The sequence below is a fragment of the Carex rostrata genome, chromosome 14 (genome assembly GCF_964058835.1).
Source record: "Carex rostrata chromosome 14, lpCarRost1.2, whole genome shotgun sequence".
Taxonomy (NCBI): Eukaryota; Viridiplantae; Streptophyta; class Magnoliopsida; order Poales; family Cyperaceae; genus Carex; species Carex rostrata.
The window spans coordinates 4,230,671-4,374,849 of record NC_135931.1 but is presented as its reverse complement, the minus strand read 5'-3'; the positions used below and the strand labels follow the sequence as shown (position 1 = coordinate 4,374,849).

Genomic DNA, 144,179 nt, shown 5'->3' with positions numbered 1-144,179 from the left:
GCTTAACCAACATCTAAACTTAATTGATGTGAAAACCTCAAACCCTTCCTACCACCAAAGAAAGGACTAAAAAAGGTCCAGCATAAGACACAGTTGCATTATTGACTGTTCAGTTGATATTTTTGGATAAAGACTTTGGGAGGAAACATGTAACATCAAAATCAACAGCAAGAACAACAAATAAAGAAATCAAGATAGTGGTTTGATAAATAGATATCTACGATACATACCTAAACCAATAGGCACAAGAATGGTATAAATGTCCAGTAACCAACAAAAGGAACTACGCATGGAGAAGGTAGATGTTGCAATGCACAGGCACAAGAACAGTACAATAATTCCCACAATTGAATAAGGTGGAAAATTGGATAAAGAAAGATGGGGGAATTACTCTGCAGCAGCTTGGTAATTGTACAAGAAATCTTGCGCATCAACAGTGAAAACAAGGCCGGCAGCTTGAGGAAGGTACTCGTCAAGCTTTGGCTTCAGCCTTGGATGGCCTGGTACATCTATCAAGTGCACTGGTACCGCCTTTTTCTTTTGATTTTCCTGTCTCACCAAGAAAAAACCAAAAGAAAACAACTCGCAATATAAATCCCAGGAAATGCCTTCAGTGCCAAACTTGCAAAAAGGATCTCATAATTCTTAGTTTAAGCTTGCATGCATTTATTTCGGGTACATTTTGATCCATTTAAGCTTTACAATACAGACACCCAAATAAAGCTCCCAAGAAAGCATTTAGAAAAAAAAAAATAATAACATCAAGAATTCTGGAAGTACACAGTATACGCTACACTATTGGAGTGTACAGCATCAAGTACACTTAGCTAACAGCACAAACAAAAATGGGCACTTGAGTTCATAATTAATAGAAAATTACAATAATGTTACCTCAGATAAGTCGGAATGCAACACAAAGGTATCATCATTTGGCTCCATTGAAGTTACTGTGCCTTGGTGCGGGGACCCATCACGAAGCTAAAAAAATGAGAAAATAAATTTGACTCTTATATAGCCTATGTGGATTCTATCCAAATTTAACAAGTAAAATGACCATGCATAAGTTAAAATTTACCTGGTAGAAAAGAACAGTTTTTCCACTGCCACTAAGGCCAGCTAGAAGTATAGTGTTCGATTTGGAAGTCCTTAAGAAAGACACTGCAATAAAATCAGTGACAATGTATTAATACAAAAGAAATCATATCCAAAATGTTCTTATGAAATTCCTAGACTTAAGAATTAAATAAGTAAAATGACTGCTAGCGCTGTGATTACAATTCGGTCTAAATTTACCTTTTCTAATAACATGGAAAAACATGTTAAGAACCTATAAGAATGGTAGAAATAACTCACAGATGAGGAAAACGGCAAAAGTTACAAGAAGAACAGCTCCAGCAGCGTATATCTGTTCAACCGGCTGTTCACTAATCCATTGTTTCGTTTGATTTACCAACTGCTCCAATTCCATGCCTGAAATGTCATAAAATTTACAAATCATAAACCCTAGAATCAGGTTAGCTATTGTAATCTCGGTTACCAAGTCACAAACCCTAAAAATCACCTTACTGTCCAAATTGGCCAATTCAAAAGCATTCTCTTACAAATTGGCCAAATTGACCAGAGACGGAGCAAGGTAGTGGCCATTCCATATTGTGGGAAGTACCTTACTTAAAGTTAGCACCTTGTACGAGGGCTGCTAATGAACAAAAGCCCTGTTCATGACCGGTCCAGACCGAAATTGGATGGAACAAGCCCTGTTCATGATCGGCCCAAAACAAAGTTCTTCAAGCCCATGTTCAGCCCGTTCAGTGTTGTTCAAAACTGAGCCCTGTTCGGAACAAGCCTAGTTCCGTTGAACTGGGCTGAACCATGGACAACCAATCGGGCCCAACTTTGGACAACTTATGAACCAAATCATAAACACATCATCAACTAATATAAGAATACCAAATCATAAACACAATCAGGTCCAGTTCAGATTTTTCTAACATACAGCATACAACATAATATATAATGGAAATTAGGCAAATCTGATTTTGTCAGCAAATCCGAATATTGTTTAAAATGGAAATTAGACTGATCTAACATACATCATAATATATAATAAGAGTTTAAAATTAGACAGATCTAACATACACCATAATAGAAAATTTCTACGAAGTACATGAATTTTTTCCAACAAATCCGAACTCCAATTCTGTCAACAACAAGAGTTTAAAATCCAATTGCAATTTCAAACAAAATCTAATTTGCAAATTGTTTCACAATAATTAAAATCCAATCTCAAACATTAGACAAATTATCCTAGATAAACAAATCTGAGTTCATCTCTTTCAACAAATCCAAGTATCCAATCTCAATGCTGACTAATGTAAGTACATACGCTGAAAAATTACATTAGTCAGCATTGAGAAAATCTGAGTTCATCACTTGTAAGCACCTGTAGGTCAGTCATTAATCACTTGTTTAGGGGACTCAGTGAATTGAAGATTGAGATGGACGGAAACAGAACTGGTACAGGACAGGGTTGGCAATATGCTGTTGTTACACAGAGTAGTAATTACACTATCCTTTTGTACTTGCACAGAGTAGTTCATCATAATTTGCAGTTGAACCGGCTATGTAATTGCAACTCTAAATTTGGACTTTGTAAAACAGTAAGGCTTTGTACAACAGTAAGGAGGTTGGACTTGGATGAATATCTTGCGCTACAATAAAAGAAGAAGAAGAATGCACGTGCAAAAGAATCTGACTTCTCAATTTGATTTGTCCAACTCAAACCATTTTTAATTTTATTCATTCCAATTAAAGTCAATTCATTAAAAAAATGAATTCATCTAAATAGTTGACACGAGACAAAGTCAATAAATTATCAGAATCTATGGCGGTCTCTCAAGTGTTTAGTCAAAGAATTAAAAACAGATATTAAATTTTGTTCGAAGACTTTAGACAAATTTGATTTAAAGTCCTTGTGATTTATGTCAACCATTTAAAACTTAATAAATTTAAACAGATTTAAATTGTTTGCAAGAATTTTAACACTGGTTGAACAGTTGACAGAGGCTTATTCAAAGCTCTAATTTGAACAAAATTTCCACCCTTTAAACAAAATTAAAGAAAAATAATAAGAATATAGCAAATGGAATTGGACTTTTTTTTATCTATGACTCTATGAACACAAAATGCCTCTGAGTCTCTCACCATTGTGTGTAGATCATGCATGACAAAAGAGAGAGACGATCTTGACACGAAAATTCAAGTTGGTCCCAACAATGGTACACCACAACCTGAACAACCCAACAATTAATGGTACCCATCTGATCTGATACGGCTTTGATATGACGGAGAAGAAAATTACCTGGAGAGAGGAGATAGGCAACGGAACAGCGGAGGAGGAGAGAGGCTGAGCAGAGAGGCGACAGCGGAGAGGCAACGCGACTAGGTTAGAGGCGATATCGCTAGGCTGAGTAGAGAGGCGACGGCGACTAGGTTAGAGGCGAAGCAGAGAGGCGACGGCGGAAAGGCGGAGAGGCGAAAGGAGAAAGAGAGAGAGATCGGACTCCATTAGAGGCGATATCGCTAGGGTCTGTGACTCTCTAATTCGATCTGTTCAAAACCTACTCAAACGGGCTGCTCGAAACTGTCCAAATGGGCCGCTAAATGAACATAACCAAACTTTTCCTGTTCAGATTTGATCCAATGATAAAATTTATATTGAACCATTGAGCCCGTTCGTATTATAAAATAAACATTCTAAGTTCAGAAAATGTAAATAAAGTTTGCATAAATGTTCTTCTACTGGGACTGAGATGGGTAGGGATTCTTTGGTGGAAACACCATTGGCAGCAATGGAATAAAGAAGGAGATCTCAATTTTAGGAGAAGGACAAAATAGATATTTAAATTTTAAATCAAAATTAAATTATAAATTAAGCTTAGAATTTCAGATTTAATCAACACATGGACAAATAAGAAAGGATTTCAACTTTGAATGGAGAAATAAGAAATTTCAATATTTTGATGAGAAAATTGACTATTTCGAAAGTTTGGATGGATACACTAGAAATTTTCCCAATAGTTTATTGGCAGACAAGGACTGCACAGGAGTAGTCCCACAACGGCTAACACACACAATTTGGAATCGGAACCGGAATACACAAGAAATGAACTGTGATTTTTATTAATGAGAAAGATTTGAATATTTGAGAAAACGAGAGCGAGACAAAAAATCGAATTTGAGGCGATCGAAGGCGATTCCAAAAAAAGAAAACAAAACAACCGAAAAATGATGTATTAAAATAACTTGTAAAATTTATAAAATTTTATTATTTTAACTACTTGACTTTATACTAAATGAATTTGCATAATTAATTTGAAAATTTTATATGTACATGCATTACTAAATAAAGTAGTTGAATTTTAACAATTTGGATTCGTCGAAGCCAATACGATATATTTTTAGAGTTGTGCTCATCAAATCTTCTTAGAGCCTGTTTGGTTGTTTACTATGCGCTTGAGGAAAAAAAAATCACTCAAACTTTGCGAAAATCAGCCCATGCGCACAGTATTTCGGCCATTCAAAAATTTTCATTTCCCTTCCCATTCTCGTTCCTTACAGACGGCCGAACAGACTCTTAGTAAGCACAACACATACTAACTTTGCTCTATTTTCAATTTTCAATGCTGCTGGTTTTTACTTGGAGATGTATTTACTATGACAACAATTAGAGGAATTAGCTTGTTCAAGTGAATATTAATGAAATTATTGTATAGTTAATTAATTAGGTTATTGTAGTATTCAACGCCGTCCAAATTAATTCCCCTGCTCCCTGTATCGAAACAACAAAAGAAATTATATTAAAATAAAGTAATGTATTGAAGGAAATGACATTGGAATTTTGTTCAGTACTGCAGTGAAAATTGATATAGGATTGTACGTACATATATAACCTCCATCACTCTGAAAAAGAAGTCAAAATTATGCCACAAAATGTGCGTTGTGCATAAGTTGGCTGGGACATATCTGAACTAAGTCTCTCTCAAAGTCTCAATCAATCCAAACGCGTATCCTCTGCATTTACTCATCTTGAGTTAATAGATTTGAACTGTCTGATTGAGATTTCTGCACTAATATTAAAGGATTTTGTGCGTCATAGGTAGGAAGCGGATTGACTCTAATCCTAATCAAATGACCGACATGCATTAGACTCAAAAGTGGTAATGATTTAATTATGTATATAGATTGATTACAAGTCCAGTAATCTAATTGTGACAAATTCGCACTGAAAATTATTATTATTATTATTTCTCACCCTCTCATCCTTTGAGTTATTTCTAAGTTCATTACACGGACAAAGAGAGATGGTTCTGAATTTGAATATGACAACATGACCACATAAAAGTGGGTTTTTGGGTTTGAAATTAACAGGATGCAGTAGGTTTTACTAAAAAATAATTTGCAATATTCTATCAGATAAATCTTGTAAGAAATATTAGGTTATGATTAATATGTAATAGTGTTGATGGTAATGCGTATAAAAAATCTACTGTCTTACGTATATGTTTTAATAAATATATGCGATAGACTGTTATATTTGTATTTGTATTTGGAGTGTGACACAACTAATTAATAAATCAGCTGCGTATATATTATTTACTTATTTATTTTGAAAATTAATTTAAAAATATATTATCAAGATTGTAATAATTTAAATTATAATATTAGCATCAAAAGAAAAAAGAATAACTAGGATACATTCAGCTACTTTTCAACTTGGAAGAATGCATGAGCACAACTATTGATATTTGTTGTGCTTGAGCAATGTGAACCGCTGTATTTGATCAAAGATAAGGGGCCCAGAGAATGGCCGAGTTTGATCAATTATTACATTTTGAGATTTTTGGGATACATAGCCAGATACTCAACTGGATATTATTTAATATGGAAAAATATGATGTATATCCATAAAAGAAATTGTAATTGAAAATTTTCTCATTGAACTCTAAAGTTAATAAACCATCAAAAATCAAATACATCTCATATTCCAGACACCAACTTTTCTGTTCTATTGAAGCTTGACCGACACTGAGAACATCTATATTGCTAAAAAAAATTAAATTTTAAATTGTGGTACTTTTGTTTACATATTTGAGATGTATGAGAACATCTCATAAAAGTCATTTCTAGATAATACAGAAAATATTGTGATTCTTCTAGTACATTTAATTTAGTGCATTTAATTTATAAAAAGTTGTATCTATTTTGAGAATTCTTTAAAATAACAATCATTAAATAACTTGAATTTTTTTTTTCAAAAATAGATATAACTTTGTAGAAATTAAATGCATTAGAAAGATAATATTTTTTTTGTATTTACTTAGAAGTGACTTTTGAACCGGAATCAATAACTGAGAATCCAAGTATTTTTATTTTTTTTCCAATAACACAAAGAAATATATTCATTTTTCTTACAGTTGCAAAAAATCCGACATAAAAAATGTTGATCCGGGTTATTTGTAGCAATCTTTCTAATAAATCAAATTATATAGTATTTCATCTATTTTCAAAGAAATATTTCTAATATTTCAATACAAAAAATAAATAAATTATAAATATTTCAATTTAAATAAAAAAATCTGAAAAATGATAAAAAAAAATTGAAACTGCAAAAAAATTTTGCGTTTTTTTTAAACTATGGTTTTGGAATTCTAAAGCCGCAATTTTTTTTTTACGGTTTTAGACTGAATTACTACAAAAAAAAATTTTGGTTTGGGTAGATTTCACAGTCTTGCATAACTTTGTGGTTAGTTTTTGAAATTTAATTATTTTTTTGGATATTTATAAAAAATTCGGGACTTTGTCATTAGACAAAGAATGATTATCAATTTTTCACAATCTTTGATAATAGTGGCTTCCTATATATTAAATAGGACCTTCCTAAAAAAAAAAAACAATAACAGCGTCTTTATTTTTACCGGAATAATAAAATTATACTTCAAATGTATGAATGCAATAATTTACAAGTATTCGCTATTGACAAAATTAATACATACGCTCAAATGTTAACAAAAAAAATCCTCTCCTCTCCAAACCTGCCGCTGTGCTCTAGGCAAAATTATTTACAGAGTTGTTGACTTCATCCCGTGCACAATTAATAAAAACAAAATAAATAACTATATGATTGATGTATAGAGAAATTAATCAGCTGTGTCAATGTCTTTACCGCTCTGCTACTATTTGCTCTGAGTCTGGAGTCATCACCCAGTCAAACCAATAATACTCCCAATTCTCAACATGCGTTCCACGTGCAGCAAAAACTATTACATCCTTCCATATTTTTCCTGCAACCTCAGTTGCTGCACTTACATTTCCAGGCAACTGCGTCCACCGAAATGCTATCAAGAAAGAGATTATTATCAGGCGTGATAGCTGATATATAAACCAGTCTCTGATCATTCTTTTTCTTTTTCGAGGCCATGACTTTTCTTCCTCTTTAGATATCACACCCCTCTGTATCTCTTGTGTAGCGCAAATCTCTTAATGGGGCTGTGCTTTCTTACTCGCTACAAATTGGTGGGATGGAAATATATCCTGATTAATGGTTTAGGTTCTGGCTATTCGGCGAGGGAAGCGAGGGGTAGGTGCTATAGCTTCATGGTCGGTATGGATCCGTTCTAGCCGGTCCGGTATGGTATTGTCGAACGGCCTTGAGCCCGGGTTTTCAGCATAGCAAACGTAGTAACATGCGACACAAGCTTGAGGCAATGCCATACCGATTCTTGTCTGCATTCATATCACATGTCATATAAGTTTTACATAGGGATGAATCATTTAAAAAGAACAAAGAAAAAAAGAAGCAGCATATGGCAAAAGAAACAAGTACCCTTTGATGTTATTATAATTTTAGACCTGACCTCAGAATATAAAATATGACAGCTGCCAGAATTAACATAACTAAATTAGGTTCCATTGTTCTAATATAACATAAGGCATTGAAAAGAAAAGGAATCATACAGCCAGCCCCAATTGGTAGTGTGAAAACTATTTAAAATGGTTGGAGCACAATTAACTAATCTATAACCTCACCTATCCAATCAAATGCATACTTTTATATTGTAGAAGGCACCTAATGACCAAGCAATATAATATTACAAATTACCATGTGACACTAAAATAGCGTCTATGTACCATGTGTTTGAAGTATCATGTGGCATTATTTTTTTTTTGATGGTTATCATGTGGCATTATTATATTACATGCAGTTGTATGAAGGTAGTACAATAAAATATTACAAAAAGATACGGAGAATTTAATTATACAGCTAAGGACCCCAATTTCATTTTGGTTAAATTAAATGGTAGTTGAGAATAAACTGCAAAGTTTTCGCTTGGTATTGTTCTATCAGTTAAATTCGAAAGGTCGGGTCCTTTAAAAAATTAAAAAATTCACATTTTTCTTCAGATATTGATTTGTATATGACGCCAGGAACTAATGACTGAACAACCAACAATTAGTTGTGAGCTTGTCCCTAGCAATCAATCATATGAATATGTACAAAAATATATACTTTGTTATCAAATAAAAATAAAATAAATTATAACTTTGCAATAATAGAAGAAGACAAATTCATACCATGAGATATCCAATGAAGAAGGCTATGAGTGAAACAGTAGCAGTGTAATGCCGGTACGTTACGAAGGTCCATGAAGCGGAAAGAATCACACAGAGGGCCCCACTTGAGACCCCAGTCAGAAAACAAACAGAGCTAGTGATGTCAGAGTCGACCAACTCCCCCATTCCCTGCTGCTGGAACTGCCGCCATGTGCTTATTGATGCCGTCACAAAACCTTTTCCATATGCCGCTATCTAACATAAGAAATAAATTATGAGCAACAAAAATGTTAGAAACAATACAAAGCTATGGCATTAAATGAGCTTATTCTGTGCCTGAAGCTTCCTACCAATTCCCCATGCCACAAACTGTCATTCAAAATGCTGCTGAAGGGCTAGGGGGGTTTGTATTTATATTCTTACAATGAAACCAAATTGGTAATTAATATTAGACAAATCAATGGTATACAAAAGCTTACATGGACAAAGGCCCAGCTGTTGCCATAATTAAAAACTGACTCCATCACACGTAGACAGCAATGCGCGCAAGAGAACATGAACTCATCCTCCCCTTCCAACAAGTTAAGCCCCCGTGCTAAAATTCTAAGCGCCTCAATTGAAGGCACGACTAAAGATCCTAAACATGCACTTCCCAAATTAAGAGAAATAGCCCGTTGGAAACTGAACTGTGTGCTGCACTGCATCCCTCTTAGGTAATACAAAGCAATAACACGGCTAACTGTCAGGTTCGTTACATTTCGCATAACCTCAGCTGTCCATGCAAGGCTTAGCACGAGATAAATTATGGTCAGAGGAGGATAGTAGAAATCCAATGCGCCTATCACGGCCAGGCACCAGAGAAGCATCCAAATGAAACCTGCGCTGACCATGAGGTACGCAGGGCCATTTAGGCCTTTGAATTTGGAAACAGGAATCATTGATTGTTTGAAAATCTTGCCCGTGAAGGCGATACGGCGCGTAACCCAGCATGCATATAAACCAGAGCCGATGGAAAAGAGGATTAGGGCCGCGCCTATGCCAGCAGTGGCCGGGAGAGAGAAGCAGAGGAGCATGATCCCGGCTGCCATTGTTATTACTGTTTAACCAAAACATGAGTGATTTAGGAAGTACTCACAATTTACAAAGCTACATTACAAGGACAGTAAATTTATATTTGATTAAAGGTTGAAAAACACAATACAATGTCAAAAGACAAAACAACATGAACCATTTAATAAATATTTTATGCATCATAATAAGTAGCCATTACTATTGCACCTTTAGCACTTATTACTGATACATTAATTGATTCTACACCAATAAATATTGTTGAAAGAATTAAATTAGGACTTTTACACAAACTAATTATTAAGTTGTCGGTCCAGAGTTCACAAATCAAGAAATAAATATTACCGAAGCTAGACCAGAGGATGAAAGTGACCATAAATTCCGGCTTGGTGCGAACAGCCTTCTGCCATGAGAAAGCCAAGATTATGCTGAGCAGCACAGCAGATTCGATAGGTGGGACCCAGTACTGCAGTAGACTTTTGTCCCTTCTGGCTCGGTGAGTATGGGGCTCAACTGCTCCTTCAATGCTTTTGTACACAAAAAAACACACACCTACCGCTGCTGCCGCAAAATGGAGGAGGAAGACAAACAGGGAGATTTTATTTGTGTAGTTCCTTGAATTTAGAGAGGAAAGCGGAACCTGAATTTATGTGGTTGTTAGTTAGACATGTTTGTTATGTAACCTAACAATAACTATCAGTATCTGCAAAGGATCACCTCAGTTAAAAAGAAGAAATGTTCAACAAACAAAAGGTATGTCTACTCCAAATAAAATTATGAACGATAAAGTATGACTATGAAGGCTACAACATAAAAAATTGTCTAATTGCCGACAGGAATATTCAGAAACAAAAGGCATACTGTATATAAGGGCAACACTTACTTTACTTATAAAGTAAACATGGCATATTATATACAAAGGATGAAGGGAGAACTGTCATTATCTGCATGTGTGAATCAATGTTACACTCTTTTCTTGAGCTAAGTAGGAATCTTGTAAATAAACTTTCTTTTAAATATATTCGTTGTCGACAATTGTCGACAACCTTAAAAAAAAATAAAAAATGTTACACTCTTTTCTGTTACAAACAATATGCTACAGCTGCATATATATATGTTCTTAAAATTATTCTCTGAAGTATATTGCTTGATTGAGCCACTAAATTCTGTAACATAAATTTGCTAATTGGTTTGGTTTTGCGATTGAGGGAGAAAAGGCTCAAGTGTGGTTTTACTACTGATCAAAAGAGAAGATTCTTCTCTCTAGAAGTGGTGTAAGGTAGAGAGGAGTGTGTGGCATGATTGTTGTACGTAGAACCAATCAATCAATCAATTTTACCCAAGAGAGACAAAAAGAACAAGACATAAGAATTGCATTGAATGAAAAATAATAATTGATAGCTAGTATATAAACCAGGTAAAAAAATGACAGCTAGTATATAAACCAGGTAAAAGTAATTAATCCACTAGGAATATACAAAAGTTAGCTACCGGACAGACTATGGAATCTCAAGTGGTGAACGGTCTCTATCTCTCTTTTTTTCTCTCTTGTAAACTAAGTTAACAGTAAAGAGACTACACAGGTTAGGTGGTTCAGAATTTTGCACAGAGTAACAATGTATCACGGAAATTAGCTTCTTTTGGTGTACAAAACTATCCCCATAATTAGTATCCTCATAAATTTCAATGTACAATTTTAAGAAAGAAAGAAAGACAAAGCTACCAATATATATAAAGTTAAATAGACTGACGAGTGACGACACTTCCTTTTTTCTTTATTTTCTTATTTTCCAACCAAAGAAGCTGTTGGTAAGATCTTCTGATCTCGCGTAGAACCAAATCAATATGCAGCAAGCTATCTCAACTTTTGCATATTGATATGCCAAGTACAATGTTCACAGTTGTACTGTCTACTATCTTAATTTTCATTATCAATACTTGAAAGGTACTTTTCAATACAGCAAAGGCTAGAAAGAAAGACGGTCGCTTTTGCAAACTTTTCAACTCAGGGTATCATTATAAACTTCCAAAAAAAATAAAGAAGTAAAAAATGGAAGGTGACAACAAAGTGGAAAGAATAATCCCACTAGGACTGGGGTCAACTGACCGAAATAAATCTGCTATGATCCTAAGAAATTGTAGGGTCCTACGATTCTAAATCTAACCTTTCATTTTTTGAAGTTGTACGAATCTCTATAGAAGTTGTTTTTATGCACGAATCTCAAAACAAATGAAAGGTTGGATTTAGAATCGTAGGACCTTACAATCCCCTTAGGATCGTAGCAGATTTTTTTCCGTCAAGTGACAATTAAATTAAAATAACTGGGATTTGCTAGGCGCGACGGTTACCGGTACCGGTACCGGTACGACTAATAGTGTAAGAAAAGAAAAATAAGTACCTGGGGTGGGGTAGAGCCGACCGGTACGGGGACAGGAACAGGCACAGCTGCAGAACCGGTACCATGTTGCATGACCACATGAATTGGAGGCACCCCACGCTGAGTCTGGAGACGAGACGCCGTTGTGGTATCGCTCTGAGTCTGTACCGTGGGATCCACCGCCATCACAACCTCCTTTTCTCTTTGGGGGTCTCCATCTTTCCTTTCTGTTTCTTCAACATCTCGGGGTTTCTTCTCCTCTTTTTCTACTACAGCTCTCTTTTCTTCCTTTCCTGCTTCCGCTTCCGTTGCCTGAAAAGATGAAGTGATTAGAATGAATGAGAAGAAAGGAGATCTTCTGTTGCTCTAAGAATTGAGAGAAAGAGAGACGAGTTCGTACTGGGTCGATGGCGCCCATATCTGATGGAAGAATTTCGCTCTTTTAATTTGCTTCTATCAATGGAGCTCTCTCTTGCTCTCTCTATGAGGGGGTGTAGTGTGGTTGTGTAAATTAGTGTGTTTGCGTTTGGTTGCGTCTCTCCTAGTCGCTTTCGTAATTATCTGTCTATCTATCTCAATCTCTTCTCTCTCTCTCTCTCTCTCTCTCTCAATCCGCTTAGAAGCCACGAGGGATTGGTGGAGATGGGAAGAAATGAAAGGGGAGACATTGCCAGATTGGGGCATCGCTAATTTTGTGACCGTTGGTGTGGCGTTTTCTTTGGAGACTGTTTTTTCGTTTTCTTTCCTACTCAGCATGTCAGAGCGCACGAGCGTTTAGTGTGATGGCTGTTACGCCTCTCCCAACTTGTTACACCTGGCGTTTTATAGGATTTTTTTTTTTTTCCAAAGAACATAAAATCAATATAATTGGCTTAAAAAATAAAATCAAAACTAGAACTATTGGAATCCTAATTCTAACATATTCTTCCAAAATCAAACGTTTAATTTTTATGTTTCTATATTCATTTAAAAGCATTTAATGTATATATATTAGTCTACCGTTGGAATAATCATGATAATTTTGAATAATTTTCAAAGATTTAAATAGCATTTATCACGTTATAGAGGAATGGTTAAAAAAATGACGCTATGGTCATATAGCACTGCTATAGTGCGAAATAGCATACTATAACGCCAATAGGGCCATAGCTTTTATGATTCGAAAATGCTGTAGCGGCGCTATAGCGCGCTATTTAGAACCTTCATAATTTTTCATAATCTAACAATAATGATTGTAACAATTTAAACTAAAAAATAGATATGCCATAATTAATTAGAGGCTAACGCAGAGCTAATTATTCCAAATACAACACCAGAAAACATTAAATTTCAATGTAATTAACCTGCATAGAATATAGATTACACGTAGAATTTGTTTTTGTTGAATAATGAAACCTTATTGCAAATTAGATCACTTTACTTATTTAGAGCATCACCATCTTTAATCTTTATAATTGCAAAAGACAAAATTTGCTGCCACACCACTATTCAAGTAATTATTCATCAATCAGACAATCACTATCAATCCATTTCATCCCTAAAATTACATTTTATTCCAATTTGTGAGACATATTAAACATTTTAAGCTTCTTATGTCTTTACAATTTATTCTTGTGTATCGTTGAAATTAATAACACTTTAAAAGCAATTGTAAATTGTGATGTGTCACTTTTTTAGCAAGATTACTAAATTAACAATTGCTCTATATCTCTCAATTGGAAATTGTAATTGTCATATTAATATTTGCAATTCCTTTAATTACAAGTGGGATGAAGATGTTCTTATACATTATATTCGCACAATGACAGAAAAATAAACAAGCAAATAAAAAAAAGGTGAAATTTGATGAAATGACACTAAAAATCTTCTCCTCGTGCATTACTTTTTTAATCATATATTGTATGTTTAATTTTGAAATTTATATTTCAGAGATAAACGTGTTGAGATTCCATCTTAAAATAATGTAATTAATTTTTACTTCCGAGGGGGTTTATTGGGCCCCTTTGACGGTATATTTAATATTATCAAATATTAAACATGTGGTAATGTGATAAAACCAAGTCATGCGCCTCATGCGGTAAAGTTTGATCACAGCCTACTATGCTAGTTGGTTGCCTTATAATATTTTAAGAGTGCATTACATTATATACCTAATTTAATATGATACATCGAGTTATCTCATGGGCAGACCCAGAATTTTCATCCCGGAGAAAAAAAAATATCGAATCGGATTTAAATAACTTATCGAATTTAAATCTATTAACTAATTTGATATTTGATAAAAAAATCAATGCTTTGACTTATATCTTCCAATATTCTGACTTATAATTTATGATACTTTGACTTATAATTCTAATTATAAATCATAATTTAAGAAATTTATTTTGATTTTAACACTAAATTTAATTCAAATTACAAATTAAATATCCAGAGGGGGACAAAAAAATTTCTAAAGAGAAACAAAGTCGATCAATACTGATAGATCACCACTAAATTTAACCCGCCCCCAGTTCTATACTGAGTCCACCCCTGAGCTATCCGATCCACGTAAGTATGAATAATTTGTCAAGGCTCATATATGTTTTGAAATTTGTGAAAGATATTTATTTAAGGGGATGTAAAGTCATTTTACAGTGCTCGTGGTTGTACCACTGAAGATGGTACAGGTGTAGCTCACCTCATTTGTAAAGATTAAATATTATCTGAAATATCAAGTCCATGACCAAGCTGCGAGGATATTCATCTCCGATCCAGTTTCTCTCTCCTCATTTTTTTGATCGGATAACTCCTATATCATGCTCTTTTTTCTTATATTAAAATTATGTGTTTAATGTGCTTATGACGCAATATTAAGGTTCTAAATAGCGTTTATCGTGTCATAGCGGGGAGCCTTCAAAAAAAGCTACAGCGAATAGCATCGCTATAGCGAAAGCTATGCCACATAGCGTTTTTGTTTATTTTTATAAAAATTATATTATATATTTGTACTAAATATCAACATTATTTAGTCTCATAGAACAATAAATAATACCAAATTGATTAAAAAATTATAATATTCATATTGAACTAATACAAAGTCTAAATTGCGACTCAAAATATCCATAGTAATACTAATATCATAAACTATCGATCTTTTTTCTATTCAAAATATCTTCAACATCATAACATAATTTATCTTTTTTTTCTATTTAAATTTCAAAATAACCTAGAAATTGAAAAGAAAAAAAATTTCATACTTCTAGTAAAATAAACAAATGATCATTGAAGAAATTCTTGTTATTCCCTAAAATTTCCATAATTTAACAATTATTTATTTGATTTATTATCAGTTAAAAAAAAATCAAGGACAAAATGAAAAATTTATTATAGTGGACCTAAATTTGATAAAATGTAATATTCATCAAAATTAAACAATATCTTCACCATTTATTTATTTTAAAGCCCATATAAATTGAAAAAAAAAAAACTCATGTTGCATAACGCGCGCTATTTGCGCTACACACTATGCGCTATAACGGACCGCTATTACCACTATAGCGTCTGTAACTCAAATAGCGTGTGTTAGTGCTATAGCTTAGCGTTTAGAGTCCAAAAATGTTATAGCGCACTATTTAGAACACTGCGCAATATAATCTGAAAACAAATTATCTGTTTGTTTCTTTGTTGAAATATTGTGCAATCAATCATTTTTTTTTTATCATTGTATCTGTTTGTGTCATTATTGTTTTAAAAAATATTTAATTAAAAAAAGTTTCTGACGCAAACTAATATTTTATTTTATTAGTATGTTTTTCAGCATATTTATTTATTCAAGACGATGAAATTTAGCAAACAAATCACAAGGTAGGCGGCTAGGCGCCATTGGAGAACATTGAACTGCACAGATAATAAATTATAATACATTGGGATATTTGATTGGGGGCGCTGTCTGGAGGCGCTATGCGTATGATTGAAGAAGCTTATAATTTGATAGGCCTACCTCGTGCAAATAAATAATTCTGGTCATTTGTGACAGCACATTATGTGTTCATTTATGACGCATAACCAAATGAGAGCCTGTTTCTCCACCGCAATTTTTATTCATAGGAAAAATAAAAAATAAAATATTAAAAATGAGAACATTGCGGGAAAATTTGAAAAACAAGAAGGCAGGATCGATCTATGGCATTCTGCAGGAACGCCGAACGCCATACCAAATTTCATTTCTACAGGAAAAAAGAAAAAAAGAAAAACAATTAATATGGGATGTCATGGGCTTATGGCGTCCCGTATTTTTTTTATTTTTGTTGATTGAGATGGCTTATGACGTCCCACTTAGAATATATATATATATATATATATATATATATATTTTAGTCCAACTTGGCTTATGGCGTTCCACTATAATATATATAATTTTTTTTTTCAGGTTTGAAGAGATACATGTCATGGCATTCCACTATAATATATATATATTTTTTTTCATATTTGAAGAGAGAGATGCCATGGCGTTCCGACACCATGGGCTGATTCTACCTTTCTGTTTTTAAAATTTTTTTGCAACCGTTCTTATTTTTAATATTTTTATTTTTTGCTTTTCCTATGAAAACAAATTGCGGGTTTCTCCACGTTTCTTTCGACCAGTAATAGTGCAACCTCATGTGGTCAAATAAAACCTCCTAGACGGATAGCACATGGGTTCAACCCAAGCACTCGGCCAATGCAATTCATTGCTCTTTTACATTAATGATTCGTTAACAATTCTTCAATTGCCACGTGAGGCCCGCAATATGGTTCTTTGCTGGTACAGGGGTACGTGGCAAAAAAGATCATGACTCGATTATACCTCACATCTGACATGTTCGTTAACGTTTTGCTCGTTATTAGAATGAGTTGTTAACGAGACAGCTCGTCACTAGCTCAGTTCAGAATTAATGAGTTTAAGCTGGGATCTAGCTCACTCGTTAGTTCGCGAGCTAGCTCGATTAGACATCAGCTTGTGAATTTGTATGAAATTTGTGTGCATTTTATATTGTTCAGCTCGGTTCAACTCAATCCCAAAAGTTTGTAGAATTTTTTTTTTCTTAAACAAGGTCTAACCAGACCCAGCGAACTAGCTCATCAACCTGTGAGCTAACTTGGTCCAGCTCATCACGATTTTAAGCTGAAATTTCAGCTCAGACCTCTAAAGTCAGCTCACTTGTGACTCGGACAAGCCATCTCGTAATGAGTTCAAGCTAAATCTAGCTCATGACGAGCTATCTCGTTGCCACCCCTAGTACAGACAAGCATAGATAATTTAATTAAAGTTTGTCCTTGAGACTACTAATATGTTTTTCGTAGTATTTAGAGCGAAATGTCATATAACTAAATTTTAAATTTTTATATTCAAAATGTTGACTTAAGTAGTTCAGTAAATTAATTATATAAAACTTGTAGGATGATATTTTTTAATTTTTTTAAATTTATTTACTATTTCTTATACATTAATATACGCACAAAAATTTATTTCTTAATCACTTGACTTGATAAATAAATTGAAAATTTTAAAATTTTATATGTAAACGATTTTTTTTTTAAAAGATCGGTTTAAACATATTTGACTTTTCATTTGAAGAATATCGGATCAATTTTGAACTTGAAGCTACCGAAAATATATTAGTCTGACTCTTCTCCAAATATACAGTTGTAAATTACAATCGTGCTTTGCACTCCAAATTAAATTAGGCCAGATGGTAAGACGGATGCGAATGGAATATTCTAGATTGGAGCCTAGAATATATATTCTGGGGCCTTAACCCGAACAAAATACGGAATTGCTTTGGTGTTTAAAATGCACGTTGAAAATTCTTCCAATTTAGATGACTGTGTGCATAGGCAGGTGTCAGGTGGGGAGGATGCAAAAAGAGTCGTGCACAATTTTAATTTTGCATGAATTGGTAATAGCCGTGGACTATAATATACAAGTGCTCATGTCAAAAAACTATTTGACAGAAGCTCAAAATCAAATTCTTAAAGTCCAGATAATAGATAGACATTATTCAATCATTTTCGATTCCGATATTATTATCAGATATAAATTTTTAAATTGAAAATATCCTCATAGAATTCCCCCAGCATATGACACTTACCAGGTTACTAGGTTACGTGATAGCGAGCCTTTTGAAAGTTGGTATTATTTGTGATGGCGTGCCTTAGTCAAATTGATGCTTTCACCTCTCATTTCTTGTCACTTTCCAAGCGATAATTCGAGACTAACATTAATCAACAAAGTTAACGATTGTTTTGGCACCGCTTTTAGTTATATCTGGTGAAGATTCTAGTCCGGGAGCGCATTTGGGGATCAAACAGGAGGCTTTTCAAGTCTTCTGGGTTGGACAGAAATTAGTGGAATTTTTTACCAGGGCTTTTATGAGGTTTGGTGAGAATTTTGTGAATTGTCTGATTAATTAATTCAGAGAAAAGCATGGAATTTAAGTTTTGTGACACGAAGAAAGCGAAAAAACGACTTTTCAGTCTCTTACTCTTCGCTAGATGCTTCCACACGCAAAAGAAAGTCTGTTTTTTTTTCTTCAGTTAACAACATTTAAACAAACTCCTTTCTTTTAAACTGTGCTCCAGAGTTGAAAACGAAAGAGAGCGTAGGGGAAACTAGCCGCATGAATTTGGATCCCCCCGAGGTAGCTGAATTCGTATCCTCTGCATTAACTCATAAAAGAATCTTTTGAGTTAATGCAACTGGACTGTCCAATTTATTTTAAAATTAATGCGGATTAAATCTGCACTAATATTAAAGACTCTTCTGAATTTTATGCTGTGATCGGATTGGTTCTGTTTAAAATCAACGGTTGAGATGCATCAACTCGAAATATGCTCTTTTGAGTTAATGTAGATGATGCGGGCTCCAGGTAGTTGAGATGAGATTTATCATTTAATCTGATACGAGTCTCAAAAGTCGGCACCGGATTGAATTTGATCCGACTGCAATTAATATAAACCATCTGTTTATGTATATTGCACCTCGGGAGGGGGGGATTCTGACCACATTTGGTTACTTGCTCCAGACTGATAAAATCAAAAAAAGAGCACTTGGGCATTTTTTTTTTGTCTGATTTTATTTTTAAATTTAAATGTAGAAGATGTGACTTCTTTGCACTATTATTTTCATATTTTCTTTATAGCTGAAACAGTCTTACTCATTCTAACATAATCTTATAGTTCTCGTGATTGAGTTCTTGAGATAAACTCTTATAATACTAATTTTCATCATATGTGGTTTTATCCTTCCGTTTCTTCCCACAAAATACCCCTATTAGATTACTATTCGCCGATACATCAGACTATAAAAACATTAAATGTTGCGCTCTAAATTCATATATAGTTTTTGCTAATTTTATAACCAAAAAGATTTTTATGCAATTGAACAAAAAAGAACCCAACCGACTTACATGTACATATTTTCAGAGAGTTTACACCAAACAACATATTCTATTTGCGAAAGCTTACCTGAATCAGATTTTATATCATAGCACATAATTTTCTTGTTTTCCATGATACATCAAGATATTAGACTACTAAATGAATATCTACTAGACTACTAGTCTAGTAGATTCAAAATAATTTTCAAATTTAGATGATTGTCATTATTTATTTATTTTTTTTTTGTTTGAAAGCCCGTAGGCAATTGCATTGATCCGATGATTTACAAAGTAGCTATTACATATGATTTTTTTGTTTAAATTGAAAAATATTAAAACCTATACATTGAGCTACTTGTACAATCATCTAATTTGCCATGTCTAGAAATAAAAGATACGTGAAGTCAGATAATGCGAATTGATATATTCGCGCCCAAATAACAAGTAGGTGGGCCTTCTGATTTTCTTCTCTGATAATGTAGACACAGCAGTAATTTCTTCAAGTTGCATAATCGAACACTTTCTTGAGGTCGAAACGTCTTCTTCTTTCAAATTCGACGCTGCCTAGAGGGATTCACAGCCGAGAGGCACTAAATCAAACCGGAACGGGACAGTCACCGCTCAGAGAGGAGAAAGAAGAGGGCACTGAATCAAACCGAACCAGGACAGTCACCAGTCAGCCGAGATGGCACTGAATCAAACCGGAACCGGAAACTGAATCAACCGGACCAGGACAGTCACCACTCACTCAGAGAAAAAGAAGAAGAAAGAAAGAAGGAGACAACTCTTTGTGTTCTCGTCATCAGCAACAATAAAAAACACATACCTTATTCATATATAGATATAGTAGATACTACGGGATGAAATGAATTCACAAACCCTCAGTCAAACCCGAAGAGTCGAGACGAACGAAAAAAATAACAAGCAACGAAACCCTTAAACGAAGCCATCCGTTCAATTGAGACGAAACAAGATAGACCGAGCTGACGAGGGGGGATAGATGAAGAGGCGGAATGGAGCAGCCGGTCACAAAACGACTCTGTCTTCGTCTTCACCTTTTGAATCTTTGATCAATTTTTTTTCTCTGCGGAGTTCCCTGATTGTCATTATTTGATTACTCTGGTTATTATGGTTTGGTACTCATTAACTGCAACTGTTGGCTTTTGACATTTCTTAAAATTAGAAAAAGAATCCAAATTTGTCTTTTCTCTTTTCTTTTTCTTTTGAGGACAGGAGTCTCTAGAGAAAGAGACAGATTTGGATCCCAAAAAAGAGAACACCTTTCTTTCTGAATATTTATTATTAATTATCATGCAAAAAATAAAAAATCTAAAATCAACTCGATTGCTTAATTTTTTTGAAAAAACCATCAATACCGAAAATCAATTACGGTATCCACCTTTGAATTTCAAAATTCAAAACAGAAAATCCGAACTTCAAATTACTTATTGAAATTGATTTCCGAATTTTGAATTCGGTATTGAGTAATGTAATTATTGGGTGGTCCCCACTCAATAGTATATCTTAATGCAATCGATATGTAAAAAACTTAAATAGCAATCATATAATTTAAATTAAAAGCTTATTCAATACACAATTAAGAATTGAAATAATATCGTTTTAAGTAACTTAACGTGGATAACTATTTCAGATTATCAAGCAACCTAATTGAGCATAAAGGTTTCTAAGTAATAAAAAAACACATTAGTTTTGCTGGACAATGGTTCCATTGGTCAACGTGGGTTCGTTTATTATTAATTTTTTTTTAAAATGGTTGATGTTGAAAATAGCATACTCAGAACTATATCGTTTACTTTTGATTTAAAAAATTTAAATACAAACTGAAATTGAATTTTTGTATGGGAATTCAAACCGAAATTCAGTTTTGGTATTGTATTATTAGGGGGAACGGGTGGAATGGTATTGTTATTTGTACAATGTTGCATACTGAAAATAATTTTCTGTATGAGAACTGGATACTGAGTTTGATTTTCGGTATTGATGATTTTTCTACAAAATTAAGCAATCAAGTTGATTTCGGATTTTTTATTTTTTTATGATATTTTATAAAAGAAATTATTTCTTTCTCGAGTAAAAATAGAAAAATGATATTAGAAATTTTGAATCGGATACTTCATCTGGAAAAATAAAAATATAAACGAGATTGTAATTGGGCTGAAACATTGTAAATTAGGCTTTGAAGCTTAACAGGCCTAATTTCTCCTGCCCAGTATGGTAATTGAAAATTTTACCCCGTCAGAATCTGTGCGGCATGCCGCAGCAGTAGTGTTTGGTAAACGGGCCGGGCTGGGTGGTCCGGGCAAAACCCGGGCACGGGCACGGGCACACGGGTACAACGGGCCGGGCATCACGGTTTTTTTTATAAAAATCATGCCCTGCCCGTTTAATACCCGTGCCCGTCACGGGTTCGGCGGCAAGACGGTCCGGGTACGGGGGGCCGGGCGGTCCGGTCTGGATCCGGTTTTTTTTTCTGTTTTTATTTTTTATTTTTTTCTGTTTTTATTTTTTTTATTTTTTTCTTTCTTTGAAAACCAATAAATTATAAATCCAAATTCATACCAATTAAAATTCATTTGACATGGTTGTATATTTGAATTCAATAATTTTTGTTATAATAAAATATAAATAAAAAATTTCTTAAATCAATTACTTTAAAAATAATTAAGCTCTTATTTTAAAACAATAGATTAAAAAATAAAAATTACCCTCCTCTTTTATTCCGGGTTTGGGACCGGCTATGTAAAATAACATAGGCAGAGTTCTAATATGCCGGGTTGAGGTAGTTTGCGATAACGGAGTTCGGGGTGTTCAAAGACTCGATTTGTTTGGTGTTCATTCAAATTGAAGTATTTCAGTTTAAATAGATCAGTTTTTCGATTTAAATGTATCAGTTAGGTTGAATTTACAAATTATTTCAGTTTAAATGAATTGGTTCGGTTTATGTTTCAAACCGATTAAACGGAACCGACCGAATTAAATGGTTCAAGCATAGTTTATATTTTATTTGATTCAATTATCGCTTCCTTCTATTTTAATTTGGATATTTTAAAACATCTACATATTTTATATAGAATTGAATAATGTGTATATTTTATTTTTTATATTTATTTCTATAAAATTACTAATAATTAGTGTATGTATTGAGTTTTATTTTTTCTTAAATTTGATCTCTCTTATTTGGTTTAATCAATCAAACTAAAATTTAATTTGGTTTAAATGGGTTGGTTCTTATTATGTTGGTCATTGTAATTCAGTTAATTCGATTGGAATTTTAAATACTGAGAACATTTTGGTTTATCTATTTTATTCGGTTTCAACGAAATTGACGGCCGTTTTGAACACTTATAAATGAAGTATCTCCTAATTAAGGTACCTGATCGTATAAAAATCTCACATTCTAGCCAAAATTAATTCCATGCTTGTTTGAAATATAGGAATGGTTATGCCGTTATGGTCATAGGATTTGTTGTTTGAAATATAGCTTTCTATTAGCCTCTTGTTGTGCCATTTTTTTTATTTTTTTAGAAATAAAAAAAATTGTCAGAAAATATATTTGAATTTAAAATAAAATGAAATAAAAAAACTGAAAAAAAAAACGGGTAGGGGTCCGGATCCAAGTAGGAGATGGGGAGAAATGGGGGGGAAGGTTTAAAATTTGAATTTTAAACCAAAAGTAAAAAAAAAAAAAAAATCTGTCACGGGCTCACGGGCACGGGCACACGGGTTCACGGGCACGGACTCGCGAGTATGGATTCAAGGGTATAGGGGTTCGGGTTCTGACGGGCTTTTTTTCAAAAAACCGAGTCCGGCCCATTTAATACCCGTGCATACCCGTGTACCCGTGTACCCGTGTATACCCGTGGCACGGGCACGGTCCGGTCCGGACACGGACACGGGCGGACCGGTCCGGGTTGAGCCCCCGAGGGCATTTACCAAACGCTACGCAGCATCAACAATGTAATTGATCGAACTAGGAGAGCTTTTGGGAAGGTGCTGACAAAACACTCCAAAGTCCAAACCCAAGCACATTTGATCCAAAAAATAAAATGCAAGCGTATTTTCTTCCCGATTTTTTTATTAATCGAAAATAAAATAATAAAATATTAATTGTTTTGTTGAAAAATTGAAATATAGAAAAAACAAAATTTAATTATTCTGTCCTCCGGACAATTGAAATTTTTCTATCCAAATTAATACCTCGCTATTTCAAATTTTTAATTTCGACAAGTAGGGGAAAATTTTTTTTAGACGGAATAGATTATCTCGTAACATTGTAGTAACTTTTTTTATGTTTGATTTTATATAAGAGAATGAAATAAACAAAAAAAAACAAAAATACTACGGTGATGACTGATGATGGCCTATCCAGGTTTTTTTTAATGAAATCGCTAATTAAAATTAAGATTAAAAAAATGATTTATTCCGTTCAACTATATAAGATAAATTATTTCCTTTTTTTATAATTCTATTTTTCAAGAAAATTATATATTTTCCTATTTTATTTTCGATTAATGAAAAAATTGGTTTGTCCTTCTCGCCTACTGTACACTGGCGTGACTAGTGAGTAGTGAGCACTGAGCAGTTGAGCACAGAGACGAGAGGAGTCGAGAGGAGACGAGAGAGGAGATGAAGCGGCAGCGGGAGTACTTTTACCTTCCTCTCGCCGACGCAATAAAGTCTATCGGGGTGAGGGTTAACCTTTTCGCTCTCCTCGAGCATGTCGCTCAACCGGACCTCAACTCTTCCTCTGGTTCGCTTTTCTCTCTCTCTCTCTCTCTATCTCTCTCTCTTCTCGCGTGCGTATGCGCATGGGTATGCGAATGTTTGCGAATGGGGCTTGGATTTCGCACAGGTTACCCCGGTGAACTGGTCATTTGTATTAGATGAAACCTAGATTTCTGGTGGTTGGTGTGCAAACTTTCTGTTTTAGAGTTTATAAGCAAATTGAAACTTTGAGAGGGTATATCAGCAAAAGTTCATTTACAATGTAACCAGTTGCACATTACCCTGAGGGTTTAGGAATCATGTGCTTGGAAACAGAAGAAAGCAAGCAAAGATCCCTGCGTTGCAGGGTCTACCTGATGCTATTATGTTGTGTTTTGATCAAATTTCGTTTTGCATTCTCTTTTCGGATCTAGTTCTGAAATTGAAGGTAGTTGATCCAACATATCCGGCTTTAGGGGTTACCGTGAGATGGTTTGCTGATACTAAAACAAAACTCCCGGATGTGAACTCTACTGGAGATATTATCAGCCTTCACCGTGTCATGGTAATTAGTTGTAAATTACCTAACATCCTCTACTTCATATCAACAACACATCACAACCAGGTACTGGTGCTGCACCACTCATGGCATACTGTTGCACACTTATATTGGTCTCTACCTATATGGTAAAGGCACAACTATTTTATGTTTTGTTAGAAATTTATTTGGAATAATTCAATATCTCTATGGAGTATAAAAATGATGTGTTTAAGATAAGAAACATTACAAAGATTATATTTTATTCCTATTGGATGATTAGAATCTTTTTTGACAGATATTCATTCATGATGGAAAGCATTATTGTGTCTATGATAACAGATACTCCTCATTTGCACTCTTTGAAGGGACAACTAGTGAAAACCTGGTACCTTACCAGACATCAGAAAAGTATAATGCAACTGACCATGATACTGTATTCTTAAAGCAGATGAGAGAATGGTCAAGTGAGCGTGTAAGACATGAAGGTAATTTCATATTTATGGTGCTAGAACCAGCTGTAGGGTATTGTATCTGTCAAAAAAAGTGTGCCACTAATGTGCTAATGAATTTATCACATTTTGTTATGATTATAAATATTGGCGTTGTTTTCCTATGTTTTCCCAACGTAGATTTAACTGAGCATCCCTTGAAATTGATGAGAATTGATCCGTGTTCTATTTTTCATCTTGTTTGCAAGGTTAGTAAATATTGTTATAATTGTTATGAACTCTAGTCTAATATGCAAGATCGGTCTGCCCTGTTGACCTGTTATTCTTATTTTGTTATAATAATTTTTATTTTGTAAAGGTTCTTCATGTAAGTAAAACTTCTAGTAATCAATCGGTGCTTTATGTTTGGGATGGAACTGATGCTCCTCCTGGGCTGCAGATTATCACGTAAATGCTGTTCCTAAAATTACTTAGTTGAGCTCCAATATTATCATTTATTCTTTTGAGTGTGCAGTTAGGTCTCAAAAGAACCCAGGTTAGCTTCACTAAACCCTGAATGGTCAATTAAGTGTCAAGCGGACAATCAACCTCAATTCAATTTAATTGGACCTAACAAGCCTCATGTATCCAACTAAGCTCCAAATTAACTAATGGAAGCCCGTCACTCAGCAGTCAAGCTCAATAAATCCTCAAACCCAAGTTGACATTAGTTAACTCCCAGTTGTGCAGATCAACTTAATCCCATGAATGGAGCCCTTAAGTCTGAAAATAGACCAAGTAGGCCTCAATTAACTTGTAAGTTTTTCCACCTGAAGTAGCCCAAATCCTTGATTTCATCCAATCTTTTTCATTGAATTTAGGAGGACTCATAGAGACCAGCAATCAACTCCACCAATCCCTTTGCAAATCGAAGAAGCCCCACTGCCTAGAGACACTATATGCAACTTCCCTTGTGTCGGTACCATCTTACGAGTGTTTGCAAACAAGAATTTTGCAGAAATCAGCAAACTAAGAGATCATGACAGGCCTTGGGTTAAGCTTTGCAATCTCACATGTACAATGCATTTCTCGGGAATTTGGGAAGGTGTCTTACAGCCTTTTAGTAGGATTCGGATATTATCAGATCAAGATAACTCTGTACTTGACTGCTCGAGGTAAAAAAATATTTTTTAAATCTTTCTAATTTATTGACTAATCACCTGCCTAAAACACTGATTAAGCACCTAAATTCCCTACAAGTGCCAAAAAATTTATAACTTGAAAAATAGGGCCAAGAAGAAGCCGAATAAGTTGTACACAATCTGGTTTGAGTACCCCTGTTACATAACTTTTTGTCTGGCACTGTATCTTGATATCTGTAATTGAGAACTGCTCTGAAATGCTTGCCTAACATTTGAAGTATAAGTACAGGACGGTAAGAACTGGTTTTGTAATGCCTGCTTATAGTACCAACTAGCATGCAAGTAACTAGGCATATGTACAGTACATTTTGTGTTGTTTTTTTATTCATCAATTTATGATTGATTGTGTCAGGGAATATAACAGTCGTATTAATAAGCCAGATGGTCGATACCCTTGGATGTGCCACCCTTTGTTTTCCTCCATCACAGGTAGTATCGTTTGATCTGTTTTGTTGAAAATTTTGTGTGTATTGTACAGAGGAGGGGGGCAGCAACTTTTCCTTTTTTGTTCTTGCGGATACTTTGTTGACATGTTTTTTCTGAACTTATATTTTGTCAAGCAACTGATCACCCAAGCATGCGATATTCTACCTTGATGGATTCACTAACAAATACAACGGTCTGTAGTTATCTTTTTTCTCTTAATTTTTTTTTTATTCATGGTAAACATTTATATATATATTTGTTCCATTTATTGTTCATTTAGGCAGAGCACCTGATAAAGGCTATTGTACGGGTAGTTGATGTGTACCCATCAGAATACAAGGGACAGGATGAAGTTTGGCTAACTCTAGAAGACCCAACGGCTAGGGTGCATGCATTGCTCACGGGGAAAGATGCAGTAAGATGTTGTTAACATTATAATATGCTATGTTCCAGTAACAGGATCCCTATGCCAGTACAGACATGATGCCACAACAAAAGCCCTAACTTATGCATATATCCAGGCAAAGTAAATATATAAAGGGCCCGTATTAAAAATTGTAAAGCAACGTGATTCTGTGACTGGTCATTACAAATTGGTTTTTACTAGTTTGTTGTAATTAAATGTTTTAGGCTAGTCTCATAGAGTAACATATTGCGTTTCTTCACACGATTCAGCTATTTTGCAATGAAAATAGTGCCCTCCCCCCACCCCTGCTCTCTTCCCCTTAAAGTTGACTTTGTTGAGTTACAATATATGCACAGGAAACGTTTTTTGGGGGTCAATCAGCAGAGGCTATAGATAGAAGGATGAGGAGACTACTCGGGGTAAATGAGTGTGAGACCGAGCAAGGCTTCATCATTATGCGGGACCCACCTTGGTCTATTTTCTGCTTGAAATCATGTTTTCTGCAGAGAGGCCCCTCAGGAAGTCAAAAATACATAATTCTAGATACGATGCTCTAGAATTTGTGTACTGTCACAGGGCTCTAGATTTAAGTTTGACGTTGTAAAATCTCACAATATCTAATGAAAGTTATCAAATATGCAGCTTACAGGTCCTGCAATCTTCATTATTTTTCTTTTCAAAATGACCAAAGATGCTCAAAAGGGCCCTCGTTAGTGTCATGTACACAATGGCAGGGACTTCACTCTCTCTCTCCTCATGCTTTGTAGGCTTGTAGCTGATGGTTTTGCGGCTTTGATGAGCACCTTCTTACTTGACTTACATCATTGTATATGCCGAAATGCTCAGAAATACTAGCATTTTTTTTTCTGGGAAATTGAAAGTATTCTTAACAGTCGAAGAATTGTGTAATCAATTTCCAAAATAGGGGAAAAGAATGCATGCTTATATTTGTTTTTAAGCTTTCTTGTGATGCACTTTATGCTGTGCTCTTTTATGGGCCGTTGAGCAACTCTCTATCCTTACATCATTGCAAATGGGCTCGTTCAGCCTAGTACTGGAATAGGAGAAGTGAGACAAAATTAAATCTGGAATAGACTTTTATTTCATACTACTTCGGTTGAAGATGCAAGAGTATTGATAAATGAGTCAATTTTATTTTTTGGAAAAGGCTAATTTCTCTATTCCACCACGTCTACAGAATAGAGAAATGACTTGTTGAGGAATAGAGAAGGGATCCACTTGTAAAAAACAAAGGTTTTGAGTATAAAAATTCCAACGCAGTTCCACTCATTTTTTTCCATCTTCAGCTGAAATAGACCTCTATTCCAATCTATTCTCATTTTTCTCTCCGGCCGAACATGCCCAGCACGAGACTTCACCAAACACATTAGACTTTTCAGAAGAGTAAAAAATGGCAGAATAATAGAGAAAGGAGGAGAAAAAAAGTAGTACTCTACATGTTATTTTTTATTGCCAAACACATTTCACTCTTTCAACAAATCTAGAAATTACTAATCTTCTAATTCTATTTTGAAATCTGGAAATTTTGCACTTTGAAAAGACAGCATCTTTCAAGTTCGGCCGAATTTTTTATTAATAGAAATAAAATAAATAAAATATTTAAAAAGAACACTACTGTTGAGTTTTTTCGAAAACCAAGTAGACCGGGCCCTGTAAACCCGTCCCATCGGACGGGTCCAATTGACCCGTCCCGGTTAATCGGATTAGCCGTTAACTAACATCACGGAAAAAAAAAAAAAAAAAAATTCCGGACGGGTTTAAGCATCCCGTACCGAGTCTGTTAAAAAAAAAAAAAAAAAAAAAAAAAATATGGACGGGTTAAGTAAACCCGTCCAGAATTTGAAATATTATATTTATATTATATTATATTATTATGTTATATTATATTATATTATATTATTATATTATATTATATTATATTATATTATTATATTATATTATATTATATTATTATATTATATTATATTATTATATTATATTATATTATTATATTATATTCTATTATATTATTATATTATATTATATTATATTATATTATATTATATTATATTATATTATATTATGATTTTATATATATTATATTTTTTGTTTTTTATATTATATTATTATATTATTATATTATGATTTTAAACATTTGAATTAATTTAGTATAAAGTCAATCGGTCAAGATTAATAAATTAATTTTAGTGCATTTATTTTTTGAACGTTTTCTTACCGCTTGACTTTATACTAAATTAATTTGAACGTTTAAAATTTTCACATGTAGATGCATCACTCGCAAGATAGGCAGGTTCTAACGGTTTGGATTCGTCATTTGAAAACGATTTAATAAGTTTTGGAGTTAAGCTCACCAAACACTTTGGTGAACTTAAGCACAACTAAACTAGTTCTATTCATAATATAATATATATATATAAGTATATTAATATAATAATATAATATAAAAAACAAAAAAATATAATATATATAAAATCATAATATAATATAATAATATAATATAATATAATATAATATAATAATATAATATAAATATAATATTTCAAATTCTGGACGGGTTTACTTAACCCGTCCAGATTTTTTTTTTTTTTTTTTTTAACAGACTCGGGACGGGATGCTTAAACCCGTCCGGAATTTTTTTTTTTTTTTTTTTTTTTTTACAGACTCGGGACGGGATGCTTAAACCCGTCCGGGAATTTTTTTTTGTTTTGTTTTTTTTTTCCGTGATGTTAGTTAACGGCTAATCCGATTAACCGGGACGGGTTTACAGGACCCGGTCTACTTAGTTTTCGAAAAAACTCAACAGTAGTGTTCTTTTTAAATATTTTATTTATTTTATTTCTATTAATAAAAAATTCGGAGATAAATAAGACAGGTACCATAACTACTGTAATGCTTTCTTTTTTTAAACTAAATAAACTATTGTGGTATTTACACCATCTAGAATAACAAAGATGTTCAATTGACCAATTATACAACTTTTGTTTTACATTCGATGCATATTCCTGATTACAGACATCACTAGCTATATCACTTGGATATATACATTTCAAAGTTTCACGGTGAAATCCTTTTATATACAAGAATTGTGTACATCACTCCTTGTGTAGATTGTGAAGAATGTAAAGAGAAGCAGAGGATAAAAAAATGCAAACAGAGTAACTGAGAAGGTCAAGGCCAGTAGTTATTACCACCATTTTACTCCTCTCAAACATTTTTACCAATAAAATCATGACAATTACATGCCCTACCTTTGTCTTTAGTTCATCAAGTGAGCTTATTTGCATCCATTTTGGTCTTTCCTGAAAGCAAAATTTATACGTAGAGAGAAAATCAGGTTATAAGAACTAAAGTTTCTTATATAAAAATAACAGCCAGCTTTTCTTTTTCCTGGCAAAAACACAGACAGGAATAGGACAAAATGTACTGCAAACTATTTAACCAAAAATCTGGAAACAAATTCCCACCAATAAATATGTTCCACTTAATGTATGTTAAATTTAAGGCTAGGTGAGGGTCTAAATGTAGGGAATTTTTTCGACATTTATTGAAATTTGTCCTTGCCACCACACTTACATAAAGCTATCTTACATACAATTGCAAATAAAAAAGATATCACACATAATTTGCAAGAAGTATCTTTTTCCTTGGTAGGTGTGAATTTGATGGATATGAAAGAGGTGAACCAATGACAAGCAAGGCCAAGCCTATCAAATGGCATGTATTTGAGGCACCAACGTGCCGTACAATACTGAGATGAAATCACTGATGCACAGGGCCAAAGGTGCCAGACTCGAGAAATTCAGAGAGCAGGGCAGCAGGTCCCCAACTGTCAAAACTGGAGATTCTCTTGACATTTCAACTGAAGACAATGGGGAAGACAGAGTGAAGGCTGTGCCGTTGCTCCATGTGCAGACGAGATAGAATTCATATCACCAAAGTAACAGAAATTTTGAGTTTAGATCCGGACGGTCCGATCTGCTTTGGCACGAACATTAAAGGGGCCCCGTGCATTTCACCTCAGGCCGGATTGATTTGGATTGTAATCAGACAGTCCAGATCTAAACTCAAATATTTTGTTACCTCAGAGGATGGGGACTCGGCGAGATAAGCATTGCAAGAAAATTGTCTTTTAGTTACTGTGTAATTTTCTGTTTTTAGTTTTTCCTGTTTAGTTAAAATAATTTTTTAGACCTATATAAGGGGAGACAACGTAATGTTCTTTAATCAAATGAATTAAATCTATCTTGCTTTAACTCTGTAGGTCTTCACTTTCTCCTTCTCTCTCTTCTGATAAATTCTTAAAATTCTTAAAATTATAAAAAAATAAATAAAATAACTACCCAAAATTGCAATTAGTTTATGACATTTTTTCTTCCCCTTCAATACAGTAAACCATACCTTTCAGAAAGACGAAATAATGTCATAAACTTAACTAAAATATTGGGATTTATTTGGGAAAGGCATGTTTTCCTTCACTGTCATTTTAAAGAGATGCTTAAATTTCTTTCTTCATAATGTCATAAACTTAACTAAAATACTCAAAATCAAACAAATAATACATACTAACCTTCAAGGAAAACATGCCGAACAATGAAGAACCCTTCAGGGCACGGTCTAACACTGGAGGCACACCAGGTGGTACATTGCTAATAAATAATCCATACAGCCCCATTCCGAAAATTAACATGACAGTACCAGCGAGATACACATCTACACAAGAAAAAGCAATAAAAAGGAAAAAAAGAAACAACATCAAGTACTTGTAAACTGCTGGTCATGATGGTATGAGTATCAGGTGCACAACAGCAGCTGGTAATTCATAGAAAGCATAAGACTGTTGTAAAAAGAAGTGTATCATATAGAAATTAATATGTGTTTCCGGGAACCAAACACTAATTATTTTTCCATTTAAAATTTTTAATAATACAAGAATATAGTAGGTTGTTACCAATAGCCTCAACAAGGCGTAGAACCATCTGCCCTGAATGATGCCCCTTAACACAACATGTCCAATAAACCCTGTATGCTTCGAATATGTAAATACAGCCCTAATTAAGAAAACATGCACCAAGTTAGACCAATCAGCTCTAGAGCCTACAGTACTTGGACATAATTTTTTCCTTTACTCTCATTACAAAAGCAGTAATGTTTTCTGCTCAATTGAGTAAAAGAGGGGGGGCACTATAATTTCCTGGGATGTATTCAGTTGGCTGGTTGTGCTTTTCTTGTACTTCAAAATATGAAAATTCAACATTCTAGTGTCCATGAAATACATAATTTTTTGAATTCATGAGCTCTGTTAGAAGTAGGTAACTTGACAAACTTTAGAAAAATAAATAAAAAGGTTATAAGAAAAAGAAATATGTACATTTAGAAAGCACAGTAAAGAGCCAGCTAGGGAACCTCCAACTGCCAAAAGGGCCAAGAAGCGAAAATCAAATATCACCTGATCGATTTGCACAAAGTATACAGAAGAATGATCATCAAGTAGAAAAGCATTATAGATACACGAAATAAGAGGCATGATTTCATATCTTAACCCAAACAACTGGTGCCAGATTTTAATGCAGATGATTAATTGGCAAGAACTTTTGTTCTAGCTTTCAGAACAATTTCAGTTGGGGTTGGTATTTGTTTTGGATAAAACAGCAACCGTTAAAAACTGGTTGCACTAGGGCTCAGTTGTCACAATCAAAGCTTTTGTGAGGCATAATTGCTCTAATTGAGCATTATATCAAGGCAAAACTCAGTTTGCATGAGTCTTAACTCAACATTCCATCAACTGGACCTCAATACGAGCAATTAGGCCTCAATTGATGGAATGTTGAGTTAAATTGAGGATCATTTAGCCCTTTTGTTCAATGTAGTGTTAATCAAGCTAGGCCGATAAACATCTCATGGACTGTCACAAAATTTGTTCATATCAGTAACAACATTTTCTAAAATTAACGCCTAATTGCTTTTCCAAACTAAAAATAAATAAATAACCCGCTCAATCTTGGACTCAGTGGAAGGCTCAGGTTGCACGGGGGCCTTGTATCGGAACCCTGGAGGGTCGGATTGGGGTTGAGATAGCGAACGTGGATCGGACTCCAAGAAGGCGTTGGCACTTGCGTTGGATTCGCCGTGAGCGGAGGAGGCGAGATAAGGGAACGAGGACGGGCGCTGCGTTGGTGAGCGCAACGGTTTGTTCGTTTTAAGGGGTTTAAAAGGGCTTCGGGAAGCGAAGAGGGGAGAGACAGAAAGAGGAAGGAATAGAATGGCCATTTGGTTGCTCGGTGGAACAGTAGACTGCAGAGAGCGGAGTTTTGATTTGATTGGAAGGGTGAGGCGGAACTGAAGAAAAGAATTCGGATTCCTCAGGTACCTCAGATGTAATAATTAAATCTACACCGTTCTTTTATAGCTTACACGAATCTCGAAACTATCCATTATAGTTTTCATGGCTCGGATTGAGTTTGGCCTGGATGAAATTAATCTGCACCGTCCGTTTATGTATATTGTACCTCAGGTACCCGAGGGATACGGACTCGGAAGGAAAGTCAGAAGCTACAGTCCTGACTCCTGAGGGGAGAACTGGTGGTGATGGGTGATGAACGGTTCCCATTTCTTTCACGGTCTTGGCGGGTGTAGATATTATCAGCGCTTTTGTAGCTCGTGCAGCGCAGTAGACTGAAAGAGAGAAAAAGGTTATATTTTAAAATTGACTGTTTTGTCCTTCTTGATTACATTCCAACAAGCATGCGGGCAAAATGGCAAATCTTCGAAAGAGAAAGTATAAAACGCTACATCCCAAATCAATCACGGTGTAAACGCACCGGATATCATCATATTTTATCCGGATCAGATTCGGATTTAATTTTTTTTTTTGAGGTATATTTGAGACTATTTGTATTCGTAATTATATTCAAATATTATTACGCATAATGATACAATTTAATAACTAACTATCTGTTGTTCCGTTTACACTCCTACATCACAACAAAGATACTACTTATTTTTAATGTACATTCATAAAAAAAAATTAGCGTCAAATATATTAGTTTGAATACTTTAAATGAATTAATGAAATAACAAAGATATTTTTAGTCTAGTAGCAAAAAATAACACTTTATGACCGTGAGATTGAAAATCAAATAAATGATCCTTATTGGATAATAAAAATAATGACATTTGAAGAATTAGATCTTTATTTGCCAAAATTTTCAACAAGTCCACGTTACCATGATATATTGATATCCATTGTTAGCCCCAGACCTCGAGTGATGACTTTATTCAAAACCTATAATTATGTTAGCAAATAGAGTGGATAATAATTATAATTAGATTTTGCATAAAATAATATTCAAATAATTTATAGTATCTTAATTAGTCACTTTGTGAAAAAAAAATTGAAGATAAAGAGTTTGCTAAAAGCGTACAATTACAAAAGCATCAATAATATTAAATGCAGATATCCAATAAGAAAGTACGACCGGGCTTATACGGGTAGGACCGTAGAAGCAGCTATTATGATGTCAGTTGGACCAAGGAGTCCGATGCGCATTGGGTCAAAAGTCAAAACCGATTCAATGGAAGTTGTCTTATTAACGAGAACGGAGTAGGTTTATTTGGACTCTGGGACCGTTCGATTCATTTTAAAGATCTGCACACATAAAAATTAATGTGAGCACATACAAATATTAAAGAGACACGTGCGGATCTTAAAGCAAATCAACTGATCCTGGAGCCAATCAAATTTAAAGTAGACTCCATAAGCATCAGACTTACTCTGCAGATTGAAGCCTCCGTGTTTAGGGACATCAATGACACCCTTTTAAGCGTTTGTTCGATATGGGTAAATTTTTTTTTTTTTTTTTCCCATTAGCTTATAGGGCATGCGTAGAGTTAAAAAAAATAGTTAGCAAAACAAATAAGAATACAAGTAAATACTAGTTAGTATCTGTTATCTTGTATGGTAATTATAAAATTGGGCAATTTCATGTATCCCCTTCAAAAAACTTTAATATTACGCACTTCTCCATCAAAAGTTCATAATATCATATTTGCTCTTCCAAATTACAGAACTCACATATTTATCAAATTCATCAACTTTTACATTAATTTATAATATTCAACCTTTTAAATTCAAAATTCTCATTTTCCTCTTATAAGATGGTTGAAATCAGTGATCTAAATAGCGCGCTATAGCGTTTTTGGACTCTAAACGCTAAGCTATAGCATTAATACACGCTATTTGAGCTACGGATGCTATAGCGGTAATAGCGGTCCGCTATAGCGCAAATAGCGCACGCTATGCAACATGAGCTTTTTTTTTTTTTTTCAATTTATACGGGCTTTAAAATAAATAAATGGTGAAGATATTGTTTAATTTTGATGAATATTATATTATATCAAACTTAGGTCCGCTATAATAATTTTTTCATTTTGCTCTTGATTTTTTTTTTAACTGATGATAGATCAAATAAATAATTGTTAAATTATGGAAATTTTAAGGACTAACAAGAATTTCTTCAAGGATCATCTGTTTATTTTACTAGAAGTATGATTTTTTTTTCTTTTCAATTTCTAAGTTATTTTGAAATTTAAATAGAGAAAAGATAAATTATGTTATGATGTTGAAGATATTTTGAATAGAAAAAGATCGATAGTTTATGATATTAGTATTACTATTGATATTTTGAGTCACAATTTGGACTTTGTATTGGTTCAATATGAATATTATAATTTTTTAATCAATTTGATATTATTTATTGCTCTATGAGACTAAATAATGTTGATATTTAGTACAAATATATAATATAATTTTTATAAAAATAAAAAAACGCTATGTGGTATAGCTTTTGCTATAGCGCCGCTATTCGCTATAGCTTTTTTTGGAGGCTCCCCGCTATGACACGATAAACGCTATTTAGAACTTTGGTTGAAATTGATTTGCATGACATTTAATATGATAATATTTAAACAATAATTACTAATGTACTTATTAAAATTGATATGAAGAGAAAATGTATGACTTTTGTTATAAGAATAATGTGAAACATGTTACTTTTATTTGCATATCTTATTTTTTAGTTAAATAACTGAAGATATTCATGTTTTGATTAAAAAAAATAGTTGAAATTGATAGAAAAATTGTCTATTAATTTTTATATTAGCAATGTTATTGTATATGTGTAAAATAAATAAATTTTGATGGTCTATTTGTAAAAAATAATAAAACCAAGTATTACATTAATATTTTGATGGTTTGTATATTATTCGTCTACTATCATTTGGATATCTGATAAACTAGATTAGTGTTTTGCTATACCCGAAACGGGTTAAACCCGTTTTACTCGGCCCGTACCCGTTACCCGTTTGACCCGTACCCGTTGCCCGGGTCAAACGGGTAGACGGGTACGGGTAATATACGGGCCGGACAAGGCATTTGAAAAAAATCCGTTGTACCCGTACCCGTTTACCCGCCTATCCGTACCCGACCCGTTACAAAATTTGAATTTCAAATTTTTTTTGGCGGCCTCCTTTTAAAATTCAGATCCAGTGCAATTCCTCATTGAGTAGAAATAAATCTGCTACAATCCTAAGGGATTGTAGGGTCCCTCCAATTCCAAATCCAACCTTTTATTTAAATCTGCTACAATCCTAAGTAAATCTGGGCCGTTCGTTTCTATTAAACAGAAAAAAAAAACCCGCTCGGACCGGACCCGTACTCGTGGTACCCGTACCCGTCAACCCGCAACGGGTACGGGTAATAAACGGACCGGATAGAGGTTTTGGAAAAATTACCCGTCTACCCGTCACGGGTTTTACTCGTACCCGGCCTACCCCTTTACCCGTCCTACCCGTTACCCCTAACGGGTTACCCGAAACGGGTCACGGGTAACCCGTTAGCAAACCACTAAACTAGATAAGGATAGGACAAAATAAAACCAATTCTTAGGATATGTTTGAATGTGTCAAGAATAGAGGTTATTCAAGAATAGGAACTATTTCAAATAGTAATGTGCATTCAAACAATATTTATACCATTCATAATAGTTAGAATAGTTGATATTCTTTATTCCTTGTAAATATTGTAATAGCTACTATTTGGAAGTTATGAAGAAAGAAAAAAAAAATACTTTCTCAAATTTCCGTCAACACAGTCTTGAAATGAGAAAACTAACACCACTTGTGCTATCTCCACGCCATGACAATTCATTTGAGACCCCCACTTATTTATTTTTCCTCTTACTAATAATTAGTATCTTGTTAACACTATTTTTTCTTAGTTACAGTTATTCACTATTCTAAATAAACAATCTAATCACATTTTTACTAATCCGAATAACATCATTTTTACATTAATATGAAAATCACTATTTTTCACTATTCTCATTTACTAATATCAAATTTCGCTATTCTAACTTCCATCTAAACATACTTAAAAATTAAAATGAATAAGAGTAGAAGAGCAATTTAATGAGCACGGATAAAAAAAAATGCTTCCACACGAAACCGTATTACACCCATTGGCACCTGTACCCGTGTTCTTATAAACCCAAGCAATGAGAACTCCGCGGGTACGGATTAGGTAGTGGTATATATAACTTCTACTTTTTCAGAGAAGGTATATATAACTTGAATAGGGATGAAGTTCATATACAGCCAGACATAATAAACTGATACCACTACAATCTGGGTACTATCCGATACAATAATTCTGAAGCAGATTTTAGTCTATTGCAAACACTTGCACTTATTGTCAAGGAATCAATTGTATTTACAGCATCCCACGTCATCTCAACTAATAGAATTCTGGATTCAAATTAGGCAACTTTCCATCCAATCAACTCAAATATTTTTTAAACAAGGATTTGGAAATGGCATAGGCGTCACCTGTTGCCTCAGTGGGATACTTCTTTGTACTAGACTGCCACGTATTTGAATAAGAAATCCAACCTTTCCTCCATTCTTCGAGCTTGAAGCTTTTATTCTCTGTCAAGCTCTGTGATAAATAATTGAAATACATTGAGGCTCTTGGGAGGTAGTGATCCTTCAGCAACCCGCTCCAAAATTTGTTTGCTGGGGGAGAGAAAGAGAGGTCAATGAAATTGTTTGCACTCTTGGAAACCATTTGAAGAAATAATTGGTACTACAATGTTGTAGTTTTGCTAGTACAAAACCAAACCAGTATGAAATTATAATAGAAATATATATATATATATATAGAGAGAGATGGGCTATGGTGCATTGCAATGCATAGGCCATGGTGTGCATTAGACCATAAATCACCGATTCATAGTCCAAATGACCGATCCAAACCGTTCATCTTGTTCTCCATATTAATATGTGCTTGGAGATCAAATTTTACATTTTTTGGAATTTTTTTACTATTTATTAAGCCACTTTGAAAATCGCTGATCCAACGGTGGCTTCTGATTTTACTGTTCCAAACAGTCACCGTTGGATCAGCAATTTTCAAAGTGGCTTAATAAATAGTAAAAAAATTCCAAAAAATGTAAAATTTTGTCTCCAAGCACATATTAATATGGAGAACAAGATGAACGGTTTGGATCGGTCATTTGGACTTTGAATCGGTGATTTATGGTCCAATGCACACCATGGCCTATGCATTGCAATGCACCATAGCCCATCTCTCTCTCTATATATATATATATATATCAAAGTCTCAATGGAACCAGAAAAACAGTAAGTTGACATAATAAGCTGTCAACTTGGTAGGTACAAGTCCAACTGGCTTGTCAGTGGTACCACACCCTCTAACAGGTCTTTGTACGGACATGTACCAGGACAGTGAGTACTGCAATCTTCAGCATGAATTTGATTAAATTGTAAGTGCCGTGACAACCTACCATAGTCATGAAGTTTACTCTGATTAGTCTTTGTATTATCGTACCACATTGTCACCTGCGTTCTTGCATTCCACTCATACTGCATTAAAATTAAAGAGCGTTTTAGGGAATGGCCCATAGGCATGGTAAAGTTACGAAATTGTAAATAACTATGACAGACCTGCTTCATCTCACTACTAGTCATGGCAAGGCTTTTTGCATCTTCGAGCCAAGTACCCAATAGGAAGTTGTCATCAGAGGCTAAAAGTGTGTCCAAATCCTCTATTATCCCCAAAAATTTCTTTGAATGGAGATTCAATGTATTCAAATTGCTCATCCCATATGCTGTCAGTGCGTCTAGGTACACTTGATTTGCTAACTTGGAAAGAACTTGCCTTGTCAGGTCAACCAGATCATACCTGGTGACATCATACATTTGAGACTGAATAAAATAAAATTGGTGCCCCACAGTTCATATTTAAGTTCCATGAAGATTCTTCTGAAAGATGAACAAAAATAAGAGTCTAAAGTGTCTGACCAAACTAATCCTTTGGCAGTATTCCTCGTTTTGCTTGAAAATTGCTTGATTGTTAGTCATTTGCAACATCAAGGTTCATTCAGTTTTAATGAACCATGAAAAGCAAGTTTTAGGCTATATTTGATTAAATTAGGGGCGCGGTGCTATTGCAGGACACATTGATGCCAGTTTAGGTTTATCATAACAGTTATGGCTTAAATGGGTTCGATCAAGGCTTAGTTGCACAGTAAATGGGTGAATACCAATAAATTTGGGATCTTTTTTTTTTAATTGAAGCCCTTAGGCAATAAATTTGGGATCAACTATTCAACTATAATCATTCCACTTACCTGTAAGTCAGACTTCCTGAAATGGATTTCCCAGCATCTAGAAATAACTTGAGAGCGTTGACAACTTCCTTCTGTGAGTACCACATATGTGGTTGTGGCAATTGTTGTGAAACCTCTCTTAGAAAGAATCGAGGGCTCATACGAGAGAGGTCTCGTCGAATGGAGAGCAGGGATTGTTTGGTGGGGGGACTCATATCAGGAAATTCAACTATGTAATCCTTGTTGTGGTCCTGTATTCGTGTTTAAAATGGAGCGTGATATTTAAATTATAAACAAAAATAAGGTCTTCCCAAATTACTAGAAAGGTAGAACCATTGAATGGTTGAAGTTATTACTGGCATCGGCACGACAAGAAAGCAACCAGTAGTTACAGGCCATGGTTTCAGTAAAAGATGTATTTTACTTGAGAAAGTTTCAAACTAGTCCCTGCATAGTCCAAAAATGCAGAAAATATTGGAATTTGGGCCCCATTTTTGTTCATGAAATACAAAAGCAATTGCTAGCCTCTCTTTTGATTTATCTGAGGAAATAAAAGTGTTCAATTTGCAACCCTAGATGCAAATATTTGGTGGTTTAAAAAGAGGAGAGTTTGGAATCACAGAAAGATATGAAGAGAAAGGAAAAAGAGAGAGAGTTCACCGCGGTTCCATCTGTGCAATTATATATTGTTTGATAAAGAATTTGCCATGATTCATCAATTTCAGTAATAGCACGGCCATAGCGCCTCTTTGAGTAGCTTTTTAACCATTCCTATACAATTATATTACACAAATGAAACAATCAGACATAAAGAAAGGATTTTAAAAGTGGGATAAGATATCTTGAAAACAAACTTCGTGACAACGTTAGCAACCAATAAAACAATTATCTCAAAAGAAAAAGAAATTGGAGATATGTTCTCTACATTTTAGATACGCTGAGTATCAAATTTGGTGCAACTTGAAAACATATCAATCATCCATTGAGCGATTTATTATCAAATTGCAACAAATTTGATATGCGGGCTATCTAAAGTTCAAAACAATATAGAACAGTGAAATGCGGAAAAGGATATACCTTGACTTGAACTTTTTTATCTCGAAAAGCCATCTCAGACATAAGCTCGAACACCACTGGATTGTGCTCTATTCCTTCCATGCACATGCCAACACCAACCTAACATTTAATTCAAGAATAATAAAAAAGAAGGAACTAAATATGAAGTGCATATTTATTTTAGTGTTGATAGTTCTTATATGAACCATTGTTGAATTGCTGCTTCTGCGGGCATCAATGGGTCCAGATGAAATAGCATCAAGTATCCCATACATCTCTATGTTACCGCCAAAGTTGTGCAACATGCACCTGAATTCATGAAATTACAACATAGCACATAATACAGAAAATTCAGATGTTGAATAACAAACCAATTGAACCAAAACCAACTTCACAGTTAAACCCCAACACCGACTATTCTGTTTCCAGTTTTAGCCCTATGTTAATCCAACTCAACATCAAATAACATCAAATGTGCTATTGCCTCAAAAACCTATCGTATAAACTTCAAACTTCGATCTAAGTAGCTCAGTAAATTGGATATATAATGAACTTGCAGAAAACCAATTTTTACTATTTTTTATGATTTGTGAAAGATGGCAAAAAATAACTGATTTTTAAGTCATTTTTTGCCATCTTTCATAAATCATAAAAATAGTAAAAAATGGTATTATGCAAGTTCAGTATATAACCAATTTACTGAGCTACTTAGATCGAAGTTTGAAGTTTATACGATAGATTTTTGAGGCAATAGCACGGAATGCCTTATGCTATCCATAGCACCTAAGCCTTGCTCTTGATATAGTTAGGAACCAAATTCTCAATTTGATAATAAAGTGAGGTTAAATTAAATAAAATGGAGACAGTTGACGCTCAGTTTGGTTAAATTAAGCTGAGTTTAATATTTACGCCGGATTGGATTAGATTTCTTGAGGAAACCATAGCATATTGAATAACAAAAAGGTCCGAACTTGGACCAACTGGAATATAGAAGCTTTTATTTAATACACACATACAGACAAGAGGATGCACATACCAAACATATGGTACACCATAGAACTGAGAAGATTGTTTCCATATTGGTTTAACATCAGCAAATAAGTCCAATACTATCATCTTTCCAATTGGTACTGAGTGAAGAAGTGCCTAAAGTACAAAAGGAAAAGTAAAATAATAATCTTTAAGAAAATATTAGCTTCCATGAATTATGAGGGAACAAGGGTAGAAGCAATCCTTCTTTACCCTTGCTCATAAAAAAAACCACCTAGTTAATACTTCAAGAACAAGGGTAGAAGTAACACCTGCTCCGGTTATTCCAAACATCAACTCAAAAGCAGTTGGAGGTTGGAATAAATAAACATCAGAAATGGCCATCTTTTTTTCATGTTACGTATCCCCTTTAAGAGTAGCAGCAACAAAAAAAAATATAAAAAATAGAATGGAAATAAAGTATAGCTTTCCATTGAAATTAAGCAATGAAGTACCTTCATTTGAGGGGGCTTCCAAAATGCAGCATCTGATGAGAACAGCCAACCCTACATGCACAGGTATTGCAACTTTATTGTACTATATAATTTGATCTACTTGTCTGTTAGTTTCCATTTATTTTAAATTATTGAACATATTGGATGCTTAAACATCAACTGAAATTCAAATAACCTCAATTGAATATCAACTAATAAATTAAACCAAAAGCGCAAAGTAAACTTTATGAAAGTAAAATCTAAAGAGGCCAAAAGAAACTATTTCTGGCAACAGTAGACATCTACAACAAAATAACACTTGAAAACTTTTCTGACAGTATAATAACATTAGAGTATTTGGTTGGGACAGTATAGATATCTGTGAACTTGGTTTATGATAAGGCCAAGCTCAATCATTTCTAGCGTTGCAAATCCCCCCTCCCCCTCCCCTCTCATCCATCTAGCTTTTATATTAGTAATTTTCAAACTACTAATTCTGGAAAAAAAAAAAATAGTAAAACATCTTATTGTATACCTGCATTAGCCATATAGCATCCTTGTTGCCTTGTGACATGGCCTTGTAAACAGCAGCTCCAAGTTTAGAGATATAGGATGGGTCATTTGTAGGTGGTGCATTCTCATTGAATGTATCACTGTGATATGGGATCATTTGATTAGCTTGTCATGTATACCTAAGAAAAAAATCAAAATACTGCATCCATCTCTGCTCAACATCATGCTAAAGCTCGTTGGAAGCATCACAGAAGCATAATACACTATCTATTCCTCATTTAAAGTACTTAGATCAACCTTCCCCCCGATTCTGACTTTTCGTATAATAAATATAAGGAAGAAACGAACCGGAAATTTGGGCATATTTTAAAACAACTAGAAATTGGAGCATATAGGACAGTTCTCATTTCGAACAACGGTGAAAGAGTATTAGATATTTCCAATTAAAAGGGAATATCCCTGATTCATGATATCTTGATTTTCTGAATGGTATTCTCCCTTTAAAAAATATAATCATGCAAAAGTTGAAGTTCAAATAATCCTTGGTAGGTATTAAAAGGCAATACAATTATATGGGTAGACAAATAGTTCTATATTACCTTTTTCATATTTTAAACTACTGCAATTTTTAGTGAAGCAAATCAACATCAAATATTTTAAACTTTTGAAAACACAACTTATGAGGAAAGACAGTAGATTTACCAGTTGTAGATGTCAGTAACATCGCCATACTCTGTAATTTAAGAGAATATAAGAAGCCTCATATACAAGCAGAAACTCATTAATTAAAGGAATATCTATACCAAAATGTTTATGGTGAACCAAATTCAATGATTTTTATCTACTATTAAATTATTTTTCTTGTTCATTGGGGGCTTGTTAATCAAGTAAGGCTTTGATCACCCCTAGGTATCACAAGCCCGCTCTACTGTCATAATAGGAATAGTTTCATGTATGCCTCTTTGAAATTTTATAGTTGATTAATGATGTCACCTGATATAAATTACACCTTTATAATTATCTATACCTTCAATTTGCTTATTTATAAATGCCTTTCCAAGTTCAATAAACAAGGGATCAGATGGGTCAAGAAGATATGTACAACACCACCTCTTGTCACCGTTCACAGTATTCCTATAACAAAAGAAAATTCAACAACAGAGTTAAGCATGTACATGATAATTCACCTGAAACTGGAAGTCAAAAGGTTTATTTTAGAACCAAGAAGCCATCATTTATCCTTATTTGCAGATTACACAGACTATTAATGTTTCTCACAAAAAATAAAAAACCCAAACTAACTTGACTACTTCGCCCAATTCATACTACTATTTGCAAGAAAAAAAAATCAATTCTGGAATCAAATTGAATATTAGTGGGAGTACCACAGTTTATTCTAAAATATTAAATTTACAGATACAAAACTTTGAGGTGCTTTTTGCAAATAAGAACTATGATAAGAAAACTTATTACAGTAGTCACAACACAACCCCCCCCCCCCCCCCCCCCCCAATCAAAAAATTAAGCCCGACTTCCAAATTTAACCCTTAACTGAGCCTCAACTATTAAATTTATCCTCCATGAGTTATTGTCCTCCTCGATTAAAATCAGCCTAAGTTAACCCTAAATTGTGCAATCAAACAGTAGACAGAAAAAACAGATGAACTAAAATGACCGGAACTCATCGTTCAGTAGGTTAAAAAAAAATGCAAAGCCAGTACAGAAAGGGCACATTAGTACCAAGTCAATTAGCAATAATGAGTAGATCTATAATTCTTAACAACGTTACCAGTCTCCAAGTCTTGTAATTTTGGCGGAAGGATACAGCTTTTTCAATGCAGCCGGCACATTTCCCGAAAATGAAGGTAGAACTACGTAAACAAAATGTCATAGATAAGGAAAATAAGTAGCAGAATTGAAATTTACAGGAAACACAGTACATGATGAACCATGGATTTATTAAAAAATGTGCAGTCGCTAATTAAGCTCAACCAACGCTTAATTAACCCTTCATTGTACAAGCCTCGATTTGATACAATTTAGCATCATTTAGCCTTTCGGTAAAGGTGTATGCCCAAATCACCTCTAATATATAACAATTTTGTGAGAACCAAACACCAAAAATACCTAGTAATAACAATGAACTACAAACCTAACAAGCTAGTAAATTTTGGTTATTCTCCACGAGTGCAGTAGCTGATGGATCAAATAAACAACATCGATTTGACCAAAACAAAACATAAAATAGCATGCCAATCCTGCGCATTTATTTTGCTCATTATGGATTTCTTTTTCTAAAAAGAGTACTCTAGATTTAGTAAGAGAAAGAACCTACCAGGGGTCATTCCAAACTCAATCATACGAGTTACGATCAACTTTTGGAGAATTGATTGATCATTCAGCCAGTTATCTGAAAGGGGCCCACCCCACCTATCAAATCAAAATATACGAAATTTAAACTGATTATGAGGCAACCAAAAAGAGCTGAGTTCAATTTGAAGAAAGTTGACAATGCAATAACTGAAGTGTCTATTTCACTTTAAAATGTGTGTGAGACTGTATTTATTGCTCATACTCAGCTCAAGAAGACAATACAACACCAGTTTCCTGGGTAGCAGTACCATAACCGGTCAGGTTTGATGATTGCAACTACCGGCCACCATATACTGTGTCTGAATGATTTGTATTAACTTTGTAGAATACAAGTTAAAATGGAAGAGAATTATTATTTTATGAGCCATATCATACCCATGCAGGTTCCCCATCCGAGCCCAGGCAAGGAAGGCAGGCCCACCAAAGAAGTCAGTCAAGTCTTCCCTGCTTAGATTGAAATCCTGCAATACCAAATTAATAAATCAGCATTTCTTAGTGTTTCTTCAATTGATTCGTTTCATTTTGGATACAGTTTATCTAATTTTCCTCAATTAAAATCAATAGCACAAAATTACTGTTGTTTTTTATTTATTTATTATGAACATATATTTCTCATACCATAAAAACGTTCTGCCAAATATACTCCTGTCCATTAAAAGCCAAAGGCAAATTAATTCCTTGAAGAGCCATCCAGTCAATCTCTTTCTCCCATCTCTGCCAAGACCACCACACAAAGGAATCTATGCACATCATAGATAAACACCAGTGTGAAAAGAAAATAAAGGAAAATAATTCAACTTGCTTATATTTGATGTGGCTTCCTTTTTGTTAGTACCATACCTTTCAGGTACAATTTAAGCAACAAAAAGAACACGTAATTTTTTTGTGCCTTTGTTTATTTTGCACAAGTACCCCTTGTTTTTACAACTTTCTTTTCTTGATTGGTACAGTCTTTCTATAGAAAGCACATGCAGGTTCATAAGAAAACCCTAGGACTATAATACTTGGTAGTTGGTGCAAAGAGCTTACAGCTGGAGGTGACAACATTCTGGTAATAGCTCCATGGCACTGGTCGAACAACTTTGACCCCCATTTTGTCTACACGAGGCAGAGAGCCAGGTGATGGTACTGAACCCAATTGAACTCCTCCGGTCTTATTCCATGAGATGTGGACACCACACCAGTACTTCAAGTACCAGTGGAGGCCAGAGGAAAGCTCGACTCCAGTTGAACCTTGAATCCTGTAAAATACTGAAACTATCAAAACAGTAGTTTAAAATTATTTTGACAAGTATAATTTATCACCATTCACTGGTCATGCACCGCTGCTGTATTAACATAGCATATAAGTATTTGATTTGTACATACTGCTGTACGATTAGGACATAAACAGACAAAGAAAAAGCTTGCAATATTATAAGCTGAGTAGATCCTAGCTATATGCCAAGGATAGCTAAAGCAATGCATAATAACACAGCAGTCAGACTGTAATCAACACATATGTTTACAACAGATGCTGACTCTTGCACTTCATAAGCTTAATTATGATAAAGAGCACATACAGTATCTCGGGTTGGCCATGCTTTGAATTGTAGATATTACTTATGTAGAAGCAAGTCGACTTCCCACAAATGCCCTGTCAAGCACACATACAGTAAGTACAGCGCAGTTCTTCCTAAACTTTTGAACAATGCACACTGGACTTGAGATCCTGAGAAAATTACATGATCAATATTTGAAAATTTTATTCAGCAGACTTGTGTAAATTGCCGGATGACATTCAAGGAAAACATATATGAGTTGTAGATTTTACGCTCGATTATCTGAGTTTTTGCCGACTCTTGTTACCACGTGAGACAGTGGGAATTACTTGCTTTGTTAGGGGCCAATATGGAACTTTGCAATCACCAACTGCCTGAATGTGTTTAGTGCATTGAAAGTTTGTTCTGAAGATCCAATTATATGTTCGATGTTTGAATGTTAATTTGGATGATGCAGTTGATGTTGTGGTCTTCTCTGGTTTAATATGTGTTTTATTTTTCCTTGGTACCAGTCTGGTATCGGTACTAAGAGTCGTGCTAGGGTTTCTATGGTAATAATTCTCAGACTTGGTTGAGAGAGATGAGTCATTACATAACACATTACCCACATTAAGAATTTAGGATTTATCTTCCATTATATAAAACATGTTTTTTCATAATCAGTCACAAACAGTCCGTAACAGCAGAGAACGCTAGAGCCTGATTTGCAAGAACCATAAAAGAAATGGTAATTAGTACACGTTTCCTTAATTACAATAAGATGTTAGCAGAGAAAATATGGCCATTATTCATTTAATCGTCGGTCTGAGATATTATGCAATAAGCTCTGATTTGACCATTGAGACAAAATGGTACTGTAAACCATGTGATGTGCACAGAATAAAATTTTATTTGTGATGTAAGCAAAAAGTAGTCAAGTTAAATCAACACGCACTTTTTTTTATATATAAAAGTAGTCATACTGTCGCTTACAAAAAGTAGAGAAAGAGACCTTGGAGTCTATCTGGAATTTAAAACTGGAGGTGTGAGAGGGGAGCAAGCGCTGGAGAAGTAAAGCGGTTGCGGTCTCTTGCATCTCCGGAGGAGCTCTCCGCTTGTTCAAATTGGATGCTAGCTCCTCCTCCAGGCTCGATCTCCATGGAGACGAAAAGGGGAGTAGTGTGAGAGAGAGTAAAAGCACAAAAAAGGGCCTCATTAATGGCGGAACAAAGGATCTGACTGTAGAGAGAGAGTGTTGTGTTTTTGTAATTGTAGGGGATTGGTCGGAAGCGAGTCAAGCGACCAATTGAATTAAATCACCTAAAGTAACTCTCTTTTTTAGTTTAGATCTGTACCGTCAGATCTGATTTGGCACGAATATTAAAAATCCCTGTGCATTTCACAATATAAACTCAAAATTTGAGTTACTTCAGAAATTCTCGAAGCGACAAATTGTGGCTTGAGGTGGATTTGGACCGGTCTGAACGGCTAATGGGACCCAAATTTTCATGCTTTTATGTGGCAGCTTGATGGTGGTGCTTTATGTAACGAATTCTCATTGATGAAATGAAGGCGACTCGCCACTCGGTGTGTTTGGTGTTCCACCTCTGGAGACTCTTTCAATTACAGAAACGAAATATGTTCTTAAGCGATTGTTAAATCATCTCTATCGGATAATGCGTCACTATATTATAATATAGCATGATGATAAATAATTTGAAAATAAAATAATAACGATAATAAACTTTATATGATCAAATAGCAATCAATAAAAGTGTACGAACGAGAATAATATGCACTTTTTTGTTTTCTTCGCGACTCAGCAGAAGAAATTTTTTTTGAGAAATCAATCATTTTCCTAACTCATGTGTTACTTTGCAAATGAATAGATAAATGTAACTTAACCACGGTTGACGGATTAAGGCACAATTAAAATAATAACTGTGTAACACCCTGCTTTCAATGCAGGGACAATTTTATTTGGACCTTGGGTCTTGGGAAAAGTTGAAGACACCGAAATAAAGCAAATATATATATATATATATATATATATATATAGAGTTAGGCTGGGGTGCTATGGATAGCATAGTGGCCTCTATGCTACGGCTCAATATTCGAGTTTTCAAAATCCAAACGGTCGATCCGAACCGTTCATCTTATTCTCCATATTAATATCTGCTTGGAGACCAAATTTTATAATTTTCTGAATTTTTTTACTATTTATTAAGCCACTTTGAAAATCGCTAATCCAACGGTTTTACTGTTTTGTGCAGCCACCGTTGGATCAACAATTTTGTAAAATACTTAATAAATAGTAAAAAAATTCAGAAAAATGTAAAATTTGGTCTCCAAGCAGATATTAATATGGAGAATAAGATGAACGGTTCGGATCGACCGTTTGGATTTTAAAAACTCGAATATTGAGCCGTAGCATAGAGGCCACTATGCTATCCATAGCACCCCAGCCTAACTCATATATATATATATATATAGAGGATGGCTAAGCTCAAATCGTTTGTTCCTGGACTCAGGAACAAACGATTCAATTCTCTGATTTTCGAAGTTCAAATGGTCAATCCAAACCGTTAGATGTTTAATCTATATTAAAATGTGCTTGGAGACAAAATTTTATATTTTTTGAAATTTTTTTACTATTTATTAAGAGGGTTTGAAAGTCGCTGTTTTTATTAAAATTCTGCACCATAAAAAAACAGCGACTTTCAAACTATCTTAATAAATAGTAAAAAAATTCCAAAAAATATAAAATTTTGTCTCCAAGCACATTTTAATATAGATTAAACATCTAACGGTTTAGATCAGCCATTTGAACTTCGAAAATTAGAGAACTGAATTGTTTGTTCCTGAGTCCAGGAACAAATGATTTGAGCTTAGCCATCCTCTATATATATATATATATATATATATAGAGAGAGAGAGAGAGAGAGAGAGAGAGAGAGATGGGATATGGTGCATTGCAATGCATGGAGGAGTTTGTGCATTGGACCATAAATCTAAAATTCAAAATCCAAATGGCCGATCCAAACAGTTCATCTTGTTCTCCATATTAATATGTGCTTGGAGACCAAATTTTACATTTTTCTGAATTTTTTTACTATTTATTAAGTATTTTACAAAATTGTTGATCCAACGGTGGCTGCTGATTTTACTGTTTTGTTAAGCCACCGTTGGATCAACAATTTTGTAAAATACTTAATAAATAGTAAAAAAATTCAGAAAAATGTAAAATTTGGTGTCCAAGCACATATTAATATGGAGAATGTTCGCGTGAAAGCGCAACGCAAGTTTCGGTACGCTTGGGAGCGTACCTTTTAAAACCGCGGTTACACCTTCCGATTAGGGTTGCAAGTGCACAACCCTATCGAGGAGTATAATCGGGTATCGATCCACAGGGACGGATTCTTTATCTAGATATTTACTTATCTCGACTAAAGACTAGAAGTGAGAAAGAGGGAGTTTTGGTACTTAATTTTCCTAAAGAATCAACTCAAGCAATCAAACAATGCAATAGAATAGTAAAAGTGCAAGGAAAAATATAAACTGTGTTTTGATTTGGGATAAAAGATGTTTCAAGGGTTTCAGACTTCATCTCTAATTTGCCTCTAGTGGTACGGGTCTTACCAAGTTGGTACGGCTAGGCCGCACCAACCTGATCCGACCAAGCCGAGTGGAGCTTGGTACGAGTAGGCCGCACCACTCTTGTAAGACCCATACCGATGTACCAGTACAGAGCTTACAAGTTCGAGTTGATGCATTTCTTGCTGGTACCTCGTATTAAACTCTTCATAAAGGTTCAATTGACCATACCTAAGGTTCCTAAACCTCAACTCTCGTTTGTTGGCTCAAGATCTAGGTTTTGGAGTCAATTCTTCACCTTCTAGGGTTTCTAGACCTCAACTCTCGTGTTTTGGTCCAGATCCTCTAGTTGATTGATTGGAGATCTAAGGTATCCTCTAATCTGTCAATTAGGGGAGAATTCAACCTTTCGGCTTCAATTCGAACAAGTCTACCTAAAGGGATTGGTTTGGTTGAGAGAAAGCAATGGTCACATGACCTTGTTAGGGTTGATCTACCACTATAGGCACACCATATGCAATCACAGAGAGACAAAGCAATCAAGACAAGCAAATACACAATCAATTCAATCAAAAGAGTTCATACAAGATCCAAATCAAGAAAAGCAACACAAATCAAGAAAATCCATCATCAAACCCTAGAAACAATGATCAACTACTCACAAGTCATAGATCTGTCCAGAAATACAAATAAAGAGATAAAGAGAGGCATGATAGAACTAGATCGAAGATCGGGAGTTGAGAAGAGGTTGATCCGTCGATTCTCGCCTCTTCCTCTTCCTTCTTCTTCTCTCCTTGCTCCTTTGCTCTCTTTCTCTCTTTCTCTGAGCTCTCAATCTGGAATGGAATGGAATCCTCCAAAATGGAGAGATCCCTCGCTTTAAATAGCCTCTGCCAAGATTTGAATTCTGTCAGGCGGCATCTATGTACGGCCCGTACCAAGGTGGTACGGCCAGGCCGTACAAGATGGGAAAGAGGCTGGATCGGCTAAGTCTGGTAAGGGCCGTACCAAATCTGGTAAGGGCCGTACCAAGTCTGGTAAGGGCCGTACCAAGTCTGGTAAGGGCCGTACCAAGTCTGGTAAGGGCCGTACCAAGTCTGGTAAGGGCCGTACCAAGTCTGGTAAGGGCCGTACCAAGTCTGGTAAGGGCCGTACCAAGTCTGGTAAGGGCCGTACCAAGTCTGGTAAGGGCCGTACCAAGTCTGGTAAGGGCCGTACCAAGTCTGGTAAGGGCCGTACCAAGTCTGGTAAGGGCTGTACCAAGCCTGGTAAGGGTAGGCCGTACCAAGTCTGGTAAGGGCCGTACCAAGCCTGGTAAGGGCCGTACCAAGCCTGGTAAGGGTCGTACCAGGGAGTCCAAAAATACCGTTTCTTCGTGTATTTTGCTCCAATCCTGCAGAAAACAAACAAACTCTCAGCAGTACCAAATTCTAAGGATATATCAATGAAATGCACATGATTTTGACAATTTAGAACGTGAATTTGGTACGAAATCAAGTTAAATATAGGCTAAATATGCGAGGTATCAGAGAACAAGATGAACGGTTTGGATCAGTCATTTGGATTTTGAATTTTAGATTTATGGTCCAATGCACAAACCCCTCCATGCATTGCAATGCACCATAGCCCATCTCTCTCTCTCTCTCTCTCTGTATGTATGTATATATATATATATATATACATACACATACATACAGAGAGAGAGAGAGAGAGATGAGCTAATATCAAAACGTTTGCACCACGCCTCCCGTGCAACCAAGTCATTTTCTGATTTTTAAAGTCCAAATGATCGATCCGAACCGTTAGATGTGTTCTCCATATTAAAATGTGCTTGGAGACCAAATTTTACATTTTTTGGAAAAATTTTACTATTTATTAAGCCACTTTGAAAATCGCTGATCCAACGGTAGCTTCTGATTTTACTGTTTGGTTAAGCCACCGTTGGATCAGCGATTTTCAAAGTGGCTTAATAAATAGTAAAAAAATTTCCAAAAAATGTAAAATTTGGTCTCCAAGCACATTTTAATATGGAGAACACATCTAACGGTTTAGATCGATCATTTGAACTTTAAAAATTGGAAAATGACTTGGTTGCACGGGAGGCGTGGTGCAAACGTTTTGATATTAGCCACTATATCTCTATTCTATTATTAAGCACGTTGGGTGTCCGATCCGCCAACGGCTACGATTCAGAAATGAAACTTCGGATTTGATCTCAGCTCTCCAATTACATAATTTGTCTTCTTTTGATTAAATGCATCTGTTTTATGTATAGAAGTCTAAATTTAGTTAAAAACATATCCACCACATATGCTCCCACACGTTACGTTACAATTAAAATTGAATAAAATCTGAAATTTAGCGATATATTTATCTGTTTCCTTATTTTTGTTTGTTTCCATATTTGTCATCTTCAATTGAGAAGACTCCACCTTCCATTTTCTTATTTATTGTTTTCTTACTTCTTCGTTTCTATACGGATACAATGGAAATCATTTTTTTTTATTTCCTTATTTCTCTTTCTTTGTTTCTATACATGTTGGTGTAGGCAATTTAGAATATATTTCTGATATATAATATTTCAATGTGTGTGTGTGTGTATTCTAAATTGAAAACAAAGAAGAATATAAATTAGAACGTGTGTGTGAATATATATTTTTCTTATAATATATGTTTGTGTATATATATCCTATACATACACACGATAACACTTTTTATTTATGTTTTTAATATCATATTATATGTTAATATTGAATTGTTGTATGATATGTGATATTAGATTTGAATCGAGCTATTATTTGATATCATTGATACTTAAAAATAAAAAAATCATCACATCATTAAATTGTTATCAGAGATCACGATTAAAGTTAATTAAAAATACAAAATCATATAAATTTTCTATTAACATGTGTTTTAATTTTTAGATAATTATTATTTTCATTGATATATTTGTTTCTTATAATATGTCCCCGTTGCAACGCACAGGTATGATACTAGTATATATATTTAATATGGAGAACACATCTAATGGTTTAGATCGATCATTTGGACTTTAAAAATCAGAAAATGACTTGGTTGCACGGGAGGCGTGGTACAAACGTTTTGATATTAGCCACTATATATAGATGAGTAGAACTAGGGTGTTCTTAAGCTCACTAAAGTGTTTAGTGAGCTTAACTCCAAAATCCATCAAATTGATTTTAAATGACGAATTCGAACCGTTGGAACCCGCCTATCTTACGTGTGATGCGTCTACATGTGAAATTTTTAAACATTCGAATTAGTTTAGTATAAAGTCAATCGGTAAAAATTAGAAGGTTAATAAATTAATTTTAGTGCATGCATTTTTTGAATGTTTTTTGACCGCTTGACTTTATACTAAATTAATTCGAATGTTTAAAAATTTCACATGTAGATGCATCACACGTAAGGTAGACGGATTTTAACAGTTCGGATTCATCATTTGAAATCGATTTGATGGGTTTTAGAGTTAAGCTCACCAAACACTTTGGTGAGCTTAAAAGCACCCTAGTTCTACTCTATATATATAGAGAGAGAGACTAATATGCATTCGAATGTATATGGACCGAAATACATACGGTCCAAATTCGACTTTTCAAAATTCAAACGGTCGATCCGAACCGTTCATCTTGTTCTCCATATTAATATGTGCTTGGAGACCAAATTTTACATTTTTCTGAATTTTTTTACTATTTATTAAGTATTTTACAAAATTGTTGATCCAACGATGGTTGCTGATTTTACTGTTTTGTTAAGCAACCGTTGGATCAATAATTTTGTAAAATGCTTAATAAATAGTAAAAAAATTCAGAAAAATGTAAAATTTGGTCTCCAAGCACATATTAATATGGAGAACAAGATGAACGGTTCGGATCGACCGTTTTAATTTTGAAAAGTCGAATTTGGACCGTATGTATTTTGGCCCATATACATTCGAATGCACATTAGTCTATATATATATATATATATATATATATATATATGTATGTAGAGTTAGGCTGGGGTGCTATGGATAGCATAGTGGCCTCTATGCTACGGCTCAATATTCGAGTTTTCAAAATCCAAACGGTCGATCCGAACCGTTCATCTTATTCTCCATATTAATATCTGCTTGGAGACCAAATTTTATAATTTTCTGAATTTTTTTACTATTTATTAAGCCACTTTGAAAATCGCTAATCCAACGGTTTTACTGTTTTGTGCAGCCACCGTTGGATCAACAATTTTGTAAAATACTTAATAAATAGTAATAAAATTCAGAAAAATATAAAATTTGGTCTCCAAGCAGATATTAATATGGAGAATAAGATGAACGGTTCGGATCGACCGTTTGAATTTTGAAAACTCGAATATTGAGCCGTAGCATAGAGGCCACTATGCTATCCATAGCACCCCAGCCTAACTCATGTATGTATATATATATGAGGAGGGATCAGATGACACCCTTTTTTGGTGACATCGAATGACATCGTGCATTTTCAAAGTTTTCAAAGTTCAAACAGTCGATCCAAACCGTTCAACTTGATGGATATGTTAAAATGTGCTTGCAGATCAAATTTTACATTTTTCTGAATTTTTTTTACTATTTATTAAGTATTTAACAAAATCGCTATATTTAGACCGTTGAATTTTTGTACCCATCTTAATAAATAGTAAAAAAATTCAGAAAAATGTAAAATTTGATCTGCAAGCACATTTTAACATATTCATCAAGTTAAACGGTTTGGATCGACTGTTTGGACTTTGAAAATGCATGGTGTCATCCGATCCCTCCTCTATATATATATAATATTAGAAAAAGTTTGGACCAATAGTTACTTTTTGTAAATTTAGAGGGTAAAAGAACATGTTGAATATAATAAAGGAAATGGAGGATATTTTATTACAGTGTTGGTGTAATTGTAGGAAATTAAAGGTTCATTGCAACAAAAAGCACTCCATTCTTTTCTGAAAATTTAATTTTTCTTATTTCTAAATTCTTTTTTTAGAGGATGGATAAATGTACAGTATACGACCCGCCATACAGTGATACAGAGCAGCAGCAGGTACTTGTTGTGCGATACAAATTCAGCTAATGATCTGTCAAGCTTTCCAGCAAACGGCAAGTGGTGCACGGGCCGCACGGCTATTCGCCTGCCGAAGCGGAAGCACTCCGCGCCATGTACGATATGAGAATAAAATATGAATAGAAAGGAATCATACATATTCCCTTTACCGGAAAAGAAAATGATGTCTGCTTAATTTTTTAAAGTTTAAATTGTTCTCTGACAGCGATCGTTTGTCGTACCTTAAAAAGCTGTTTATTTAGTGGTTAAGCCGGAATATTTATAACTTTTTTTTTTTTATATGTATGCTATTGAAAATATTTCTAATTATACGTGTCCATCCTTGTCTGATTACAAAATTAAGATGTGTTATTGATTAAGAAACATGGGCCAAAAAAATCGGCTAGGCTCTCTCCAATGAATCCGCATCTCCTGAGATAAAACTTTTGTGTTGATAGTGAACTGTTCAGTATAAATTTTAAAGCAATCTATTTCCCTGTTAATACACTTTCTGTGAATCTAAGTAAGCACCATTTGAAATCTGACACGTAAATTTATCAACTCAAATTTTTTTATCTCGGAGGTCGGACTTCTTTTGAGTTAATACGATGAACATGCCATATTAATTTATCTCGAGTTTTTTTTTTATCGCACAGACTGATTTGAGATTAAAAAAAAAATTCGTATAGTGCCTTAAAATCTGTCGATCGTATAGTTGATATAAATAGGGCCTTAAATCTGACACTTTTTTAGTGGTTGAACTTCTTTTAAAAGTAATTATGTATTCCTTACCTGCCAAACAATATATGCAGGATGTTAGAGATGTGTCATCACTCGGTACACAATTATTTTTGATCAAAATTTTAAGCTCTATTTTACTCATGTGACCCAAACACAGATTTCACAAATTAATTTAGTTGCCTACAACTGCATTTATTTATCCACATAATTTAATCCGCCTTTTTATAAAATGAGCTTGTCTTCTCACCCGAGCAACAACTAGAGACCATTTTGACAATTTTCACTTACCTTCAGCAAAGTGGCTATGGTACCCTTCATCATTAAGAGCACCAACAGAAATTAGATGAAGTCTCATATCCGGCACATGCCGAACAAGTCTCATATCCGGCACATGCCGAACATTATTGAGAAGTAACTTGTACCCCACATTGGACTCCACGCACACATATCTGATACTGGAGATCTTGCATACCCCCATCATTCCCTATTTTTACCTTACCAAAATCACCTTGCTTGTAAGAAGTGAACAAATCATGTCGAGAAAGTGACATGAAATGAGGTTGTTGAATCAATCACCCAAGTGGAGTCTTGACTTGTATAATTGACAAACCCATCATCACAAGCAATGAACACTTCACTGTCACATACGACGGCTGCAATGCCTTCCTTCTTATTTTCATCAGATCTAGGTATAGATTGGTCTCTCTTAGCCCTTTCCTTCAACTTTCTACACTCGGACTTAATGTGGTCCGGCTTGCGGTAATAGTAGCAAACAATGCCCTTACGAGACTTTGATCTCCCTTTTGATTTGTCATTGTGGTCATGACCGTAAGAGTTTCTATGTGAACTTCTTCCACGGTTCTCGGTAGCAAGAGCTGTCAACTCATTTGTAATGCCCAACTCTTTGCGCCTCAACTTCTCATTTTGCATACTCTCTTTTGCCATGGAAAGAGTAACAGTACCGTTAGGTGCTGAATTACTCAATGACACCACAAGGGTCTCCCAACTATCCAATAAAGAACTTAAAAGAATCAAGACTTGCAATTCTTCATCTAAAGCCAATTTCATAGTGGACAACCGATTCACACAATCCTGAAATCGACTCAAATTAATGCTCACTCACATATTAGCCCTCATGATAATTCATGTTCAAAAGTTTTCGAATGATAAATGTTTTGTTTTGAACTGTTTTGCACTCATACAAACTTTCAAGCTTCTCCCACAATTTATTGGCATCGGTTTCAGTTGAAACACCGAATCATCAACCCACTGCATAATCAACACAACAGAGCAAATGGAAGAGCGATATTTGTCCTTCAACTATCGATCACATCTGACGGTAGTGTAGATCGGCTCTGATACCATTTGTTGGAATAAGAAGTACATAAATAACAAATAAATGAAAAAATAGAAGATCACGCAAGATATCAAACAACAAACAAGAAAGTACAAGAAATGAGAAAAGACAAAAAATTTAAGTGAAAATCTTTTCAGAAAAAAACTCAAAAGCATACAGCACAAATGCACTAAATCAATAAAGTCTTACTAGTACAAGACATTATTAAAAACAAATACTCTCTTATATACTCTCTATCCGTTTGAGGAAGAAGAAAGCAAAATCTAAAAAGACTAATGAAAAAGCGAGCAACGCCAGACACACAGGACGGTTCAGCCTTTTAATTAAAAGAGCGACTCAGAGTGGCGGTTTTGTTTTTCCGCCAAATGCCAAAAGAATGGCGGTTATTTAAAGTCCGAAAATGGGCTACGGCCCATGATTGTCTTCCAATTCAGTGTTTTAAAAATCAGTTTATTCAGTTGAATATTCATATTCGATTGGAATCCGAATAGAAAATGAGTATTCGGTCTAATATATGATTTTGAATATTCGGCTGCATATTCGAATATCCGGTCACATATTCGATCGTATATTCGAATATTCGGCTGTATATTCGGCCGAATTGAGATCAATATATAAATATTTTAGTATTTCATTTAGTATGAGATGAAAATTGATATTTTAACATTTCATCACCAGTTTAACATGTACAGTCAATCATAAATACTTTCTTTGTATACAAATTAATATAAATTTTTATTTTAAAATATGCATATATAAATCCAAATAAAAATCCTCATATGCGGCCGCATATCGTATATGCAGTATGCGGTGGTTTTCCGAATACCTCATAAGAACCGATTTTTAAAACAATGCTTCCAATCAACAAAAGCGTCATAATTTTTCATTAAAGGAAGCAGGCATAATTGCCTTGTCACTACCAAGTTATTTTTTAAAACAAAAAAAGTTTTAAATAAACTGATAAAAAGAGTTACAAGAGAGATAATGTAGAAAAATGTGAATGAAACATTACGTGTCATGAGTTGTCGCAATTTTTCTTTCATGTCAATATTTCAAAATTCAAGAAACAAAATCCATTACCTTTGATTTCGTTCTCTTTCAAAAGTGATGCATGCACATTAAGATTTATAATTTTTGAATTTCATATGTCCATACCCGCAATTTCATGTTGAATATTTGCAGATTTGATTTATATAATTTTTTTCTTAAATTTGAAAAGTTGACTAGCATACTGGAATTGATTATTGATATATTAATTGCATGTACTAGGTCCAACTAATACATAAACCAAAAGATATTGGCATACATAGTCAAAATTATATCTCAGTACTTGTGTTACAAATGTAAAATCACACACACACACATCCTTCAAATTAGAAAAACAATTAGAAAGAAAGCACAATGCCAAAAGCGGTCCTGATCAAGTGGCACAAAGTTTATGCCACTAAAATCTTCTCCATTTTTCACATAATTTGATATCGATCCCCTTAATCCCTCTCACATCACGCTCTGTCAGAATTAGTCTCTACTCTCTAATCGACCAAGCACGCTTCCATTTCTTCCCAAAAGAGAAAATACCCCATTGATCGAAAGCGCCGTCTCCATGCATGTAAATCGGACTCGTAATTAGCATAACGTGAAGAAAAAAATTCTATCAGCTGTGGCCAGGGGCACCGATGTTTGGGCCGTTGGGCTGAATGCAAATGGATATTTGGGCCTGGCTCTAAGTTGTGGTCGTTTTTCTATCGATGAACATATCTTCCAGACCTCTGCTTAAATTTTTCAAACAAAAAAAACCCTCCGAAATGTTTTTTGTTTTGTTCTTTTCTTTATTTTTAAACAACTTCTAATTATGGACAATTTTGTTTCAAATAATATGCTTCTTCTTTCCGTTGTTTAGTTAGTTAAGCATACATAGCTTTATTTTCTCAAAAACAATTGAAATCCACCGTTATCAATGGAATTAATAATTTACCCGAGTAAAAATATTGACAAAATTTTTTTGACTTGACAAAACGCACAATTAATAAAAATTAAATAAAAAAGTATATAACCTCCTTTGTCGTGCAACAGACTGCATCAATCGCACAGAACATTAACCAAAGGAGCTGGCAAATTACGGTTCAGAGCACAATGTCACAGATGGCAGCTGACCAATTGCAGCGGTTGCAGGCAGAATTACCAACAATAATTGGGTCAACAGAGGAAGATAGAGTAACATGGAGATGGATGGTTAACGGACTTTTTACGATAAAATCAGCCTATAGCTTCATGATTGAGGGGTCCTACACCGATATAGGATTGCAGAATATCTGGACTGTTAGAGCACCAACTAGAGTAATGGTGTTTGCGTGGTTAATGTTGCAAAACCGAATCCTAACAATTGATAACTTAGTGAAGAGAGGATAGGAGATGGTCAACAGATGTTGTATGTGCAAGGTCAATTTTGAGATGGTAAAGTACCTGTTTAGTCAATGTCAATACACAAGGATGTTAAAAATACAATTAATATCTCAGATTCCTAAACTGATACAGTGTCAGTATTTCAATGCTAGTAACTATAAACAAGCCATGTTAAGCTCCAAATTCAAAAAAGTAAAACAAGTGCAGATGACCATGGCCTTTATGCTATGGAGGGAGAGATGCAAACGAACATTCACTGAGCAGCATCAAACGATCAAGCAAATAACGCAAGAGGTGTTGTTAGAGATGGAAAATTGATTTGAGGCACAGTAAAAGAAGAAGTACTAGCTGTTGTTGTTCTAATACTGTTGTTTTATGATTCTATGCTTTATTTACATTCCTCTTGTTTCTTTTCTTATTTGCATTTTGTAATTTGACTTTGACATTCCTTGTGTCTTTTTTAATAAAATATAGGAGCTAGGCTCTTACATTTTAATAAAAAAAAAAACCTGTAAGTTGACTCAACTGAACTCAAATTAGTTCCGTAAATTGTCATAAAAGATGTTAAATTTGTGATACAATCAATGAAGCCCGAATCAAATTAAAACCTTCACCACAAAAATTTCATCATAATTGCAATCATTAATAGGTTTTTTTATTAGGCTGCTCACTATTAGTGATGTTACCGTCATTTTTATTTATATCCAATATTTAATATATTTTATCAGAAATAATTAATTTTTTGAAACTTTTTTAAAAAAACTCAAACCGCAATAAAATATTGCGTTTGAGATTTTTTTTTTTTTTTGCACATAAAAACCCCGTTGCACTATATCTCGTTGAATTTTGAAAAAATAATAATTATCATGTAAATGACATATATTGAACAATCATAGATAATTTCAATTATCTTTGAATAATAAATGAAACCGTAATCCATCAAAAAAAAAATAAGCAAACGCACACAATAAATAGTAAATGCATTTTAAAACGAAAACGACATATTTCAGTTGTGATATAATTACACTTATGGATAAGAAATTCATAGGAAAAGAAGGAGCATGCAAAACATTAGACAATGTCAAAGTGTTGGTGCATTTCACAGTACCTATACTAACCACGGGCTGGGCGGTACCATCGGCAGTCTGAATGCTCTCTGAGATGCTAGGTGAGTATAGGAAGAAAACTCCCTAGCAGCACCCGTCACATGTCGAGATGCACCAGAATCGACTATCCAATCTGGTAATCTAGTGGTGGATATAGAAGCAAGAACAAGTGTATCACAAGTACTTGTGGCTGAGTGAGCAAAAGAAGCAAAGTTACCCCTGGATGAAGATGAGGTGGATGCATCATCGACCACACTCTTCACATCACTTGCTCCTTCCTGCTTTCTCCTGAGTAGCTGTGAGATCATCCTTCGTAAAGCCCACACCAGCTTCTTTCTCTTCCTTTGCAACCATCAGATTTGTTCGGTTGCCTCCTCTTCTACCTCTCTGACCTCTACGGCCGCGACCATGACGCCCAGACTGCCCTCTCCCACCTATATCTCTCTCCTTTGGTGGCTTAGGGCAAGCCTGTTTCAGGTGACCTACCTCACCACAGTTGTAGCACTGTCGAGTCTCACCCATGTACCCTTAGCGCCAGACCCGGGAGGAACACCATAACCTTATCCTCCATGAAAACCTCTCTCTCAGAACACGCAGGGTCAGTGCAACACCGTCGTCGGACCCTGAAATGATCATGATCTAACCATAAGCGCTCCAGCTCTATGGCATACTCCTACACATACCTCTCCCCCTCTACCGCAGCAGAGATCTCCCTCTTGATCTGGTACACCCTCAAGTTGTTCCCCACACCATCGTAGGTTCTCTTCAGCTTCTCTTAGACATCATTTACCTTCTCCATGTCATCCACTGTGGACGCAATAGACGAAGTCAATGAGCTCAGGAGCCAGATGTACATCTGCATGTGAGTGGACTTGCACTCGGCTCTCCCCAGTGCACTTTCAGCTGGCTCTTCCTTCTCCCCAGTCAAGTACCCCTCTAGATCTTTTCCTTCTAGAGTGTACTTCACCCGACGTGACAAGCTCAAATACGTAGCTGACCCATCGAGTTTCATATCAATAGGTGACAGCTCAACCCTCTATGGCCTCGACTTGCTCTCACTAGCTGCCACACTGAATGCTCACATCAGGATCGAGACCTCATCACCGCTCAGCTTTGACATGATCTCGGCAAACGAATTCTTGCTGCCACTATCAATCCCCTTCTTCTTCTTCATCGATCCGACTCAGATTTACTTCTCACACACCGATCTAAGTCCGAATCCCTCGTACTTCTTCCTTAGACCCGATCTTGCACTCTCAAGATCTAGATCCACATCACCTCCATCCTCTTCCTCTTCTTCTTGACTCGATCTTGATCTATCTCATCAAGATTCATGTTCAAACCTGATCCAAACCCACTTCTCGGGTATCGTGGGAGTATAAGTCCCCCACGCAGGCCAAATCACTCATAGGACAACCCTCTTACCTAGTTCGGCCGGCTAGAGAAAAGCGAAACTGACTGAAGGAGGGAGGATCAGCCTAGTGGAGGGTGGCTTGGTTGGGAAGAGAAGAAGGAGGAGGTGCGACAGGAAAGGAGGAGAGGAGCCGGCAGCTGTGAAGAGAGGCAGGCGGCGGCTGAGAGAGGGGGGCTGTGCAGCGGTTGAGATGAGAAGAACACAGAGAGAGAGAGAGAGGCGGAAAGGGCGGGGCTGGCCGATGGCGACTGGAAGAGGTGGAGGTCGGGGTTGGCCGACAGGGGATGGAGGGGGTGGAAGTTGGGGCAGTGCAAGAGAGAGAGATAAAACAGGAAGGTGGCTGTCGGCTAGAGATCTAGTTCTGATACCAAGTAGAAAATAGTTAAAATGAATTGTTATTTTATTCCTTAGCCTCTTGGGCTTATATAGAGCTTACAACATATATTCGAGTCCCTATACTTCTCTATAATGTCGTTTTTATCAAAAGAACCCTAACAAAGCTACTAATAATGAAACATACAAATATCGATAGCAACTTAGTGTAAAATCGATCTAACGTGTCAAGAGAGCTCCGCGTTTAGATGTACTTCAGTTCAACGTTCAATTCCCAGGTAATTATCAGTTCTTTAATTTTGATAATGATATTGTTAAACGGGATAAATAAAAGGTAACTGGCAAAGTGTCAATACATTCAGTCAATCTGTCACTCTCCATTTGAATTGAACGATTCTTCTTCTTTTTTTCAAACCGCGTGAAAACTTCAATTAGTTTACATGACTAGACCGATTGTCATAAGTGATGTTAGTGTGGGTTGATAAGACGCGTTTACTTCAGATCAGACACTGCAAATTTAAAAAAATGATTATGACATGTGGTTCTGGAATAACAATATATTGCTATATACGGACTTTGAAATTATCAGGTAAAAATATGGAGAATTTATTATTCATAAAAAATATTATAAAATAAGAGAGAGAGAAATAGTACCTCAATTTAGAGAGAGAAATATTAGCTCAATTTTTCGGACTATAGAAAGATTGGAGGAAAAATTTTCATTTAAAGTATTTTTATTAATAGAAATTATTATAAAATAAGATAGAGAAAAAAAATGTATCCTAGTTTTTCGGATTGTAGAACAACTGGAGCAAAAAGTTTCCGGTTCAAACGGAAAAAAATCCCTCTTTTCTTTCTAAAATTCGAAAAACTGTGATACTCTTTTCTTCTCTTATTTTATAATAATTTCTATGAATAAAAATAATCTCAACAATATGGTCTAATTAATTAAATCTTCGTTGCTCTATTTTTTTTTTAAAGCTTGACAATGCTGTCAAGTGATCTTCGTTGCTCTTCATTTTCGAGATTTTAGGGTTGGGTTTTTCGCTCCTCTCTAGGGGTGCAAACGGTTCAGATATTATCCAATTGTATCCGTATTCGAAAATTAGATACGGATATCCGATATTCTAATATCCGTGTGAATACGGATATGAACATAATTTTAAATTTTAATTATCCGTATCCGAATAATAGATATATATCATATAATTTATCATAAATTATGAAAATATTTATGTATATATGTACAGATATCCGATATCCGATCCGTTTGCACTCCTACTCTCTGATTTATCTTTGAGGGTGAGTTGCCTTCCCCTAGATATTTTGCCAATGAATCTTTCTAACTAGCATGCAACAAAAGGAAAAAAGTGTGGTCGAAATAACTTGTCGTACCTTGTACGGTAATCCATCAAGTTAATTCTATAGATCAGCACGAGAACGACCCATAAGACTTGCAGACAATGTTATGGAAACCGGACCGGACATTGATTATAAAAGCTTTGAATCAACGGTTAACTGATTGGACTGGTGAATTAATCAGTTCGACCACTAATTTTTTAAAATATATAAAACTTATAATCCAAAGGATAAATTGTTACAATGAGATGCAGGTGTTCTCGATCCGTCCTGTGTGCAACTTTTATCATGATTTTTAATTTAAAAACTTATGGTACAATGAGATGCACAATTTCAAATTACTTAAGAGTAAAGCTTACATTTAGCCAAACTAATATAAGTATAGAAATAATAATAACTACAGCGCTATTGCACGATTTATGTTTAGTCAATGAATTTTGTCAAACAATTTCACGAATAAGTGAAATCATTTCGCTACATACATTCAGCGCAGGATATATAGGTCTTGAAAATTTTGGAATTTTGGAATTCAGAGCAGAAAAAAATTTGTAACCTTTATATATACAATTTTTCTTTTAGTTGGTTCATGCCCTACCACAATTTTTTTTATTAATATGCTAATAAATTATACCTATATGTATAAAAGTTTGAAATCTTTACATATATATATAAAATTTGAACCTTAATATTTTATTTATTTTTAATATATACAGATTAATTTTTTTAATTAATATATACAAATTAAAGTTTTTTTTGGGCCTCTTTGGATCTTGGAGCTCTGGATCATCGTCCTGAGTGCCCTGGACGGCTGCACCTGAGCCGAACCTGATTCAGCGAATAAAATTGTCTGAAGTTTATTGTATATTCTAGTTGAAACATATATAGTGACATAACCTACACTAACGAAGAAAGAAAAAAAAATGCAAGACGTAACAAACATATTTTTAAGCTCACCGCTACCCTTAAAATCGATTAAATTCATTTAATTGTCTTCCTCAAAATGATAACGAATTAACCAAAACTTTCACCATGATAAGATATTTAGATGTAAAGGTAGACATTTACAAGCTCTTACATTCACCCACACTCCCAGCTCAAAAAATAGACACGAACGAGACTTTTTTACTACACTGAATCTTTCAATAATACACATGCAATATTAAAGGATATCAAGTGCATCTTTTAGTCTGGTTTAGAAACATGTCATGCTTGAGAGATTGAAAAAATGTTAGAGCCTATAAATATAATTCTTTACACTTAAATATCATATAACAATGGAAGTTTTGGCTAATTCGTTGTCCATATGGAGGAAGACAACTAAACCCAAATTAATAAACTTAATGAAATATTTATTATTATTTTTATGAATGGTCTTTAATTATATATATATATATATATCTTTCATTTGTTACTAAAATTAAAATTGTAATAATTGCACTCTTTTTTTTTTAGTGAAAGTATTCCAAAGTCAAATCGTATAATGCTATTACAAAAATTGTTTATCTAAAAATAATCTTCAAGAGATAACAAGTTCTTCTCACAGAAATTGTTTATCTCAAAATTATCTTCAAGATAACAAGTTCTCCTCACAGAAATTGTATATCTGAAAATAAAAATCAATCGTATAATGCTATTACAAAAATGAACTAAATAAGTTTTAGAACGTACTATCTCACAAATCGCAATTACTGTATAGGAGGTGCTAGCTAGCATGCAAAAATTAATACATTAGCATAAATAAAATTTCATGTATGTTAATGATTGTTTTGAACTCAACTATTTATTGGTATAAGTGAAACTAACAAAAAAACTATTAACAGAAAAATAAAATAAATAAAAACATAGATGATTTCTTTAATTAAGAATTTTCACTTACTGAGATGGAAATGAGATCCGGTGCTCTTCAAACGTCTACTATTCCCTGCTCTTCTATCTCTCTCCTCCTCTTTAAAGAGATAGAGAAAAAAAATAGATAGCAGTGTCATTCTTTTCACTTAGGAAAAACAACAGATCTTGATCCACTGGGATGGGAAACTATGATGTCATCGACGACAATCCCTTCTGCATGAAAAACATAATTGTGATGATTTTTCTTATAGGTTGAGAATTAAAAATAATCAAGGTTTATTGGATTAGGATTAAGGTGGAATTACAAGAAGGTATGAAAATTTTAAATTAGTGGAGAATGATAGGTTTTAGAAAATGGTAGAGAAATATTACGGCGGATAGAATAGGGTTGATGTTTCCCTTGAAATATATTGACTATTTATAGATGAGTGAAAATAGGTTTAACAACATAAGAATTTGGCGGCGGATTTTCTAGGGTTTTGGACATCGATCTCTACTTTCTAAAAGAATGCTAATAAAATAATAGAGCAATAAAAAGATTAGGGTTAGATTTATCGATCTCTACTTTCTAAAAGAATGCTAATAAAATAATAGAGCAATAAAAAGATTAGGGTTAGATTTATGGAACTTCTAGAATAATTGATATAGTCGGAGAAAGATTTTTGTGGGTCTACTATATATACATGAATAATCGGTTGTTGTGGGTAGTCTAGAATTAAAGTAATTGACACATCTTACATATGTTGGGTTGGGCCAATTTTTTTTTTTTCTAAGCGTGAGGCTTGCCGCTAGTACAGTGTGATTTGATTCATATTTGGAGAGGTTAGCGGCTTTTATCGGCTCGTCAAATAGATAAGAATTTGGCTTGTGATAAACAGTAATTAATTAACTCTTTTCTATATATTGCCATATTGGTACTATCTACAATGTATAATGAGGGAGATTAATGATGAAGTGATACCCAATATGATATGGAGAATGGAAAGATAATATCATTCAGCTCACTTTCCAGGAAATAGTAGTTCATCACTGTTGATTTGTTTTGAATTTGACAGAGCATTAACAAGTAAACAATGCGGAATTTGTAAATAAATTGGGCTCTTGCAAATATTTGAACCCAAAATTTTTAAAAATGCCCTCAATCGAAAAATAATAAACCAAAAGATCACAGATTGTGAGAATTTCATATTTATCCGGACCACAACGTGAAATGACAACCTCATTCTTGGGGGCCGGCATCATGTTGCGGCCCCACAAAAACCAAAAAAACAAATTGTTTTGGGTGAAAATTTATTGATTTGTTTAATAATTTTCAAAAATAGGAAAAACAACTAATAATTTGAATATGTTAGAAAGAACATCAAACAAAATAGAAAATATTTTATAATTTAGATGTGCTAAAAGGACTTCGAAACATTTTTCAGTCAAGATTTTTCCCTGGCTATAAAAAAAATAGACTATTTCTTGGTGTGTTACTGGAAAAAAAATAAAAATGGTTTGGATCTGAATTATTGATCCCAGTTCAAAAGTCTTTTAAGTAAATAAAGAAATTACCGTGGTCTTTCTAGCACATTCAAATTCTAAGAAACTCCATCTATTTTCAAATTTTTTTTTTTCGAAAATAGATGAAGTATCTTACAATTTGAATGTACTAGAAGGATCACGATAATTTATTTATTTACCTAGAAATGACCTTTGAACGGGATCAATAATTCAGATCTAAAGCATTTTTATTTTTTTCCAGTAACACACCAAGAAATAGTTTAATTTTTTTTACAATCGGAAAAAATCATGTCTGAAAAAAATATTTCGGAGTCATTCTAGTACATCTAAACTATAATATGTTTTATCTATTTTGTTTGATGTTCTTTCTGACATATTCAAATTATTAGTTTTTCTTTCTATTTTTAAAAATTATTAAATAAATCAATAAAATTTCACCGAAACAATTGAATTTTTTTTTTCGGGGCTGCATTGTGAAATGGCAGTCCCGAGAATGGAGATATCATTTCACATTACGGCCCGAGTAAATCTGTAATTCTGTAAAAAGTAAAAACAGTGGTCTTTTGATTTTTTTTTTTTTTTTTTGTTGATTGTATATTTAAAAAATTTCGGTACTTGAACAGGCTATTGGACATTCTGGTTGGAACAAAATTAATCTTAGATTGGATTGGAGCTAGTGAGTTCAAGAATAAAAAAATAATAATAAAATGGTACTTGCACTATTGGCTATTTGGCTGGCTTTTGCATTTCGTTGTCAAAATGCTCAAACAAGTACACGGTGCACCTTTTTACAACTTTTTGAGTATTGAAATGTTTTCGATTAATTTCGAACTCATTTTCATGTTATCAAATTTCTAAAACTAATATCGAGGATGTTTCATACCTCATATATATTTTTTATATCTTATTATACCTCATATGTTATATCTTCATTTTTAAAATCTATATTATTAATTCAAATCGCTCAACATGATATCTATACTAAAATATGCTTGATAATGAAATTTTATAATTTTTGAAATTTTTTTACTATATTTTAAGATGAAATAATTGTTTTTGAATAGTTTAGAAACAATAATTTTGTATTTATCTTAAAAAATAGTTAAAAAAATTTCAAAAATTATAAAATTTTATTCCCAAACATATTTTAGTATGAATATCACGTTGAATGGTTCAGATCGATAATTTGAATTTTAGAAACAAAGATATAAACTATGAGGTATGATGAGGTTTGAAAATCATGAGGTATTAGAACCTTCCTCAACTAATATATATGCTCCAAAAAAAAAAAAAAAACTTGCACAAATTATCATTTGAGCAATTTCGTTGTGATATACAATCACTGCAAATTTATTTCTTTAAAAAGAAACGAAAAGTCGTGCTGCTGCACTTTATACATGCCGTCAAGCTAAATTTTTAAGCAAAAAATTGTTACATTTTATGTAGGTATAACAATACAATAGTATTCATGAGTTGTTTGTTGATATACTAAAATCTCGTCGATGGTAGATGAAAGATTACCTCCATTTAAGAACAAATGGAGAGGATGTGGATTTGTTCTTGTCCTATGTAAAACTCTTAGCCCAAAATTTGGGTTTTGGATCAGGACCGTCTGATTCAAATCTGTCATTTGAAATTACTTCGGAATTCGAATTTGCTACTTAGGATGTGTGCATCCACTTCGGATGGATTATCACAGATTAGAATGGGACAGTCCGAATCCAAAACCCAAAAGTTGGGTTAATTCACTGGATCTTAGCTCGCAGCGTACCAGACCATACCATATGAGAGTGCGTATCCTCTGAGATATCTCAACTTTTGCGTGACCGAAGTGTCCGGTGTATAGCATTTCCATATACGAAAAAAAAAAAAAAAAAAAAACAGATGCAATAATTACTTATTTTTCCAAATTTCAGAAATGAAAAATTCTGATTTGTTGCATAATTAAACTTTTCGAAGGCAGACACAGCACACCTTCGTATATTTCACCAAAATGTGATAAATTATGCGAATTAAAATCAAAACAATCGAACAAAACCTCTCCAATATCGCACGAAGCGCAAGGATTGACACAATTCGAATATTCGAACAAAATACGCATAAAAAAAATCAATTAAAGCGAATTTTAACAATTTCCATTTGCAACAATAAATTCGATTCGAAAAACAGAAAATAATCGAAGATGGCATAACATCTTCTCTAGATCATAATTACCTTAAATTCCTACATAGGTGGCTCTGATACCACATGTTGGCCCAAGGTCAGGTTTTTCTAATTTACTTAAAACCTTAACCTAGATCTATGTAAGAATTAAATAAGCACAGCGGAAATTACTTACTTTCCATCTTTATGGCCTTCCGTCTATTGCCTCTCAAGCAATATCAAAGGAATCGATGTAGATGGCTTGATTGACTTGCTCGCACGCTCAACCTACAAAATTACTTGGCTAGCGAGTCCTTCCACAACTCTTGAACTCTCTCTTACTTGTTTCTGTCTCACGAATTGAATGCAGAATATCTAGTCTTTTATGGAGCAAGACAGTGGAGAATGATCATGATGAGTTCAAGGTTATGGAGACCCAGCCCTTTTATAGCAGTGCAAAACTTGTGAGACAAGTTTGCCTAGCTAAAACTTGTGAGACAAGTTTGTCTAAATTTATCACTGCTATTATTTTAATCAACTATAATCGGTCCATTAACAATTATAATTGATTAACATTATTCTATATGTATTCGTATCCAAAACCTTATTTAAATACGTATAATGCCATGACTTAATTAATCACATTGTTTGGCATATTTTAATAATTACATAAATGTAATCTTGTGACAGTATTTGATATCATAATCATAATACACGTACGTCCAACTTAATTATTGTAATTAGACGTCTCTAAATCCAACAATCTCCCACATGGACAAGTGCAACATTTTGATTATATATCCTTAACTTTATTGCATGCAACTTTTCTGTCTTTACTTATCGTATTTCTTAAACAATTCCGTCCATCAATTATGCTAACAAAGGACTTAAGCGGTATTCGTCACATTTATTCGCAACTAAACCGACATAAATCACGCTGCCAACATAATTGAATGACATGAATCTGATTTGGACATATAGTTTAGAAATTACACGCAAGTGTGATTAGACGTGCCTATTTCTAATTGAGTCACCTTAACTTTACTGTATGAGGTCAAAAATTTAAACTTTAAAGAGAGAAATACTGAAACTGAATGCAACTTGTATATATCAACAAAACTGTTTACAATTACATTACATAGAACTTTTAAAACATATTTAGACTCCCACATTTTCTAACTATCCTAAACAGATATTACACCCATACGAGCAACATGTTCGTGAAATTGCTTGGGTGGTAATCCTTTAGTAAGAGGATCCGCAATCATGGAGTCTGTACCTATGTGTTCTATACATAATTCATTATTCTGCACTCTCTCTTTTACAACCAAAAACTTAATGTCGATGTACTTCGACTTTGATGAACTTCGGTTGTTGGTTGCGTATAACACTACTGAATTGTTGTCACATAATAATTTGAGTGGTTTCTGAATAGAATCCACAATTTTCAGCCTTGTGACCAAGTTCTTCAGCCATACGCCATGATTAGATGCTTCATAGCATGCGACAAATTCAGCTGCCATAGTGGAGGAGGCTACCAATGACTGCTTAGCGCTCTTCCATGATATGGCACCGCCTGCCATCATAAAGATGTATCCTGATGTTGACTTCATGCTGTCGACACATCCTCCAAAATCAGAATCGGTATATCATATGACCTCGAGCTGTTCCGATCTCCGATACGTGAGCATATAGTCCCTAGTTCTCTTTAGGTATCTCAACACTCGCTTGGCTGCCTTCCAGTGTTCCATACCTGGGTTACTTAAATATCTCCCTAGCATTCCAGTAATGAACGCAATATCCGGACGCGTGCATACTTGTGCATACATGATGCTACCTACGGCTGAGGCATAGGGAATATCTTTCATGATGTTTTTATCTAAGTCAGTTTGGGGACATTGTTTTAGACTAAACTTATCTCCTTTTGATACAGGGGTATCTCCTGGTTTACTGTTTTGCATGCCAAATCTTGTTAGAATCTTATCGATATAGTTCCTTTGGGATAACCTTAGAATGCCTTGAGATCTATCTCTAAGTATTTCAATCCCTAGAACAAATGATGCATCACCAAGATCTTTCATTTCAAAGTTCTTAAATAAAAAATTCTTAATTTGATGCAACATGTCCTTATCATTACTGGCAAGCAATATGTCATCTACATATAAAACCAAGAAAATAAATTTACTCCCACAGAACTTAAGGTATATACATTCATCTACTATGTTAGACTCAAAACCAAATGAGCTAACAACTTTGTGAAACTTATGATACCATTGTCGAGATGCTTGTTTTAGCCCATAGATAGATTTCTTAAGTCTGCAAACCATAGACCCTGCATCACCTGATACAAAGTTTTCTGGCTGCTTCATATAGATCGTTTCATCAATGTCACCATTGAGAAATGCCGTCTTTACATCCATCTGATGAAGTTCTAAATCATAATGTGCTACAAGTGCCAATATAATCCTTAAAGAGTCTTTTGATGAAACTGGAGAGAAAGTCTCTTTATAATCAATGCCTTCTTTCTGTGTGAAACCTTTCGCAACAAGACGTGCCTTGTATTTTTCAACATTGCCTTTAGAATCCCGTTTAGTTTTAAATATCCATTTGCAACCAACGGGTTTCTTGCCTTTAGGTAACAGAACGATATCCCAAACGTCATTGTCATACATAGATTTCATCTCTTCATTCATGGCATTAATCCACATTTGAGAGTTAGAGCTTTCCACAGCTTGTTTGATATTAACAGGATCATTTTCAAACATGCCAATGTCAAACTCATGTTCTTGAAGATATGCATAATCCTTCGATTGTGTAGATCTTTTCTCTCTAGTAGATCTCCTAATTGGCACAGGCTCTAGATTTTCTTGAGGTTCATTTACAACTTGATCTTCAACAAGAGGAGGAACATCATTACCAACTTCTGAATCTCCCACAGGCCCTAGGCCATCAACATTGGTCATGACAATGTCAGGGTTTGGGTTGGATTCAGGTCCATTTGTGTTCTCTATTCCATGTTGAGTTTCTAATTGAGTTGTTTGGGATGATGATGTTTGCACATTGTCAAAAGATGTATTTCTAAACGCAATCGAAATTTGAACAAAACCAGGACTTTGGTCCATAGTCTCATTCTCATTCGTCTCTTCTTCTTCAAAAATACTATCTTTTGTCATATCTCCCCCCCCACAAACTCATTATCCTCAAAAAATTTCGCACTTCCTGACTCGAAAACTATATGTTCTGTTGGATTATAGAATTTATACCCCCTAGATCTTTCAGAATAGCCTATAAAGTAACAACTAACGGTCTTTTCGTCCAGTTTCATTTCACTTGGCTTATAAGGCCTGGCTTCACATGGACATCCCCAAACTCTCAAATGATTCAAGCTAGGCTTGCGCCCAACCCATAACTCGTAAGGGGTCTTGTTAGTTGCTTTAGTAGGCACTCTATTAAGTATGTATGCTGCAGTCTTTAAGGCTTCTCCCCACAAATTCTCAGGTAGAGTTGTACGAGCAATCATACTTCTCACCATGTCTTTAAGGGTGCGATTTCGCCGTTCAGCAACACCATTCATTGCAGGTGAACCTGGCAATGTATACTGAGGCACAATTCCGCATTCCTCTAAGTATTTTGCAAAGGGACCTTGACGCTGTTCTCCTGATCCATCATATCTGCCGTAGTATTCACCACCACGATCAGATCTGACAGCTTTTATGCGTTTGTTAAGTTGTAACTCAACTTCCGCTTTAAAATTTTGAAACACGTCTAACGCTTCAGCCTTTTCCTTTATCAAGTAAATATAGCCATACCTAGAATAATCGTCTATGAATGTGATAAAATACCGATGACCATTTCTTGTAGCCTTTGGAAAAGGACCACATATATCGGTATGAATCAATTCTAAAACGTCATTACACCTTTTGGCATTATATTTACGTTTATTAGTTTGTTTTCCCTTTATACAATTTACACAATCACTTAAGTTTGTAAAATCTAAAGGTTGGAGAATATCATTAGACACAAGACGTTCTATCCTTTTCATAGAGATATGTCCTAATCTCTTGTGCCATAATGTTGCTGATTTCTCGCAAGTTAATTTACGTTTTCTATTATCTATATGCAGTGCCTCTGAATGTGAAGTGTCTATATCTAGAAAATAAAGATTATCATAAGAAGACAGGATACCAGAAGCAAGAAGCTTAGAATTTTGACACAAACTGAAATTTTCATTACTAAATGAACATACATAACCATTTTTGTCCAAATAAGATACAGAAATTAGGTTCCTTCTGAAGGATGGAACCACTAAAGCATCAAAAATTAAATAAAATCCTGTCCTACATAATAATCTAAATTTTCCTATGCTTTTCACTTCTACTTTATTGCCATTTCCTACGTAAACGTAGCGCTCCGCCTCACTTGGCTTGCGATGGCTTAGGCAACCCTGCATCGATATACTGATGTTAGACGTTGCACCTGAATCTATCCACCAAGTATATCTTGATACAGAACTTAAATTAACTTCAGAACAAACTAAAGTAAGAGACATACCTTTCTTTGCCAACCATGCATGATAGTTGGTGCAGAATTTCTTTGTATGCCCAGGTGCTTTACAGAAGAAGCATGTCATTTCTTCTGAATTATCAGAAGTATCCTTTTTGTTCTTCTTTGCATCTTTGTCTGCAGCTGCCTTGGTGGGTCCCTTTTCCTTGGCAGTAAACTTGCGCTTCTTGCCTTTACCCTTAGGATTAGATGTTACTACATGAGCACTTTCTCCCTTAGTCATTTTCTGTCTCTCTTCCTCCTGCACTAACTGAGCCTCAAACTCAGGTAGTGTCCACGTCTCTCTTTGACAATTATAAGTCAACTTGAATTGACTAAAGTTAGACGGGAGAGACAGAAAAATGAACTCAATGAGAACTTCATCAGAGATGTCATAATTATGCCCTTTCAAGGCACGTTGCAGTCTTGTCATCTCAATAACATGCTCTCTAACCCCTTCTTTTCCCTTGTATTTTATTGTTGCCAACTTCACAAAAAGTGTACTAACTTCAGTCTTTTTACTCTTTGTGAATTTCTCTTCAAGGGCCTTAAGGTAATTTTTAGCGCCGGTTTCTGTATCAGGTATTATGCCTCGAAAAGTCTCATGGATCGTTTGCTTCATCACCATTATGCACATGCGATCTGAATGCTCCCATTTTTCAATATCAGCCTTCTCTTGGGGAATTACCTCACTCTCTTTATTAGGCTTGGGGCGATCAAATCTCAGTGCTATGTCCAATTGCATGATCCCTAAGACTAATTTCAGCTTTTCCTCCCACTGTTTGAAATTGTTCCCCATGAGGGGCTTAATCTGACTTAGATTTGACATTATGTTTAGATCTGAAAATTCAAGAACAAGGAAATAATTTAGATACGATGCGTCACGATTTGATCCTTAATCATAATTCTAAAATCTATCTAAAGGCATGTGTAAAAACTATTTGCTCCATTAAATCTTTAGCCAAAACACCATTCAGCAATGAAACACTTTTGGGTGCAATCATTACCTTCAGGCACTTTGGTGTAGTGAATAAAGTACAAACATGTAACCTTTTTGTCAATCAACCTTTGGGTCAAATTAACATATCCATGAACTAACGACCAGGCCAGTCAACGAGGGGAGGAGGATCACAGATGGATCGCTTATGTTCCAAGCCCCCGATGCTTTTCTAGACATCGCTAGTCCATGTGTGTTGCAACTTATTTTTATACACTACCCTTATGCACTATACAATTTTAGCAAGTGCTAACCCTCCTTTGGGAAAGCTAACACTCACATCCATTTCTAGCACGTCATTTTAAACTTGTCATGTGCCATCCTGCACTTGTCTTGCACAGAGAGGTCCGTTTGCGAACAATCAGTGCTCAACTTTGTACAAAATTTATGACACATGTAAATCCTAATTGCCTTTAAATAGATCTAAAATTATGCCTAAAGCCTATTTTAGGACGTAAAATAACTACTCGCCCTAATCAAGCCCATAGCCTAATCTAAGACGTAAGTTAATAACTACTCGCCTTAATTAGAATTTAGTAAAATTCTTTAATCAATTAGGCTAAAATTATAACAATTATGTTCAAAATAATTTTTAATTGTTATAAACGTAATTTAGAAAATATCCTAACTTCAATTAGTTGAGAAACTAATTTTAGATTATTAACTAAATTATTCTTTAAATAACTTTATGCTATATTAGCACAAATTATAATATATTCCAGAATCAGAACTTTAATTAGCTACTAGCTAATTTTAGATTATAAACTATATTGTATATATAATAATTAGGCCTAATATAGCATTTTGCTTATCTAGGGTATATTAATACGTGGTGTATTAATATAGGTTTCCATATATAGCATTTCCATATACGAAAAAAAAAAAACAAAAAAAAAACAGATGCAATAATTACTTATTTTTCCAAATTTCAGAAACGAAAAATTCTGATTTGTTGCATAATTAAACTTTTCGAAGGCAGACACAGCACACCTTCGTATATTTCACCAAAATGTGATAAATTATGCGAATTAAAATCAAAACAATCGAACAAAACCTCTCCAATATCGCACGAAGCGCAAGGATTGACACAATTCGAATATTCGAACAAAATACGCATAAAAAAAATCAATTAAAGCGAATTTTAACAATTTCCATTTGCAACAATAAATTCGATTCGAAAAACAGAAAATAATCGAAGATGGCATAACATCTTCTCTAGATCATAATTACCTTAAATTCCTACATAGGTGGCTCTGATACCACATGTTGGCCCAAGGTCAGGTTTTTCTAATTTACTTAAAACCTTAACCTAGATCTATGTAAGAATTAAATAAGCACAGCGGAAATTACTTACTTTCCATCTTTATGGCCTTCCGTCTATTGCCTCTCAAGCAATATCAAAGGAATCGATGTAGATGGCTTGATTGACTTGCTCGCACGCTCAACCTACAAAATTACTTGGCTAGCGAGTCCTTCCACAACTCTTGAACTCTCTCTTACTTGTTTCTGTCTCACGAATTGAATGCAGAATATCTAGTCTTTTATGGAGCAAGACAGTGGAGAATGATCATGATGAGTTCAAGGTTATGGAGACCCAGCCCTTTTATAGCAGTGCAAAACTTGTGAGACAAGTTTGCCTAGCTAAAACTTGTGAGACAAGTTTGCCTAGCTAAAACTTGTGAGACAAGTTTGTCTAAATTTATCACTGCTATTATTTTAATCAACTATAATCGGTCCATTAACAATTATAATTGATTAACATTATTCTATATGTATTCATATCCAAAACCTTATTTAAATACGTATAATGTCATGACTTAATTAATCACATTGTTTGGCATATTTTAATAATTACATAAATGTAATCTTGTGACAGTATTTGATATCATAATCATAATGCACGTACGTCCAACTTAATTATTGTAATTAGACGTCTCTAAATCCAACATCCGGTGCCTAATCGGGGGTGATGTAGGGGGCCCGTATTATGTGTGCTTTGAGATTCGTGTATAACCCAACTAAACGGTTTGGATTTTCCATAAAGTCACGCAAAGTTTGAGATATCTCAGAGGATACGAATTCACCATATGACCTCTCGCGCGCTCCACTTCATCTCCATTATAAATAGGGAAAGCAACTCGTAATCTCAAAAGCAAACCTCAATCCAACAACAACAAATAGAAAAGTAAAAGGATGGTAATGGGGAGCAAAATCCCACCATACCAGTTGCTATCCCTACTAATAATTTTACTCTTCAAAATATCTTCTCAAACCCATGTACCGGCATCAAGACGGCAAACTGATGCACTTAACAAACTAATATATGATCCAACAACATTTCGCCGCCATGTCAGCGCCTCTCCCGGGCTGATGTCCACCAGCCTCTCCACCTCAGCAGTTTCGAGGGTACCATCTTCTCAAGTTGGGAACAAAGAGAAAGATAAGATTGAAAAATTGCCTGGGCAACCGAAGACGGGCGTGAATTTTGATCAGTATGGCGGCTATATAACAGTTGATGCAGAGAAAGGCAGAGCATTTTATTATTATTTTGCCGAGGCGGCAACCGGAGGTGGTCATGGTGGTGCTGCTTCTAAACCTCTCCTCCTCTGGCTTAATGGAGGTAATTTGTTTGTTCATAATTGTGAAATTAAAGCATGGTTACTTTTCATTTGGACCCTGGTTTTTTCTATATTATATATATGTGTCTGTTTTTTTGTTTTGATTTCAATTGAACTTATAAACTCCACCTGTTATTTGGATGGTAGATCCAAAATTTGAAAGATTTGATCAAATGATAAGAAAAGATATACTCTAAGCAAGCTCAGGCTTCTAGTTATTGCTAGTGAAAACAGTGATTATATATTTTTTAAAATCATGTTGTATTCTTAGGTGGAAAATGATTTGTCACATTTGAGAAATTTCTCAGAAAAGTCATTCAATAATTCTAATGCGTCATGTATAGACAAATATTCAGAGGACTGACCTCTGTTTTGACCCGTGTGAAATTAAGTGTGAACTCTGTTTAATTTTCAACAAATATATAGGAGAGAATAATTATTAGCACAACACATTTTGCTAAATTGAAAAAAAAAATTTCTTGCCAGCCCGTCAATAATATGCAATTACATCTCAGAACCATTTTCATTTTACCTGGGACCACTTGAATATAGTTGGAAACTGATGCAGAAGAGGGTCTAAACATAATTTAAATAATGTGAGGTGCTCTTTCAAAGATAAATAAACAATGAAGTTTCTTTTTGTTCGCCTTTGAGGGTGGTTGAGACAACAAGAGTCTTTTTTTTTTTTTTTTTTGACACTGTTGGTAGAAGCTATCAAATTAAAAAATGGAAAAAAATAATAAAAATTACATTCATTGTCTCTCATTTCTATCTCAATTTGCCCTTGCAAAATTTCATCCACAGCATTCCCTCTTCATGAATTTGATCAACTAAATTCATTGAAAGCAACTAGGGGTGTTCAAACGGTCGGTTCGGTTTAAACCGAACTAAAATAATCAAACTGAACTTAAAACCGAAGTTTGAAAATCCAACCGAACCGACCGAACTAAAATAGCAAACCGAATTAAAACCGAACCATTTAAACCGATTTAAACTTCGGTTTGTTCGGTTGAACCGAACTTTCTCAAAAATCAAAACTCAATACATCTATAATACTCAATTTAAACTTTGGTTTTGATTAATGAACCAATTTAAACTTCGGTTTTGATTAATGAACCAAAATAATACTAGAAGTCTTGATCCTATCAATAAAATCGGTCGGTTCGGTTTAATCGGTTTTGAGAAATCAAAACCGAACCGAACCATTTAAACCGAACTAAGTCACGAAATCAACCGAACCATTTAAACTGAATCTTACCGGTTCGGTTCAAAACCAAATAAACCGAACCATTTGAACACCCCTAAAATCAACACCTTATCTCTAAAGACCTTCTCATTCCTTTGCTTCCACACAAACCACATGGTTATGCTAAACCATACAATCTAGCCTCTTTCATTTTGAATTTCAGTTGCCATAGCTGAACACTTAGACTGGACCAAGTCTGCTCAATAGAATCTCTTAACACCATTAGTCTATATCCCAAGCGATTAGACAATTGGTTCCAAACAGACCGTGCATAAGCACACTCAAAAAGTAAGTGGTTAGCTGTTTCACAAGCACATGTAGTGCAGAGAACACACGGCAGCTCACAGTGAAATCCTCTTTTAGCCATTTGATCATGCGTGCAGGGGCGGAACTAGAAAATAGAGATTGGGGGGCTGAAAAATCAAATATAGTGTAATATCATTTTATAAAGGGGGCTAAAAGATATTAATGCATATAAAAATTACAAAATTTAATGGACCAAACTACAAATTTTCAAACTATAGGGGGTGCTTAGCACCCTTTCCCCACCACTATGTTCCGCCCCTGCATGCGTGAGAATTTTTTGTTTCAATGCCAAGTAAACAAATATTCTCACCTTCAGCGGGATCCTACACGTCCAAACCTTTGTGTAACTCCACCCTATCTTACCGCCAACCATCAAGGCTTGATAGGCCGAGGCAGCAGTGTAGGATTCATGGGAACTCCTCCTGCTTACACCCAAATACTACTGCCACTCTTTGAATTTCATCGAGTCCCAAATTTATGGGAATGAATGAACTTTTATCGAAATTAATTTTCAACCCAGATACGAGAAACAACAAGAGTCATTTGAACTATTTTAAGTAATGAACCACTTCATTCCTATATATTCTTTTCCACAACAATTGCATGTTCCTGCCTGTAATAACATACACATCATATTAATAAACAAGCAAAGAAAAGGTTTCTAGATAATTAAAGATATTAGTCATGCTTAACACAAAAATCAATTTTTTTAACCTGCTTTTTTTTTTATCAAATATATACTTCTTTTTTTTTTTTTGCAAAAGGTCCTCACACAGGCAAGAAAATTCAATATAATCTGGGATATAATTTTCATGACCTAGTTAATTGATTTTTCAAGTACATAAATATTTATTTTTTATTAAAATTTTGGCATATTGTTGTAACTAACATGACTAATGTAAATATTGTGACATGCAAGGACCTGGATGTTCATCTTTGGGGTATGGCGCCATGGAGGAGCTGGGACCTTTCCGTGTAATGAGCGATGGCAAAACTTTGTACCACAACCCATTTTCATGGAACAAAGGTTGGTAATTTTCATGCAAAAATAAAAATAAAAATAAAAATAAATGAAGTTATTGTACAAAGCATTAACTTCTACCAGAGAGAGGATTACTTACTATGCTCTGTACTCTCTTATTTTTTATTTTTAGTGGCCAATGTTTTATTCCTCGAAAGTCCGGCTGGAGTTGGCTTCTCGTACTCTAACACTACTAAAGATTATTCGCTAAATGGCGATACAAAGACCGCTCAGGACAATGTTGCATTTTTAGTGAATTGGTTGGAGAGATTCCCAGAGTACAAAGGAAGAGATTTTTACATAGCCGGAGAGAGCTATGCTGGTCACTATGTTCCTCAGCTTGCGCACGGAATTCTCGCATACAATCGCAAAACCAAAGGCCAAGATAGCATCAATTTAAAAGGCATCATGGTTGATAATTTTTAGGAAAATGCCATTAAATTATGTCATGAACTCAGACACTTGTGAACATTACTAACACATGCACATTTGTGAATGCAAGATTGGCAATGCGGTTATCAATGACGACACCGACATTAGCGGCATGTTTGATTTTCTTTGGACGCATGCTCTCATCTCCGATGAGGCGATCAATGCAATTTACAATAACCGCAGTGTCGTTATCGATATTGGCGACCTTAACCTCTATAACATCTATGCTCCATTGTGCACGGCTTCAGGCACAACAAGCCCTCCAAAAACGCCTTCGGTTAGTACTACTACATGTTGAATTTTTACTTTTTTAGTATTTTAACATAATTTCCATTTTAAGTTTTTAACACATTTTTCCATTTTTTATTTAGCGATATTATGTTAATCATAACATCAAACTTTATTATGCTAATAAACACCAATGGTAGCAAAAATTAAAATGTATCGAACCGACCAATGAATAACTTTGTCTATAATCTCTCTGTTTCCTACCTTTCCCACAAATCATAAATGTATAAGGATATTAGTATTACAAGTTTACAACGATGGCCTATTTTGCATTGTGTGCCTTCCAAATGGCCATTAGTTTGATGTATTCAGCAATACCATCTTTTGCAATTTGACCTTTGTGTCAATAAAAGTGATAAAATTTGTGGCACTTTATTTTCTCTTTAGTCCTCCGATAAGATTGCTAACCAACAATTGAGATGCAGGGGACAATTTTTTTTCAAGAAAATAACAGAGCACTCTGAAGGCAATTTCTGACTATTCTTTGTATTATATAAAATGCCATTCTATATGAAAATAATAAATTATCTTAGTATTAATTTTTTTTTTACTGATACTAATTTCGTTTCATTAGAAGAGAGCTAGATATAATTTATTTTTTTCGAAAATAAGGGACAAATCCTAGGTTGTTTTTGCATAGCCAATGATAATTTTTTTTTATTAACATACAGTTCACCTATATTGATGTATTGTTTGATTATGCAGATTGAAAATTTTGATCCATGTAGCAATTATTATGTATATGCATATCTAAATACTCCAGAGGTACAGGAAGCAATGCATGCCAATGTCACCAAGCTCAAGCAACCCTGGTTTCCTTGCAGGTACATACATTTTTGCAAACTTGTAGAATTAGTATTCATCATAACTCTGCATAAAAAAAAGAGGAGAGAAAAAAAGTACAAGTGAAACTTGGAGAAAAACATTTTGGTAGGAATAACCTCAAACAAACCCCTTCTAGGGAAATTAATTGGTAGTGGATCAAGTCTTGATCAAATGCTTCATAGTTAGAACTACACATTACTCTTTCAAAAAAAAAAATTTCATTGAGAAAAAAAAAATTGTTCTTTGTTTACATACTAAGAGTTCCTGTTGCCTATACAAATTGGTTCCTATAATTTAATAATCTCTAATTTACTTCCCTCTGTGTACACCTGCTTAGGCAATATGCCTAGTGAGTGGGCAAACCACCCTGGAATTGGGCCCTTGGAATCCAATAATCAGATTCCTTGAGGGCTCCAGTGACATTATTGCGTAAAGTTTAGTAAACCAACTGCTTTAACAAACTATTATGCGGTCAGGATTCTCTATGTCGGGTCTCCTACGACGAAGCGTGTAGTCTGTCATTAAGATCAATTAAGTAAAAAATATAGTGAAGAAAATAATCATTTTCACTCTGGATTATAGTCTTTCTGATCTAATTATATAACTTTATCCCACTTCCTTCAAGTCCATTTTTCTAATTGTTGGTTCTAAATAATGCAGTTTGCACGGCATTTTTGTTTATTTTATTGATAAAAAATAGCATATATTATCTAATACACTGATTTGTAATTTTTCAGGTGTCTTAAAACCTCCATTGTTTCAATAATAAATTTAACTTTGTTTAATTTTACATAAATCTAAATTTGTTCCTTGGATACATAATAAATAAATAACGAGGGAATTAAATATAACAAAAAATTTGCTCACTTTAACACTAGCATCCACTCTCCATTGTACTTTGGAGTTTGGACCGATGTGACTTTCCACTTGTGCTTAGAAAAGGAAAAATAATTAAAGGCAAGATTCCTCACCTAACAAACCGACATTTTTATTTTTACTCATTTTTTAAAATATTTTATTAAAAATAATTATGGTTCAGTCATAATTTTAAAAATATCCAACCCGTGAAAAAAATTCACAGTCCGGAATTTTAATTCGGAATCGTGAATTTTTTCCACGGTTCGGGTTTCTTTTTTTGCACTATAAATAGGGTTTGGGGTTTATTTTCAGCTGCATATGGTATATATAATATAATATATGTATATGTGTATACAGTGTTTTAAAATGCGGCCGCATGGGTCGCATATGCGTATGCGGTCGGCAGCTATGCTCATAATTCCCATGCGGTTTTTCCATGCGGCCGCATATGCAGTCCGAATATGTGGTCATGCGGATTAAAAATGGGGCCATACGGTCCGAATATGCGGCCATGCGATCTGAATATGCGGCCATGCGGACTGAAATATGCGGCCATGCAGTTTTTCATGCAGTTTTGATAATTTTATTGTATTTTAATTAAAATTTATATTAAAAAAATCAAAAAATTATTGTTAGTTATGTTATTATGTGAAAATAAATTCAAATATATAAATATGAATATATATATACACACAAATTTTTATTTTAAAATCCGCATGAAAATCCGCATATGCGGTATGCAGCGGCCTTCCGCATGCATGAACAAAACTACATTTTAAAACACTGTGTGTATATAATATATCTATATGTATATATGTATAATATGTATATCAAATTTGACATTTGCTGGTAAATCAGCAAGTCTGGACTGATATAGGGACCAAACTGCAAAAGAGATTACACCAGCATATAGAGCATTCAAAATACACAGAATTGATACAAATTTCAATTTATTTGGATTTTTCTACAGTTAGTTATGAATTTTCAAATTTCAGCTTTCGAAAAAACTTTAAATAGCCATAACTTTGGCTAGGAAAGTCGGATTTGCTCGTATGACCACTTTTTGGAAAGGGGAGGGGGGACAAGACGGGTCTGAATTTTACCCGAAAAAATCTCAGGCATCCGAATCATCAGAATTGCAAAAAAATGTCATTTAGTGCTTCAAAAATTCAGTTTAAGTTTTCATTCAACGATAGGCATACAACGATCGGTATTTTGTTTAGTCAAAAACTTGAGAGATTATTCAAGAATTATTTATTTATTATTTTAAAATGGATTTACTATTTACATATCAGCCTATGGACGGTCAAGTCCCTAGTGGACCGCCCTTGCCCCGGATGGTCAACTAGAAAACATATACATATATTATATATTATATATGCATATATGCATATACATATAGAGTACGGCTAACGCGCTTCCTCTAGCATATGGGCCGAAATGCTTCCGGTGGAAATTTGAAATTTCAAAATCCAAAAAGTCGATCTGAACCGTTCATCTTCTTCTCCATATTAATATCTGCTTGGAGACCAAATTTTACATTTTTCTGAAATTTTTTACTATTTATTAAGCCACTTTGAAAATCGCTGATCCAACGGTAGCTTCTGATTTTTACTGTTTGGTAAGCCACCGTTGGATCAGTAATTTTCAAAGTAGCTTAATAAATAGTAAAAAATTTCAGAAAAATATAAAATTTGGTCTCCAAGCAGATATTAATATGGAGAAGAAGATGAACGGTTCAGATCGACTTTTTGGATTTTGAAATTTCAAATTTCCACCAGAAGCATTTCGGCCCATATGCTAGAGGAAGTGCGTTAGCCGTACTCTATACATATATTATATTATAAATATACATATATGTATTTACTATATTATATTATAGTAAATGGGTATTTAAAAAAAAAATTGAACCGTGAAAAAAATTCACAGTTCCGGACTGTGAATTTTTTCCACGGGTTGGGCATTTTTAAAATTTTCGGCTCAACTCTGGTTATTTTTAATAAAATATTTTAAAAAATAAGTAAAAATAAAAATGTCGGCCTAACATACCAAATTACCAACTCACAAAATAGTTAGCAATTCCATCCTGGGTTTAAGATGATCATGGACAAGCGTGCTAATGCTTACTAAAAACATCATGAATTATCTAGGATTCTAGATGGCAATTACTTGTGGAAAGCTAAGAGAAGAAACTTTTGAGTTTTGAGTTTTGATCAAGAAAATTATATTTTACAAGATTAGACGAGGTAGGGAATCAATCAAAATTTCCATGTGGTTGGTCCTTTTGGCTGTTCTAGAGAGTAGAGATACAATCATTAATAATACATAATTCAGTAATGTTTTTCCTAGATTTACTCCGTATTTGTTGGCACTTTTACAGACCTTTCCGATAGTTTCTTGGATCAGGAATTAGTATTTGGGAATCTCCAAAAGAGAAACAATGTGTGGATTCGCATTTAAAATCATGCATATGATTTAAATTTACGGGAAACTTAAACGAATTCGGTCTGATGTTCATCATAAACCCTCACTCACCTACTCGGGGAAGAACTAGAAATTTTAGATGGGGGTTGAAACATAAAATTAAAAAAAAAATATTATATGGTAAGTGAGATTTGAATTCAAGTCTTCACAACCGCAATGTAAAATTCTAACCACTAAAAAACAATCACCCATTTGATATTTTATAAGGAGGCTCAACTATATCAAACTTTTTTTTTATTAAATTTCAATATATATAATTAAAAAAAACTATACCATAGAGATAGTTAAGCGCTCTTTGGGCTGCATTATAATCTGCTCTTTCACCATCTCTACTATACAAGGCAGCTTCATGTATACTTGTGGAAAATATCAAAAACTCCTGAGAAAGTGAAAAATCTCATGGCAAGTAGCCTTTTCTGGTAAAGTGATCTTACAGTTTATGACCTACATTAAATTAATTGCACAAGACTTTTAGCATGCAACTATTATATTAAGTTTAGTGTAGAAAATTTATATCAGATCCTTTTATTTCTTTAATTTAACAAAGCTGTAACACTATTTTTGCAACAATATGCAGTAATGTTATTTCAAATTGGGTGGATAGCGCTTCAACAGTTTTACCCATCCTAACTGAACTCATGTCTAAGGGTATCAGAGTTTGGGTATACAGGTACCAACATAACTCATTTTATTTCATCTATTTCTGTTATTACAACTAAACTACTGCTATGCTTTCTGTTTCTTCTCACACAGTGGCACCACATTTTAGTTGCTGGTATAAATTGGTGTGGTGCACTTGCACAGCTATTTAATTGTCATGAATAAATGAGAACCGGCCTTTAGTGTAGTGACGAAAGTAATGTTTTTCATAGAAGAGGTTATGGATTCAAAGAATTCATTGTGACTTGATTTTATCCAAACTATCTGAAACATGGAAAGGGTATCAGTAAATATATATATATTGTGGAAACACTCTTGTATTTGTTGTGTTTTGAAAAAGATGGATCGCATTTTTTTCTGGTTTCATCACTCATGCTTTCAGAATAGCTGCAGTAGGATATTAGATGAACCTGTGCGTGTGCCCTTTTTTTTTCTTTCTGGATTTCATCCTTTTTTTGTAAAACATACAAACATCTTAATCCAAATCTGGAAAAATATTAATTACAGTGGAGATGTTGATGGCCGCGTCCCAGTTACATCAACGAGATATTCTCTAAATGAACTCCAGCTTCCTGTCAAGATCCCTTGGGGCCCTTGGTACCTAAACAACGAGGTTCTCTCTCCCTCCAAATACTTTTTTATCCGGAAAATCAAAATATTTAAATGAAAATTCTGAAATGCCGACTTCGGTACTTTTCTGACACACCAAATATCCATAATTAATCAACAGAAAACAACGTAGAATGTAAATACAGAAAACTCCTAAAAGCACAATATATGTAGAAATTTCTATCATTATCTCCCTTTAATCGGAATTGATTGTAATTTTCACTGACAGATATATGTATAAATTTTGTTTGGTGAACAGGTTGGTGGATATAGCACAACATATAAAGGCAATCTGACACTAGTGACAGTAAGAGGAGCAGGACATGAGGTGCCCAGTTACCAGCCTGCTAGAGGCCTTTCACTTGTACAATATTTCCTTGAAGGAAAACAACTTCCAACAGATTGAAACCCATTCTCTCAATCCATACAAGTGTAATCAGAATTCAAGAAAATAATAATAAAAGAGCATCCAATAATTTTCTTTAATCCATACATTGCCTATTTTTTTTTAAATTATAGCGAATTATTTTTTGGTAAATACTGATATGCATTGGCTGATGATATTAACACATTAATATTTTATTTTGACACAACAACTTCAAAATTTTAAATTTTATAGACAATTTTGGCCCTCCATACATATAGCTTTCAAGTGTCATTTTTGTTTTCGGGAGATTATGCAATCTTCTAGTATAAAAATCATTTATTAGTTACTATATATTCTAAATTCTTAAATTTTTATCTAATTTGAAAGAACAACAAAAGAAAAAATAAACAACGTATCTTTGGATTTACATGAATAACAAAAACAAATTCAACATGATTGTTTATTCTTACTATCTTATTAAAGCATAGACAAATTCAAAATACTACCAATTGAAAAACAAATAGTAATAAAAGCATAAGATTATTATTGCAATGGAGTTTTTTATTTCAAAATAATGTTGAGAGAAATCGGAGGATGGACTATTTATTTATTAATTATGTTGAGATAAAAAAAAACTAATTATTTCGAGCATAACATATTTATGTTAATTTAATGTAATTTTTATATTACCTTGTGGTATATATGTTTAGATTATTTTTCAAAACTAACCACTGTTTTTTTAATATGGCTTTATATTCTGTTATTATATAATTTAATAATTTATTTTAGTCTTATTTTTAAAATTTAAGACAAATTTTTAGTTAATATCATATACAAATGATTAAGATTAATTTTAGTTCAAATAAGAAATCACATACAAATAATTATGATTAAGTCTAAAGTTACTAAAAAAAAAATAAGATTCTTTATGGAAAAAATGATTGCTTGGTTTATTCATGTAGCTATACGTTTCTGTCAAATTTCAGATAATAAAAGACAATTAATACCACACTCCCTCCAATCTCCCTCCATTTCTTTTATACCATTGAATTTTAGTCTCTGTGCCTCTATTTATTTTTTTCATAGAGCCGCACAGCTCTCTTCTAATAGAAAAGGAAATACATCTATTTTAGAAGAAATAAATCACAAGATAAGCAAACTATGAAAACTACTTATTACACCATCTGAATATTGCTTATACAGAATATATCACCTAGCCTTATATTGATCAAATATTCTTCTATTGATTTCTTTCTTCATTTTTCTCCGGATTAGATGTGAAACTTGATGGACGTATTAGCTTGTAACTCCAACACACTCCTTCGAGCTCGTAGAAAGATGTCTGTCATTCCCAATTTAGAAAGAGCTTCATTGAATGCCTTGCTCGATACTGCTTTTGTGAGTATATTTGCCAGTTGTTCGTGTGATTTTACGAATGGTATTGAGATGATCCCAGAATCCAATTTCTCCTTAATGAAATGCCTATTAGCATCAATATGCTTTGTCCTAATATGTTGCATTGGGTTATGAGATACATTTATTGCAGCTTTATTATCACAAAAAAGTTTCATTTCGGTACAGGATTCGAAACCCAATCCTGTTATCAGTTTTCTTAACCTCAATAGTTCACAAATATCTTTCACCATTTCCCATAATTCAGCCTAGACACTAGAGAGTACTATTACATTTTGTTTTTTACTCTTCCAAGTTACTAAGTTCCCCCCTTACAAAGGTAAAGTATCATGTAGTGGATCTTTGATTTACTGCACATCCGGCCCAGTCAGCGTCACCGTAACCTACAATTTCTGTGTTTTGGTTTTTTCGGAAATATATACCTCTTCCAGGCGCACCCTTTAGGTATCTTACAATTCTCATTATCGCCTCCATGTGCTTTTCATTTGGAGAATGCATAAAACAACTAACAACGCTCACTGCATAAGCTATGTCAGATCTAGTATGTGACAAATAAATTAACTTACCAACCAAGTTCTAGTTCCTTTCTCTGTTCTCAGTTGTTTCATTTAGTTCTATGTCCAATTTTAAGTTTTGAACCATGGGCATATGAACTGGTTTACAATCTAATATTCCAATTTCAGCTAAAAAGTCAAGTGTATACTTTCTTTGAGAGAGAAAAATACCTTCCTTGCTACAAGACACTTCGATTCTAAAAAAATATTTCAAACTCTCCAAATTCTTCATTTTGAATTATTTAGATAACCTTACTTCTAGTTCTTTAATTCTCACATCTCCTATAATAATTATATCATCAACATAAATTATTAACACAACTATTTTACCTCAACATTTCTTGAAGAACATTGTATGGTCCGATTCACTCTGGGTGTACCCATAACATTGCCTAACAAAATCGACCGTACCATGCTCTTGGTGATTACTTCAACTCATATAACGCCTTCTCCAACCTACACACTTTCATGGCTATCTCTGGGTACCAATATCCTGATGGAATGTCCATATAAATTTCCTCCTTCAGATCGTCATGTAAGAACGCATTTTTAATGTCGAATTGATGTAGTGACCAATCTAAATTCGCTACAAGAGATTAAAAGAACTCGAATAGAATTTAATTTCGCAACAGGTGAAAAAGTTTCTTGAAAATCGATACCATAGGTTTGTGTATACCCTTTTGCAAGTAACATTGTTTTGTATTTCTCAATCTTCCCCTCTGCACTATATTTTATAGTATACACCCATTTGCACCCGACTATTTTCTTCCCTTCTGGTAATGTTACTAATTTCCACATACCATTCTTCTCTAATGCATCCAATTTCATTGCATCTACCCAGTTATGGTCTTTTAAGGCTTCTTCCAATTTTTCTGTTACAGTTACTAAAGATATTTGGTTCTCAAAAAATTTCAGAGGTTCTGATAATTTTTTATTGGTTGTATAATTAGCAATTAGGTATCTTATTTCCTTACTCGTTGCATCCTCCAGAACATACTGTTTTGGTGGTTTTCCTCAGTTATTTCTAGATGATAATCTATAGAGAGTGTTAGTAGCATTTACCTCGGGAATATTCTTAGGAGATCTTGGTCCGTGTGATACTTGGTTAAATTGTATTACTGCATCATTTAGCTCTATCTAGAAATTAGGTACACTCTACTGCATCAGGTTTAGGTCAGACCCTTCGTCATTGACTGGTTTAGGTTGGATGACCCGAGTTGTGACATGAACTAGTTCGGTTTGGCTAACCTGAGCTGGACCCGAATTCACCTCAATGTTTTATGTATTTTCCATATACCTCAGTTTGATCTGGACATTTTAAGAAACATAACAACTAATATCACCGTGAAAACTTAACATTCTATGTTTTTTCTTTTATTTAATATTTTAGTTAGGTTATTTAAATCTGTGATAAAAGATATATACCAGCTTGAACTCTCCATGGCTAAGGGGTTCGAATCTACTTAATTATAGTTGATTAGCATTTCAGCTAAAACAACGACGCATCAACATATACGCTTCCCTCTCCAACTTGGCAGATTTTTTTTGGAGAGTTTGATTAGACCTTCATTTTAGATTCAACGGGTCCAAATTAGATTTTAACTAAATCCGATACATGTGTCGAACTGCTTGATTTTAGTAGTCAAAGTTGAAATTGATCCTAATCGTTATACGTGGGGTCAGGAGTGTATTGGCGGATTCAAAGTGGATCAGGTGTAGGCACTTACTTATTTCTGGATTCAATTTTTTTTTTTTAATTCAGTGATCTTTTATACTTGTGTCTATTTCTTGACGGAAATAATGTATGTCTTGGATTTAATTTATGGCCAACTAGAAAAAAATTTCGCGGAAAAGAAAGTTAGTGTAGACTGATTCACATAAAAGAATTAAAGAAAAAAAACGCGATCCGATTCGCTACTCCACTCAGAAGAACTGTTGATTCACTAGAAGAAAAAAATGGTATGCTACTAAGGATCTAAATATATATCATGTCGTAACTAGTCATGCCGTGACTAAATTTGAAAGGATGATCATGGCACGTGAATAATCACAACACGTTAGTCACGCCATTACCAAGACATGCCGTGATTACATGTGACATATCCAAATGTGACCGATCATGTTTGATCTCATGTTTAACTATTTTTTTTTATAATTAGGTTAGTTTAATCAAGATTCACCATTCGATCAAGATCTAACGGTCCTAATTACACGTGACTGGGTCTGAAAGATCAAAGGCCGGGCTGATAGATCCGTTGAGCGATATAAAGCCCGACTTCTTGCTAAAGGCTATACACAAAAGGAAGGCTTTGATTATACCGACACCCCTGCCGGTTACGAAGTTGGTGACAATTCGTAACAATCAAAGAGAAGTATTACTTGTGTTTCAGTCAGATAACACTCAGAGAATTCCCTGAATGAAATATTAGAGGATATTATCCGACTATGAAAGTAGAAATTAGTCAAAAAATAGAAAAACAAAATAACCTCAACCGTCGGATGGATTACCACGGCGGCTATCGAAGGAAGATCTTCATGGCACCTTCTATCAAGTAGAGAGTTGATGAGCCTCTTGAATTTTCTCCTTTCTATTTTGAATTATTATTGTTTATTGGATTTATTGTTTTCTGTGCATAAATTGTACTTCTTCTTTTTTACTAATTGATAGGAATTTTCTTGTTGAGACCCTATGAATCACTTTGAAACCTCAGATTTATACTAGAACCATGATGATTTATTTTCAAGCTAAACTCAAAGGATCTCTGAGTAAGAATCCTCTATTACATAAGTTGATTCCTAACTTAATGTCTCCTATCATGGCATAAGTAAGCAGTTCTTTACTTTATCGACACAATAGCTCGCTAATTGATCTTTACGATGCTTGCTCTATTAATTTGATTTTTTATCCATAGAATAAAAAGTAGAGGCTTTTTTCTACCTATTTTGATTTTCGTGAAATCTGTTTATTTCCTACAGCTGATAAAAATCGTTGTTTTTGACGATTTCTATGTAGAAATCCTTTTTTTTCTAGTAAATATTAGCTAATTTCTTTTTTTTTCTATAGTAGAGATAGTCGCACGTAATGACAGATCACAGCCATATTATTAAAAGCTTGTGGTAAAAAAGGATTTTGTTCTAATGTACCGTGTCGTGACTAAATTTTTTGCGTGACGTGCCGTGTCAAATTTTCAAAAGACGATCACGTTGCATGAATGGCCACTGCATGAGACACACGAGTCACAACACGTGCAATGTCATGCCATGATGGAACCGTGTTGTGCTGTGACTAAACTGTATTGTGTCGTGACGTATCTGGTCACGTCATGAGTTTTTTAGATCCTTATCTACTCTAATTCGTCAGGAGAAAAAAATTATATTTTTATTAGTATGTCGTGTCTACTTCTAACTAGAACCCTGAATCCGTCCTTGCAGAAGTGTAGTCATATAAGAACCGGGTAAGGGTATGTAAAAGAATTTATTGGTTCAACTAGCAGGTTGCAAACTGCCGTGAATTAATCCATTCATATTATAGACCGATCAAAAATAGTTAAAAAAAATTCTATGAGCTAGTAGACAACATAGATATATATCCGGTTTTCAAAATCCATAAATAATTACTTGTTCATAAGCAGTTATCTATCTCTATTTCAATGTAACTCCGCTACTGTATAGGATCAACAATTTAAATCTGCATCATACCAGTACGAACTCGGTAAAACTGCGAAGGAGCTGAACCCCTAAAATGAAGGCCCGTTGAAGTATAGTCATGTATATATAGACCGGTAAAATAGTTTCCTATATATTTTCACTATGTGATTAAGAACATTTTGTCCAAATTGTGAGATTTTATTACGTACGTGTCATCTAAATTTTGTTACGCAACTATTGAATCAGCACTAAAGTTATGGATTCCTATATAAAATACAATACAATTCCAAGATGTATACATCATGAAACCGGTAGGTGTTGCTATTATAGGTTCTTTGGACGAACAAAAGGTTTACTTGACTCTTATTTCAAGTTTAAACAGTTGTTTACTTGACTCTTATTTCAAGTTCCATCATTTTAGTTCGAACTAAAAATAAATCACATAGGACAATTACACCTTACATGAGTTCAACACAATCTTCATGTGAAAATATACTTGAAGACCAAAATTTACACTATTTATAATTTTTTATTACATTTTAGATTGATAGAAAATTTACCTGATTTAAAGATTTTGGATCATCCGTTATTTTCTACCTATTTATAAAAAATATAATATTTGATTTTCAAGTACATTTTCATAAAGATCATGTTAACAGTTTGAATCAATTATTTAAATTTAAAATTAAAGATATAAATCTATAACAAAGGCTTATCTGTGCATTGCAAAGTACTATAATCTCACTCTTTACCGAGTTTTTTAAAAAAACCCAAATTTATAAATATTTTATTATAAATAACCACATTTTTGTCAAAATTTTATTTTTGCTCAAACCGTAAATATTCCTTACGGTTTGAATTTTTTTTTTTATTTAAAAATTCGGACCGTATATATTCCTTACGGTTTGAGTTTTTTTTTTTTTTTAGCCAAACTTTGCACCTCTGGTTAACATATCAAAACACCTTAAAAAATCATTAAAATTTACCGACATGCATTTTTTACTTCGTAGAATAAGATTGTGAAGTTTCATACAAAATCTCAAAACAGATCGTGAGATATCGGCTCTCAAAAATTGCCCAAACTGCTGAAAGAGTGCTTCTGAGCCCAAATTTGCACCTCTGATTAACATATCAAAACACCTTCAAAAATAATAAAAATTTACCGACATGCATTATTGACTTCATAAAACAAGACTGTGAAGTTTCATACAAAATCACAGAACAGATCGTGAGATATCGGCTCTCAAAAATTGCCCGAACTGTTGAAGGAGTGCTTCTGAGCCCAAATTTGCACCTCTGATTAACATATCAAACCACCTTCAAAAATTATAAAAATTTACCGACATGCATTTTTGACTCCTTAGAATAATACTGTAAATTTTCGTACAAAATTTCAAAACAGATCGTGAGATATCGGCTCTCAAAAATTGCCCGAACTGCTGAAGGAGTGCTTCTGTGCCCAAATTTGCACCTCTGATTAACATATCAAAACACATTCAAAAATCATGAAAATTTACCAACATGCGTTATTGACTTCATAGAATAAGACTGTAAAGTTTCATACAAAATCTCAAAACAGATCGTGAGATATCGGCTCTCAAAAATTGCCCGAACTGCTGAAGGAGTGCTTCTGAGCCCAAATTTGCACCTCTGATTAACATATCAAAACACCTTCAAAAATCATGAAATGCAAGGTAGGCGACAGGGCCACCATCCTCTCCGTTCCACTACTGACAGGTAGAGTCGAGGTATGTAACATTCAACCCTGATTATATTTCATTCCAATATTGAACAAGTCGTATTGTTGTTCCTAATTTTCTTGTTTTAGTGTAGTGTTTTTTTGTTGTATAAATATTTTTCAAGAACGATTACAATATATAATATAGCTCAACTCAAAGCATAATAAAATATAACGAAACTAATTGGTATCCTTGCAGGGTCCTGCCTACATGCCTCCACTCTGCCTGTCAAGCATCTAACCGATATAGCTCTTCAGATTACCATTGATAGAGAGTTTTTTTTTATAGTTTTAGTTCAGTTTAGCTATATTATATTTTATTATGTTTGAGTTTTAGTTCAGTTTAGATATATTATGTTTTATTATATTTGAGTTTTAGTTCAGTTTAGCTATATTATGTTTTATTATGTTTGAGTTTTCAGTTTTGTTATGTTTCATTATCTCACGATCTGTTCTGAGATATTGTATGAAACTTCATAGACTTATTCTATGAAGTCAAGAATGCATGTCGGTAAATTTTTATAATTTTTGAAGGTGTTTTGATATGTTAATCAGAGGTGCAAATTTGGGCTCAGAAGCACTCCTTCAACAGTTCGGGCAATTTTTGAGAGCTGATATCTCACGATCTGTTTTGTGATTTTGTATGAAACTTCACAGTCTTGTTCTATGAAGTCAAGAATGCATGTCGGTAAATTTTCATGATTTTTGAAGTATGTTGATATGTTAATCAGAGGTGCAAATTTGGGCTCAGAAGCACTCTTTCAGCAGTTCGGGTAATTTTTGAGAGTCGATATCTCACGATCTGTTTTGAGATTTTGTATGAAAATTCACAGTCTTATTCTACGAAGTCAAAAATGCATGTCAGTAAATTTTCATGATTTTTGAAGGTGTTTTAATATGTTAACCAGAGGTGCAGAGTTGGGCTAAAGAAAAAAAAAAAAAAAAAAACTCAAACCGTAGGAATATATACGGTCCGAATTTTTAAATAAAAAAAAAATTCAAACCGTAAGGAATATTTACGGTTTGAATTTTTAATTCAAACCGTAAATAATCTGTACGGTTTGGGCAAAAATAAAATATTTATAAATTTGGGTATTTTTAAAAAACTCGGCACTCTTTATGTTAACCATTACATCATATATAATAATTTTTGAATACAGTTTATAGGAGCTTAAACTCATATGATTTCGGAGTTTAATTTCACCTTTAGGCGATTAATTATCTAATAATTTTCGGCCACTTGACCTCACGAGGAAGAAGCTTGAAAAATAAAATATTTTAAACATATGATCGAGAATTGGATCAAAATAAACTGTTTGAATTCGTAATTTTAAAATTAATTCAATAATTCAGATCAAGCTTAGAAATTTCATTGCTCAAGCTATGAGTCTGTATTAAGACCATATTATTTCAGGCTATGTGATTTAAAATGAACGAACCAGATTAGTTAAAAATTTAGGAGGCCTCTTTTATACAAATGTGATCAGATTAGTTTATTAAGAGGTAGGTAATACCGAGTTCAGATTCAGTGAAGTAACCCAAAAGTTGGGTTTTAGATCTGGACTGTCCAATTCGAATCCGTGATAATCCATCCAAAGTGGAGCGCACACATCCCGAGCAATGAATCCAAATTCCGATGTGATCTCGAGTGACGGATTCAAATCGGACGGTCTCGATCCAAAACCCAAAAGTTTGTTTACTTTAGGGGATCCGGACCCGATAATACCGGCTATTAAGTTGTACTAGTGCCACTTAATCACTTGTCTTTACACTAAATTAATTCAAAATTTTATAAATAGCATATAAACACATTATTCATAAAGTAGATTAGTTTTAACATTTTTAATTCGTCGTTTGAAGCCAATCTCATAAAGTTTAGAGCTAAACTCACCAAGGAGCTTAAGAACATCCTAGTTCTACTAAGATAATAAAGCATATTTGAAAAAAAAAAAAAAAAAAAAACGCAAACTATGAACAATTTCTCAAAAAATAATTGACATTATGAAAAACTGCACACTGCTTCCATATATTACAAAACACACAGATACAAACTGCAAACACCAAGATGGTACCATGCTCACTCACAAATTGAATAACTAAACAATTGTCTGTCAACTCTATATTTTTTTTTCCTTTTTTTTCTTTTAGAATTCTCAAAACGGAAACAAAATAAACATGAAATTAATCAAATTAGTATATTGTGGATGGCCAATTGAATCACACCATCAGACATCACACCTCCAATGTTAATTCCATTTAATTTACAGTATAACTTTCTATTGTACAAGGGGTTGGATTAAACCTTGAGGCAACTTACTACAGATATATATATAATGGGAGTCAGGGTCTTCTGGTACGAAGCTGTCTGGAAGCTGACCTTTTTCTGTAAGTGGCACCGGCTCTGCAAAAGATTTTCTTGAACTAGAACCGGGCCTGACTTGAAATCCCGGTCTTGCTGTTAAGAAAATAAATTCAATAAAGCCTATATATCAACCAGCACCGTAATAAAGTAACTTGTTGGAAATAAACAATGGTTCCCAAATAAAAACACCAAAATGATGCAATAAGTAACTTCTTGGAAATAATGAAAACACAAAATCAAGTGAAGGGCCACCCATAAAGAAGAACAATCGGCATGTTACTGTTGGTGTGATTAAATATTAAGGAGCTACTCGTGGAACACGGGAATATATTCTGGCAAAAAGGGAGCTGTCTGGCAGGATCGAATTGGATGGAAAAAAAAAAGGCAAAATAGTTGCCGAACAGAGGGGGAATGACTGCGAATGGGAACTATGTGTGCATAGACACCTTTATATTTCACCAGCCCAGATTATCTAATTCCTTGAAAAGAGTTGACTGGCCAGTTCCATTGAATAGGCCAGTGGACTTGGAGAAATACTATGGGCGTGGAATTGAACTTATTTTACTTTGCCGAAAGGAGTTGGAATTCTCTATTTCACTGTTGCCAAACATCAAAAGAGGAATTAAAAATAAACTATCAGAAGCATTGGACATCTACTTACGCATAACATACAGTACAATCTTCCAACAGCATCCTTCTTGGTTCATATGATGAACTCGTGCAGATGGATCTCCATAGGTTATCTGACACAGAATTACAAAGATGCACAATTATCATGGCGGTACCAAGGAGTACATAGCTTTCAGAATTTAAAGAGTTAGGTCACAAATGTCCTTACCAAAATAAATATGCCTCCTGGTTTAAGCAGCCTAATATTAAAGAAAATTAAAGCCTGTCACTATAGTAAAAAATATTGGTTCAATTTTAAAGTAAACAAATTCTTCATTCTGATCTTACAGCCCCAAAAAACACGAATACTCTAGTAGCACAAAAAAAATTGCATATTCTCCAAGTGATTTGAATCCTGAAACTGTTTTTCTCCAACTTTTTTGGAATTGGCCAAAATACCCTTTCTAGTTTAATAGATTTATTAAAGAGAGAGATGGGAGATGGGAAGGGGCAGAGCCAGAAAATTTCTAAATGGGGGTCAAGTACAATATCAAATAGTGACATCAATAGAATGATCACATAAAAATTATTGGACTGTAATTATGGGTGTAAAAAATGGAACAATTTTCATATTTTTTAATACTTTTTCCCAGGGATTTGCTGGACTCTTCAGGTTGCATAACGAAATGCCTCCTAAATCGAATGATTATGTAGAAGTTATAAATAAATTAACCTGCCTGTTAACTTCTTGTATCATTTGAGCAGCACTGAGAGGAGCATCTGGGCCACACTACACACAACACAAGTTTAAATTAAATAACGGGAAATTTAAAAGTTAATTAATGGAATGTTAACGGAAATTTTAACTTACCATCAGAGAATCCAGTGTCCCTAAGGAAATAATGAGATAAATATTAGTTAACATATAAGAATAGTGAGAACAATTATATGGCATTTTCGTACCAGTACTGCAGTTGTCTGGTACAGATTCTTATTATTATGCTGCTGGCAACCACCTTATATTAATTATTTTTCTATGTTCTCTCAGAAACATTTAGCTTCCCACCAAAAATATTGGTCACAGAATCAATACAGTACCATTCCAAATAAGTTTTGTGCTAACATTGTTGACAATTACGAAACAGGATGAATCCATATTTTTTCAAAAATTAATGCCAGCATTTATGTTGCTTGTTACAATATTCTTTTCTTTTATTACTCTATGTCATTTCAGTTTATCTTTTATAACCAAAGAAATTTTGACTGGTACCAAATTGAGAGTCAGAGATAAGTGCACACATACACACCTTTATCAATTACACAATCAAACGATTCGTCAGAGAAAAAGCTCATATCTCTAACATCCATTTGCATATCTGTATAGCTCACACCAAAACCAAAGCCAATTTTATGTCTAGAGACAACAATAAATAAAATGAAATGTATAAATGATCCAACTGCAATGTGACAGAGGTTCCTCATAATTTCAGTATATCAACATTTGCTTTAACTTGCACATGTAAGTGCAAGCATGACGTAAGCTGAAGTTCAACATGATTTAACCTCAATTAAACTCTCAATGTTCCACTGAGGGACAAATCTTCCGTTCAGCATAGTAATGCCTCAAAAAGCATGACTTTGCAATCTCAGTCTCAATATAATGAAATAAACCTTACTTCATCATAAAAGTGTGCAATTACATAAGAAAGGCTAATAAAGAACAGGGGTTAAATACAGTCAATTAGTATGGTACCCCACTGACAAGGTAAAATGTCCAAAATAAAATTTGATGGTTGTCTCGGTGAAAAAGTAAGACCGTTACATTTAAGCTGCCGAACAACAGCATATTTGCGCTTCATCATCTCTATAACAATGGCTGAGATGTCGATATTCATTATCTCAGCATAGCCGTCTTTTATCATATCTTCTGACATCACTGGAAATCAAACGAAAATTGTAAAACATTAGTTTTATTTATTTACTTATTTTTAGGTCGGTGGAGCTTCATATGAAAAAAGTAACATGAAAAACTTTGTTATTGAGACCTCAGTTAAGCAACTTAACAAGAAGGGAAGAGGAAAGAAAGACATAAAGTCGGTGTCAAAGGGTATGTCACATGTACCAGATGCTGGTACGAAACTGGCCTTCTTATCTAATAAATCTTAGACTTTATATTATGTTTCAATTTTAGAATTGCCACAGGTCTACAGACTAGAAAAGAGGACTTAACTATTTTCTATGGAAAGAACTAAGTTCATCAATCAAACAATTCAAAGCTGAAGGATAACCCACTGATTTCAACCAACTTCAAGCAAAAGGAGGAGGAAAGTGGCAATTATATTAGACCAAACTAGAGAGAGAGAGAGAGAGAGTAATTACGAGAACTGCCACAGCCAGCCATAAGAACACGAGAAGAGGTTTGTACGAACTTGCGCACGAACGGGCGGAGCGCCGCGTACCGCTGGTACCAATCAAATGCAGCTCCTCCTTCCTCCAGGTACCGCCCATCCCAATACAAAGCATCGCCGTAATTACAACCCCCACCCCTCTGTTGGCCACTCATAGCGACATCCTCTTCTTCCTCCTCTGCATTGTTTCTCACTCTCTCCATCTTTTGATCAGAGAGAGAGAGAGAGAGAGAGAGAGAGAGAGTTGGTTATCACTTTGATTGTGTGGTTTTGAGGCCGTGGCTCGGAAAGAGAGTTAGGTGCAGTTTTTTTGTGGTTTCATCATTGAAGTCTTCTGTGTAGCGAGTTTATAAACGATGACCTAGAAGAGATGGTTTGGGTACCCGCCCACCCGGTACGTATATCTACACAGATAAAGATTGGGAAGCGGGAGTTGGTGGTTCTGTAAGGTGGGATACTGACATAGCGGGATATCTTGTGCTTTGTTGGTAAAGCATGATCCTGTAGCAACCCGTTTTTAGAGTCATGAAAGAGCTACTTACTCGCAATAGAAATTGCTACACAGAGAGAGACAGTAAAATGGAATGTGTTAATTGGCACCATTCTCCGTTGACTTGTCAACATCGGGTCAGTGTCGTAGCTTTTACTTTTCGTTATATAGGTCTCCCTCTCCCCTCCCAGAAATTTTTATTAATAGAAAATATAATAAAATAATATTCAGATTAGAGAACACTTTTGATTTTTTTCGAGATATAGGAAAAACGTTTTGATTTATCACGGCCTCTGGCCGTTATGACTTATCACGGCTAGGATTAACACTAATTACCGCACTTATTAAAAAAAAAAAAAAGAGTTCCTGGCCGTGATTGATAATCACGGCCAGAATTCAAATCCAGTGCAATATCTGATCGTGTAGAATGAGATCTGAGTTTGTCCTTTGTCCATTTTAATATGGCATTGCTGGCCGTGATTATCAATCACGGCCATGAAATTTTTTTTTTTTTTTTTTTTTAATAAGTGCGGTAATTAGTGCTAATCTTGGCCGTGATAAGTCATAACGGCCAGAGGCCGTGATAAATCAAAACGTTTTCCCTATATCTCGAAAAAAATCAAAAGTGTTCTCTAATCTGGATATTTTTTTATTATATTTCCTATTAATAAAAATTTCGGTTTTATTATATTTTCTATTAATAAAAATTTCGGTCTCCCCTCCCGTCCTCCGTTCTATCCTCTCCAGTCCGTATGAAAATGGAGATCTTTTTCACCATTGCCTCCATTGGTCACAGCCTCACTGGCCAAGTGGCCATTGGCCTTTTGATCTTTAATTCGTTACAAGGAAAAGTGAGCCCGGGTGGTCTTTCTGCACCATTTAAATCGCATAATTAACCCACACAAAAAGTAAAAAAAAAAAAAAACATTGTAATTGGGAAAAAGAAAAATTAACCAATTTTCTTCATTCACGACTCAGGGTACAATTCTCCCCAAAACGTCCTTACATGCGTATACGTGGTATAATACAACACAAAATCAGCACAAAAAAAAAAAATTGTACAATTGGATCGACGATCCATGCATCCAATCTATGCATATAACTCATGATGATGATGTAATTCATCGGTCAATGCCTTCAATTTTGTCTTCAACCTCAGAGTACAGTTGGCGCAGGCGCTCGAGATTGTCCTCAGTGGTTTCCCAGTATCCCCTGCCGCTTGCCTCGAGGAAGGTCTGTACCAGTTTGCGAAAGGAGTTTGGGTTGGTTTCCAGCAGGCGCTTGCGCATTTGCTCATCCTCGATAAATGTCGTGTTTGCCTCCTCATAGACCCAGTTGTCGACCTGGCCTGATGTGGCGCTCCATCCCACTGTATTAGTCAGCCGTTTCTCGATCTCGCGCACTCCTTCGTAACCGCTCGACATCATTCCCTCATACCATTTCGGGTTCAGGAGCTTTGTTCGGGCATCCAGCCTTACTGTTTCAGATAGAGTGCGCACCTGTCCATTTATATAACAGGTTAGATTTTCATATCGAGGATTAAATATATATTACCAGTATTCTTGGTTAAATGCACAATTTGGGTTTTTAACTTCTTTTTTTTAATTTAAACACCTAATTTGCTGTAACAGGTAGAATTGTTAAAGACAAATTGTGCCATTATTAAGGAATTTCAAAATAATAATTAGATGTACCTGTGCGTTAGCAGTAGTTGTATCTGCAATGTAGGCACTAGGCTTCTTTCCATCCTTGCGTAGTGATTGAACCAAATTTGTTGGGTCGGAATCGAAATAATGGCTCACATCTGTCAATGAGATCTCAGATGAATCCAAGTTTTGGAATGTGGCATCTGCTGTGCTCAGTGCCATTTCAAACACCTTCCTCTTCTCCATCATGCCAACACCTGGTGCATCGCTGTCAAATGCAAATGATTTACGACTTAAATACATGTCTTGCAATTGCTTTTCATCATTCCATGAAGAGTTCTCGACTGCTAGGTTCACATTTGATGAGTAGGAACCAGAAGCATTGGAGAAGACACGTGTCGCAGCCTCGCGAAGCGGGACATTAAGTTCTTTTGCTTGCTCTAGTGCGTGTTTGCGCACGAAGTTTAGCTCTTCAGGTTCATCGAGCTCGGCAACCATCTTCACAGCCCGGTCTAGAAGGTTCATCTGCACAGGCCATCAAGTAGCTACAATCAGTTCGGTGCACATCTATTTTCGATTTTTTTACTTTTCTAATTTCAATTATGCAGAGATTGTGACACTACGGAGATACAGAAATGAGCTATAGCTGAAGTCCTGTCTTTTTCATCATAGCATTTCATAGTAGTATTAGTTGAGGTTTACCACTATTAAAATTAAAATAGTTAAATCCGTGGGCAACTTAAGACTTGAGAGATGGAAAGTTACGAATTAGCTTCATGTTGAAGTATAATTCTTTCACTAAAATTTTGCATGCTACTTTTTGTTATCCCGTGAGAAATCATAATTGCAAAGGAAAATATGTAACTTTTTATTCATTGCTGTATAACTATTTATTATTGATTTCATTTTCCTATACAATACCTGATTGATGAAAAGATCTCTGAAGACGCCAGAGCAGTTGACAACGACATCAATCCGAGGCCGACCAAGCTCCTCAAGGCTAACAACTTCGACACGGTTGACTCGACCAAAGGTATCTGCAATTGGCCGCACGCCAATCATCCATAACACTTGTGCAAGTGACTCACCATATGTCTTTATGTTATCTGTGCCCCACAACACTAGAGCTACAGTTTCAGGATACTTCCCACCGTTCTCTGCCTTTTGTCTCTCCACCAACCGATCAACCACCACTTTTGCACTTTGCAGGGCTGCCGCGGTCGGAATCGATTGCGGGTCCAATGCATGTATGTTCTTACCGGTTGGCAAGACCTTCGGGTTACGGATTGGGTCCCCACCTGGTCCTGGTTCCACATAGCTCCCTTCAAGTGCTAGTTTCAAGCTCCCTACTTCATTATCCATAACAATAAGCTTCAAGCACTCAGCAAGGAACTCGAAAAGGGTTCGAAGCTTTTCTCGGTCAGCTCTGATGAACTTTGTTTGGGAGAGGTACTGGACCCATGGCTCTGACAGCCCGAAGCCAAGAAGGGATGTGAGCTTTCCGGCTACATCCACCACTTGACCTTTTTTGTTTGTAGCTCGATTAACAAAGGCAGTGATGGCACCACGTGAGGCCTCTGTAATTTGTCGGAGGAGCTCCACATCAGCCAGTATACCTGCCATGAAATTAATTTATTGTCGAATTTGATATGAAAATGAAATACAGTGACCTTTTCTTTTTATATAGCTCCACATCGGAGTTATATATGTAGTTAATACAATACCTTTGTCGCTTCCTCTATATACATCCTCAATGTTCCGCCCAACTGTCTGAGCCAATATACCGGGAAGAGAATAGATACCCTCCTCTGGCCGATCCAAAGCTGCGATGTTTACTAAAGTTGCCACTGCCTCAAGTGCAGTCGGTGGCTCACCGATCACATGGAGCCCACATGGCAGGAGCCTCGACTCGATCTCCATGATCTTTGCATATACCTTCCCGACAACCAAATCCCTTTCCTCTGTTGTGAGCTCAACTCCGTCATCAGGCAAGCTCACATCCTTGTCCAAATTGCACTGTCTCGCGGTACTGATAATTGAGCTGACGATCTGTTGGCCTCGCCCTGTATCCTTCAGCGACTGGTACGAGGAGATGAGCTCTGCTAGCTGCTTGAGCCCCTTGTACAACCCAGCATTCTCTGCTGGTGGTGTCAGGTAGCTTATCGTGTTTGCGTAGCTACGCCTCTTCGCCACAGTTGCCTCTGAAGGGTTGTTCGCGGCATAATAGTAAATATTTGGTATGTTTCCAATCAAGCTGTCTGGGTAGCAGACATCACTCATACCGACCTGCACCGTTTGAAATTAAAATTTGGTAACCGTCAGAAAATACAAAATGGAAGGGTAACTGGTCCCTATGCTGTCAATATATGGTTGAAGGTGTATTTCTTGTTAATTAAAGAAGTTCCTCATTGTCAAGATGCTCGAATCATTAAACCACTTCTATTATTTTGTTGTACTAAGTTCTTGCACTCAGCCGTAATATAAAACTTTAGGTGTATCAAAAATAAATAAAAAAAAACACTTATTTACATTCATAGGGATCTTGTTAATAAATTTCTGTAGCAAAATTAACCATGAAAAACTAGATTACCTGCTTTCCTGGCATGAACTCCAATGACCCATGGGTCCCGAAATGAAGCACTGCATCAGCACCAAAAATCTTCTCCACAAATGTATAATAAGCTGCAAAGCCGTGGTGTGGGCTCGCTGACTTAGAAAAGAGAAGTCGCATCGGATCTCCTTCGTACCCAAAGGTTGGCTGAACCCCTATAAATACATTTCCATACTGTTTTCCATATACCAGAAGGCTCTCACCATCTGAGTTGAGGTTGCCAGGTGGCTTGCCCCAGTTCTCCTCTAGGAGTCGTGCATATGGGGTTAGGGACTGGTACTCACGCACACCCATTTTGTATGCCACGTTCAGATTGGGACTGCTGAATTTGGCCTCCTTGTCGTGAATCACGTCCTCAATCAGTGCTTCGGCAGTGTCAGGGAGACCCTCCACATTGTACCTGTCACAAGGTCAGATCGTCAGTATCATCATGGATTATGGGGGGGGAATTTCATGTATACCCCTAAAAAACTTCGAAATTATGTATTCCCCCTCTAAAATTCATAATATCATATTTACCCTTTAAAATTTCAAAAACTCACAAATTTACTCAATTTATTGACTTTTCTATTGAAACTCCTTTTAAATTTATAAAGTACCCATTTTACTCTTTATTAAAAAAAATATAAATGTAACATGTTTAAGAGAAACATTTAGTCTTGTAATTGGTCGGTTTTGAGAGCAAAAAATGTAACCTGCCTAAATGCCACTGTGTATGCGTCACAAATAGAGAAAGAACCATATTTCCTCAGAAACCGATCATTTTCTTAGACAGACTGCATATTTTTAGGCAATTCATCTTGGTCACGAGCATTACAGGTTATTAACCATCCAATATTGCGTTTAGTATGAAATTATACGAATTGAAAGGTCACAAGACACATACCCATCCTTTTTAAGATCCTTGAGAACTGCATAAATGGAAGAGAACACATTGAGGTATGCAGCTGTTCCGACATTGCCCTTGTCAGGTGGGAAGCTAAAGACTGTAATCGCCAATTTCTTCTCTGTCTGTTACAAGCACCAAAAAATAATTATTAGTTTATCAATCTTTATCTCAAGGACATCCACACAACTCACTGCCCATAAATGTGTCCCCCAAGAAATATATGATAAATTGAAAGAATTTGTAAATTTGTATTATTACCTTTGTTTTTCTCTTCAACTCTGCCCATCTAATAGCCCTAGTACATAGCTGCTCCACTCTCTTATGTAATGCATGAGATTTTCCTGTGAGGAAAAGAAGAGCACATATTATACCAGAATAGGTAGTCATAATCTTTACACGACTTTCAGACTTGTATTGTAACAACTTCTCGAACACCAAAGACCTCAGTGAAAACCAATCTTTCAAATAAAAAAATTTGAATATTTGTTTTAACTTTTAAGTGAAAATAATCCATACCTGTTCTTGCATCACGGCCAGAGAAGACAATTGGCTCCATACCACCATCCAGTTCTGGTAAAGCAACTTGCAATGCTACTTGTATAGGGTGCAATCCAAGGGTGCTTATCAGCCACTCCTCTGTGGTCTGGAAAACTAGTGGGAGTGCGACTATGTATGGCACATCCAATTTTCTCAATGCCTCAATTGCCCTTGGGTGGTCCTGTCGTGCTGGCCCACCAACAAGGGCAAAACCAGTAAGCGATACTACTGCGTGTACAAATGGCTTGCCGGTGATGGGGTCTCTCAGGTATCTGCAATTGCAAATATTTCAGTCAGAATTGAACACGAACAAACGGAAGAACTCTAAAATCAATCACTATAGTATAATTATTTTCAAGTGCTACAGTAAACTGACTACTGGCATCCTAAATTGTCAATAAGAAAAAACATGCGATCTTAAAGACTATTGAGTTTGAATTGGGCATAAGTCATTCTCAATTAGCACACGTTTTTGCAACTGAACCTCAATTTATGTCAACCTTGAATCAACTTGAGTTGTGCTAATGCATGCCAATAAATTTATATATACCTGCCACAATTGCACAATTTAAAATGAAGCTATGGGAAGGGTAAAGAAAAAACGGTCAAACATGATATGTGGTAGGCACTGCCAAAACTGAGATACTGGAGCTAATTACAAGGTGAAACCCAATCAATCACAAAGAGTACCTCTCCGTGGGTCCCGAGAAATCCAATCCGCCAGCAAATATCGGAATAACTTTCGCACCACGTGCCTCCAATTCCATTATCACAGCCACATAATGAGCGTCGTCTCCAGTGACAATATGACTCCTCTGCAACACCAACCCAATAATCGGTGCATTGGCATTCTTTACACTATCATTCAGGTCTTTTCTCGTACCGTACCAGTTCAAATACTCCTTTACATCTTCATACATCATGGGTGCCAGTGGATGCCATATACCACTGTCCAGATACAATACCGGATCATTATAGTCAATTTTGACGCCCTTGAGTGCTGGTACATAGGAACCCGAGATCATCTTGAGGAAGTTCTGCAAATTGTCAGGGGACCCACCCAGCCAGAACTGGAGACTAAGTATGAACAACCGAGCATCTTGAGCTTTATCACTTGGTAGGTACTTGAGCACTTTTGGCAGAGTGCGTACCAGCTTGAGCATGCTCTCGGCAAAACCGGCTGATTGCTTCTTGCGCTTAAAAAGCTGAAAGAAGGGGCTCTTGGATTGACCTAATTGTGACATGCTGAAGGTACCAAGTTTGTTTAATCGCATTACTTCTGGCATTGATGGGAATACCAGTACAGCATCCATGCGGTCCCGCTCCTTTTCAACTGCTTCCTTGACCTGTTTTCATGCAAATAATGAAACCATTCAGCGCTTAAGTGAGTAAAATAGTAAAATCGCATTTCTATCAGGTTAGGATTATGAAGAAATAAGCTCAGCGCCTTATTTTCCACAAATATATAACCCAGTTGCAAAAAAGGCTAGGGAAATACAACAGCATTTAAATTTGATTTATCTCATATGCAAGGTACTAGGGTCTTCATCTGATTTACTTGGTTTTAAACCGAATCGATGAATCTTGAATACAACAGTTCGGTGTTTGGGTTTATCAGTTCGGTTGAAGGATTGATGTTATTAGGTTCTCTATATTCAATTCACTTCTATTTTTTCTCAAACGGCATGCACTCAACCGACAAAATTAATTGAAACAGGTGTCCTCTTAGAATTTCATCGCGAGCATAGATCATTTGAAGATGCATGTGTCTTTCTTATTTTCCATCCAGTGTTTTTCAGAAAAAAGAGCTCTTGTTTTTAAATTTCACTCCTTGTATGCATACTTCTACTTTTATTTTATTATTTTTTTGCATTTCCTTGTGTTGAAAAAAGTTAGAAGCTGGCTCTTCATTCATTTTCTCCTTCCTTTCTTCTCCGACTTTTGGTTTTGTTTTCTTACCAGGAGAGCTACAAGGGCGTTTGCATACGGGGTTATTCTTGCTTTATTTTGGATTTGTCTGTGAATGGGATGCTGTTTCATATTTACAGACCCTGGCACTGTAACTGCTTATTTCCCCAGTAGTCAACTTTTTTGTTTAATTGTACTTTGAATAAATAAGGCTGGTTTATCAATCAATAGTATACACACAAAAAATTTCAACAATTGTAATGGCTTCATTAATTTTAACCAAGATTTTATCTTACCAATTTGAAGCTAGAATTTTTGTTTGCTTTTCTTATTTTTTTTTATTTAAAAAAAATTTCACCCTTGAATGCATTCCTTTAATTATTAATTATTATACTTACATTTTGTAATAATCTTTTTAACTGAATGTTAGAGAGCAAGGAGAAACTGAATAAGTTCTAGAGGTTTTGCAGTGTATTAGGCTAATCCTTATAATCCGATTTAAGTTTCGGTTTGTATGGTTCTATTTTCGCTCGGTCGACACTTTTTTTATTCGGTTAGGAAAAATCTACTCTTTGGAAACCAACCCAAAAATTGAAAAAGTTTGTGAAATTACCTTGAGTGCTAGCTCTTCTACAAAAATTAGAGAGCCAATGAATATGTTTGCATTCTCCAAATCCTTGCAAAACGCCTTATAAGTCTCCTCATCCCTCAATTCTTCGACAAGGTACCCGACAACCTCGTAAGAAGCGTACCGGCGGTTTGCATTTAATGTACGCACTGCCTCTGATAGGGATGACTGGTACTGTGCTTCAAGCACCACATAAACCACCTTGACACGTGGGAGTCCTGTGGGATCCCTTGGGTCTGGTACTATCCGGCGGACCTCAGGTTTTGACTGAGTGAAAAGCCCGTTGCCTGTTATAGCCGCACACCGGATGGAAATGGGTCTCGCAACCCGGCCTGATCTCCTTGGAAGGAATGTGTGTAGAAGGGTAAGCTGGTCTAGTTTCTTCGAACAAGGGTTAAGTGCGAATTGGGTTGAAACTAGAGATGACATTGTTAGTGTGTATTAGTTTGTCTTTGTTTAGGAGGGTTTACCTTGGTAACCCTTGGATGCTGGCTGCACTGAAGAGAGGAAAGGAGCAAGGTATGAGAATGTATAGTTTAGTTTTGAGCATTGAGGGGTTTGTGTGGAGGAGGGAAAAAGGGAGGAATTGAGGCCATTGAGGCCTAGAAATGCTGGTGGTGCCATGGCGAGACACGTGGCCTATGGAAAGGGAGAGATTTTGCTACTAAAAAGCGAAGTGGGGACTGGGAGTGTGGCCTTTTAATTTGAATTTTTGCAAATTTGTCCTGGTAATTAATCATTTTTAAAAAATAGACTTATTTCTTGATAGTTTACTTTTTAATGTGTCAATAATTGCAAAAAAAATGTTCTAAAGTTCTAATTGAACCAAATTATCTTACCCATTTATTAATGAGGAGGGTTCAAATGCCTCCATGTTTTTGTGCCTCCATCATGCCTCCATCTCTCTCCATCATTTTCAAAGTTCAAATAGTCGATCCGAACCGCTCAACCGAACCTCCATACTAAAATATGTTTGGAGACCAAATTTTATATTTTTAAGAATTTTTTTACTATTTTTTTAGATAGATACAAAATCAGTAAATCTGAACTATCTAAAAACAGTATTTTTGTACCTATCTAAAAAAATAGTAAAAAAATTCCTAAAAATATAAAATTTGGTCTCCAAACATATTTTAGTATGGAGGTTAGGTTGAGCGGTTCGGATCGACTGTTTGAACTTTGAAAATGATGGAAAGAGATGGAAGCATGATGGAGGCACAAAAACATGGAGGCATTTGAACCCTCCTCTTTATTAATTTACATGTTCTAGTTATATTAATAAATATTCCCACAAAAATATAAAATGGCACCTCAAATATTTTTGTTGTACAGGAAAACTTTGATAGAAGTAGAGATCGGTAAGTATAAAAAGTCGCTCAATGTAAATATTCCAAGCTAAAATACGATTTTAGATTTCATTGGAAATACAAATATTATTATTTTAAAGCTCAATAGCACGAAAAACTACTATCAAACAACAATTATGCACATTCATGCATGCATGTATGCAATGTTTTATGTTAATGTCTATAGAAATGAGTAGGACTGGCAAAAAAGTTCGTGACTCGTGGCCCGCTTGGTATTCGCCTGTGACTCAATCGGTAACAGCTCGTTCGTTAGTGGATTGAGTTAAAATTAGCTCGCTCGCTACATATTTGAGCCAGAATTAATGAGTTTGAGTTTGAGTTTGGCCTGGCTCGGCACGAGCCAGCTCAGTCGTTAACGAACTATTTAATATACATAGTTTAATATTTTAATCGGATCCGTTCACTTCAGATTGAGGATATTATGGTCTATGAATGTTATAGCCAATGTTATGGTAATTGCACTTTGGACCGTGTTTAAGTTGATTAGTAATTTTGTATGGAATATGTGTGAATTAATTATAAGCAATTAAGTTAATTTGTATGAATTTGTTTGATTTGGTATGCATGAATTTATTTTGTGAATATGTTTGTATGAATTTAGGTTTTTGATATATTTGTATGTATGAATTTAGCTGTAAAGTTAATTTATAGTAGTTGATTTGCTTAATTATAATTGAATTAAGAGTATTTCTCAGTAATTATTTATATAAATATTATTTTGTTTTAGCCATAATTGATAAGATGTGTTATGAAAATTTAAGATATAGCAGGAAAGAAAATATACAAATTTATAAATCTGCCAAGCTAGTAACGAGCTAGCTCGACTCGCTCGGACAAGCCACGAGTCGGTCTTGAGCAATAATTTTAGCTCGGAATCTAAAATCCAAACTCGCTCGCTCAGCTTGAAACACCAACAAGCCGAATACGAGTGTGACCTAGTTCGCTCTTTAACAACTCGTTGCCACCCCTAGTAGTAATGAGTGATAGTTTCTTCTATATAAATTATCAAATAATTTAAAGATTGTTTTAATGTACAAATGATATTTGTGTACATATATTGATATTTGAAAAAATAATTTCAAAATTAGTTAATTAAAATTATTGAAGTGTTCTTTATTTTATTTTATTTATATAGCATGTATCAAATTTGGCCTTTTTAAGAATAATTAAAAAATTTAACAATAGAGATTTAATGACTTTATAGTTTATAATGATGATCAATCAAAATTTAAATTAACTCAAAATTTGATACATGAGCTATCTACTATATTTTTCAAAATATCAAATGGGTAATACCATAAATATCAGATGTATGCTAGAATTATTCTATGATATCGTATGTGTTTCAAATCAGACCATAAAAACTATGGCATTATCAGTGCTATAGCGCGCTATATCAGCGCAATATGATAATAGCGTCGGTTTTTTTTTGCCATTATGCTGTGACGCGATAAACACTATTTAAACTTTTGATTTTTACATAATCATCAATTTACGAGTCCATATAGAAATTGTAATTTTATAGGGCTCTTATCATAAATAGCTTCTATAGGGGCATTATTGCAAAAATACTATTCTTGGATTTGGCAGCGTCCGTGAGTACTTTGGTGGGGGCCATGCAAGGATTGTGATCGGCCAGACTCAGCTTCCTATTGGTTCCCTGTGATTTCCCAGGCTTATAGAAACAGGAGAGAGATGATGAAATTTGGATAACAAGAGATTGCCTCTCTTATTCCAAACAGGGAAAGGAAGAGATCTTGAGGGACTGGAAACTAAGCGCTTGTAAATTGTGAAATAACATTGCACGGTGGAGATATTTTAGCCGATGTGGAGATTTATGAGCTTTTAAGTTTTAATAGTGACGTGTTCAACGCACAGAAGAAAATGACACCAAAGCTGATCTCAAAAGAGATAGAAAGGGATTTTAGCCTTCTAAATTTTTTGTAATGATCTATTATTAAAAACAAAAACAATCTGAATATTCTGTAATTAATATAAGTTGAAATTGGAGTTGCTTGATTTTTTTTTTCATAAAATAAGTTGGATTGTTGAGAAAATTTAATAATAAATAGTGCAACTCTATAAAAAAAAAAAAAAAAAAACACTTCTGATCAAGTTTCGTTGTTGCTTATCGTACAATTTAAATACAGGAGAAACTTGTTTTTGAAATTATTGATTAACCAAATGAATATATTTGAATTCAAATTGGAAAATTTTGAAAATTAAAAAAAAAAATAACGATGAAATTTTGATCATCATATTAAAATCAGGACAAGATTTATAAAATATGGCCACTAATATTTTTTTAGGAACTTTAATTTAGCTTATAAATTAAAGTTCGTCTGGACTTCTACAGTCCCACCAATGAAGCTAATCAATACTTGATTGAAATTTTGTTAAATCAACATCAAAATTCAAATTCATACATACTTAATTTAAAAAAAAATTATTGATACGAATCGCTATGATATGATATCAAACTGAATTTGATTTAATGTCCAATAGACCACCTCCAATTCAAATTCGTATCATCTGCATTAACTTAAAAAATAATCTTTTGAGTTAATGCATTTGGACTGTTTGATCCGCTTTAAAATCCGTATAGATTAGATCACAGTAATATTAAAAAATTCTTAAATTATAAACTGTGGCGGATTAACTCTGACGTTAACTGAAAAATACTCAAAATTTTGATTTAATGCAGACGATGCGGACTCCCCAATTCCCCTCAGAAAATATTTGACATCTAACACGGGAGACAGTTCATCAAAATCAGAATTTGCTGTGGCAAACGCAGTCAAAGGTAATTTCGGGGTGTACGATAGACACGGTAATCGATCACAACTGTTTTCATACCGACAGTTTAAAATTCGTACAGATCAAATGGGCGGAAATCTTGACGTGCGTCAACGGCTCCGACCGGAAGGCCCTCCAGATAGTTTGTAAATAAACAAAATTGTATGAAAGCCCAATTAGACTCCGATATTAACTGGGCTCAATGTCCGAAATTTTACTAGGCCCAGTTAATTAAATAATGCATGCTTTTGTGGCAATCCAAGTGTCTATGCTTAATCCGAGGAACAAATTAATTAAAATTTTAACTAGTGGTGTCCCTAAAAATATCGACTTCCGGTAGCTTCCTTGAATCCAGGGTGTCAATGCACCCTTTTACCTATTTATCTGATTCATATTGTATTTGAAAATACAAATAAAAGAAAGATTTTCTTAGCTTATTAGGTATGGATAAGAATAACGATTTTTTTTCGTTATCTTATCTGTTTTCATATAAGATAATTTTTAAAAATAAAATAATATAGATAGATATATATTTGTATAAAAATAACACATGATACGATAAAATTTTGTATTTTATTAAACTTTCATAATACAAATTAGTTATATTCATTATTTTTTATTTTAAAAAATATTTTATCAAAAATGTCAATGACCTTTCTTTATCCGTTTACCAGATCCGTGCCGTATTCGAAAAGACGGATAAAAATAAAGATTTTTTTCGTTATTATAACGGTACAGGTATGAAAATGTCTCAATCCGACTCGTATCGTAACCGTTGACACCCCTACTTGAACCTCATTTAATCATTTTTTTTTCTGCCAGCGTCTTCATCTCAATCGCAAAATTGATAAAAGTACATTAAAATATGTGATATATTTTACAGACTAAAAGTTAAAATAAGTTTCAATAATAAAAATGATTTATAATTAATCAAAAAAATTGTTGTAGTTGCTGATATGATAAAGAATACTCATATTTTACTATTATAAAGATAACAATGCTCTAATAATTCTAAACTCAGATGGGATTGCTCGTAGATATTAACACAATGGATTGATTTGACCTCTAACTTTTCTCGAAAAAAGAATAAGATGAATTTTAATGTCTAAAATTTTTAAGTTAATTGATTTTCTTCATTGTAACTGCTTTCTAAAATTAGACTACAAGTAGTAATTATTTTATTATTTTTTCAATTTTTTATAACAGAAAAATAGATATTTTTTTTTAAGTAAAAGTTGGAGGTTAAGTCATCTAACTATTTAATACCCTTGTAATGTAACAAAAGATTTATTCATCCGGATTTCAAACTCATGACTTCTCACATAGAGATCATATGCCTTTGCCACTGGACAAAAGGCTAGTTTCAATAGATTTTGGAATTATTTTTGTTGATTTTATGAATACAGAAAGAACTTTATATAACTCTAGTACAGAACAATTAGTAACTTGCAAGTCAAAATGCTGCTAAAAAGGAATATATCATCTCACTATTGGCATTATCAGTTTAAAATTGCTGAAATTTCAATGACCAAGGTTAAAAATGTCAATTCATGAGTTTTGACGCTAATCACGCTGTTGCGATACATCTTCACTCAATCATACAGTAACAACATGGATACCAGTATTTATCAAAAAAATAATTCGCTATAATTTAAAAATAAAAAATAAAAAAATAGGCAATGTATGGATTATAGAAAACTATTGGATGCTCCTTTATTATTATTTTTCTTAAATTCTGATTACACTTGTAAGAATTGAGAGAAATGGGTTTCAATTTGTTGGAAGTTGTTTTCCTTCAAGGAAATATTGTACAAGTGAAAGGCCTCTAGGAGGCTGGTAACTGGGCACCTCATGTCCTGCTCCTCTCACTGTCACTAGTGTCAGATTGCCTTCATATGTTGTGCTATATCCACCAACCTGTTCACCAAACAAAATTTATACATATATCTGTCAGTGAAATTTACATTCAATTCCGATTAAAGGGAGATAATGATAGAAATTTATACATATATTGTGCTTTTAGGAACTTTCTGTATTTACATTCTGCGTTGTTTTTTGTTGATTAATTACGGATATTTGGTGCGTCAGAAAATCACCGAAGTCAGCATTTCAGAATTTTCATTTAAATATTTTGATTTTACGGATAAAAAAGTATTTGGAGGGAGAGAGAACCTCATTGTTTAGGTACCAAGCGCCCCAAGGAATCTTGACAGGAAGCTGGAGTTCATTTAGAGAATATCTCGTTGATGTAACTGGGACGCGGCCATCAACATCTCCACTGTAATTAATATCGTTCCAGATTTGGATTAAGAAGTTTGTATGTTTTACAGAAAAAAAAGGATGAAATCCAGAAAAGAAGATAAAAGGGCATACGCACAGGTTCATCTAATATCCTACTGAAGTTATCCTAAAAGCATGAGTGATGAAACCGGAAAAAAAAATGCGTTGCATCTTTTTCAAAACACAACATATACAAGAATGTTTCCACAATATATATATATACCGATACCTTTTCCATGTTTCAGATAGTTTGAACAAAATCAAGTAACAATGAATTCTTTGAATCCATAACCTCTGATACAAAAAACATTACTGTAGTCACTACACTAAAGGCCGGTTCTTATTTATTCATGACAATTAAATAGCTGTGCAAGTGCACCACACTAATTTATACCAGCAACTAAAATGTTGTGCCACTGTGTGAGAAGAAACAGAGAGCATAGAAGTAGTTAAGTTGTAATAACAGAAATAGATGAAATAAAATGAGTTATGCTGGTACCTGTATACCCAAACTCTGATACCCTTAGACAGGAGCTCAGTTAGGATGGGTAAAACTGTTGAAGCGCTATCCACCCAATTTGAAATAACATCACTGCATATTGTTGCAGAAATGGTGTTACAAATTTGTTAAATTAAAGAAATAAAAAGATCTGATATAAATTATATGTTCAATCTTTATAAGCTAACTTGCAAGAAAATATTCCACAAATACATAGTACAAAAAATAATTTAACATGGCAGATATGTTCTTCTATCATATCAGACTGAAAATGTGCTAATTTCTCATTTCTTCCAGGTCATATTCAGGTCATACCAGACAAACTATAGACCAAATTTTACATCATTTGGAATTTGGTCTTGTTTTTTCAAAAATATCTCAGTCAATTGTCAATTTTACATCTTAATCATAGTAGTTAATTGCTTCTTGACTTCGCTTACCTTCCCTTTCATTGGAAGGAGAGGTTAAGTGAACAAAAAGGATCTGTATGCGCAAAATTAAATTAGCGCTTATTAAATTCTAGGATGGTGTAATTTGCCTAAATAGAAAGATTATGCAGCCAATTCTCTTCTGACAAGGATGGATGTCGCTGTCTCGAGCGAAAGTGACAATAAACAATATATTTTTTTCTGAACATGGTAAAATAATGTATTTTAATTAGGGGAAATTGGTTTACTGTTGTATATATACAAAACCTCAAAAGACTGATCAAACATATCAGGTTAATTTATATTTACTATTTTATTTAGTTAAGCGAAATTACAGGTTAATTTCAATTTCAGCAAGTACCTAATAAAAGAAGATATCAGTTAACAGGTCATAATAAATAACTTGCACTGCTTGCTTACAGATACTCTGTATGTGGCTTCACTACACCTAATAGTTGCATGCTAAAAGTCTTGTGCAATTAATTTAATGTAGGCCATGAACTGATAAGATGACTATACCAGAAAAGACTACTTGCCAGTTGCCATGAGATTTTTCACTTTCTCAGGAGTTTTGATATTTTCCAGAAGTATACATGAAGCTGCATTGTACAGTGGAGTAGGTGCAACTACCATAGTCACAAGATTCACGAATTATTCGCGATGATTAATTTTTTTTAATGATGGAGAATCAAACACCGAATTATTCGCAAATTTCCCCCGAATTATTCCCAACTTTTTTCGAATTTTTTCCAGAACATTTTTTTTTATTTTTGCTCTCTTGTAGGACTTGAGATTACTGATCTAGATAATTTTGAATTATTTCTGAATTATATCCGAATTATTCACGAATCACGAATTTTTGACTCCGCCGAACAGAACTCGATGCTCGGTCTAAGTTCCCCGTAAATTTAAATCATCTGCACGAATTTAAATACGGATCCACGCATTGTTGGTCTTTTGGAGATTCCTAAATACTAAAACCTGATCCAAGAAACTATCAGAAAGGTCTCTAAAAGTGCCAACAAGTACGGAGCAAATCTAGGAAAAACATTACTGAATTATGTATTAGTAATGATTGTATCTCTACTCTCTAGAACAGCCAAAAGGACTAACCACATGGAAATTTTGATTGATTCCCTACCTTGTCTAATCTTGTAAAATATAATTTAATTTCTTGATCAAGACTCAAAAGTTTCCTCTCTTAGCTTTCCACAAGTAATTGCCATCTAGAATCCTATATAAAATTGATGATGTTTTTAGTAAGCATTGGCACGCTTGTCCATAATCACCTTAAACCCGGGATGGGATTGCTAACTATTTTGTGAGTTGGTATGTTAGGTGAGGAATCTTGCCTTTAAATATTAGATTATTTTTCCTCTCCTAATTAGCTTAAGTGGAAAGTCACATCGGTCCAAAGTACAATGGAGAGAGGATGCTAGTGTTAAAGTGAGCAAATTTTCTGTTATATTTAATTCCCTCGTTATTTATTTATTATGTATCCAAGGAACCAATTTAGATTTATTTAAATTAAACAAAGTTAAATTTATTGTTGAAACAATGGAGGTTTTAAGACACCTGATAAATTTGTATTTTATTAAGAGCCAAATGTGTGAAAATGATTATTTTCTTCACTATATTTCTAACTTAATTGATCTTAATGACAGACTACACCGTTCGTCATAGGAGACCCGACATAGAGAATCCTGATCGCATCATAGTTTGTTAAAGCAGTTGGTTTACTAAACTTTACGCAATAATGTTACTGGAGCCCTCAAGGAATCTGATTATTGGATTCCAACGGCCCAATTCCAGGGTGGGCACTCTAAATTATAGGAACCTTTCCATGTGACTTTACAAGAAAAACATTTTCTCTGGGCAAACAAAAGGATATAGTATGAATTATGTATATAGAGCTAGGGGTGTTCATTGCGTCCAGTTTAGTTGGTTTTGAATTGAACCAAATTAGTTTAAATCAAATGGTTCGGTTTTTTTTTATTTAATAGTTTGGTTCTGTTTGGAAATTTTTTAAACCGAAATAAAATAACCGACTGAATTTTTATATATTATGAATTTGGTCTGGACTGCCCCGGTTTATTTCTTAATATACTTCGGTTTATTATAAATCAATTGTTTTAAATAAAAAAATTAATATATTTCGGTTTGAACCGAACAAACCGAAATAAAACTTTGGTTTGGTTTAGTTCGGTTGCAATGCTTAATCGGTTCTGTTCGGTTCTATTTTTAAATGTGCCTTGTATAACTCTCATTCTGTGAAAAGGAAAGCAGAGGTAAATGGAATATGTTTTTGAGAATACACAAAAATGAAGTATTTTGTCAAGACTTGATCAACTACCAATTAATTGACCCAGAAGCCAGAAGGGGTTTGTTTGAGGTTATTCCTACCAAAATGTTTTTCTACAAGTTTGCAAAAATGTTTGTACCTGCAAGAAGACCAGGATTGCTTGAGCTTGGTGACATTAGCATGCATTGCTTCCTGTACCTCTGGAGTATTTAGATATGCATCTACATAATAATCGCTACATGGATCAAAATCTTCAATCTGCATAATCAAACATTACATCAATATAGATGAACCGTCTTCTTTATTATTTTCATGTACATAATATTAGAATGGCATTTTATATAATACAAAGAATAGTCAGAAGTTGCCTTCAGAAAGTTCTCTGTTATTTTCTTGGAAAAAAATGTGTCCCCTGCATCTCAATTGTTGGTAAGCAATCTTATCAGACAACTAAAGAGAAAATAAAGTGCCACAAATTTTATTGACACAAAATTAAAATTGCAAAAGATGGTATTGCTGAATACATCAAACTAATGGCCATTTGGAAGGCACACAAAGCAAAATTTGTGGCCATCGTTGTAAACTTGTAATACTATCCTGATATATTTATGATTTGTGGGAAAGGTAGAAACAGAGAGATTATAGACAAAGTGTTTATTAGCATAATAAAGTTTGATGTTATGATTAACATAATATCGCTAAATAAAAAATGGAAAAAAATGTGTTAAAAACTTAAAATGGAAAATTATGCTAAAATACTAAAAGAAGTAAAAATTCAACATGCATTATGTTTGTTAGTTAAAGTTCATTTTATTACTGAAGCATACAATTAAAGAAACACTTGAACTAACCGAAGGCGTTTTCGGAGGGCTTATTGTGCCTGAACCCTTGCACAATGGAGCATAGATGTTATAGATGTCAAGGTTGCCAAAAACCGAATCTGCATTTTCGAGCGCAGATGAGCATGTGGAGCCACTACTATCGAGGGAGAAATTACAGTTCTTGTGAATTGCATTGATCGTTTCATCGGAGATGAGAGCATGCGTCCAGAAAAAATCATACATGCCGCTATTGTCGGTGTCGTCATTGATAACCGCATTGCCAATCTTGCATTCACAAATGTACATGTGTTAGTAATGTTCACAAGTGTTGAGTTCATGACGTAATTTAATGGTATTTTCTCAAAAATTATCAACCATAATGCCTTTAAAATTGATGCTATCTTGGCTTTTGGTTTTGTGATTGTATGCGAGAATTCCGTGCGCAAGCTGAGGAACATAGTGGCCAGCATAGCTCTCTCCGGCTATGTAGAAATCTCTTCCTTTGTACTCTGGGAATCTCTCCAACCAATTCACTAAAAACGCAACATTGTCCTGAGCTGTCTTTGTATCGCCATTTAGCGAATAATCTTTAGTGGTGTTAGAGTACGAGAAGCCAACTCCAGCTGGACTTTCGAGGAATAAAACATTGGCCACTAAAAATAAAAAAATAAGAGAGTACAGAGCATAGTAAGTAATCCTCTCTCTGATAGAAGTTAATGCTTTGTACAATAACTTCATTTATTTTTATTGTTTTTTTGCATGAAAATTACCAACCTTTGTTCCATGAAAATGGGTTGTGGTACAAAGTTTTGCCATCACTCATTACACGGAAAGGTCCCAGCTCCTCCATGGCGCCATACCCCAAAGATGAACATCCAGGTCCTTGCATGTCACAATATTTACATTAGTCAGGTTAGTTACAACAATATGCCAAAATTTTAATTAAAAATATATATTTATGTACTTGAAAAATCAATAAATTAGGTCATGAAAATTGTATCCGAGATGATATTGAATTTTCTTGCCTGTGTGAGGACCTTTTGCAAAAAAAAAAAAGAAGAAGTATATATTTGATAAAAAAAAAAGCAGGTTAAAAAAAATTGATTTTTGTGTTAAGCATGACTAATATCTTTAATTATCTAGAAACATTTTCTTTGCGTTTATTAATATGATGCGTATGTTATTGCAGGCTGGAACTGCGGAACATGCAATTGTTGTGGAAAAGAATGTATAGGAATAAAGTGGTTCATTACTTAAAATAGTTCAAATGACTCTTGTTGTTTCTCAACCACCCTCAAAGGCGAACAAAAAGAAACTCCATTGTTTATTTATCTTCGAAAGAGCACCTCCCATTATTTAAATTGTGCTTACACCCTTTTCCGCATCAATTTCCACCTATATTCAAGTGGCCCCAGTTAAAGTGAAAATGGTTCTGAGATGTAATTGCGTATTATTGACGGGCTGGCTATAATTTTTTTTTTTCAGTTTAGCAAAATGTGTTGTGCTAATAATTATTCTCTCCTATATATTTGTTAAAAATTAAACAGAGTTCACACTTAATTTCACACGTGTCAAAACAGAGTTCACTCCTCTGAATATTTGCCTATACATGACGCATTAGAATTATTTAATGACTTCTCTGAGAAATTTCTCAAATGTGACAAATCATTTTCCAATTAAGAACTTAAAAGAATACAACATGATTTAAAAAAATATATATAATCATTGTTTGCACTAGCAATAACTAGAAGCCTAAGCTTGCTTAGAGCATATTTTTTCTTACCATTTGATCAAATCTTTCAAATTTTGGATCAACCATCCAAATAACAGGTGGAGTTTATAAGTCCAATTGAAATCAAAACAAAAAAAAACATATATATAATATAGAAAAGCCAGGGTCCAAATGAAAAGTAACCATGCTTTAATTCCACAATTATGAACAAACATATTACCTCCATTAAGCCATAGGAGGAGAGGTTTAGAAGCAGCACCACCATCACCACCTCCGGTTGCAGCCTCGGCAAAATAATAATAAAATGCTCTGCCTTTCTCTGCATCAACTGTTATATAGCCGCCATACTGATCAAAATTCACGCCCGTCTCCGGTTGCCCGGGCAATTTTTCAATCTTATCTTTCTCTTTGTTCCCAATTTGAGAAGACACCCTCGAAACTGCTGAGGTGGAGAGGCTGGTGGACATCAGCCCGGGAGAGGCGCTGACATGGCGGTGGAATGTTCTTGGATCAAATATTAGTTTGTTAAGTGTGTCAGTTTGCCGTCTTGATGCCGGTACATGGGTTTGAGAAGATATTTTGAATAGTAAAATTATTAGTAGGGATAGCAACTGGTATGGTGGGATTTTGCTCCCCATTGCCATCTTTTTACTTTTCTATTTGTTGTTGTTGGATTGTGGTTTGCTTTTGAGATTACGAGTTGCTTTCCCTATTTATAATGGAGATGAAGTGGAGCGCGCGAGAGGTGGTATGGTATGGTATGGTAGGCGGCTAGGCGCTAGAGCGTTTTACGTGGGACAAGAACAAATCCACATCCTCTCCATTTGTCCTTAAATGGAGGTAATCTTTCATCTACCGTCGACTAGATTTTAGCATATCAACAAACAACTCATGCACTTGGCAGTCACTGCCAAGATTTACAAAAAAAAAAAAAAAAAACTCATGAATAGTATTGTATTGTAATTAGGGGTGCAAACGGGTCGGATATTATCCGACAGTATCCGAATTTGTATTCGAAAATTAGATGCGGATATCTGATATTCGAATATAGTTCTAAATTTTAATTATTCGTATATGAATAATAAATATATATCATATAGTTTAATATATATTATGAAAAAAATTATATAATTCATTATTATAAAAGCGGATATTTGTATCTGTATCTGTATCCTTACATATCCTTATCTATCTAATATTTGATATGTATCCATATTTGTCTAATATCCAATTTGTATTCGAATCTGTCTAATATCCGATCCACACCCCTAATTGTACTACCTACATAAAACTTTGTAACAATTTTTTGCTGAAAAATTTAGCTTCACGAACTGCAGAAAGTGTAGTAGCACGAGTTCTCGTCTCTTTCCGGAAAGATAGATTTTCGATAATTATATATCACGACAAAATTGCTCTAATAATAATTTGTGCAAGTTTATATATATTTTTTTGGAGCATATATGTTAGTTTTAGATATTTGATAACATGAAAACGAGTTCAAAATTACACTTGAAAACATTAATTTCCATACTCAAAAGGTGTAAAAAGGTGTACCGTGTACTTGCTTGAGCATTTTGACAACGAAATGCAAAAGCCAGCCAAATAGCCAATAGTGCAAGTACCATTTTATTATTTTTTTTTATCCTTCAACACACTAGGCACTAGCTACAATCCAATTTAAGATTGATTTTTGTTCCAACCAGAATGTCCAATAGCCAGTTCAAGTATTTATTTGCCTGATCCAGAGCCCAATTTATTTACAAAATTCCAGACTGTTTACATGTTAATGCTCTGTCAACAGTGATGAACTACTATTTCCTGGAAGTGATATTTGGTATCACTTCATCATTAATCTTCCTCATCATACATTGTAGATTTGTAGATAGTACTAATATATAGAAAAGAGTTAATTAATTACTGTTTATCACAAGCCAAATTCTTATCTGTTTGACTGTAGGTGGTACAGTGGAAGAATAGGGAGAAAATATAATTTGGTATAGATTTTAAATTTGCACTATTATTGAAGATGTAGTCAGGATTTCTATCAGTGATAAAAAATATTACTAATTTTTTCATTTAATGATTTTTTATTTTTGTTAAAATATTATTGTTAATTTTCATCGGAAACATAATTGGAAAATTTGATAGGAATCGGTCAAATCAGATCGAAACTCAATTTTTTCACAAAATTAAATTAAGATAAAAATGAAAAGCTCGGCCAAATTTGCAGCGACTTGGCCACTAAGGAGCAAGGACTGAGGCTCAACCAATGATAGGCAAAACCTAGCTAGATCCAAACCTACTATATATTTATGTACAAGTTTTAGAGGCCTGTTTACCTTGGGTTGGTTTTCTTTGAGTGAGGATTGAATGAAAGCACGCTTATCTTTTCAGATGCTAGTCATTAATGGCTATCATCCCTCTCATTCTACTAGCTAGGTCAGGTATTTGACTGGATCTGAATTCTTCTTGCACAGCCCATCTATAAGAGGGGTCCGGGTTTGATTTTTATTTTTAAGAATTCAAGGATAGACTCAGTCACTAACTATATATTCTAGCCGTATTCTTTTGAAGGTGGAAAAGTAAAATAACAAAAGAGTAAAAAAATATCAATGGATGAGCTATTTTTATATTGTTGGATTTATTAAATGGTACGTCCGTTATGAAAAATCCGTATCCAAAACATGACCCGTTATAAAGAGGTGCTGACCCGTTATGAAGAGGTGCATTGGTTTTATATAAACCCTATCGTTCTGTCTCTTAATATCTCTCTGAAAAACGTGTGAATAGTGACAGCCAATTAAAGAGAAAAAAAAATAGAGAGCACCAAGAAACACTCTGTTAATACTAAGGGCCTTAGGTCGTGAAAAACGCAGGGCTTCCGACTTCCGGCTTGTGATTTCTTGCATAACCAGTAATACTGCTACGCTCGCAAGATCCGCTTCCGCACAAAGATTAACAGAGTAATTTGTAAGTTCTATCCGTTAATTTACACATATTTTGGACAATTTGACTATTCCAACACCTTATGAAATAGATAATTAATTCATAATAAAATAGAGAAAGAACCAATTTGTAAAAATTAAAACTCAATTTCACTTTTGTTAATTGCTACAATTTAAATTAAATTTATCCCTATTCAGCTACAATAAAAAAATATATATATATATTCCAATCATTTTTATTTTTTCCTCACCGGCCGCGGCCGAACATGCAATAATGATTTGTATTGTATTCCTCTTTGAACAGGTGACGCAGCAGCATTTGTACTGTGTAGTGTCTCTCTGTATGTTTATAGTATGTTTTTTTAATCTTGTTCATTAAAAAAATTCACATGTGCTTCATTACTCGGACCCAACCAAATATATCCTTTTCAAATCGTCAATCACTGTGTCATTTTTATTCTCTTCTCATCATCTTTGCTATAAAGTGGGTTCTATATCGTTTTCAAATATAAAGTAAGCATTCCTTTTATTAATTTATTTGACTCGGATTGACCAGATTGTGATCCAACAATCTGAATTCAAACTCAAACGGGGAGAGAAATAGAGAATGCAGAGGATCCGGGCTCGCTGAGTCACAAAAATCATGTTGTCTTGTCTCTGTCTCTGTCTCAGCCTCAGCCTCTCCAGCCCAAAAGGCCAATTTCCCGTCCGGATACCTCATATTGTTGTTATACTGTTGAAGTCCGTTGAAAAGGAAAGCTCCGCGGCCGCACTTTATGTCACTTGTGGTGTGCCTAACCATGTAACGGGTCGCTTCATGCAACCATGTAAATCTTTTTCTAGTGGGAGATTTGACATTATATGTTTTTTTACAAGTAACTTTTTCATCTTTTCAGTTAACCTTTATTCAATTAATAGAATTTGGTTGTGATAAAATCTTGTGCAACTTTTCTAGAATGGGGTACAATAATCAATGTTACAAAAATTTCAATAAATGACTCGATACACGATGAGATGCATATATATGAGTTGCAAATATCAAACACGGAATAGAATAGAATATAGAAGCTCGGCAGTAAATGCTCTATACGTCTGCTCCAAATCATTGAACTCCATTTTGGACTTGAATTTATTGCATTGGTGTTTAAATTAATTTAATGCCAACTTTTTTTCTTTTCTTTGTTTATTGATTCAGAGTTGCATATATCTAAATATGGTTTCTCAAAGAAACAGAACCTCATGTCACATGTGGTACTTTCTGTTACATTTCATTTGTTTTATTATGAGTTCAAATAAATTTGTGCTAGCGTTACTTTTGAACTTTTTTGGTACTATAAAGATTATAGAAATTGGCAATTGCAAATTTTTAAATAAAATTCATTGATAATTGGCAATGATCCGGACATGATTCTTAACTGAATGAGAAATATGAGAACTATTTTTTTATATAATAGTTCAAATCGATATGTCTTTTGTACGAGAGGTCGTACATTTGAAATTAAATAGAGAAAACTTTATAAATATTTAATATTACAAAACTTGAAAAAATCTTTATTTTAGAAAAATTGAATGAGAAATGTACCAAGGTTTTATATTAATTCATTAAGTGAAAAAACACTATAATGAATCACATAGCACACATTTATTGCTTATTGGTTTCTCAAAAAAATGTGGAATTTGCATTACATCATGTTGATATTCATAGATTACATGGTTCATAATTAAATATTATCATTTTTTGGAAACGAGTGGAGGTACTAATCAGGGGGGCGTAATACACGTCCTTTTTAGTTTGAATGAATAATACTTTTATTATTTTATAGATATTTATAGTTGAAAAGTTTGATTCCATCTTTATCTTAAAAAGTTTGAGAAATGTAGTAATATTTAACATAATTTTCTTTGTAATGGAAAATTAAAGTTCTACAATTTCTAAATTTGCCACCACAGACAGAGCACACATGTATTACAGATTGAGAAAAAAAATATGGGAACATGCATTACACCATATTGATTTTTATATATGACATAGATCTTATTTATCGATGAACCACGAGCGAAAATATTTTTTTGAATAAAAATTGAAGGTCAAATTACCCAACTATTTAATACCTTTGTTATTATAATAAATAATTTTTTTCATCTGAATTTTTATTTTTTAAAATATTGGCAGAAACTACGAAATTGTGAGTGGAAAAATCGATCTCTCGATCTTTGGATACAACAGTTTTAGAACTTCTACCTAACCAACTGTGCTACCTCTCCTTTCTTTTTCATCTGAATTTTGAACCCATTATGTACTTTTGTCACCAGATCAAAGGCTAATTTTTACTGGCAAAAATATTATCCATTAATTCGCATATTATGATTTTTTTTTTTTACAAACAAGTGGAGGTAGTTATTGGTGAGTGGTACAAGTCATTCTCAGTTTGAGCCCACTCGGTGCAATTTAATTGACTATTCAATAAATTTTGAAAGTTTGACCACTTTGTAGTCTCATATTCTTCTTTGTTATATTTTTTCCTATACTTTATAATCTTTCATTTTTTTTTTATTATGTTCTTGTCATATTCTGATGCTTTTTGTGTGGAATTTAGATAAGAAATATGTCCCGTCAGAGTTCTTATCCGCTGTGATATAACACCACCAATAGTGAGTAGCCTAATAAAAAAAAATCTATTAATGATTGCAATTATGATGAAATTTTTGTGGTGAGGGTTTTAATTTGATTAGAGCTTCACAGATTGTATCACAAATTTAACATCTTTTATGACAATTTACAGAATTAATTTGAGTTTAATCAAGTCAACTTTTTTTGAAGGTCAGTGATTTTTATACCAACTAACTATTTCATTGATAAAAAACATATTTACAATGAGTCAAATGACCGCAATTTCTAAATTTGTTTTTTTATTCTCATAAAATATAATATAGTATTCTAATCCTCATCTCGCTCCGCGATCGGATCCGCTTCTTCGACTGCCGCCGCACTCTGACGGCAACTGAATTTACTTACCGTCGCGCTCTAACCGAGATGTTGATCACCATAATACTTTAATCGCCATCTCGCTCTACCACCGGATCCGCTTCTTCGACCGCCGCCGCGTTCCGACAACGACCGGATTTACTTACCGTCGCGCTCCAATCGAGATGTTGATCACCCTAGTGCTATCTCGCTCCACAACCGGATCCGCTTCTTCGACCACTGCCGCGCTCCGACGACAATCGAATCTACTCATTGCCGCATTCTTATGAAGATATGAACTCTACGCTCTGAGCTTCGACGATACCGCACTCCCGGCTCCGATCGGCTCCGCTCGACTTCGGTTCCTCCCCCTCTCTCATTCTCCTCTCCGTTCAAGAAGGTAGAACCGAGAGAGAGGAGAGATTTGTGTCAAGAATAAAGACTACAAGAAGTGGTAAAGTTGAATAGAAAGAAGAAGAGAAGAGAGTTGAGGTGTGGCGGCTGTGTAGGACTAGCAGATCAATCAAGTCAACTTAATGGTTATATAATTTTTTATTTAATTTGAGCATCATGGGGTGTCAGTAGTGTATTAATTATCGGGCAGGGCCGGACGGACCGGGCATACCCGGGCACGGGCACGGGTATCTCGGGTAGACGGGTACCACGGACCGGGCATCCTCGGGTTTTTTTTTCTCAAAAACCGTGCCCTGCCCGTCCTATACCCTTGCCCGCAGTACCCGCGGGGGGGTAGGGCGGTCCGGGTAGGGGCCGGTCCGGTTTTTTTTTCTGTTTTTTTTTTTACAGTGTCGTACGAATATTAATACGTGTTTATAATTCAACTTTTAAAATATAAATAGACATAATAGTTCAATATCAAATAGTGTAAATATATATACACATTTTAATTGCTTATGTAATTATATCTTTCCTATAAAAATAAATAATACCTATATACAAAACAAAATAAGAAAATCAAAAGATAAAAATTTCATTGGTTGTGAATTAAAGTCATAAATACTCAATTTTGAAAGTAAAAAATTAATTGAGATAAATGAAGGAAAAATAACATTGAAGTAAAGGAAATTACAACTGGCAACTGATAGCTCGCATTTGAAAATAAAAATAATACAACGTTGAGATAATCATAATTGGAATCAGAGTTCCACTGCTTCTTTCGTTTTCTCTTTTGCCTGCTTCGCTTAGACTTGTCTAAGGCGCAGGGTGGGCATATAAAATGCTTGAACCTTATATCCTCCCTTGTGCGTGTTGGGTAGGCGCTAATGCAGGAAGGGTGAAAAGCTTGCAAACATTCCGCGCAACAGAACATCTCACTCCTCTTCCCATATTGGTGACAGGGATTGCAAAAATCCACCGGTTCTTTGTTTGTACGTTGTTGGGACTTTTCACGAAGGTTATTGGGGTTTTCTTCTTTCATAAGTTCCTTGAGATCTCTTGAGCGGAAGTAGGGGAGGGCTCGTGTACGAGATTCTGCTGAGGGCTCTGCAATCGGGCTGAGAGCTCCCGTATGAGATTCCATTGTATTGGCACTCATTCTTAATAGAATAAATCTAACCTATTCAAAACAAATAAAATTACTTCACATATTCAAAAAAATAAATCTAACATCTTTTATTAACCTATTAAAAATAAATCCGAATTTCAAAAATAAAATCTAACCTATTCAAAACAAATCAAATTACTTCATATATTCAAAAAAATAAATCTAACATATTTTATTAACCTATTAAAAATAAATCCGAATTTCAAAAATAAAATCTAACCTTTCCAAAACAAATCTAATTACTTCACATATTCAAAAAAATAAATCTAACATCTTTTATTAACCTATTAAAAATAAATCCGAATTTCAAAAATAAAATCTAACCTATTCAAAACAAATCAAATTACTTCATATATTCAAAAAAATAAATCTAACATCTTTTATTAACCTATTAAAAATAAATCCGAATTTCAAAAATAAAATCTAACATTTTCAAAACAAATCTAATTACTTCACATATTCAAAAAAAAAAATCTAACATCTTTTATTAACCTATTAAAAATAAATCTGAATTTCAAAAATAAAATCTAACCTATTCAAAACAAATCAAATTACTTCATATATTCAAAAAAATAAATCTAACATCTTTTATGAACCTATTAAAAATAAATCCGAATTTCAAAAATAAAATCTAACATTTTCAAAACAAATCTAATTACTTCACATATTCAAAAAAATAAATCTAACATCTTTTATTAACCTATTAAAAATAAATCCGAATTTGAAAAATAAAATCTAACCTATTCAAAACAAATCTAATTACTTCACATATTCACAAAAATAAATCTAACATATTTTTTAAACCTATGAAAAATAAATCCGATTTCAAAAATAAAATCTAACCTATTCAAAACAAATCTAATTACTTCACATATTCACAAAAATAAATCTAACATCTTTTTTTTAACCTATTAAAAATAAATCCGAATTTGAAAAATAAAATCTAACCTATTCAAAACAAATCTAATTACTTCACATATTCCCAAAAATAAATCTAACATATTTTTTAAACCTATGAAAAATAAATCCGATTTCAAAAATAAAATCTAGCATCAAAACAAATCTAATTACTTTACATCTAACAAATCTAACATAAACTAAATAAATCTAACAAATCTAATTACTTAACAAATTTAACAAATCTAACATAAAAATATAAAATAAATCTAACAAATCTAAATATCTAATTACTCAACATCTAATAAATCTACATAAACTAAATTTACTCTACAAAAATAAATTAATCTAACATGAAATAAATGTAACATTTAAATCTAGCGGAAAAATCTTGTGGGAGGTGCCGAACTTCGTAATTTCGATACCTTCGTAATTCCGTTTCTGTATTTGTAGAAGGAATTAAATTTACAACTATATATTATTTTTGAACAATAAATTTAAAATTTGAGAATAATAGAAATTTAGATTGAGAGAATGAGAATTGAGATGGAGATGTGAAAATGAAGGGAGGAAGAGGGGTATTTAAAGAAATTTTGATTGGAGGGATAAAATTTAAATTTAAATTTTTTAAATAATAACATAAAAAAAAAAAAAACTTTACATCCCATCCGGTCGGTCCGGTCCGGTCCGGGTGGGTCCGGCTGGTCAGGTCCGGATGGGATGGAACCGGGTGGGAGGGAATTGTGGGTTTTTGAATTTTGAATTAAAGTATATGGGTACGCGGGTAAGGGTAGTCGGGTATTCGGGTAAGGGTAGTCGGGTACGGGTACGGTCGGGTACGGGTATGGTCGGGTATTTGTCCAAAAATAGCGGTCTGGTCCGTCCTTTGCCCGTACCCGCCTACCCGCGTACCCGATCTATACCCGGGCTCGGGTATAGGCGGGCAGGGTCGGGTGTACCCGACTGGGGCTTTTTTAAACCTCTAGGTGTCAGATAGGTTTGATTAAGATGATCTTAACTTTAGATCAATTTGATGTTCTGATCCTTCAAATTGGATTGATTCCGAGCTCGGATCATCTAAAATCTGATTGATCTGCTAGTCCTAGAAGTGCAAAACATTTGCATATCTTTCAGAATTGTTCTTTAAGTCATAGATCAGAGGATTCAGAGCATTCTTCTTGCTCTTGGCACTATTCTCTGTGCAGTTAATTCTGTTGTGCATTACAGCGGGATTTAAAACTTAATTGGATAACCACTTGACGTGGGACCCACGACAACGATCTGCATTAATTGTTGCGTCTCGCACTTCTAGCAATTCGTTGAGAATTCACGTGCAGATTTTTATTTTTTTCTAAGAAGAAAGAACTCGTGGAAATATATTCATCGGTATTCAAAAAGATTACGGCCGATTGAATATAAAAATACTGCATAAGTATTATAACAAAACATCGAGTCATATAGAAAGCCATCTAGAAAGATGACGAGGAAAAGCAAATTACCCTTTTTGAAAGAATTTGTAGAAAATATACAGCATTCCTCGGAACTTTTTCAATGTCCATCTTAACATAGAGGAAGCTTTTATTAAAGGGAAGAAAAGGGACAACGAAAATAAAACATAGCGTTTCCTTCTCTTCTTCTCCGCAAAATAGCGCGTACTTTTCACTCCTTCGATTCTCTTCTTCTACGGAGCAGGTGCATATGCTTGATCAGATGAGGTCTGGCAACGTCGTAACTTTCGTATAGTGTTTTCTTCTTTCCCTCTCTCCGCGTACCCTCTTCTCGAGCTTAATCTTAGTATCTTAGTACACTTTAAAGAGTGTCTTGTCATCTTTATAATTTTTAAAAAAAAATTGAAATTATATATTAAAATTGAATTGAATTGAATTTTTTTTATGTTTTGATATACTTTTAACCTTTCCTTATAAATATTAAATATTTAAATATTTATTTATAATTTAGTGGTTAAAGTTGCTTATTGCCGTTGTAAAAGACTTGAGTTTAAATTTTACCACATTATCCATTTTTATATTTCAGCTAGGGGTGGCAACGAACCGAACCGAACTTACCTTAGGTTTGAGTTTGGTTTGAATTAATTTCGAACCGAACCTGGTTTGATTCGTTTCGAACCGAACCCATTTCGAATCGAATTAATTGCGAACTACACATTTTTCGAATCGAACCCAAATCGAATCACGAACTAAATTATTTTTTAGCAGTCCTAGTTATACCGGTAGTTTATACATTAATTTTTTCTCGCGGGACAATTCACATGACTTTCTTTTACCGGTATGAACTATGAAATGAGTGTTTTTAAGTTAAAAAATTGTTCATGAAAAAATACATCAAAGACGGCTTTCCTGGTATAAACTATGAGAGACGATCAAAGAGAGAGGAGAGACAGTCATCTAGGCTGGAGAGAGGAGTGACAGCTGGGGAGACAGCCAGTCGCCGAGAGCGTTGACTAGATTTTAGAGCTAGAGGGAGAGTGAGTTAGGGAGAGGTGGAGAGAGAACTAGGTTATTGAGATTTGAGAGCGAGAGAGTGTCGGCTAAGTTAAATTATGACTATCTTGGATTTTAATTTCATCAGGTAAATGGACAGCTGATGTTATTATGAGATTCGAACCATAAAAATGATCGAACCCATTTCGATCGAACCAGGCTAGATTTGGGTTTGGTTTGAATTAATTCCGAACCGAACCTAGTTTGGTTCGTTTCAATTCGAACCCATTTCGAATCGAATTAAACTCGAATCAAACCCGAATCGAATCACGAACCTCGAACTTGTTTGCCAGCCCTATATTTTCAGCTCGTTCTATTAAAATATTCTAATTTCGTCCCTGATTACTTCCTACTTATTTTGTGCAATAAGTCAGTGATCGGTTAATTTTTTATAATTGTTTTTGAAAGATATTTGAATTTAAGACAAGAAGTGGCATTGCATTACTAGACAAATGCTCTCAAATCAAACACGTCGTCAGGGTTACCAGTGTACTGAGCATTACCCAGCTATAGAGGGAATTCGGATAAATATTTCTGTTTGGATTCAGACCGTCTAAACAGAATCTGTATAAATATTTTTTGAAATCGACAATTGTCGGCATGGTTAATTTCTCAAATACCCTTCAAGAGTTTCTTAATTTCTTATTTACCCCTTAACTCTTTATTATATCTAATTTGTCCCTCAACTCTTCAAATTCTTTCTTTTTTATCCATTATTTAACAATTATGAAATTAACCATAGTTAAATGGCTGGTTAAAATTAAAAATGACAAAAATATCCTTTCTTTAAGAGGAAGTTGATCCGTCTCCTCCTTTTCCCGCGTACTCCCTTATTTTTCTTCTTCAACCTTGTTTTTCTTTTCCGTGCTCTCCCGCGCTTTTCTGATCTATCCAGATATCTTCTTAATTTTTCTTCTCCGTGCTCTCTCTTTGCCTTCTACGTCCTTGCAAATTTGTTTCTCGGTAAGAATTTTTGTCATTTCTCTCTGTGTTCAGAACATCAATTTCCCGCTAGGTTGTTTAGATTAGAATAATACCATCGAATTTCAGATGGCCGCTTGTATTTCGCGCTAGGTTGTTTATTTCTCATTAAGGACCGTTTGTATTTTGTGATTTTAATACCATTGAATCTTAGATTACAGAAGTTACGAAAGTATATTTCTAGAGTTTTATTCCTCATCAATTATTGTGCTGCAGTGATATCCATTAATTTCTCCTCTTGCATAAGTTGGTTGATTTGTTTTCTTTCCCATTTGCCTAGCTTTTTATTTATTTTCTTTCGTATGAATTGATAGTTTGATGCTAAGTGTTTTGTTAGTTTGTTGTTTTTGATACGCTTCATGGGATTTGATCTGAATTCAAAGGATTTGATGTTTTGTAATTTTTTGGTTTATAGGGGTAAAAGAGCAAAAGTTGATGTTTTCTGACTTGCTGGGATGTTTTTGAATTTTCTAATCATTTAATAACAATATTTAGTTGATTTGTTGTTTCAGAATTTTACAAGTTATATTTTAGTTGATTGGTCTAAGGGAGGCACCCCCTTACCTCAACAATTGACACTGGTTTATTTCAAGTAGCAGGTTAAGGTTTTATCAAGGTGTACCGTACCAGGTGCAGATTTCAAGTACCAGTTTCAGAATCGGCAAAAAAGCAAAGATTAAGATAGTGAAAATGTTCACATGGGTAGCATTAGGACCTGTAAAGGGTCTCATATTTTACTTGTTTGGTAGTTAGATTTTGGATTTTCAGCTTTAATTTACTTGTTTGATAGTTACTTATTTATTTTTCAGCTTTAATTTCATTCTAGTAATTAGGACCTTATTTTAACAGGTTACTTTTATTAATGCAATTCAAGCCAACGGGCATTCTCAAAATAAATAAATAAATAAATCAGGTAGCTACATCCAATTTAGCGGAGTTGGACTCCTACTGTATTTTTGTTTGGTTTTAATTGAATAAGAGAATAGAAGAAAATGATAAATTAAATATTTTCATTTATATAAGCAAAAGACGCAGAGGAGATTCAATTGGGAAAAAAAAGATGTTATGTCTAATGAGAAGCAAGTGATATTTCTTTCCTATCAAATCTAAAGCGTTCCCTATTTTAACCTATTTTAAAACGGTATAGATTTATAAATAATAATTTAGTTGATACTTAGAGGATCCTGATTCATTAAGGAATATATATGTTTTAATTAGAGGGCCACACAAGGATAAAATGGGAAAACATAAATTTTAGTAATGAGTAATTAACTCTATGGATAAAAAAGAAAGAATTTGAAGAGTTGAGGGATAAATTAGATATAATGAAGAGTTAAGGGGTAAATAAGAAATTAAGAAACACTTGAAGGGTACGTGAGAAATTAGCCCTATATTAAAAAGGTATGTGTATTTCACATCCTCTAAAGTAATTCAATTTTTGAGTTTAGATGTGTCCAGTACTCCAGTCCAGTGTCTATTCGGAGATAGCGCATGGGGCAGTATTATTTGAAGGATCCAGACCCTTTAAAATTCGTGTTAGAATATCTCGGACAGTTTGGATCAAAACTAAAAAGTTGGATTACTTCATGAGATCCGAATTCGTTTCACCTTTGATTGAATTGGCCTGAATTCAGTCTTTCGGATCAGACGGTCCAAATCTGAACAGAAATATTATGTTACCTCAGAGGATATGCACGGATTCGCTAGAGTCGTGTATTGGCGGAGCTAAAAAATATTTAAATGAAAGTCAAATATTAATATCAAAACGAATTCAAGGATTTAGTGAAACTCGTTTTGGAGGTAAATAATATAATATTTTTCATGCTTTTACGGAGTTTAAATATTGATTTTTTTAAGAAAAATACTAAATATGTATATATAATTAGATAAAAACAAAAAAATGGAAAACATTAACCAGAGTTGAAAGCTATTGAATCTAGAAGATAAAGAGAAACGTCACTTCATCTTCTTCTTTTATTAAGTATCAAGGCGGCTATAATTACATGCACAACCACTTCCCAAGTAACGCAAGAATTGGTCTCTTACTAAAATAGAACCCTACTTTTCTGAAACTCAGATCATACGATTAGAAAGAACAATCTGATTTATAAAAAAGAAATCCCTGAATAACAAATACAATTGATCTGAACTATTCATTTTAGATCATATGGTCCAAATTGGAATAGTAAGACCCTAATTCTACATAGTGATTTCATTCAAGGTCCAAACACCTATGAGCCTACTGAAAAAATAATGGACCAGTTATGTTATTATTTAGAAAATCCAGTACTAACCAACTGAGAATCAACAAAGCAAATAATAGATCCTATTTATTAGGTTTTACAACAATCCAAATCAAAAAGAAAGAATAGGGATCTTGCTATTGTTTTACACACACCTAATGTTAATCTTCAACCATAAAATTTTAATGACAGAAGGAAAATGGTAAAACTCCTCCTGATAACAATAAACTGTTTTATATTAAGTCAGATGAAAATTACCTCCTGATACTTAGCTTCATTGATTTCGGCAGATCCTTCCAATGCTTTTATTAGCTCTTGAATCATTTTGAAAATCATTGCAGACTTAAAATTAAATCCCCCCCACCATTTAATCACGTATCAAGCACTCTCCTTTTCTCCAAAGTTTGACAATTTGACAAAATGACAGTACATAATTTACCGCATATACAGCGAGCCAAATCAACAGCTTCAAATTTAAGTCATTGAGGGTATTCAAAATCAGGATCTAGGTCAAGTTTTCTCTTGAGTTGCGACCTGTCAGCACTGCGATGCAAAATTCAGAAATTTAGTTAACCTTCATTTAATTCCGAATAATAAGAAAGTGCACAAAGGGTCCTGATCAAGTCATTTTTATATAAAGGACAATAATATTGCTTGACATTTAAGTATAACTGTTTTAGTAGGGATACATTACCTTGATTTTACTAGTCAAAATTTAAACAGCAGTTTAATGGTCTCTCTCATGGGAGGTTATGGTACCAAATCATATGTTAATCATAAAGTGACAAATATCATAAATTGACAATAAGTAGATGTTTTCTTCTCGGGAGATTTAACACGCCAAAGAAGTTATTTTCTCTCAAAAAAAACGAAAAAATAAGATTTACGCAAAGCAACTATAATTTGCAGAAATTGCAAAAGGAAAATATTTCCAGTAGAATTTGCAATTGGAAGTCTCAGTTGTGCAACCAAAGACTATTAACCTTAAAAAACAAGGCAACAAAGAAAGAAAAAACAACAGGGAAGAAACCAAAACACAATAAACAAAACAATGGTGAAGTATTCAAACTGGTACAGAAGCATAAAGGTGGACCCGCATGGTAACAAAATTGCTAGTAATTCACTCATCAAATTTAAACAATATCAATTTCTTACCTTTTCAGAGGTGTCCTTGAGAAAGGCTTTGCCCCGAAAATCGCACCAACATCTATTGACATGGGTGCCCTGCTACTCTGAGCACCGGGGTCCCCTGTCAGCCTCGTACCCCTAGTTTGATGCTCGCCACTCTCGTGTTGCGCAGTCCCCTCTGACCCCTCTTGATTCAGCATTACCCTTCTGACCTTCCTCTGAGGAGAGAGAACCACTGGCCCGTCATGTGTCGGGTTAGAATCGGCTGGTATGATATCTCCCTTCTTTGGAGGTCTGGGGAGTGACAAGGGTTTTGTTGGAGCCGGTACAGATGTGAAGTACCTGAAATAAATTCATGTTGTAATCTCTTTTATAGGTGTAGATTTATGAACCTCCGTCAAACCATATAAACTATGGATATAGCATCCTCAATTGCCGGTATTTGGACGGTCCATTTTTTTTTCCAACTCAAGTGCAAACCTGAACATCTCTGATACAGACCGGTACATTAATTCTTTATTTGCTAAAATGGCTCACTACTTTGTCAATATTTATTGACTACATAAAACATGACATCAACTTTACTAACGGATGGTCAGTTGGTTCCTCTCAGATTTAACTACGATGTCACGCCAGAAATAGAATTTCCAATAACAACTGATAAGTTTATCAAAGCAGGTTCGGTCGGGGTTTCAACCAAGCATGTGTGAGACCCATAATTATTATTGAGAAATTTGAAATTCTATGGTATGCATGAATTGTTAAAAAGTCCATCTTCATTTGAAAATTGCAAAATAGCCACATGTTCTTCAACAACAACCAAGCCTTTAGTCCCAAACAAGTTGGGGTAGGCTACAAATGAAACCCAATCGTAGTCACAAAATAGGCAGTGCATTTACTTCTACCTTTAAGCATGACAGTTAACTAAACTCTGTATAAATAATGACAGTGTTGTTTGTTTTATTAATTTCATCAAGAACAGGAAACTTCATTGTAACTTACAGTAAGTGGCCATTTTTGCTATTTAACAACCCTAGGCCATCACACGGCCCACCCAAGAAAATGTTAATAACATGATGTGCATAACAGAAAAGCAGCATTATAGCATAGCACGCCCCATGGAACGATTTTTATCCAGATTTTTGTAATTAGATTTTTTATTTAGACTCATTATCAACCTAATTTTCTGAAACCATTTGTATTTAGCAGTGAACAGTACCAAATTATGAGACTAATGATTTGCCTGTAAAATCTGCGGTACTGAATCGAAAAGCTACAGTAGATTAATAGACAAATGACAAACTTATCGGTGCTTTATTTCAATGTAGGATTTTACTTAATTTCCCATAAACCACTGTGTCAAGCGTTAAAAAAAATCTACAGGCAGTATAATTAAGTGAGATGCCCTAATTGTCGATTTCTATCTTGGCTTTTGTTTAGATTTTCCTTCACCTGACTTTGCACATACTATTTGTTACAAACTTGCAAACAAGTGTGCTGAACCAATTTATGACACAGTAATGCTTTGCTATAATCCAAGGCTTTTAACAAACATAATACTTCCCCAACTTTTCATTTACATATCTGTTTGATATATTTTCACCCAATTTAGCAAAAAACCATTCTTATCAACAAAAATATAATTATTAATAAATAAATCCACAAGTACCATTTACGGCTATAGTCTGCACTAACCTGTGCTCGAGTGCTTGATGGGCGGTGATCCTTGCCTTAGGATCGTAGGTGAACATCTTGGATAGTAAATCCAAGGCATCATCGCTTGCCATGGGAAATAAAGTACGCAGAGGTGGCGCCGGAACATGCTGGTACTCCACATAATCTGGGAGGTACTGCATGTCAGGCCATTGAGACATCTTGGGGGTCCCAAAAGCCGCAAATATTTTGCCTAGTTGGTCTATATCACTTGAACCCTACATGTAAAATTAGAACAATTGTAACCAGCTATCAATCCATGTTTTAAGGCTAGTAATTGGCCGCCTTGAGTCGGGTTATACATATTATCAGAACTAGATTGGTCTAAATTGACCTGCCGATTGGTCATGAAAACCCGATTCGGTCGGGAGGAGGGGGGGAGGGGTGGGGTACACACCACAGAGTTTGCACTAAATGATAGAATAGTCCTGATAATGTCCCAACACCATAAAATTTCTTATGGTGTACACGAGACTTTTTTATTTTTCAACGAAAATACACTAGAAAATTATTTATAATTCAAGTGCTTGTCATGGTCAGCAAAACATAAGTGTTATCTGGAAATTTTTGTTGAGTAATGGAATGCAAGAAACCCCCCAAAAAATAAATATGTATGCCATGATCAAAGCTGCCAAACTACTACAGGGACTCGTATTGACCTGTGCCCAAATATAAAAAGAGCTATGTACACATTTTTAATCCATATATAAGTAAATTGAAAAAATAAAAAATGATGCAAAACCTGTAGAAATGGTCGCCTTAGAAGAAGTTCAGCAAAGATGCAACCAGCACCCCACACATCTACACCAGCACCATATTGTTTTGAACCAAACAACAGCTCAGGAGCTCTGTACCACCGTGCAAATACCTAGAACAAGTCGAAGGAAAATAGCTCAGTCAGTATTTAGTGTATTTTTAGAAGAAGGCATAAAATGAAAGGCTCAAGAAAAGGAATTTGAAAAACAAGCATGCCAGACTAATAAAAAATTGATCAGAAACCCACCAATGTGCGGGTCATTTCATCATGGAAAGAAAATTTATTGAAACTCGACAAAAAACACTTGAATTATTCTACTTGTTTCAAAACATAAACTTCATAAAAATTTAACATTGAACAATAACAAATTGAGCAGATCATTGTACAATAACAAATTGAGCAGATCATTGTACGTTATTTTCTGACCTAATTACATTCTACTTCATTGCTTATCCCATATCTCTTTTGCAAGGTGATGGTATACTTATTTCTTACCAAAACTGAGAACTAATTTTAAAAAATGAATTTACTCTAGCTCGAGTAATGCTTTAGAATATATTACAGAATATTAAGATGAATTTATCTTCTTCAATCACGACTATTAAAGTTGAAAAAAGAAATATATTTGTTTTCCATCTGTTTCCATTATGTCAAGAAATCAATATGTTATTGCCTCTCAAAAAAAAAAAAGGAACAATGCTCGATTCCCTTTTTCTTCCAGAAACAGCAAAAGCAGGAAGATATGTCCAAAATTCAGCAAAATTCCAAAATTATCGATGGATCCTCAATCATTTAGATAGACTGTGTATCAAATTTGGTGCAATTCAAAATTGTTTTTCACAAATCGAAGGCCAATAAAACTGAAACAATATTTTTTTCAAATTGCTCGAAAAATGACACATCGATTTTCAAAGCATCAAATTTGGTAGACAATTTATGCAAGTAATGAAGAAGAACATATCTAAAATGTCAAATAAGTTTGTTGTCAAATATAGGCTATCCCTAATTTATATTTGCAGCAATGCCCAAAGACCAAACTATGAAGATATGAGAAAGGTATATGTCATCAAATATTTTTTTTTTTACCCCATCTCGTAATGACAGCTGTTTCTTTTTCACTGGAACATTTAAATCAAACAATGACAGATACCAGCATATTTTGATGCAAGGAGTCGGAATATGCTGATTTTATTGTGAAGACAAAGACCTCCCTATTACTCAATTCTAATCGGAATGCTCCTTGCCATCACCAGCCCATACAATAATGGCAGCAGACGCGAGGGTTATCTCTTCAGGTGAAATTTCAGCTTTTTGTTTCAGCACAACCTCATTTTAAAAAACTGAGTGTATCTCCGCAAATAACCCAAAAGATGTGAGATACTATAAATAAGTGGAATGGCATATTGGATCTAATTTGCAAAAGATAAAATAAATTCATGCTTAACCATGCATTACGCTTACTTAAAATTCCTTACAAACTTGATCGAAAATTCGAAACAAAATTACATTTCAAGCTGTTCTTTCTTTGAATGAGCCATGCTATAGCTAAGTTGTGAATTATACATTGTAAGTGCCCTGCAGGTAACCCCAAACATTTCTACTGCTAGAATAAATGTAGATAACACCATTCCTTGGATTGCTATAATGGTAAAGACATATTGTGGTGCAAGTTAGCCAATTTTTATCCATACTTGTAATGACCACTTATTTCTTAACTACGAGGGCTGTTTGGCAAGGAGGGATGAAGTCCCCCTTAGTGCTTAGTCCATCTTAATCATGCTGAATAGAAGCATTTTAGTACGGATTAGGAGCTCAAAACTAGTCCTCCTAAGGGTGTGCTCCAGGATAGGGTACATAAGAGGAGGGGAGGGGAGGGGTGACAGGACCTGACCGAACCCTGTTTACTTGCTTCATAACACTAAATTTTGAGGAGAGGAGGGGAGAGAATGTCAACCCTATATACAAACTATTCAAATTTTGTAACCGTCAAACCGGGGTGTAGAGGAGGTAAACTCTTTACGCTGCCCCTCCCCCCTCCCCTCCTCTTCCCTCCCCTTTTCTGGAACACACCCTAAGGCTCCTTAAGCTGCATCAGTAATCCACATCCCCCATTTCTCTGCCGCATTAACCAATTGGACCTTGATACTAAGCAGGCATAATTTGGAATCCCTATCCCTATTTTGTATCAAAATTTGGAATTAAATTAACTTCACCTCTGATGCTTATTTTCTTAGATTAATTATTTGTGTAATTGCTAAGCCAGTTAAGTTTTAATAATACGTCTTCAGTTGCTACTTAATTGACCTAGTTCTGTCTCTAACTACCCATTCCATTTTATTACATCTCTTAGTTTTTAATTAATATATGTTTCTTATTATTATTTATACAGCTTGATTATTACTCTAATTATCTTTATCTTTCTATATCTAATTACTAGTTCCATTTTAGTACAACTCTTAATTTTGAATCAAACTATGTTTCTTATTTCTATTATCATTTTACTAAATTAAAATTCGATTAGTTCATAAAATTATTTTGTTCTGTGAAAACCTGATTAGTATAATTAGTTAATTAACCTTGTTATGTTAAAAATATAAGGGGTGAATTAGTGTTTGTGCCTATTATTATACTAGAATTCACTATTAATCCTTCATCCCTAATCCAATAATCTTACAGAACACGAGCTCAGTAGCAGAAATTAGAAATTAAATCTTAATCCTTGACTCCTTGATTTATGTTACCAAATGACACATATTATATTAGACAAGCCAAGGAGAATCAGATATTCAAATTGTTCATGAACAACCTGTTTAAGTTAATATTAAAAGAAGGGGGCAATTAAGTTATCTCTTTTGTTCAACTCAAAACATTACTTTCAACAGCTCAGTTCAACATTCAGATATCATAAGAAGGGTTGTCTGTACCAATAAGAAGATTTCTGGGTATTTAATCCTATTATTTCAATCAGAAAAAAAATAAAAGTCAAAACAAAAGATAGAATACTTGATGGGTGAACTTGGGATTAGGACTGCCATAGAGGCGCGCTAGTCCAAAGTCCGCAAGCTTAAGCTGCCCATCAGAAGCAATCAGCAAGTTGTTCGGCTTCATGTCTCTGTTAGAATTAAGAAATTGGAAGACAATAAGATCACTTAAATGTACTTGTCAAGGATTCATGAAGAATTGTAAATTGTTGGTCTTTCTTTTGGATGAATGTGCTTGCATATATCCCTCAAAATTCCCATGTTTTGTTTCATTTTCATTTCTTGTTAGATTTTTTGCTCTTTGATAGCGGCAAGATGGTGGTAGTTTGAGCTTTTGGGATAATGAAGATCAAAGAAACTTCCCTCTACTGAACTAGGTTATATTGATTGAGATTCGCAAAAATTTGGGCCTTACGTAAAGCCAGGATCCCACAGATTGACGGTTAAATAGAGTTGTGCTAAGCTAAATTGCTCAATTTGAGAAATCCACTAAGAGCCTGATGATATAATTGCTTTGCATACCGCACACGAGAAAAAATTACACCATTTACATGGAAATTGCAGTGTACAGTCTAGCTGGGATAAGACACAGGTGACAGGACTATTGAAGATTTAACATGTCTGATTGAACAAATAGTGTTTTAGGCATAGTTGAGTTACATCCACTTGATTAATTTTTCCAGTCTTCAATGTGCCTCAATTGCCTTCAATGAGTAAGGTTAATTCGGACCTAAATGCAAGACCAAGGTACAAATACCATAGATCTACTGCAAAACCAAATTACCAATACCATAATATTTTTGGTTTGTTGCCTAAAAAGTTGAACAAAGTGCATAATTCAAAATTACCTGTGTAGGACCCACTTCTTGTGGACGAAAGCTAAACCTTTTAATGTCATCTGGAGGTATGACTTTATATCAGCTGGTGATAGGACAATATTTCTATCCCTAATCACAGCCTCTAGGTCGCTTTCCATGAACACAAACACCAAATGCAAATTGCCCTTGTGGGGAAACGCATCAATCAATTCAATAATATTTGGGTCTTTCAATTCCTTCAGCAGCTTAATTTCTCGTAAAGCTGTAAAGTTGATCCCTTCTTTCTGGTTACCAAGCCGAATTTTCTTAATGGCAACTGTTTGTCCGGTCTGAAAAATAAGTAAATTTTGTGGAAGAATTCAGTTAAGGTTTATACATGTTAATCAATTCAAGCTTCAAAATTTTAATGATAACACAAGTTATTAAACAGATAGGAAATTATTGACTTAGAATAATAGCACCTAGTCTCCTGCTAAAAGTGAGAAGGTACGAACAATTCTAGAGTCGTTCAAGACGCTCTTACTAAAATTTCATGCAAATTGAGCTATTTTTCAAACGTATTGAGTCTCTAGGTACCAATCAACAGGAACTAGAGCAGTAAAAGAAGAAGTCCTTGTGAAAATTTACGAAACTAATTCACAGAGGCCTTTCCTCAAACATGTCAGATGTTTGAGGAAGATATATCAAACCTGGGTATCGGTTGCCTTGAACACCACTCCATAAGTTCCCTCGCCGAGCACTTCCTTCTTCAAGTACCGATTAACGATCAGCTTCGGCGAGTTGCTGGAATCATCATCGCCTCCTCTGGTGGTCATTGTGTCTCCGACCTCGCCCCCCAGTTGTACGAGCGGTGGCGTCTATAGGGGATGCGCAGTTCGCGTCGATCCTCTCATTCGACGAGAAAGTTACGACGCTCGTAAAATTCCGATTAATTTAAAGAAAGCTCGCAGGGAAGAGAAGTGGCGAGCTTGCTGCGGGTAGAGACGGTCGGGTAGGGTTTTTGCTACCGAATCAGAATAGATTTTTCTACCCTTTCAAAAGCCGAACTCGATTTACAGCAAAGCACGACTAGGTTGGTATGAATTCAGATCCACCCAGTACCTGACAATCAGATTCGGACCGTTTGTTTTAATTTGGTACAAATTTTAAAGATTTCGTAAATTATAATTTGATCACGGATTCGGAAAAAACCAAAAAAAAATGCACTTGTAGTTGTATAAAATAAATATATTTACATCATATACTTACACAATATAAAAAATCTCTATTCTCATTTAATATTCTAGTATCTCTCGACAACGAGGGTTTAATCTCCTTAGACAGACTTTAGCCTCCTTGGCTACTTAAGCTGGCCGAACAACAATGCCTTAGACAAGCTTAGAGCACATTTCTTAAACTTCCTTAGAGCAAATTCTTAAGGTAATAAAAACTCAAGTTTAGGGCACAGTGCCTCTTTAGAGCTCCTTTTTAGCATCTTTGTACACTCTAAGCTTCATTGCTCTAAGTCTTTGTTAACCGAATAACTCTTCCTTAACACAGCTTAAACTCTTAAGCTACAATACTTAAGGGTCGAACATGACCTATGTTATTAGGAAAAAATCATTTGACTAAATTCGACTCAGATACTCCGGAATTTTTATTTTTACTGTCTTATCAAATATTTTATTTAATTTTATTTTTACCAGGATCAGATTGAATATGTGATTCATTCGACTGGGAACCAAATCTTGGTAAAAATGAAATTCGCAGAGGAAAAAAGTTATTTAGTTTATTTTTATTTGTTTAGGACGGTAAAAATACAAATTTCGGTCTTATATCTGCGGGATACTCTTCCTCCTTATAAATATATTTAATTACAAAACAAAAATAACTAGAATTAGAATATTCAAATAAAAAATAATTGTTGTTTGTTTTATTAAAATAGTTAAATCTCAAAACTCTTAGGAACAACCAATTCTAATAAGATAAAAAATTAATTAATTTTCTATTCTAGTTATTCTAACACAACTAAACATCAAATAGACTATTCTAAATTGTCTATTCTCAATCCAACCAAACATTCGTTTAGTATTGAAAGTCCCGTATAGTTTA

General features: G+C 34.3%; 11 protein-coding genes and 1 long non-coding RNA gene across 16 annotated transcripts in view; 2 read left to right on the top strand and 10 right to left on the bottom strand.

The window, feature by feature from the left end:
• LOC144564986 (uncharacterized) overlaps positions 1-3,541 on the bottom strand; it is a 4,544-nt gene extending 1,003 nt beyond the window's left edge. The window contains exons 1-5 of one of the 3 annotated variants that reach the window (XM_078314592.1): positions 3,359-3,541; positions 1,354-1,470; positions 1,076-1,158; positions 892-978; positions 392-549 (exon numbers count right to left, since the gene is read on the bottom strand). In XM_078314592.1, the coding sequence (XP_078170718.1) occupies positions 392-549; positions 892-978; positions 1,076-1,158; positions 1,354-1,468 (443 nt within the window). In that variant the 5' untranslated portion in view covers positions 1,469-1,470; positions 3,359-3,541. Of the gene's footprint in view, positions 1-391; positions 550-891; positions 979-1,075; positions 1,159-1,353; positions 1,471-1,561; positions 1,631-3,358 lie in introns of those variants that run through there. The other 2 variants (XM_078314591.1, XM_078314593.1) reach the window with 2 other exon arrangements.
• A 3,404-nt stretch (positions 3,542-6,945) lies between these two features.
• On the bottom strand, positions 6,946-12,737 carry LOC144564985 (Plasma-membrane choline transporter family protein). 2 transcript variants are annotated; one of them, XR_013514807.1, is made up of 7 exons: positions 12,457-12,737; positions 12,078-12,368; positions 10,024-10,318; positions 9,090-9,706; positions 8,632-8,865; positions 7,481-7,782; positions 6,946-7,428 (listed from the first exon to the last, which is right to left on the bottom strand). XR_013514807.1 is itself a non-coding variant. In XM_078314590.1 (6 exons), the coding sequence occupies exons 1-6, from the start codon at positions 12,472-12,474 to the stop codon at positions 7,603-7,605; spliced, it is 1,635 nt and encodes a 544-aa protein (XP_078170716.1). In that variant the 5' UTR covers positions 12,475-12,737; the 3' UTR covers positions 6,946-7,602. The 2 variants fall into 2 exon arrangements, 1 of the variants encoding a protein (XP_078170716.1); XM_078314590.1 differs by having other exon boundaries at positions 6,946-7,782.
• An 11,329-nt stretch (positions 12,738-24,066) lies between these two features.
• On the top strand, positions 24,067-28,126 carry LOC144565673 (protection of telomeres protein 1b-like). Of its 2 annotated transcripts, none has more exons than XM_078315491.1 (10): positions 24,067-24,224; positions 24,804-24,865; positions 25,015-25,204; positions 25,349-25,416; positions 25,527-25,615; positions 26,029-26,322; positions 26,702-26,778; positions 26,910-26,968; positions 27,056-27,190; positions 27,538-28,126. In XM_078315491.1, the coding sequence occupies exons 1-10, from the start codon at positions 24,101-24,103 to the stop codon at positions 27,736-27,738; spliced, it is 1,299 nt and encodes a 432-aa protein (XP_078171617.1). In that variant the 5' UTR covers positions 24,067-24,100; the 3' UTR covers positions 27,739-28,126. The 2 variants fall into 2 exon arrangements, with proteins under 2 accessions (XP_078171617.1, XP_078171616.1); XM_078315490.1 differs by lacking the exon at positions 24,804-24,865 and adding an exon at positions 24,607-24,743.
• A 1,969-nt stretch (positions 28,127-30,095) lies between these two features.
• Positions 30,096-33,816, bottom strand: LOC144564983 (uncharacterized). The gene is made up of 5 exons (XM_078314588.1): positions 33,191-33,816; positions 32,571-32,648; positions 32,151-32,250; positions 31,770-31,912; positions 30,096-30,501 (listed from the first exon to the last, which is right to left on the bottom strand). Exons 1-5 carry the CDS (start codon positions 33,467-33,469, stop codon positions 30,295-30,297), a joined length of 807 nt encoding a protein of 268 aa, XP_078170714.1. The 5' UTR covers positions 33,470-33,816; the 3' UTR covers positions 30,096-30,294.
• Positions 33,817-37,917: 4,101 nt separating this feature from the next.
• Positions 37,918-48,094, bottom strand: CYL1 (alpha-N-acetylglucosaminidase family / NAGLU family). Its single transcript, XM_078314585.1, has 19 exons — positions 47,823-48,094; positions 46,853-46,926; positions 46,320-46,531; positions 45,909-46,030; positions 45,666-45,751; positions 45,253-45,347; positions 44,707-44,788; positions 43,945-44,051; positions 43,620-43,650; positions 42,940-43,057; positions 42,426-42,476; positions 41,978-42,087; positions 41,148-41,250; positions 40,963-41,061; positions 40,546-40,656; positions 39,907-40,136; positions 39,221-39,458; positions 39,061-39,139; positions 37,918-38,269 (listed from the first exon to the last, which is right to left on the bottom strand). The coding sequence occupies exons 1-19, from the start codon at positions 48,024-48,026 to the stop codon at positions 38,034-38,036; spliced, it is 2,388 nt and encodes a 795-aa protein (XP_078170711.1). The 5' UTR covers positions 48,027-48,094; the 3' UTR covers positions 37,918-38,033.
• Positions 48,095-73,535: 25,441 nt separating this feature from the next.
• On the bottom strand, positions 73,536-75,181 carry LOC144565734 (uncharacterized). Its single transcript, XM_078315556.1, has 2 exons — positions 74,231-75,181; positions 73,536-74,123 (listed from the first exon to the last, which is right to left on the bottom strand). The coding sequence occupies exons 1-2, from the start codon at positions 75,048-75,050 to the stop codon at positions 74,095-74,097; spliced, it is 849 nt and encodes a 282-aa protein (XP_078171682.1). The 5' UTR covers positions 75,051-75,181; the 3' UTR covers positions 73,536-74,094.
• Positions 75,182-77,364: 2,183 nt separating this feature from the next.
• LOC144564982 (serine carboxypeptidase II-3-like) lies at positions 77,365-87,105 on the top strand. The gene is made up of 8 exons (XM_078314586.1): positions 77,365-77,838; positions 80,308-80,415; positions 80,543-80,820; positions 80,912-81,118; positions 81,835-81,953; positions 85,874-85,966; positions 86,464-86,569; positions 86,825-87,105. The coding sequence occupies exons 1-8, from the start codon at positions 77,412-77,414 to the stop codon at positions 86,969-86,971; spliced, it is 1,485 nt and encodes a 494-aa protein (XP_078170712.1). The 5' UTR covers positions 77,365-77,411; the 3' UTR covers positions 86,972-87,105.
• A 9,341-nt stretch (positions 87,106-96,446) lies between these two features.
• On the bottom strand, positions 96,447-99,921 carry LOC144564984 (uncharacterized). Its single transcript, XM_078314589.1, has 8 exons — positions 99,636-99,921; positions 99,079-99,192; positions 98,564-98,632; positions 98,128-98,147; positions 97,994-98,046; positions 97,486-97,516; positions 97,309-97,390; positions 96,447-96,740 (listed from the first exon to the last, which is right to left on the bottom strand). The coding sequence occupies exons 1-8, from the start codon at positions 99,865-99,867 to the stop codon at positions 96,562-96,564; spliced, it is 780 nt and encodes a 259-aa protein (XP_078170715.1). The 5' UTR covers positions 99,868-99,921; the 3' UTR covers positions 96,447-96,561.
• Positions 99,922-101,103: 1,182 nt separating this feature from the next.
• Positions 101,104-109,045, bottom strand: GUN5 (magnesium-chelatase subunit chlH, chloroplast, putative / Mg-protoporphyrin IX chelatase, putative (CHLH)). The gene is made up of 10 exons (XM_078314584.1): positions 108,359-109,045; positions 106,528-107,183; positions 105,817-106,109; positions 105,559-105,641; positions 105,298-105,422; positions 104,391-104,811; positions 103,525-104,086; positions 102,722-103,416; positions 101,849-102,325; positions 101,104-101,653 (listed from the first exon to the last, which is right to left on the bottom strand). Exons 1-10 carry the CDS (start codon positions 108,800-108,802, stop codon positions 101,276-101,278), a joined length of 4,134 nt encoding a protein of 1,377 aa, XP_078170710.1. The 5' UTR covers positions 108,803-109,045; the 3' UTR covers positions 101,104-101,275.
• On the bottom strand, positions 105,029-105,281 carry LOC144564980 (uncharacterized). Its single transcript, XR_013514806.1, has 2 exons — positions 105,151-105,281; positions 105,029-105,120 (listed from the first exon to the last, which is right to left on the bottom strand). It is a non-coding gene; the product is annotated as an uncharacterized LOC144564980 (long non-coding RNA).
• Positions 109,046-114,237: 5,192 nt separating the features above from the next.
• On the bottom strand, positions 114,238-121,301 carry LOC144564977 (serine carboxypeptidase II-3-like). Its single transcript, XM_078314583.1, has 8 exons — positions 120,819-121,301; positions 119,641-119,748; positions 119,242-119,519; positions 118,897-119,151; positions 118,185-118,303; positions 115,316-115,408; positions 114,709-114,814; positions 114,238-114,453 (listed from the first exon to the last, which is right to left on the bottom strand). Exons 1-8 carry the CDS (start codon positions 121,240-121,242, stop codon positions 114,307-114,309), a joined length of 1,530 nt encoding a protein of 509 aa, XP_078170709.1. The 5' UTR covers positions 121,243-121,301; the 3' UTR covers positions 114,238-114,306.
• Positions 121,302-134,757: 13,456 nt separating this feature from the next.
• LOC144564975 (cyclin-dependent kinase D-1-like) lies at positions 134,758-143,131 on the bottom strand. Its single transcript, XM_078314582.1, has 7 exons — positions 142,778-143,131; positions 142,119-142,417; positions 141,293-141,401; positions 138,275-138,400; positions 137,515-137,750; positions 135,847-136,161; positions 134,758-135,234 (listed from the first exon to the last, which is right to left on the bottom strand). Exons 1-7 carry the CDS (start codon positions 142,901-142,903, stop codon positions 135,171-135,173), a joined length of 1,275 nt encoding a protein of 424 aa, XP_078170708.1. The 5' UTR covers positions 142,904-143,131; the 3' UTR covers positions 134,758-135,170.
• Positions 143,132-144,179: the final 1,048 nt, after the last annotated feature.

Bases quoted from the DNA above. Each gene is read 5' to 3' on its own strand.
- LOC144564985 (XM_078314590.1), bottom strand. The intron at 10,319-12,077 runs GTACTTATTTTT...ACATAAATTCAG, and splicing joins TCGGCTCTACCCCACCCCAG to GTTCCGCTTTCCTCTCTAAA. The intron at 9,707-10,023 runs GTAATATTTATT...TTGGTTAAACAG, and splicing joins CATCCTCTGGTCTAGCTTCG to TAATAACAATGGCAGCCGGG.
- LOC144565673 (XM_078315490.1), top strand. From the start codon at position 24,101: ATGAAGCGGCAGCGGGAGTACTTTTACCTTCCTCTCGCCGACGCAATA. The intron at 26,779-26,909 runs GTAGTATCGTTT...TATTTTGTCAAG, and splicing joins TTTGTTTTCCTCCATCACAG to CAACTGATCACCCAAGCATG. The intron at 27,191-27,537 runs GTAAGATGTTGT...ATATATGCACAG, and splicing joins TGCTCACGGGGAAAGATGCA to GAAACGTTTTTTGGGGGTCA.
- LOC144564983 (XM_078314588.1), bottom strand. From the start codon at position 33,469: ATGGCCATTCTATTCCTTCCTCTTTCTGTCTCTCCCCTCTTCGCTTCC. The intron at 32,649-33,190 runs GTTATTTATTTA...CAAATCGATCAG, and splicing joins CTGAGTCCAAGATTGAGCGG to GTGATATTTGATTTTCGCTT. The intron at 31,913-32,150 runs GTAACAACCTAC...TTTCTTGTGTAG, and splicing joins ACGCCTTGTTGAGGCTATTG to ATGTGTATCTCGCTGGTACT.
- CYL1 (XM_078314585.1), bottom strand. From the start codon at position 48,026: ATGAGGCCCTTTTTTGTGCTTTTACTCTCTCTCACACTACTCCCCTTT. The intron at 41,251-41,977 runs GTATGTGCATCC...TCATGAATTCAG, and splicing joins TATGGTGTACCATATGTTTG to GTGCATGTTGCACAACTTTG. The intron at 38,270-39,060 runs GTAGGTTGTCAC...TCTCTCCCCCAG, and splicing joins GAGTAAACTTCATGACTATG to CAAACAAATTTTGGAGCGGG.
- LOC144565734 (XM_078315556.1), bottom strand. From the start codon at position 75,050: ATGTCAAATCTAAGTCAGATTAAGCCCCTCATGGGGAACAATTTCAAA. The intron at 74,124-74,230 runs GTATGTCTCTTA...ATATCGATGCAG, and splicing joins TGCATGGTTGGCAAAGAAAG to GGTTGCCTAAGCCATCGCAA.
- LOC144564982 (XM_078314586.1), top strand. From the start codon at position 77,412: ATGGTAATGGGGAGCAAAATCCCACCATACCAGTTGCTATCCCTACTA. The intron at 80,416-80,542 runs GTTGGTAATTTT...TTTTATTTTTAG, and splicing joins CCCATTTTCATGGAACAAAG to TGGCCAATGTTTTATTCCTC. The intron at 86,570-86,824 runs GTTCTCTCTCCC...TTTGGTGAACAG, and splicing joins CTTGGTACCTAAACAACGAG to GTTGGTGGATATAGCACAAC.
- LOC144564984 (XM_078314589.1), bottom strand. From the start codon at position 99,867: ATGGAGAGAGTGAGAAACAATGCAGAGGAGGAAGAAGAGGATGTCGCT. The intron at 98,148-98,563 runs GTGTGTATGTGT...TTATTTCCTTAG, and splicing joins TGATTGTGTAATTGATAAAG to GGACACTGGATTCTCTGATG. The intron at 98,047-98,127 runs GTAAGTTAAAAT...TGTTGTGTGTAG, and splicing joins GGACACTGGATTCTCTGATG to TGTGGCCCAGATGCTCCTCT.
- GUN5 (XM_078314584.1), bottom strand. From the start codon at position 108,802: ATGTCATCTCTAGTTTCAACCCAATTCGCACTTAACCCTTGTTCGAAG. The intron at 105,642-105,816 runs GTATGGATTATT...TTTTCCTCACAG, and splicing joins TGGCCGTGATGCAAGAACAG to GAAAATCTCATGCATTACAT. The intron at 104,812-105,297 runs GTATGTGTCTTG...ACCTTGTGACAG, and splicing joins AAGGATCTTAAAAAGGATGG to GTACAATGTGGAGGGTCTCC.
- LOC144564977 (XM_078314583.1), bottom strand. From the start codon at position 121,242: ATGGCAATGGGGAGCAAAATCCCACCATACCAGTTGCTATCCCTACTA. The intron at 119,749-120,818 runs GTAATATGTTTG...GTGACATGCAAG, and splicing joins CCTCCTATGGCTTAATGGAG to GACCTGGATGTTCATCTTTG. The intron at 114,454-114,708 runs GTTCTCTCTCCC...TTTGGTGAACAG, and splicing joins CTTGGTACCTAAACAATGAG to GTTGGTGGATATAGCACAAC.
- LOC144564975 (XM_078314582.1), bottom strand. From the start codon at position 142,903: ATGACCACCAGAGGAGGCGATGATGATTCCAGCAACTCGCCGAAGCTG. The intron at 138,401-141,292 runs GTATTCTATCTT...GACTTGTTCTAG, and splicing joins ATCCCAAGTTCACCCATCAA to GTATTTGCACGGTGGTACAG. The intron at 135,235-135,846 runs GTAAGAAATTGA...TTTGCATCGCAG, and splicing joins TCAAGGACACCTCTGAAAAG to TGCTGACAGGTCGCAACTCA.